The sequence below is a fragment of the Neoarius graeffei genome, chromosome 16 (genome assembly GCF_027579695.1).
Source record: "Neoarius graeffei isolate fNeoGra1 chromosome 16, fNeoGra1.pri, whole genome shotgun sequence".
NCBI lineage: Eukaryota > Metazoa > Chordata > Actinopteri > Siluriformes > Ariidae > Neoarius > Neoarius graeffei.
Window position 1 is genome coordinate 29,073,792 of NC_083584.1, and position 144,179 is coordinate 29,217,970.

The 144,179-nt window shown below is 42.1% G+C and overlaps 3 protein-coding genes and 2 non-coding genes across 5 annotated transcripts in view; 3 read left to right on the forward strand and 2 right to left on the reverse strand.

Annotated features, from left to right (window-relative positions):
* Positions 1-451: 451 nt before the first annotated feature.
* On the forward strand, positions 452-67,995 carry sgce (sarcoglycan, epsilon). Its single transcript, XM_060942749.1, has 11 exons — positions 452-633; positions 24,376-24,498; positions 24,587-24,744; positions 24,965-25,037; positions 27,656-27,854; positions 30,975-31,137; positions 47,586-47,800; positions 48,857-48,883; positions 49,436-49,624; positions 60,540-60,583; positions 67,643-67,995. The coding sequence occupies exons 1-11, from the start codon at positions 597-599 to the stop codon at positions 67,657-67,659; spliced, it is 1,245 nt and encodes a 414-aa protein (XP_060798732.1). The 5' UTR covers positions 452-596; the 3' UTR covers positions 67,660-67,995.
* Positions 67,996-68,096: 101 nt separating this feature from the next.
* Positions 68,097-100,267, reverse strand: casd1 (CAS1 domain containing 1). The gene is made up of 18 exons (XM_060942750.1): positions 100,123-100,267; positions 89,664-89,760; positions 89,463-89,583; positions 87,787-87,831; positions 87,627-87,689; positions 87,486-87,530; positions 87,236-87,359; positions 86,942-87,153; positions 81,796-82,218; positions 80,850-80,939; positions 80,652-80,771; positions 79,685-79,841; positions 79,484-79,563; positions 79,271-79,372; positions 76,443-76,583; positions 76,289-76,366; positions 76,059-76,151; positions 68,097-72,715 (listed from the first exon to the last, which is right to left on the reverse strand). The coding sequence occupies exons 1-18, from the start codon at positions 100,253-100,255 to the stop codon at positions 72,458-72,460; spliced, it is 2,382 nt and encodes a 793-aa protein (XP_060798733.1). The 5' UTR covers positions 100,256-100,267; the 3' UTR covers positions 68,097-72,457.
* A 6,315-nt stretch (positions 100,268-106,582) lies between these two features.
* Positions 106,583-106,685, forward strand: LOC132901050 (U6 spliceosomal RNA). The gene has a single exon (XR_009656828.1). It is a non-coding gene; the product is annotated as a U6 spliceosomal RNA (small nuclear RNA).
* An 11,992-nt stretch (positions 106,686-118,677) lies between these two features.
* Positions 118,678-118,780, forward strand: LOC132901051 (U6 spliceosomal RNA). The gene has a single exon (XR_009656829.1). It is a non-coding gene; the product is annotated as a U6 spliceosomal RNA (small nuclear RNA).
* Positions 118,781-132,384: 13,604 nt separating this feature from the next.
* Positions 132,385-144,179, reverse strand: part of col1a2 (collagen, type I, alpha 2) — a 20,129-nt gene continuing 8,334 nt past the window's right edge. The window contains exons 17-50 of the mRNA XM_060942751.1: positions 144,169-144,179; positions 144,013-144,066; positions 143,800-143,907; positions 143,614-143,667; positions 143,249-143,347; positions 142,370-142,423; positions 142,147-142,245; positions 141,993-142,046; positions 141,835-141,888; positions 141,691-141,744; positions 141,270-141,323; positions 140,961-141,005; positions 140,747-140,845; positions 140,417-140,524; positions 140,164-140,217; positions 139,983-140,036; positions 138,316-138,369; positions 138,059-138,112; positions 137,866-137,973; positions 137,340-137,393; positions 137,192-137,245; positions 136,867-137,028; positions 136,645-136,752; positions 136,378-136,485; positions 135,133-135,186; positions 134,904-135,011; positions 134,677-134,730; positions 134,470-134,577; positions 134,267-134,320; positions 134,070-134,177; positions 133,716-133,962; positions 133,418-133,602; positions 133,054-133,296; positions 132,385-132,812 (exon numbers count right to left, since the gene is read on the reverse strand). The exon at positions 144,169-144,179 is cut by the window's right edge and continues 88 nt beyond it. Of these exons, the coding sequence (XP_060798734.1) occupies positions 132,666-132,812; positions 133,054-133,296; positions 133,418-133,602; positions 133,716-133,962; positions 134,070-134,177; positions 134,267-134,320; positions 134,470-134,577; positions 134,677-134,730; positions 134,904-135,011; positions 135,133-135,186; positions 136,378-136,485; positions 136,645-136,752; positions 136,867-137,028; positions 137,192-137,245; positions 137,340-137,393; positions 137,866-137,973; positions 138,059-138,112; positions 138,316-138,369; positions 139,983-140,036; positions 140,164-140,217; positions 140,417-140,524; positions 140,747-140,845; positions 140,961-141,005; positions 141,270-141,323; positions 141,691-141,744; positions 141,835-141,888; positions 141,993-142,046; positions 142,147-142,245; positions 142,370-142,423; positions 143,249-143,347; positions 143,614-143,667; positions 143,800-143,907; positions 144,013-144,066; positions 144,169-144,179 (3,065 nt within the window). The 3' untranslated portion in view covers positions 132,385-132,665. The remainder of the gene's footprint in view (positions 132,813-133,053; positions 133,297-133,417; positions 133,603-133,715; positions 133,963-134,069; positions 134,178-134,266; positions 134,321-134,469; positions 134,578-134,676; positions 134,731-134,903; positions 135,012-135,132; positions 135,187-136,377; positions 136,486-136,644; positions 136,753-136,866; positions 137,029-137,191; positions 137,246-137,339; positions 137,394-137,865; positions 137,974-138,058; positions 138,113-138,315; positions 138,370-139,982; positions 140,037-140,163; positions 140,218-140,416; positions 140,525-140,746; positions 140,846-140,960; positions 141,006-141,269; positions 141,324-141,690; positions 141,745-141,834; positions 141,889-141,992; positions 142,047-142,146; positions 142,246-142,369; positions 142,424-143,248; positions 143,348-143,613; positions 143,668-143,799; positions 143,908-144,012; positions 144,067-144,168) is intronic.

Below are 144,179 nucleotides of genomic sequence, written 5' to 3' on the forward strand. Positions count from 1 at the left end.
AATGTTAAACGCTATATATACTAGTATGTATGGGACGGCCTTGGGCTGAGGGGCCCTTGAGTGAGGCACCTAATTCCTAGCTGCTCCCCGGGCGCTGTTAGTATGGCTGCCCACTGCTCTGGGTGTGTGTGTGTGTGTGTGTGTGTGTGTGTTCACTGCTTCAGATGGGTTAAATGCAGAGAGGAATTTCACAAGTGTGTGATGAATAAAGTTGTGCTTTATATATATATATATATATATATATATATATATATATATATATATATATATATATATATATATATGTGTGTGTGTGTGTGTGTGTGTTCTGTATAAGTGTTGTATGTGTTGTTAAGTGCTATATGTGTGATGTATAAGTTGTATATCAGTATGCCTCGGCTCTGGGCGTTGTCCTTTCAGTCTGAACGCGGTGTGTTTTCCAGCAGCTGCGCCAGATGTGTGTGTGTGTGCTCCCACAATGCGCCGGGCTCAGTGCAGTGGGAGGGAGGAAGGAATTTGAGCTGACGGTCGTCGGGATGCTGATGGCGGCTCAGTCCCTGCTGTTCTCACCGAAAAACTCACACCTGTAACCGAACCCGCACCGGGGCCACCGCGCCATGGACTCGCTCAGCCTCTTCCTCTGGATTTTAGTAGGTATGTAGTGCTTTAAAGGCCCCCGTTAGCAGAGCTCGCATCCTTTTCTCCCTCCCCGGTGAAAGCTAGCGAGCTAACGGGAGCTAACCGCCGCCTAACGGACTCGCGCGAGAGCACAGGGCTGGCTGTTCACGGCGCGAGCCCACCAGTTAGGATATTTTCATTCATGTAGCCAGATGTGAATAAAACATCTGCTTCTGTTGTATTTGAATTTGTTCACTTTCGAGTGTGTGTTTGTTTTCCTTCGTTTTAATTGTGCATTCTGCTTTTGTCAATAAACGCTGTAGTCTGTGAAGGCCATAGTCACATCCAGGCTTTATTCGGCTCTGCACAGAGGGCGGGGTCCCGGACAGGCGGTGAGTGAGCGCGAGCTCTCTGTTGTGCCCTAACTCCAGCTGTGTGATGTGCACCGCTGTTTTGGCCTTATAACCAGGGTTGCCAGGTCTGCATCCCTTCCCAAAAAGTGCATTTTTAATTCCAAACCCTATCCACTGCTTTAACGCACAACATATTGTAATAATGTTACAATTATACTGTAGTTCTTCAATCAGAGTCCTAAAATCTCATCTCATCTCATTATCTCTAGTCGCTTTATCCTGTTCTACAGGGTCGCAGGCAAGCTGGAGCCTATCCCAGCTGACTACGGGCAAAAGGCGGGGTACACCCTGGACAAGTCGCCAGGTCATCACAGGGCTGACACATATGCTGCTTTTCCACTACAAACGCGGCTGAGTCGGGCTGAGCCGTGCCGTGCTGAGTTGGGCTGAGTCGAGCTGAGTGGGGCTATTGGAGTTGCATTTTGACTACCACCGTGCTGGCTGGAAGTGGGTGGACACATTGGGTGGAGTTAGCGAAAGTGGGTGGACGTCACGTGATGTCGTTAGGCGGCGCAAACAGTGACATCAGTGATCTTTTAAGCGGTAGTCTCACGACCCGGATAGTAAACAATAAACATGGAGGACATGGAGTCGTTAGTGTTGCTGGTCTTGGTGCTGTGGCTTGTTGTCACCGACAACGCCAACAGATACTGGCAAGAGCGTATAGATGAGGCGAGGCGCATAAGGCTTCTGAAATTCTCGTAATTCGTAATTATTCTTCTTCCGGGTTTGCGGTGTTTACAGATCCCAGCGTGCTCGCGGGGCGTGTGTGGGCATGTGAGGACACTCCTCCTCACCAATCAGTGCACAGGGGAGTGTCTGCTCATGCCCCCAGCCTCACTCAGCTCGGTTTGGCTCGCTTCAGCCCCACTCCAAAACCGTGCGAGTTTTGGGTGCTGAGCAGGGCTGAAGCGAGCTGAGTCGTGCTGTTTTGAGATAGTCGAAACGTGAGCCGTGTCAGGCTGAAGTGAGCTGAAAAAGGGTAGTGGAAAAGGGCCAATAGACACAGACAACCATTCACACTCACATTCACACCTACAGTCAATTTAGAGTCACCAGTTAACCTAACCTGCATGTCTTTGGACTGTGGGGGAAACCGGAGCACCCGGAGGAAACCCACGGGGAGAACATGCAAGCTCTGCACAGAAAGGCCCTCGCCGGCCGCTGGGCTCGAACCCGGACCTTCTTGCTGTGAGGCGACAGCGCTAACCACTACACCGCCGTGCCACCCAAGTCCTAAAATGCTTTACACAAATCCTTATGACCAGATTTACTTTATAAAACCGAACGTACTTCATATCAACAAGACACTTTCCGCTTGATTATTTTTCTTTATCTAAATGTCAAAGATTCGATCAGACGACAAGATGTTTTTGTCTTTCGTGATGGTCACCATGTCAGATTAGGCAATCACAGGGAGGGAAAGTGAAACACAGCGATCCTAGTGGTAGCGTTCCTAAGCCGAGAGCCATGCTATTGAAAATCCCATAGACCCGATTTTAAAAAAAAATCCCACGAAGTTATGACGTGGAACTTGTACACCCCCCCCCCCCCCAAAAAAAATATGTTGTATATGTTGGGATTATCTACTAACTGTGAAAGTATCAGGTGAAATTTCGCTGTCTTTTAAAAGATCGAAATTGCGCCTAACCTGTCAGAAACAGACTACAACCAAACTGTCTAGTCAGAGTCGCTCATATTATGTCAGCAATAGGCTTAGCTATCCCACGCTTAGTTATCCCCACGAGGGATGCATTTCTTATTGGTACAGAAATACTCCACCAACCACGCTATACAAATCGGCATGTTGATGTAGGCTACTCGCCGGTTGCTACCTGCTACAGATTTGGAAAGGCGCTAGACTTGCGGTGACGTCACATACGCGACGTCGGGTCCGTGTAGTCTTTGATCAGCTTATTAAAAAACATTCAAAACAATTCAAATCGGTGGAAAAGATAAAGTATGATCACCAGGATCGATAGAGCTGCCCGACATGCACAACATATGGAAGCCGTTGTCTTAACTTTGAAGTGTAACCCGAAATGTAATTTTTTGAAAAGATATTCCCATTCATTTTTCCATAGAGGTTGGAATGCATCCAGTAGGGGGTGATGTCTTGGATGGGAGACTGGCAACACAATACATTTGACCGTGACCCATCATCATTCATGTCCTTGTGTGTACAGGCAGGGAAGAGTGTCAAGAAATTGTCAATCATGGCTACAGAAGGAACGTCAAGGTACACATCATGGGAGTTGTCCAACTAATACAGAAAATTCTGCCGTGCTAGACTTTTTATCAGGGTGTCACATGGCATCCCAGATGTTCATATTCTGGCCAGATGCTGGAAATTTGTTGGATATGACAAAATCATGTCAAACTCGGACTGAATTTGAGTGTAAGACTCTGCAAACAAAATCAGAAGATTTCCTCCCGTTTCTGAATGTTAGTGAAATATTCTCTATTAACTTTATAACTTGGGGCGGCACGGTGGTGTAGTGGTTAGCACTGTCGCCTCACAGCAAGAAGGTTCTGGGTTCGAGCTCAGCAGCCGGCAAACATCTTTCTGTGTGGAGTTTGCATGTTCTCCCCGTGTCCGTGTGGGTTTCCTCCGGGTGCTCCGGTTTCCCCCACAGTCCAAAGACATGCAGGTTAGGTTAACTGGTGACTCTAAATTGAGCGTAGGTGTGAATGTGAGTGTGAATGGTTGTCTGTGTCTATGTGTCAGCCCTGTGATGACCTGGCGACTTGTCCAGGGTGTACCCCGCCTTTCGCCCATAGTCAGCTGGGATAGGCTCCAGCTTGCCTGCGACCCTGTAGAACAGGATAAAGCGGCTACAGATAATGGATGGATGGAACTTTATAACTGCCTTCAAGCTGCATCATTCATATAATACATTACTTGTATTCTTCTTATCATAGTTTTTAAGTCATGTTCACTCTCAATTCATTTGACATGTTGCTTTATTTTAGTGCAGTGTACTCAGATTTGACTTTGAATTTTGTAGATAAACTGCAATATAGGGAGGATATTACATTCTCTCTTTTTTCCATCCGAAAACCACAAGACATGGAAACGTTTGCACTCCACTGTAATTATGAGGAAAAGTAGGCCAGGTTTCTGAGTTGAAATATAATACAGTTACTCCGTAACGTACAGAGCTGAAGAACCAATCAGCATCAGGAGGCGTGTATAGGAGAGGAGACTGTTAAGAGCTTCTGCTGATATGTTTACAGCTGTTTTGGTGTTTCTATGGCATTTAAGTAACTGCAAATTATTTTACTTCAACAGGAATATGTTTGATACTACAGTGCTGCCGAATTTTGAACTGCAGTTGCTTAGAAGTAGTTGATAAATTTGAGTAAATTTGAACTCTGATCGCTGCACTTTAAATTATAGGTTTATATTAATGTCCTCTTTCAAATATGCCATTATTTCTATAGGAATAAATTGCACAGGGACTTGTATGGCAGATGCAGCCATCCATCCCGTATCTGTACCGTTTATCTGTCAGGGTTAATCTAAACTTAATAATAGTCTGTGTTATTTAACAGATAAAAACGTGATATGTGTTATGGTAAAGCCTTCTGTAATGAGCTGTATTTATTTTACATTTACGGAAGGAGTCTCCAGTGTCAGTGTTTCTAACTGTCTGAGATAAAGCTGTAACTTTTACGTTTTCCACTGTGGGAAAGTCTTCAGGACAGCGAGCGGTTTGTTTTGCAGTTTCTGTCACATGACATGCTACGTACGGTATTTCGTCTTAACTTTTAGAGATAGAAAAATGAAAAGGCTGTCAGGGAACAACTGTTTACAGCTGCTATAGCATATGTGGTAACAGGAAACAAGACCGTCAATGACGGCGTAGCTCACTCCGGCCCCGTCTACTCCAGAAGGAATGAACTAAAGTGGGCCACTTTGCGCAATAAATGTTGTAGGCTATATACACTATATATAAGCTATATATCGAAGCTATATACACCCTAGGAATACCGACCTATTTGCCAGAAAGAATCCAAAACAGCGAGGAATTGACCAAGAAGAAGCGATTTTTGTTGAACTGCTCATTAAGGCTTATTAGTCCATAACTTCATTAATAATTGTAATTAAGCAAATCTGAGTAGAAGTTCTATGCACCCTAGGTTCCCCTACCTTCATGCCAAAAAGAATCAAAATCGGTGAAGAATTGAGGGAGAAGAAGCGATTTGTGTGGAAACTGCTTGTTAGGGCTTAATTACTCCATATCTTCATTATTAATTGCAATTATGCAAATGTGGGTAGAAGCTATATGGGCCGTTTTCAAAAAATTGTACCAATTACGGTAAAGAAATGAAAAAAATTTTTTTGTCACTCTTTCTATAAATGTACAAAAAGATTGCCTATTGATTAAAATCAAGTCCTACTAATCAGCAAAGCTAGATTCCTATTATTTTTATAAAAAATTTAATTTTTCTGAAATTGTGGCTTTCTTTAACGTTACCATACCAAAAAAGCTTTTATTATATTTCATCTGGTACACAATGACTTAAAATATTTTAAATTCAATTCTATTTGCCTATTTGGCCCGGAAATCTAGAGAAAAACACACTTTTAAGCATGATTTTCTCTTTACTGTTACCAAAGTTTCTTTACCGTTACTAGGAATGGTAACGGTAAAGAAAGTATATGGTAACAGTAAAGAGGTGTCTCATTCTCTTACAACACAGCATGACAGTTATGCTTTCAAATAATTGCTCATATTTCATCACTCAAAACTTAATCAACAACTACAAATAGTTTCTATTTGATCACTGATGTCTATAAGATGATATGTGCATCACGGTAAAGAAAGTATATTTGTGTGACATGAGTAATCAATGAAATGTTCTGCTCACCTTTCAGCCTCCACTGCCTCAAAAAAATTCAAAACGGAGTCCCAACATCCTGGCACTTCAGGATGTCGAACAGCTCCCTCTTTAGCAAGCACTAGGAGCTAATTATTTTCAAAATGTTTTTGGGTAACGGTAAAGAAACTAAAGTAACACAACAATATTTTTCGAATTTATAAAAAAAAAATCAGATAATGTACTCAATACTTTTGTTTAAACACCTAATTAGTTATTTTTGTGAAAAATAAAATGTACTCCTGAGTAAGTTCAAGAATGTAAGATATATTTATGAATAATTAGTTTTTGCATTGGTAACGGTAAAGAAAAATTATAACATAAATCACTCTTATTTTTCTTATTAAATAAGATAAAAACTTCAGTATGAAAATTTAGAGAGGTTTTTATTGTCTATGCAGTTATGTGAATCATTTTTCAATTAAACCCCTCTGTTCTGATGAGAAACTGAAAAATAAGTGAAGACTTCTTCTTTACCGTAATAGGTACATTTTTTTTTTGAAAATGGCCCATATGCAGCCCAGGCAGCTCTACCTTCCTGCCAAAAAGAATAAAAATCGGTGAAGAATTGAGAGAGAAGAAGCAATTTTCATGAAATGTGGACGACACCGGACGGACGATGGATGACACATAATGGCATAAACTCATCGCCTGTCGGCCGGATGAGCTAATAAAATTTTTTTGAAAATGTTCCACAACATTAAACATAGCTGTAAACAGATACATTTATGTGTAATTTTTTTAGTAAATAAAATATATAGTAGTAGGCACAGTGCTGTGATATAAGAGCAATCAGTAACTTTTGCAAAATAATCAACTTCAGAGTGGCAACAGTAACTCCGTCAGGCTGCATCACACCACCTCTTATTTATTATTTTCATAACAGGATATCCTGTTGTCTTTTGTTCTCAGATAGATAGATAGATAGATAGATAGATAGATAGATAGATAGATAGATAGATAGATAGATAGATAGATAAGGTGTGCAAAACTCTCAACCCCCAACACACAGACAAACTAGAAGGGCACTCAGTAGAGTGCACACCTCCGCCAAGCCACATATTCGGATTTGCATCAAAAACCTATTCAATCGTTCCTTGGCCCATGGCTCACCTTTCCTCAAAATTTCAAAATCAGTTCACTACTTTTTGAGTTACGTTGGGAACGAACACAAAAAAAAAAGAAATGGAGGTGAAAACATAACCTCCTCCAACAAAGTTGGTGGAGGTAACGATAATGAACCAGTCCAAAAGTAGCCCAGACCTGGCAACACCACTGATAACACAGCATGGGTTGTAACACTGCTTTCAGTTTTCCTTTTTCACAAATAAACCTGTAACTCACTGAACAGTATCTTCCAAGTCTTTGTTTTTAAACATACGCTCCATAAGAGGCTTTTAAAGCATTTTGATTCACATATTTTGAATATTTCCAACTGCAGTTGCATAATTAACTAATAGCAATCCGCAACATGTTAACGCTTATATGTATACTATCAATTTCTGCAGATTTCTAGATTTTGGATTTTAATGTTTGAGCATTCTCTCGCAAATGTTGCTATTGCCATTGAAATTCTGTTCTACCTGAGTATCTCCAGGCGCAGGTTCACCTTGTGGATGGCAGACCCATTCATGACTCCTAGTAACAGTATAATAATGGCGGGCAGACGCAGCTCTGTCATTTACTTTCACTTCCAGATAAAAGTACTTTGAACAAATAAAGTAATGTGTACATGCTCAGCATATTTCCATAAAAAAAAAAAAGTGAAGTGCACGAGTTCCTCCTGACCAGAAAAGAGAAGCGGGTATGAAGCTGACTACGCAGTTCACTAGGACGTACTTGACTCTGGCCATACTACACTGTATATCTCCTCCTCAGGCACGTAATGGATTTGAGGCCTGGTCAAGGTCGAGCCGTGAAATTATAAACTGGAGTTAGCTATTTCTACTGCAGGACTGTTTTTTACAGTGGTGTGTGTGTGTGTCCCACGTTAGCCTGTGGCAAAGGGTTTGGCATTAACCAGCAATGGCTGATCCATTAGAATAGGGAGGTGTTCATCACCTTCACATGGCCTTGTGTGCTTGCACAATCATCTGATCATCTGATTGTTACTTACCCAGTTGAAGTGCATAGTGATAACTCTCTGTATTTGGGATGGACACGTTGAGTGACATGGTTAAAAAAAAAAAAAAAGGGCTGTCTGATTAATAGACTGCAGCAGTAGGTCCCAACTGAAATGAAAAACCCAACTAATAATATTGACCAGTATAATTTTATTTATTCTATCCACGTTCACTGGATATGAGCAATCATGCGCTCTGATTGGCTACTCTACTACTAGGCTATCAGCTCATATACCATGAGTAGAGAAAAACAAAATGGTGGCACATGTTGCTGAACCAGGGCGGCACGGTGGTGTAGTGGTTAGCGCTGTCACCTCACAGCAAGAAGGTCCTGGGTTCGAGCCCCGTGGCCGGCAAGGGCCTTTCTGTGCGGAGTTTGCATGTTCTCCCCGTGTCCGCGTGGGTTTCCTCCGGGTGCTCCGGTTTCCCCCACAGTCCAAAGACATGCAGGTTAGGTTAACTGGTGACTCTAAATTGAGCGTAGGTGTGAATGTGAGTGTGAATGGTTGTCTGTGTCTATGTGTCAGCCCTGTGATGACCTGGCGACTTGTCCAGGGTGTACCCCGCCTTTCGCCCGTAGTCAGGTGGGATAGGCTCCAGCTTGCCTGCAACCCTGTAGAACAGGATAAAGCAGCTAGAGATAATGAGATGAGGAATGCATGTTTGATAGCTATTTTGTCACTGCTATAGCAAGTTATGAGTGTTTGAATTATGCTCTGTAATATATCAGTCCATATGTCAAAGCAATGGCCGTAAACGAGATTTGCTGAGACCTGTGCGAGACATCGTAGGACGAAAGTAAAACGTACAGCGGAAATCAAAATGACCAACATCTGCCAATGTTCTCTGTGTCCAAAATCGCTCACTCGTTCACTACTACCTATATAAGGAATTACTATATAGAGGACTATATAGTGAGCTCATTGGTAAAATGGAAAAAAAAATGCTTTCGGACACTAGTCCATCGCGCTGGTATTTACATCATTACTGTCGCACAATTAAAATGTGCCAGATCAGTTGGCTGGTGGGTTTTCAAAATAATAAATACATGCACGTATTTTTGTGAAAAATACATATTATACCGAGCGCATTTCCCACATTAATCAATACAGAGTACCTGTATCTTTCAGTTTTTTTTAAATCAAGGCTGAATACTTTGTTCTTTGCCGCTGCTTTTTATTAAATCAAATTTGAGACTTTTAATTTGATTTCTTTCAGCGCGACCGTAAAAAAAGACGCGCGCGCCCTCTTTCGAATGCTGATGTAATCAAGCCGGAAGTTTTGTTTGTTTTGATAGCAATCAGGAAAGTTTGAAAAAGTAGGCAGTAATTGTGATTTAAACTCGTTTTTGTGCAATATTTCGTCTGGAAAACAGTTTTCAAAATGGCGGCACTGACACCTGGCTGACACGTCACGTTTTGAAGTCTCGCACAAGTCTCGTGAAGATCGCGCGGATAAGCGACGCCTGCCGTGGACCAAACGAACTACATTCAACATGGCTAAAAACCGAATAGGCCGATAAGTATAATATTTAATTGCAATGAGTTGCCAATACGAGTCATGATATAAGGTTACTAAAACCGAAAACGTAATTGAATAACACGTTAATTAAGAAATAAAGCAAGTTTAAAAATGACTTCAGTTCGCCTTTAAAGGTTACCCGCAGCGAAAAATAAACATAGGCAAGAAATAGTACACATTTTGCACAAATGCATTTTGACTCCCCTGTATTGTCACACTGTGTTGCATAAAGCAGTGCTTTAACATTTTTTTGCATTCCCGTTCACTCAAGGGCGCAGCCATATTGGCATTTTGTGGGCGGTGTCTGGCGTAGTATTGTTGATAGGTTTCCTGTATCTTGATTGGCTCGCTGCTCGTGACACCACGATGTAGCTGGATGTACAAAACATTGTGGAAAAATAACAGAGTGCAAAGCCTGTGGTTGCAAAAATAATCACATCACATACATCACATTATCTCTAGCCGCTTTATCCTTCTACAGGGTCGCAGGCAAGCTGGAGCCTATCCCAGCTGACTACGGGCGAAAGGCGGGGTACACCCTGGACAAGTCGCCAGGTCATCACAGGGCTGACACATAGACACAGACAACCATTCACACTCACGGTCAATTTAGAGTCACCAGTTAACCTAACCTGCATGTCTTTGGACTGTGGGGGAAACCGGAGCACCCGGAGGAAACCCACGCGGACACGGGGAGAACATGCAAACTCCACACAGAAAGGCCCTCGCCGGCCCCGGGGCTCGAACCCAGGACCTTCTTGCTGTGAGGCGACAGCGCTAACCACTACACCACCGTGCCGCCCTGCAAAAATAATAAACGTGATAATAAAGAAAAGCATTTTTTCTGTGTTGCTTTGCTGACAACCGAGCACCGTAAACGACTTGCTAAACAGTGGCTGCACAACTTGGGAACAGGTCACACTTCTGAAAATCTCTCCTTTGGTAGAAATTCTGTAGTTTGCAAGGACCGTTCTGAGCCTGATTGCTTTGAAAGGAATCTACAGGCCGAGCTCTTGGGCTACACAGGTCGCGTTAGACTCAAACCCGATGCTGTGCCAACAAGATTCCAACACCGTTCATGGAAAAGGGATTCAGGCCATGCAAGCCGATTAGCTAGAATAGTGTAGACATTCAAAGCTTATATATATATATTTAGGCACTGCCTGAAAGCAAAGCTCCCAAGGAGTGTAAAAAGTGTTAGTAAATAATCCCAGGTTATTTTTTGAAAAGCAAATTTAAAATAAGCACTTAACTTCACTTCCGGTACCTGGCTATCAACGAATTTATGTCACATCTTGAACACCATATCGGTTGCCCGTGTACAATAAAACTTGACATGCTTTTGGACTTCTAAGCTCATCAGGTGGCTGCACTTGTGTGTATTATTATAATTAGGGTTTGATATCGAGCATGTTTAAATGCTGCACTGGTACCCTTTAAAGCAGGGGTTCTCAACCTTTTCTACTTTGAGGCCCACCTATTCATACTTGTAATGAGTCGGGGCCCATTAAAAAAGATCCCCAATTATTTTGGCTCATTAATTCTATTTGAATCTAATAATTGACTATAAAGTGTATTAATGGGATGCAACATCACTCTCTGTTACAGATGGGAGCCCAGGAATTAATGAAATGCAATAAAAACAAACTGTTTTTAATTGCTGGTATTGAATTTAAAACTGTATGATTGTGCCAGAAGCCAATATAAAACCATGCATACGGGTCATTCGCAGTCAAAAGGGATTAATGATCCAAAAGTGGAGTCTGGTCCATTAACATAAGAACTTATTGCCATGTTTGTGTACAGCAAACAAGCAAGTTATTAAAACCAAGAAGTACACTCAAAAGACGCAGCCTGGACTCAGAAACAATGGCGCTGCCCATAGACCGGCATTATGAGCTGTCAGATTATGCAAAACAATTGTCGTTACAAGATCGAGAATGCTACATAAATAAGTTAACTCTAACAAGTGGACATTGCCTACCGGATCCGTATTTAATTAAAGAGTGGATGGACGATGTTAGTAAGTTCCCTGGTATACAATGGCCAGATATATACTCGTACCTTATTGACAAGACTTCAGTGTACACCCACGAAAAACTTCGTGCCTACAAGTCTTTAGACGCATATGATTATGTTATGTGCGGGCATGTACAACTTGATTAACAATGGGACATTCATATTCATTTTGTTTTAATCAAATTATGCCAGTGATGTGATGGCAATGTGGCTTTAGCTACAACAGCAAATACCAACACTAAACAGCAATTTGCAGGAGGTAATGGCATGAAAGGAATGATAGTGTAAAGAGTGCAGCTAAGAGAAATCAGAGCTGCGTAAAAAGCGAGAGGCAGAGAGCAGAAATGAAACTGAACGGGGCGGGAGCTAGGTTAGAGCAGTCAACGTAAGTTGGCATTTAGAGTGAGGGCACACAATTTTACCTTTCCATCCTTGCTTTAAAATTGTGATTTTCGGCATACACAAATAATGATGGCACAAAATCTGGACTGCTTGAGTCAAGCGAGAGCTCTCCTACAAACAAAATTGCATGCAAAGCTAAGTTAACATGCTAACAATATTCATTACATTGTGTAACCATGACCCAGCTAATCAGACAAACGTTACCAAAGTATTTTGCTACATCAATAAACGAAGACTAGAAAGAATAAAAAAGAAAAAGATTTAATAAATAGCCTGATCTTACCTGTGATGAAGTGGGCGCTGCAAACCCGCGCGTTTTTGATAGTGCTTTCATCCCAGTCTACACGTTTGATGGCTTGTAGTCATAGACGTCGGCGATTTTTTTGGAATGGGTGAGATCCTGCTGGAATTCTGAACATTTTAACCCCATCACTGCTACGATTCTGACACCCGAAAACGCAACAACTAGGCATTTCTGAGTCTTTTTTGGGTCCAGGCTGCGCACGCAATTTCCGCTTTCGTATGAATGACGTTTACTGCGAAGGGGTCTATAGAAACCACTCAGTGGGATTCGATCCTTACACATGAACAAAGAAGGATTTTTCCTACGAGTTGGAAAATTATCCATCCGTTGAGTTCCCGGACATCTCAGACTACCTGGTGCTGCAGACATCGTTCTGCACGGACACACAGATGAAAACCTGGAAGAGCATGGAGGCGTACAACTTTTTATATGTGGCTAGGTTAAAGATCTGGGGATCAAGACACTACAAGATGGCGGTAGATGGATCTAAGTGCAGGAAAAGTGTTTATTAGCAGGCGTGATATTTACAAAAATGAAAGCAAAGCAGAATCATAAAGCAGAGTATTTAAACAGTGTTATAAACATGGCTAGAAGCAAACGTGACAGTAATAATGATAATACTTTGCAGCGCCTCTGTGAAAACAGCGTCTATATCTGCACATGCTGATTGCACTCAAATCAGTATCAGGTGTTTCCCAAAATGAATGGGTCCCAAGAGTGCTCACAACGCACTCCGTGAGTGCTCGGCCACTCGAGCTGCACCAGACTCAAGTGTGCAAAGGTGTGACAGTCAAGTGTTCGCCTTCTGCATGACCACAACTTTTAGCTCATGTGTATATCGCCATGCATTGCCACCAAAATGCCTCATTTTCATCCATAACCCATCGCAAAGCATTGCGAACTGTCGTGTGACCGTAGCTTAAAGTGCATATCCTGGACCAATTTCGTGTTTTTTTTTTTTTTATATGAAAGTATGTCCCTTTACACACTCATCCAGAAGGGTAATTTTGCACAAGGCTATCTGTCTACAGCAGAAAAAAAAAAAATAACAAAATACGTCTGGAAAAATCCCAACAGAGTCTGGAGCCAGATTCGTGACGTCACCTGCGGAAGCGCCAGCAGGCTGCGAGAGCTTTGCACGGTTTCAGTGCACAGCCTGTGTAGACCAAGCGCTCCCATTTCTCTCTCATTGTCCGGTCTTTTGGAAAACGATGAGTACTAATCCCATCAAGATTGGTGTTGCTACACCCTCCTACGATACATCTGTTAACCATTTTAATAATTACGTGATAACGTTGAAGAAATTTGCAGAAAACCACCAGGTCGTTTTCTCATAAACAAACCAGTGCTGATGTAGGATTCAGAAGTGGGCGTCCCGCACGTGATGTCACGAAAATCAATGTTTCCCGGGAAATCCGAATGCCAAGTTTTTTCAGAGGCGGACCAATTCACCTCAAATGGCTTGATTTCAACTGAATTTTTCTGGTATTGCGCAAGGTAAAAAAATTGCACAAAATGCAAAATGTGACAGATATTTGACCAAAGTTTAATATAAAATAGGAGAATTACATTGATCTTGCTCCTGAATTTACCCGTGATATGCACTTTAAAGAGGCGGATGTGACGTTGGATGCAACCCTGCAGTTGTACCCTACTACAAGTAAAAATTAGCTTCAACTTGGGGAAAAAAATTGTGGCCCACTAGATGGCATGTCGCCCAGTGGTTGAGAAACACTGCTTTCAAGTAAACATGTGTTTACCACCCTCTAGTGGCCAACTGTCCATCCTACAGTTTGTCCATTGACCTTGGTGTCACCCAGAAGAGGCTGGGTTCCTTTTTGAGTCTGGTTCCTCCCAAGGTTGCTTCCTTGTGTGGTCTTTCCTTGCCACTGTCACCTCTGGCTTGCTCATAAATCTATAGCTATTTAACAGTTATTCCACGAAATCGAGTCATACATGAGCTGATAGCTATAAGCCGTGTACGACGAGATTGAGTGGAATAACTGTTTTATTCTATTCACATTCACTGGATTTTGAGAAACGGAGCATTTTTATTTTTTGCAAATTCGAAAAATAAAAACTTTATACAAAACATCCGACAAAATCATTTCTACTTAGGATGCAAACAAACCGGCGAAATGGCAGTAGCAATTTGTGAAAAATGCTATAATAATCTCATCTCATTATCTCTAGCCGCTTTATCCTGTTCTACAGGGTCGCAGGCAAGCTGGAGCCTATCCCAGCTGACTACGGGCGAAAGGCGGGGTACACCCTGGACAAGTCGCCAGGTCATCACAGGGCTGACACATAGACACAGACAACCATTCACACTCACATTCACACCTATGCTCAATTTAGGCTACGTTCACACTGCAGGCTGAAGTGACTCAAATCCGATCTTTTCGCCCATATGTGACCTGTATCCGATCTTTTATTGACAATATGAACGACACAGATCCGATTTTTTCAAATCCGACCCAGGCCGTTTGGATATGTGGTCCTAATTCCGATTCCTATCCGCTCTTTTCATATGCGACTTCAGTCTGAACCGCCAGGTCGCATTCATCCGACTTACACGTCATCAACAAGCCACAAACGTCACTATTCTGCGCTGAAGTAGGCGGCAGGTCTCTCAAAAAAAGTTACAACAACATGGCGCATAATCACGGGCGCAGATAGAGGGTGGGACTCGTCCCACCCAGATTTAAATTCACCTCGTTCGGTCCCCCCCCCCACACACACACTTATAGGGAGGAAAAAACGTCTATGCTGTCTTTCTTTGCATAAGGCAAACCTCACGGAAAAATCAAAAGACTAATTACCATTCGGTTTATTGAGGTGCACAGCAGTGTATACATAGTTGCAACAACTCACATAAAACAAAGACTGATATTTGGTTGGTTGAGCTGCGCAGACTGCACAGGTTGCGAACTCGAGCTTGGTTGCTATGGTAACCCACAACAAGTTTGACAGGCATATCGGGGTTGGGGTTGGTTTGCTGGCAGCTTTGTCCCCCCCAGTTTTTTGTCCCCCCCAGTTCAAAAAACATATCTGCGCCCCTGCGCATGACATCAATGCGAGGGACGCTTCGGGCTGTGAAGGTTCTGAATCTTCTCAATGGAAGGACGCAGAGGTTAGGGAGCTGATTTCCATTTGGGGGGATGCAGCTATTCAAGCTAGATTGGATGGGTCATACCGCAACCGGGCGGTTTTACTTCCGTAAACACTGGCCATGCTCACTGCGTGTGACGTCGTCGTATCCTGCAATGCGCATGCGGAACACTTTTAGGTCGCTTTTCATTCATACTGAGGATCACATACAAGTCGCATATATTTGTTAATGTGAACGACCTCACAAAAAAATCGGATTTCACAAAAAAATCGGAATTGAGCATTAAGCCTTGCAGTGTGAGTCACCAGTTAACCTAACCTGCATGTCTTTGGACTGTGGGGGAAACCGGAGCACCCGGAGGAAACCCACGCGGACAACATGCAAACTCCGCACAGAAAGGCCCTCGCCGGCCACGGGGCTCGAACCGGACCTTCTTGCTGTGAGGCGACAGCGCTAACCACTACACCACCGTGCCGCCCTGCTATAATAATAATTCTTGAATAATGATAAAAGATACGTTCTTACCATCAAATACTTTCATTCCATATTTTGTTGTTTTTTTGTATTTTGGGGGGCTTTCTTGTGCTTTTTCTTCTTCTTTAGTTTTTTTTTGGTGGTTGGCAAACCAACTTAAAGATGCATTACTGCCACCAACTGGGCTGGAGTGTGGAACAGGCGCTATTTAGGGGGAAACAACTATATTCTTTTAGCTGTTTCTGTTTCTTTTAAATACTTGATAACAATTTTGGGGTTTTGTTTTCGAGTAGAGTTTTTATTTCGTCCTCGGTTGGTTCAGCAACACGCGCCGCCATTTTGTTTTTTTCTACTCACAGTATATGAGCTGATAGCCTAGTAATAGAGTAGCCAATCAGAGCGCGCGATTGCTCATATCCAGTGAATGTGGATAGAATAAATCCAGATATCTGTAAAACTGCTGTTAAAAGTGCTATATGCATAAATTTTAATTATTGGCACTTTATTGATTGATATTAATATAATCTGATTGTATCAGCAACACAAAACTGTAATCCATCCTCACACAAACATGTACATGTACACAGAGGCAGTATAACACCTGACTTTGCCTACAGCCATTAGTTAAACCATTTAAGAATAAGCTGTTAACAGTGGAGTGTGTGTTCAGGGTACACATTTTATGCTGTATACGTTAATGATGTTTAGTAAAAAGGCGCTATAGTACAATGGTTTATATGTAACAGTGACTTCACTTCCTGTGCTTTAGACCTTCGTTACTTTCTAGTAGATTGCAGGAGTAGGTACTATGTGTCATGAAAACATCTGCAGGATCATATTTTGTTTGCTGCTGCAGAGATTGCCTCATTCTTACCAAAGAATTCTGCACATACTGTACGTGAAGCAAAACTGTTTTGTGCATATGGCCGTTTACAACAGCACAGACTGCCATCCTGAGATGTGGGTGTATGTGATTTCTAGGCCCCAAAATGTTGACAGGCTGCAGCGTGAGTATCAGTTTCTGTGTTCTCGGTTTATTAATAATAACCTTGGGCTGATTTAACTGAGTGTTGACACCTTTGGCTTCTCTTGCACCTAACTATTCCTTGATTATATGGACTGAAATGTTTACACTGCAATTTTTTGAGCTTCATGTAAGAATTTAAAATGACAAGTTTACCGCATTTCATTACTTTAATACTTATGAGATGGTGAGGGTGGCATGGTGGTGCAGTGGTTAGCTCTGTCACTTCACAGCAAGAAGGTTCTGGGTTTGAACCTCGCAAACTTTCTGTGCAGAGTTTGCATGTTCTCCTCGTGCCTGTGTGGGTTTGCAGATTAGGCCAACTGGCTACTCTAAATTGCCCATAGGTGTGAGTGTGAATGGTTGTTCGTCTCTGTGTTAGCCCTGTGATAGATTGGCGGCCTGTCCAGGGTGAACCCTGTTTGTGGCCTGAAGTTAGCTGGGATTGACTCCAGCTTCTCCCATGATCCTGATGGATAAGCGGTAAAGATAATTCTTCATGTGCAACCACATGACAAAAACAGTGTGACGTAAGCACCCGCCGCCATGCTGGATGACATACAAATCCAGAATGCAAGGACATGTACAAAAGTAGTATATTTTATTAACATATTTTGATATTCTAATTATTCTTGCTCTGCGATGACCTGGCGACTTGTCCAGGGTGTACCCCGCCTCTCGCCCATAGTCAGCTGGGATAGGCTCCAGCTTGCCTGCGACCCTGTAGAAGGATAAAGCGGCTAGAGATAATGAGATGAGATGAGATGAGATTTTGATATTCTAATTATTCTTGCTCTGTGATGACCTGGCGACTTGTCCAGGGTGTACCCCGCCTCTCGCCCATAGTCAGCTGGGATAGGCTCCAGCTTGCCTGCGACCCTGTAGAGCAGGATAATCGGCTACAGATAATGGATGGATGGATTTTTCTTGCTTTAACCCAACAAACATTTACATTTCAAACAGTAAAGACCTTTGACAAAAAAAGAACCAGCCAAGCACGCTATTGCCTTTGCCAAGGCCGGAGAGAAGCCCCAGCAGCACAATAATCCAGCAGGGGGGCTCTTGGCAACAGCCCGTGACTGGCAACTCAAGGTTGACCTGGGGAGACAGCTCAAGTTTCCCGACACCATTGCTGTGACCACACTCACGCCGGACATTGTTCTTATGTCTGAAGCACCAAAGCAGGTGGTCCTGCTGGAACTGACTGTGCCCTGGGAAGACTGGATGGTAGAAGCCTTTGAGAGGAAGAGGGCCAAATACCAGGAGCTTGCAGCCGAATGCCGTAGGAGGTGATGGAAAACCTACTGCTACCACCATTGAGGTTGGCTGCCGTGGATTCACCGGCCAGCCACTCTCCAGAGCCCTGAAGTTGTTGGGGATTAGAGGACTGCACAGCAAGAAAGTCATCAAGAACATCACATATGCTGCGGAGAAAGCATCCAGATGGCTGTGGATCAAACGGGGCGATCCGTGGACCACACAAGCTAGGCAGGCACAAGTTGGGGACTGATCATCCCTGGCTGGGTTGCCTGGACGAGGGTGTATGATGTTGAAAGACCTGAAACACTTGATGGCCCCAGGTTATGGTGGATATAAAAAGTGTACGCACCCCGTTAAAATGATAGGGTTTTTCTGATGTGAAAAAAAAATGAGACCACGATAAATAATTTCAAAACTTTTCCCACCTTTAATGTGACCTATAACCTCATCCCCTCATTCTCATTATCTCTAGCCGCTTTATCCTTCTACAGGGTCGCAGGCAAGCTGGAGCCTATCCCAGCTGACTACGGGCGAAAGGCGGGGTACACCCTGGACAAGTCGCCAGGTCATCACAGGGCTGACACATAGACACAGACAACCATTCACACTCACATTCACACCTACGGTCAATTTATAGTCACCAGTTAACCTAACCTGCATGTCTTTGGACTGTGGGGGAAACCGGAGCACCCGGAGGAAACCCACGCGGAGAACATGCAAACTCCGCACAGAAAGGCCCTCGCCGACCCCGGGGCTCGAACCCAGGACCTTCTTGCTGTGAGGCGACAGCGCTAACCACTACACCACCGTGCCGCCCGACCTATAACCTGTACAATTCAATTGAAAAACAAACAAATCTGTTAAGGGGAAAAACATAAAAAATAAAAAATGTACAATAAACTGGTTGCTTAAGTGTGCACACCCTTAAACTAATACTTTGTTGAAGCACCTTTTGATTTAATTACAGCATTCAGTCTTTTTGGGTCGATCAGCCTGCCACATTTAGACTTGGCAATATTTGCCCACTCTTCCTTGCAAAAGCGCTCCAAATCTGTCAGATTGCGAGGGCTTGTGCACAGCCCTCTTCAGGTCACCCCACAGACTTTCAGTTGGATTTAGGTCTGGGCTCTGGCTGGGCCATTCCAAAACTTTTTTGGGGTCATTTTCATGCTGAAAGATGAAATTTCCCTTCATCTTCAGCTTTCTAGCAGACACCTGAAGGTTTTGGGCCAAAATTGACTGGTAGTTAGAACTGTTCATAATTCCCTCCACCTTGACTAAAGCCCCTGTTCCAGCTGAAGAGAAACAACCCCAAAACATGATGCTGCCACCACCATGCTTCACCATGGGTGTGGTGTTCTTTTGGTGATGTGCAGTGTTGTTTTTGCGCCAAACGTACCTTTTGGAATTGTGGCCAGAAAGTTCAACCTTGGCGGCACGGTGGTGTAGTGGGTAGCGCTGTCGCCTCACAGCAAGAAGGTCTGGGTTCGAGCCCCGTGGCCGGCGAGGGCCTTTCTGTGCGGAGTTTGCATGTTCTCGCCGTGTCCACGTGGGTTTCCTCCGGGTGCTCCAGTTTCGCTCACAGTCCAAAGACATGCAGGTTAGGTTAACTGGTGACTCTAAATTGACCGTAGGTGTGAATGTGAGTGTGAATGGTTGTCTGTGTCTATGTGTCAGCCCTGTGATGACCTGGTGACTTGTCCAGGGTGTACCCTGCCTTTTGCCCGTAGCCAGCTGGGATAGGCTCCAGCTTGCCTGCGACCCTGTAGAAGGATAATGCAGCTAGAGATAATGAGATGAGATGAGATGAAGTTCAACCTTGGTTTCATCAGACCATAACACATTTTCCTACATGCTTTTGGGAGAGTTGATGTATTTTTATTTTTTATTTTTGCAAAATTTAGCAGGGCCTGGATGTTTTTCTTTGACCCTATCTCACAGTCTAGACATATGGAGAATATGAGAGATTGTTGTCACATGTAGTACACAACCAGTACTTGCCAGAAATTCCTGCAGCTCCTTCAGTGTTACTGTAGGCCTCCTGGCAGCCTCCCTGACCAGTTTTCGTCTCGTCTTTTCATCGAGGGATGTCCAGTTCTCGGTAATGTCACTGTTGTCCCATATTTTCTCCACTTCTTGATGACGGTCTTCACTGTGCTCCATGGTATATCTAATGCTGTGGAAATGTTTGTGTACCCTTCTCCTGACTGATACCTTTCAACAATGAGATCCCTTTGATGCTTTATAAGCTCTCTGTGAGCCCTGGCTTTTGGTGGAGGATGCAACTGAGTAAATGTCTGAACTTCATTTGGGGTTAATCAGAGTCATTTTAATTGATGGCAGGAGTGAACCCAAAAAGACTGAATGCTGTAATTAAATCAAAAGGTGCTTCAACAAAGTATTAGTTTAAGGATGTGCACACTCGTGCAACCAGCTTATTGTACGTTTTTTATTGTTTATATTTTTCCCCCTAATTGAATTGTACAGGTTATAGATCATATTAAAGGTGGGAAAAGTTTTGAAATGATTTATTGTGGTCTCATATTTTTTTTTTTACATCAGAAAAACCTGTCATTTTAATTGGGTGCGTACACTTTTTATATCCACCGTACATCACTGATGATATATTACAATATATATATATTATATGTTATACAATATATATATATATATATATATATATATATATATATATATATATATATATATATATATATATAATACTATATATATATATATATATATATATATATATATATATATATATATATTACAATAGAGTACAAACGCAGTCTAAAAGCATGTAATAAAAACATCACTAAGCAAGTAGAGTAGTACTATTTTATGCTCATTCTATTTCCTTTTCACAGACAAAGTAAAATCACTCTAATCAAAAGGAACAATCGATGGAGATAAATTACACAAGGCACAGCATACATTGGCAATCTTATCAAGTTAAATCAGCTTCCAGTATTTTTTCATTAGTTCCACCAATTCACAAATCATATCTGTGTTGCACTGCTCCATTTGAGATATTTGTAACCCAGTGAGTTCTGTCTGGCAACCACTTCCAGTGTGCGTCTCTGCTGGGAGGCTTTCAGGCACAATTTTATTTGACTCTGGTACGTCTGTTAAAAAAGTGCATAAATAAAACAAAGTTACTGGGTTACTGGAACGGCATCGCTAATATCTCACCTGGCAAAGCTGACCCATATTGTTCTCCTTGTGTATCCAAACTCGCTAAGGTTTGCGCTGCTTCTAATCTGGCTTTCTTGGCAGATCTTTCATTTATCCTGTTGCTTCTTGATATTGCGAGATGAGTTTTTGTCTTCAACTTATCGTGTCCTAATTTGAGTCTTGGTGCCCGATCTGGATTTGTTTTATCGTGTAGGTTTGCCGGTTCTCAAACTTTCAATTTAATCAGTGGAAAACAGAGCTTTAATTAGCAATAAACTCTTACCAGATACAGTTAGGTCCATAAATATTTGGACAGAGATAACATTTTTCTAATTCTGGTTCTGTACATTACCACAATTAATTTTGAACAAAACAATTCAGATGCAGTTGAAGTTCAGACTTTCAGCTTTAATTCAGTGGGTTGAACAAAATGATTGCATAAAAATGTGAGGAACTAAAGCATTTTTTAAACACAATCCCTTCATTTCAGGGGCTCAAAAGTCTCATCTCATTATCTCTAGCCGCTTTATTCTGTCCTACAGGGTCGCAGGCAAGCTGGAGCCTATCCCAGCTGACTATGGGCGAAAGGCGGGGTACACCCTGGACAAGTCGCCAGGTCATCACAGGGCTGACACATACACAGACAACCATTCACACTCACGGTCAATTTAGAGTCACCAGTTAACCTAACCTGCATGTCTTTGGGGGAAACCAGAGCACCCGGAGGAAACCCACGCGGACACTGGGAGAACATGCAAACTCCACACAGAAAGGCCCTTGCCGGCCACGGGGCTTGAACCCGGACCTTCTTGCTGTGAGGCGACAGCGCTAACCACTACACCACCGTGCCGCCCAGGCTCAAAAGTGATTGGACAAATTAAATAATTGTAAATAAAATGTTCATTTCTAATACTTGGTTGAAAACCCTTTGTTGGCAATGACTGCCTGAAGTCTTGAACTCATGGACATCACCAGACGCTGCGTTTCCTCCTTTTTAATGCTCTGCCAGGCCTTTACTGCAGCGGTTTTCAGTTGCTGTTTGTTTGTGGGCCTTTCTGTCTGAAGTTTAGTCTTTAACAAATGAAATGCATGATCAATTGGGTTGAGATCAGGTGACTGACTTGGCCATTCAAGAATATTCCGCTTCTTTGCTTTAATAAACTCCTGGGTTGCTTTGGCTTTATGTTTTGGGTCACTGCCCATCTGTATTATAAAACGCCGACCAATCAGTTTGGCTGGATTTGAGTACACAGTATGTCTCTGAATACCTCAGAATTCATCCGGCTGCTTCTGTCCTGTGTCACATCATCAATAAACACTAGTGACCCAGTGCCACTGGCAGCCATGCATGCCCAAGCCATCACACTGCCTCCGCCGTGTTTTACAGATGATGTGGTATGCTTTGGATCATGAGCTGTACCACGCCTTTGCCATACTTTTTTCTTTCCATCATTCTGGTAGAGGTTGATCTTGGTTTCATCTGTCCAAAGAATGTTCTTGCAGAACTGTGCTGGCTTTTTTAGATGTTTTTTAGCAAAGTCCAATCTAGCCTTTTTATTCTTGAGGCTTATGAGTGGCTTGCACCGTGCCGCGAACCCTCTGTATTTATTTTCATACAGTCTTCTCTTTATGGTAGATTTGGATATTGATACGCCTACCTCCTGGAGAGTGTTGTTCACTTGGTTGGCTGTTGTGAAGGGGTTTCTCTTCACCATGGAAATTATTCTGCGGTCATCCACCACTGTTGTCTTCTGTGAGTGTCCAGGTCTTTTTGCATTGATGAGTTCACCAGTGCTTTCTTTCTTTCTCAGGATGTACCAAACTGTAGATTTTGCCACTCCTAATATTGTAGCGATTTCTCGGATGTTTTTTTTCTGTTTTCGCAGCTTAAGGATGGCTTGTTTCACCTGCATGGAGAGCTCCTTTGACCGCATGTTTTCTTCACAGCAAAATCTTCCAAATGCAAGCACCACACCTCAAATCAACTCCAGGCCTTTTATCTGCTTAATTGAGAATGACATAACGAAAGAATTTCCCACACCTGCCCATGAAATAGCCTTTGAGTCAATTGTCCAATTACTTTTGGTCCCTTTAAAAACAGGGTGGCACATGTTAAGGAGCTGAAACTCCTAAACCCTTCATCCAATTTTAATGTGGATACCCTCAAATGAAAGCTGAAAGTCTGGACTTTATGTCCATGTCCATTATATAACTACAACTTGAATATGTTTCAGTAAACAGGTAAAAAAACAAAATTTGTGTCAGTGTACAAATATATATGGACCTAACTGTATAAAGTGGTCACCACACATATGTGGGTGTAATTAGGTTTTTCCTCAGTAAAGTCCTTCGCTTTAGGTTTTTGAACCACCGCGTACGCATGGCATTCTCTGGACTGGTCATCTGTTTTGTTGCCATTTTAAATTATTTTGGAAATTCTGAAGAACTGTTTCTTTTTCATGAGAAGCATTATTACCGCAATTATATCCCACACACAAAGCAGGCATCGTCTTTCTTCAAAGGCAATGAAATCAAAAGAAAATCACGACGCGTTGTAGCAGCTCACACGCGAAGCACTGGTTCCTGGTTGTTGTTTATCATCCAACATGGCGGACTTCCAGTTTGGAAAATAAGCATGACGTCACATGCACACGAAGACTAGCTGGATGGATGATTGGATGGATGAGGTGGCAATACATGAAAATAGAAAATACACATAATACAGTTTGATGCTTGTAGGGAATACACACAATAGCCTTAATAGCATTATATGATCATTATTAACATATTTTGTACAGATATTTGTCATGCTAACATTTTTTCATAACATGTCACAAAATTAACGTAGCATGTCTGAAATTGGGTGAATGAGTGAGTCATTGCAATGCAGGCATGTTGTGAGTTGTGAAGTGAGGTCAAGTATAATAGCCTACCATGTAAAATGCCTTTGAAATTGTCTGAGGCAAGGCTCACAATAGCTGCAACCAAACCAATTTCCGAAACATAATGTCCGTTTTTGATCCAATTATTCTGTCTTCCTTGTTTTCTTTTGCTCTGTGCTTCAGTGGTCACCATCGTCTCTCGCTCGCATGCAGACCGGAACGTTTACCCTTCAGCTGGAGTGCTGTTTGTCCATGTCCTGGAGAGGGAATACTTTAAAGGGGAATTTCCTCCTTATCCAAAGCTAGGTATTGTATATTATATGCTTTCTGGGTTTTTTTCACTTGCATGTTATTCACTTGCATATCGACATGTTTTCCCTAAACTGGTTCACAGGGGATACCAGCAATGACCCAATCACCTTTAATACCAACCTGAAGGGTTATCCAGACAGGCCTGGGTGGCTGCGCTACATCCAGCGAACGCCACACAGTGATGGAGTCCTTTACGGCTCCCCCACTGCAGCGCACGCGGGCAAACCGACCATTATTGAGGTGACAGAAAGGACACAGGGACACAATAGATATTATATAACTGGATTCGAAGAAATAAAAGCTGACTTAATTATAAATATTCATCGCATTGTGTTCATTTTACTCATGATATAATAGGCTCGTTATAAAAATGAACATGTTTCATTCCTCCTCTGCATCCCCTGCATTTGCCTTGTGCAGAAGCCGTCCTTAGCTGGACTTTCCTCCTTGTGTGTTACAGATCACTGCCTATAACAGACGCACTTTCGAAACAGCAAGGCACAATTTGGTCATTAACATCATGGGTACAGAAGGTGGGATACTATTAAAATAAATTATATTATATATCCTATATAAATATTTAAATAGTATTGGCTGGCTTTTTTTCGTGGTCTATCAGGTATATTCCATTCAGCTAGCATGATTTTGAACGAGTCAAAGACAACCATGAAAAAAGCCAGCCAATATTATTTAAATACTATAGTAATATTATTGATACTATGACCTACTTGCATAATATTCAATTTTGTTTTTTTCGCAGTCCGGTTTCCATCAAATCGTGCGCTCTGATTGGCTCGCGAGCGGTCCGGAATCCTACGATCCGGACCCCGGTTACGGACCTTTGGCGACTCGCTCGTTCACAACAGCAACAAACATAGTAGCAATTTTTTTGTCAACATTTATTTTCGCATTTCTCGGGGGAATATCATTAATTTTACAGCATGGATAGTGATAATGACAGTGTTCACAGTGAAAGCGAGTTTTACTACCCTTAGGAAGACGAAATAAAGGAAAACATTTCAGGAGAAAGCCGAAAACGAGCTTGTTGCAGGTTTGTTCTAAATATGGTTTCCCTTTCGGGCGCTCTCATTTTCTGTTAGAATTTGGTAAAGAAAAAAATAAATATATTATTTACCAGCTTAATTTTACATTACTTACCCTCGTATCTATAAAAAGTGTAAATGTAATATTTTGAAAAAAATATATAAATAAATAAATAAATAAATAAAGGGCAGCACGGTGGTGTAGTGGTTAGCACTGTCGCCTCACAGCAAGAAGGTCCGGGTTCGAGCCCCGTGGCCGGCGAGGGCCTTTCTGTGTGGAGTTTGCATGTTCTCCCCGTGTCCGCGTGGGTTTCCTCCGGGTGCTCCGGTTTCCCCCACAGTCCAAAGACATGCAGGTTAGGTTAACTGGTGACTCTAAATTGACCGTAGGTGTGAATGTGAGTGTGAATGGTTGTCTGTGTCTATGTGTCAGCCCTGTGATGACCTGGCGACTTGTCCAGGGTGTACCCCGCCTTTCGCCCGTAGTCAGCTGGGATAGGCTCCAGCTTGCCTGCGACCCTGTAGAAGGATAAAGCGGTTAGATGTAATGAGATGAGATTTTATATATATATATATATATATATATATATATTTTTTTTTCAAAATGTTACATTTACACATTTTATAGATACGAGGGTAAGTCAAAAAGTTCTAAGACAGATGCTATAATTTCAAAAGGTGTGAAAGACATCCCCTAGAATTCTACAAAGAAGGAATTCTCCGACGGAAACACCGCTTGCAGAAGTGTTTAGACTTAAATGGAGGATATGTAGAGAAAGAGTCTTTTCAATTTGTCTTAGAACTTTTTGACTTCCCCTCGTATTTTCTTTGTAAACCACAGTGTATGGTTATATAAACCCATTCTTTTACACTCGATTAAATTAATAGATGTCCTCACAATATTTTAGTGTCTTTCTTTAAGACAATCTCTTTCCTCCCATATTAATTTCAGTATACTTTCAATTGCCTAAATCTAAAGCTTCTCTGGGAGGAATAGAAAATCCTGTGACATCTTGCAGTTGATTTCCCTCAGGTTCAGCATGATTTAAAGCGTCTTCTTTATAGCGGCTTTAGACCGAGCAGCTATTTTATGTCCAGCTGTGGCCTGACTTTGATGTCATCAGCCATCTGCTCACTTTCTGCCCGAACCCAGTCGTATATCATCAGCACTGCTCCTCTAGCTGACACGAAAACCATTACGACCCTCCACCATGCAGTGAACCGGTGCCCTTTTTACACAGATATTCCGTAATATTGGCATAAATAAGGCACCTTAATATTCTGGCTTTAGTGATTTACACTGAACCAAATAAAGCCGGCATGAAGCTACATTAGTGTGTGTTTTTACATTGAGAGCTGGGTTCCGCAACCAGAGGCATGACATGTCGCAACGGAGCGTCGGCGTCTAGGGTGATGTATCTGCGCCTTGGAAATACGAATATCCCGAGCATACCAGCGCTGGTTTAAAAATAATGGCGGATTAACTGAGTGTTGAGGTGCTTTTGTTAGCTCATTTATACCACTCTTCAAACACAAGCAAAGTTACTGAGCATCAAAGGCAACATTTAATCACTTCCGTTAAATAATTCACATTTAAGGGAAGTACAGTAACAGCCTCAATAGATATAGCGTTTGCGTCCTTTAGCCAAGCTTTTCGGGGAACAAACGTCACAGAAAACTGCGCTCGCAAACAGAGAGAGAGAGAGAGATGTAACGAGGAAGAGAGGAGTGGAGAGACGTGTGCAAACATGTTTGTGTGATCATAAACATGTTGAGAAAGTGAAGAGAAGCAGGAAATAATTTGAAGCAGAAAGGCATGCGGACCTTAGACACCATAGACGACGTTGACGCTTGAATTCAGGCTGGTTTTGTTAAGAATGTCAATATCAAAAATGTCACACCCCTGTCCCGCTGTGCCGGCTGTCCCTTTGGCACAGAGGTTGATTCCGGCTCTATTACTACTAATTGTTCTGGCTCAGAGGCGGAACCACTCAGACCCCCCGTTCCCCATTCGGACATTTTATACAAAACATAAAGGCGTAAGATTTCCACTTTGAACCGTTTGTGTAAAAGGGGCTAGAATCTCTCTGTTTCTCTCTTTCTGCCAGAATTCCCCTTGCCATATCAGGCAGAGTTTTACATTAAAAACATGAATGTAGAGGAGATGTTAGCCAGTGAGGTGCTGGGAGACTTCCTGGGTGCTGTGAAGAACGTCTGGCAGCCTGAAAGACTCAACGCCATTAATATCACTTCAGCGTTGGACCGGGGTGGACGTGTGCCCCTGCCTATCAACAACCTGAAAGAGGGGTGAGTTTCCTTTACCTAGCAGCAGGACATAAAGTTCTATTAAAACCTCACCAGTGGATCAGAAATTATAGAAGGGAAGAAAGAAATAGTGCAACAGTAATATTGTGAAAATCACTGACAGTATACAGTAATCTAATATCTCATGCACTCAGAGGCTCTGGTTGAAATTATGGATTCTCTGAGGTGACTGGCATAGTACTATTTTGTGAGGAATGCAGCCCTGAAGAAAATAGTATGATGCCAGTCACCGAAGGGAATCCATAATTTCAACCGGTGCCTTTCAGTGCATGGGATATTTGATTTATATTCCTCATCAAAAAATTCCAAACTAAAAGTATTAAAGGAACAGTCCACCGTACTTCCATCATGAAATATGCTCTTATCTGAATTGAGACGAGCTGCTCCGTACCTCTCCGAGCTTTGCGTGACCTCCCAGTCAGTCAGACGCGCTGTCACTCCTGTTAGCAATGTAGCTAGGCTCAGCATGGCCAATGGTATTTTTTGGGGCTGTAGTTAGATGCGACCAAACTCTTCCATGTTTTTCCTGTTTACATAGGTTTATATGACCAGTGATATGAAACAAGTTCAGTTACACAAATTGAAACGTAGCGATTTTCTATGCTATGGAAAGTCCGCACTATAATGACAGGCGTACTAACACCTTCTGCGCGCTTCGGCAGCGCATTGATATCTGAGCTCCGTATCAATGCGCTGCCGAAGCGCGCAGAAGGTGTTAGTACGCCTGTCATTATAGTGCGGACTTTCCATAGCATAGAAAATCGCTACGTTTCAATTTGTGTAACTGAACTTGTTTCATGTCACTGGTCATATAAACCTATGTAAACAGGAAAAACGCGGAAGAGTTTGGTCGCATCTAACTACAGCCCCAAAAAATACCATTGGCCATAGTGAGCCTAGCTACATTGCTAACAGGAGTGACAGCGCGCCTGACTGACTGGGAGGTCGCGCAAAGCTCGGAGAGGTACGGAGCAGCTCGTCTCAATTCAGATAAGAGCATATTTCATTATGGAAGTACGGTGGACTGTTCTTTTAAGATTGAATCTCGGCATAAACTCACTGGAGGCAGCCATGTTTGTTGTTTACGTCGGTGCAACCTTCGACCTGCACATGTGCAATGTACCATGCTATCGCCTGCCTCATGAAGCATGATACGTTGATCTACACACACAGAGATGCTCACGGACCCACAGCTGTGACTCAAGTCGGCCGTATTGCTTGAAATTCTGACGTCAGTTCATGGTATATCCAGGAAATCCCATCACTGACTCACACCAAATCCATTTTTTAAAAAAATATTTGACATTATTAGATACATTGTTCATCAATGGTGGAACTATTTTATGTCATTTGAGCCATCTGTAGCCAATCCCTGCACGGGAATTTTTTGATGAGGGATATAATAGCAATTATTCTATCCACATTCACTGGATATGAGCAATCGCACGCTCTGATTGGCTACTCTACTACTAGGATATCAGCTCATATACTGTGAGTAGAGAAAAACAAAATGGCAGAGCACATCAAGTCACATATATCACTTTGTTATGTAGTATTTAAAAGAAACAGAATGAGCTAAAAGAATATAGCTGTCATCCCCCCCCCTGCAAAAAAAAAATCCTGTTCCATGCTCCAGCCCAGTTGGTGGCGGTAATACACCTTTAAATTGGTTTGCTAACCGTGAAAAAAACCTAAAGAAGAAGAAGAAAAAGGCGGCGCGTGTTGCTGAATCAGCCGAGGATGAAATAAAAACTCTACTCAAAAACAAAACCCCCCAAAATACAAAAAAAAAACAACAAAATATGAAATAAAAGTATTTCATGGTAGGAATGGATCTTTTTTTTATTTTTCAAGAATTATTATTATAGGATTTTTCACAAATTGCTACCGTCATTTCGCCGGTTTGTTTACAGTCTAAGCGGAAATTATTTTGTTGGACATTTTGTATAAAGTTTTTATTTATCGAATTTGCTAAAAATAAAAATACTCTGTTTCTCAAAATCCAGTGAATGTGGATAGAATAAAACAGTTATTCCATTCAATCTTTGCCCCTTTTCCACCAAAGCAGTTCCAGGGCTGGTTCGGGGCCAGTGCTTAGTTTGGAACCGGGTTTTCTGTTTCCACTGACAAAGAACTGGCTCTGGGGCCAGAAAAAGCAGTTCCAGGCTAGCACCAACTCTCTGCTGGGCCAGAGGAAAGAACCGCTTACGTCGGCGGGGGGGCGGAATTGTTAAGACCAACAACAATAAGACCGCGAAAGATCGCCATTTTTAAGCGACGAGAAGCAGCAGCTGTACAAACGTGAAGTCATCCATTATTATTATTGCTGTTGTTGTTGTTGCTGCTGCTTCTTCCGTGTTGTTTTTGCTTCGATATTCGCGCCAAGGTTTATGCAAACGTAGCGACGTAACTGACATATACAGCGACGTAATGACGTGGCTTCCCTTAGCACCGCGAGCTGTGGAAAAGCAAACTGGTTCTCAGCTGGCTCGCAAGTTGAACGAGTTGTGAACCAGCACCAGCACTGGCCCCGAACCAGCCCTGGAACTGATTTGGTGGAAAAGGGGTACTTGTCATACATGGCTTATAGTCAACTCGGTGCTACGCGCCTTATCGGCTATCAGCTCATGTACGACTCGATTTCATGGAATAACTGTTAAATATGTACATTATGCATTGTAATCACAGTAATAACATTATATCTATAGCACATTTAAGGCATGACACTTTCATTCAGCAAAAGAATTAAACACTGAAAATTTACATACTGAAAAACATCAAAGACATAACAGGCAATTTAATGTAAGTTTTTTTTTATTAAACAATTAAACATTAAATTATCATATTGACTGCATTAATGCCTAATCACAGAAAACAAACAATCATAATATCAGTTTGGGGAAACGTTTTAATTTTTCATTTAAATAGTTACTCATAAAGCCTGCAGGTTTACATCTAAAATTATCAGTACTAGTATACCAAATGGCAAATGTCAAATTTAAAAAGAATTTTAACTCAGAAATTGCATACTATATAAAATGATCATTTTAACTCCCCCCTCATACGATATTCCCATTGGAATGTTTCTTTCCATATGCGCAGTGTGTATGTGATGGTGGGAGCAGATGTGCCGTTCTCATCATGCCTGCGTGAGGTGGAGAGTCCTCAGAACCAGCTGCGCTGCAGTCAGGAGATGGAACCAGTCATCAGCTGTGATAAGAAGTTCAGAGCTCAATTCCACATTGACTGGTGCAAAATCTCTTTGGTGAGGACTTTGTTTTTAAACACCTTCTTTTATCTTCTCGTGTAAAATGTAGACATATACAGGATATTAAACCCCATTGACACAAACTGTTTGGAGGTTCTTGGGTTTTAACTGAAGTTTAAAAAAACGCTTTCAAGATTTGACATGCTTAATTCTAATATACAGTGGTACTTGAAATTTTGTGAACCCTTTAGAATTTTCTATATTTCTGCATACGTAAATATGACCTAAAACATCATCAGATTTTCACAAAAGTCCTAAAAGTAGATAAAGAGAACCCAGTTAAACACATGAGACAAAAATATTATACTTGGTCATTTATTTATTGAGGAAGATGACCCAATATTACATATCTGTGAGTGGCAAAAGTATGTGAACCTTTGCTTTCAGTATCTGGTGTGACCCCCTTGTGCAGCAATAACTGCAACTAAACATTTCCGGTAACTGTTGATCAGTCCTGCACACCGGCTTGGAGGAATTTTAGCCCATTCCTCCGAACAGAACAGCTTCAACTCTGGGATGTTGGTGGGTTTCCTCACATGAACTGCTCGCGTCAGGTCCTTCCACAACATTTCGATTGGATTAAGGTCAGGACTTTGACTTGGCCATTCCAAAACATTAACTTTGTTCTTCTTTAACCATTCTTTGGTAGAACGACTTGTGTGCTTAGGGTCGTTGTCTTGCTGCATGGCCCACCCTCTCTTGAGATTCAGTTCATGGACAGATGTCCTGACATTTTCCTTTAGAATTTACTGGTATAATTCAGAATTCATTGTTCCATCAGTGATGGCAAGCCGTCCTGGCCCAGATGCAGCAAAACAGGCCCAAACCATGATGCTACCACCAGCATGTTTCACAGTTGGATAAGGTTCTTATGCTGGAATGCAGTGTTTTCCTTTCTCCAAACATAACGCTTCTCATTTAAACCAAAAAGTTCTATTTTGGTCTCATCTGTCCACAAAACATTTTTCCAACAGCCTTCTGGCTTGTCCACGTGATCTTTAGCAAACTGCAGACGAGCAGCAATGTTCTTTTTGGAGAGCAGTGGCTTTCTCCTTGCAACCCTGCCATGCACACCATTGTTGTTCAGTGTTCTCCTGATGGTGGACTCATGAACATTAACATTAGCCAATGTGAGAGAGGCCTTCAGTTGCTTAGAAGTTACCCTGGGGTCCTTTGTGACTTCACCGACTATTACACGCCTTGCTCTTGGAGTGATCTTTGTTGGTTGACCACTCCTGGGGAGGGTAACAATGGTCTTGAATTTCCTCCGTTTGTACACAATCTGTCTGACTGTGGATTGGTGGAGTCCAAACTCTTTAGAGATGGTTTTGTAACCTTTTCCAGCCTGATGAGCATCAACAACGCTTTTTCTGAGGTCCTCAGAAATCTCCTTTGTTCGTGCCATGATACACTTCCACAAACGTGTTGTAAAGATCAGACTTTGATAGATCCCTGTTCTTTAAATAAAACAGGGTGCCCACTCACACCTGATTGTCATCCCATTGATTGAAAACACCTGACTCTAATTTCACCTTCCAATTAACTGCTAATCCTAGAGGTTCACATATTTTTGCCACTCACAGATATGTAATATTGGATCATTTTCCTCAATAAATAAATGACCAAGTATAATATTTTTGTCTCATGTGTTTAACTGGGTTCTCTTTATCTACTTTTAGGACTTGTGTGAAAATCTGATGATGTTTTAGGTCATATTTATGCAGAAATATAGAAAATTCTAAAGGGTTCACAAACTTTCAAGCACCACTGTATGAATGAAAATGCTTGGTTTGTGCATGATAGACTTAACAATTCATAGCTTCATAATTTATTAACTAGTTATGGTTCCTTGTTTTTATAGTCTGCTTACTGAACTTGCAGTTCACTCAGTGCATTTTAGCAGTTAACACACGCATGTAGGCAGCAGAGGTGGACAAAGTACACAACTTCATTACTTAAGTCAAAGTACAGATCCCACTAGTCAAATGTTACTCTGATACAAGTGAAAGTTGTACAGTCAAATTTTTACTTAAGTTAAAGTACTGAAGTACTTGCTTTTAAAAAATACTTAAAGCATATACGCAGAACCATGGCCTCAGTTTTTGTTTATAAATGCCTTGATACCTCAAGAATGGCATAAGAATAGTTTTAAGCTTTAACAATAAATCTAATATAGTAATTTTTATGATTAAAGTGATTCATATAGGTAGTGGTCTGAGTGAATGACCTTGACATCCGTGACGTCACAGCAGGAAGTCTATTGGTCTCATCACCATTTCCGCTATACTAACACACAGAGCTGACTGCAACTCCGATCCTCCATTTTGAGCTAATTTATCGCCATGCCACGCAGATGTGTTGCTGGTGGGTGCAGCAACACGACAGAAGGTGGATTTACGTTGCATTCATGGCCCAAGAATGTTCAAACTGCAAAGATTTGGATGCGTTTTGTGAGAATTTCACGGCCACATTGGGCGCCTATGAAGTGGTCTCTCCTCTGCTCCGCACATTTTACTGAAGACTCGTACGAGACCTCTGATCTGTTGAGGAGTGTTGGCTATAAGCCCATATTGAAAGAGGGTGCAGTGCCAACAATTAGAGAGAAAGAAAACTACAAGAAAAGGAAAGTAAGTTCAGTTGCACCAGTTCTCCCAGAGTGTGAGGTGAGGGTTGTTGCTAAAATCCGGGACGGAACGGGACATCTCATCGCTTGGGCAGTGACCTCCCCGCAGATGTTGCTGAAACCGGTAACGTCTTGTCCCAGGCTTTAGTAATTGCCTGAGCCAAGCAGTAATGGCGGAGTACTCAGTATGGAGAAAATGGAGAATGAGTGGACCAGGCGTCTGATTTCTCTGCTGGATATGCTTGCCTCAGCAGCAATATCTCGCCCTTATGTGGAAGAAGCGAATGAACGGAGAACTGAACGAACAACTGAAAGTCAGATTGTTTCAAAACAATTATCCACAAGGTTGGCCTTCAAGAAGCGAGAACACAGACGGGTAAACTCCGACTCTCATTTGGATAAAAAACAACACCACTCATCGTTTACCTGCATTTAAATTAATGCATGTCAGTCGGGTTCAATGCCTGAACTAATAATCTGCATCATCGTTTTTTCTTTGGCTAATCAGACACAAGGTATGCCACCACTCTTGCCAGGGGGTTGGGTGCCTTGCTCAAGGGCACTTAAGCCAGTCCTGCTGGTCCAGGGAATCAAACCAGCAACCTTTTGGTCCCAAAGCTGTTTCTCTAACCATTACACTATGGCTTCCCCTAAATGCTATTAAGCTATGGCTTAATACATGTAGCCTAATTTGTATTGTGTGTTTAAGTTACCAGTATAAGATTGTTTAATTTGCTTCAGAATGTGATTGTCTCAGGATTGTCTCTGATTATTTAATTAGCCTTTTACGTTTTATCAGTGAAAATGCATGCATGTACATGTTTGTTGCATAAGTTACACCTATCCTGTTTTAATGAGAGTCAATCCACAATCAGTGAAGTCAAATTAATAATAAACAACAATAATACTATTAGTTGAGCAAGTCGGTAACGGTATTTCTTACTTTCACCATAAAGGTTTATTTATATGACTTTGGTCTATAGCTGTCAAAGGCCTCGGCCTTAAAACCGGTTACCGCTGTGACGTTACACACTCGGGGCTGGCTGGCTAAGCGGGGCAGCTCGAATGCCAACTTTGTGGTCGATTTTAACTCTCAAAAATATATATTTTTAATTCTCATTTATGCAGCATACAAGTGTCAAGGATGGAGATACTATCCACTCAGAAATTTATTTAAAAATAAAGGTTCTGCGTATCTCCTTTAAGTATTCAAAGTACATTTTCTGTCAATGCATCATTGTATTATTGCCACAATGCTTACAAAACCTAATGCCGTTACCAAAGACAGAAATGTGAATTCACAAAATGAACGCATGCTGTGCCATCATGGTGGTTTAACGTTAAGCTAGCTAGTCAGTGAAGCTCCACCTGACATGCTCGCAAACGCTTTTCAAACTCGAAATCATACTGGATAGCTAACGCTACTAGAAAAGAAAGATTTCTACATTCTGTTTATTTGGCAAGATTATGCTGAAACATATTTCTGAAAGGACTTCAGATAAGTTAATGTTATTCATGTTAGCATAACTCTGTTTTTCCATGCTAACTAACAGTGTCCAAATTAACTAGCTATGTGTTAGCGTTAGCCGTGGACAAGGCAATGGCAGCTTGGCAAGCAAATCCATAGAAAGTCATTTGACTAGCCAGACTGCATAGCTATTGCAACGTTATCGCTAGCTCTAAAAGCACAGACAACTTTACTGCAAGCTTTCTCTTGGAATAAAGCATTTATATACCTCAATATGCTTCTGCAAGTTGGACGGCGAGTTTTTGTTGGCCGTGATGTGGCTTGTTTTCAGCAAACATTTAAAACAAAATGAATCTTTAATCCTTTCAGAAAACTGCAACATGGGTTCTACGGTAGGTATGGCCATGAGTACGTACATTCCCCAGAAGAACCGCCTCCTTCCATTCTGCCGTCAATGGATTGTGTTAAATAATGCTGCTGAGAAATCACTGAACTTGATTTTATTCAGTCTATGGACGTGACGTGAACCTAGTGATTACTGATAGGCTGTCTCAGTGTCACCTGCGAAAAACCAATCACGTTTTAGAAAAGAAAAAAACTCCACTTTCAAAGTCGCTTCATAGTAACGAGTAACGAGGACCTTGACAGAAATGTAGAGGAGTGAAAAGTACGATATTTGTCTTTCAAATGTAGTGAAGTTAAAGTCATAAGTTTCCAAAAAAAAAAAATACTCAAGTAAAAGTATAGATACTCAAAAAGTGTACTTAAGTATAGCACTCAAGTAAATGTACTTCGTTACTGTCCACCTCTGGTAAGCAGGTGGTAGGGAATTTTTCTAGAAATATTAAATGTAATGAGGGAGAAATGAGTCAGCTGAGAAAATATCCTTAATTATTATACACACAGGGCACTTTTTCGATGGAATAAAAACGTATTCTATTCTCTTTTAGCAGATTTCATTCATTTGGTTTGATAGCATGCAATATTGTTAGCATATCGCTTATCCTACGTGTATTACATCACTCTACCCAATGGAGAATGAGCATTAAATATGGTTTACAATATTGCATGGTTGTCAAGACAACATGACGTCACACGTCGGAGATGTAAAACGTCCGTGCTAGCGAGCGACTGTGACAATTTGTCAACAAACATGGCTGCCAGGTTTGCGTTGTTAAATACGAAAGATTTTGAGAGAATCTTGAAAGAGAAAGACGCGTTGAACACCTGAAAGGAATGTGTATGTATAATACTAATAATATTGGCTGGGTTTTTTCACGGTATTTCAGAAATATTCCATTCAGCCAGCATGATATTGAACTCGTCTCTGACTGGTTCAATATCATGCTAGCTGAATGGAATATATCTGATATACTACTGAACGCCAGCCAATATTGTTTAAATGTTCCTGAGCTGCTGCAAGTCCTCCTGGTAGTCCTGTAGTAATTCACAGTCGGCTCTTTATCAGTGGTGTCATGACAGAAATTGGTGGGAAATGATGTGTATATACCAGCTCAGATACTTAAAAGATCACACTTTAACTTTAGGCATTAAAGAAGCTAGACGATAGAATGACATATGAGAGCCTGTAACGGGACGGTCTCCCCATGCAGGGTGCAGAGCAAGTCAAAGGCCTAAGGATAAACGAAGGGAAATAGAAATTAATTATATACATATACACACACGCTAAGGGAATTCGAGAGATGGCTGGAGAAGCCAGACAAAATACCAAATTGTACCCAAGAAGATTACCAGCCAGCAATTGAGCACCAGCATGCAACAAGGTGACTCAAGACTGAGGAGAGCTCTCCTAAAATAGACTCCAGCACACGTGAAGCTGATTGGTAGCAGGAGCGAGTCTCTAGGCTGTCAAAGTCTCTGGTTATTCTCTGCCTCCCTCTAGTGTTGGCACAAGGCTGAGCCAGCTGTCACTGGACAAGAGCAGCCAGTCAGGGAGAGAACAAGAGGGAGACTCGTATATAATACTTTAAAGGACATGGGACATGGATTTTTTTCTGGGTATAATTATGTATAAAGGACATAAGAAATGCCATCTAAATCACTGCAGGGCGTCAAAAATGTGAAAATCATCACATTATTCAACTTTTTTATACATCAGCGTAAAACAAGGATTCGTTAATTAGCTAGGTGGTCACGTGACCCGTGACATCACAAAAACTTTCCAAGGAGCCAGCGCTTGGGAATCTAATGTAAACAGGTTACCGAAATGGACACCATCGACAGTGACATTCCCGATGTTTCACAGAGATGTGAAGTTAGACCCTATCAATTCGAACCGATAGCTGGAAATTCACATGAACATGGATCTTGTCTTTACTCTGATGGGTCAGATGATTCTGAGAGTGAGAGTTCATTCAATCCCCATTAGGGATGTCCCGATCCGATCACGTGATCGGAAATCGGGCCCGATCACGTGGTTTCAGACTCGATCGGAATCGGGCATTACCTCCCGATCAGGGATCGGATATAGATCTATATAATATATTCTCATTTTTAACACATCAATAGCTATGCGTTGGCACAGAGTGAGACCAGACCTCTTGTCTCAACACAGCAACATCAACACGTGCGGCATGACATCACTTTGTAGCAGAGACGCTATTGGTTATTGGCTGCCCGTTGCCGGCAAAGTTGAACACGGAAGCAGTTCGAAGCGGAAAGCAAAGCATGTCTGCGGTGTGGCAGTATTTCAAAGTTGATGACAACATTGCCATAGCAAACTGTGAAATATGTAAAGCTGGAATTTCAAGGGGTGGACAGGAAAGGGCCGCATTTAATACAACAAACCTGATACGGCACCTGAAAAACAAACACCCGACACAATACAGCGAGTTTTTAGTGCTGTTGCAAACGTGTTGGATGACAAAAACAGGCTCAAACCTGAAAGGGTAGAAATGCTTGTTTTCATCAAGAAAAACGTTCATTTCCTTAATTGAAATTACTGTATACCACTGTGAGATGCGTTCTTAAAAGCAAATTACTGGCACTGTGGCAGTTTTTTTTTTAAATTTGTTTACATTCCTGCCAGGTATTTTAAGGTTATGTTTTTAATTTATGTTATTTATTGTTCAAACTACCTCACGTAAGTGCTCTGTTTGCTAACGGAGTTGTTGGATGTTAAAATAAGGTGTTAAATAAAAAAAATGAGGAACATCCTGGATCCGTTTCTTTCCTCGTCTTTATTATTTTTTATGGATTATAAGAAGTATCGGATCGGGACTCGGTATCGGCAGATACTCAAAATCAAATGATCGGTATCGGATCGGAGGGCAAAAAAACCTGATCGGGACATCCCTAATCCCCATGAAACTGAAAGCGGTCGGCTCGATAACACTTCCTGGTAAGTTAAAAACAATTCTGCTCAAAGGCTAATGATCTGTTGAAAGAAGTATTATTTTTGTATCATACATTGAAAGTTCATCATAGATCTAGCTAAAGTCCGTTGCAAGCTAGTTTTTTTTTTTGCTGATATTTTTTGAGATTGATTGAGATACAATGCTTCCAGAGTTCGAGATGAAAACATTCAAAATGGCGAAACGAGTCAGAATTATGATAATCAATAATTGATACACCCAAAATTATAATACTAATCCTTACCTCGGCTTTCAGTCGCTTAGCGAATGCACCTCGGCATTTTTCCGCATGAGGCCCATGGTAAAACCACACTTCCAGGAGGGGCTGCCGTCTGCCTCCCAAGCCGGCCGAGAGCACTCCTCGTCGGGCACGGCCAGGCGGGCGAATGCCCTGGTCCGTCCACCCTGTCTAAAAAATAATGGTACAACTCCGAGTGAAGGTATCAATGCGCTGTCGAAGCGCGCAGAAGGTGTTAGTACGCCTGTCATTATAGTGCGGACTTTCCATAGCATAGAAAATCACTACTTTTCAATTTGTGTAACTGAACTTGTTTCATATCACTGGTCATATAAACCTATGTAAACAGGAAAAACGCGGAAGAGTTTGGTCGCATCTAACTACAGCCCCAAAAAATACCATTGGCCATGCTGAGCCTAGCTACATTGCTAACAGGAGTGACAGCGTGTCTGACTGCGTCTGACTGACTAGGAGGTCGTGCAAAGCTCGGAGAGGTACGGAGCAGCTCGTCTCAATTCAGATAAGAGCATATTTCATTATGGAAGTACGGTGGACTGTTCCTTTAAAGACTATAAAAACAATTTTCTTGTCATTCACTTCTCCATTCATCTACCCGCTTGTGCTGTGCCCGAAAGTTTTTGTGACGTATGATCACGTGACAGCGGCTCTTCCGGTTGTAAAATATGCATATCGAAGCTCGAGCAGAAATGCCATATAATCATCACGAATATAACGATTTTGCTGAATTTAATAGATGATTTTGTATTTGTTGATGCAATTAATTCATATTTTTAATGGAAAGAAACTGATATAGCGTGCATTTATGTTTCATGTCCTTTAATAAGGGGAAAATTATTTGAGTTTAACTTTTCTCTTGCTGAACAGGAAAGTCGTGCATTTTGTTTTCTGTAATTTGCTGGGAAACTAGTGAATAATTAAGTTATTCCACGAAATTGAGTCGTATATGAGCTGATATCACCGAGTCGGCAATAAGCCATGTGCAGTGGTGCTTGAAAGTTTGTGAACGATTTAGAATTTTCTATATTTCTGCATGAATATGACCTAAAACATCATCAGATTTTCACGCAAGTCCTAAAAGTAGATAAAGAGAACCCAGTTAAACAAATGAGACAAAAATATTATACTTGGTCATTTATTTATTGAGGAAAATGATCCAATATTACATATCTGTGAGTGGCAAAAATATGTGAACCTTTGCTTTCAGTATCTGGTGTGACCCCCTTGTGCAGCAATAACTACAACTAAATGTTTCCGGTAACTGTTGATCAGTCCTGCACACCAGCTTGGAGGAATTTTAGCCCATTCCTCCGTACAGAACAGCTTCAACTCTGGGATGTTGGTGGGTTTCCTCACATGAACTGCTCGCTTCAGGTCCTTCCACAACATTTCGATTTGATTAAGGTTAGGACTTTGACTTGGCCATTCCAAAACATTAACTTTATTCTTCTTTAACCATTCTTTGGTAGAACAACTTGTGTGCTTAGGGTCGTTGTCTTGCTGCATGACCCACCTTCTCTTGAGATTCAATTCATGGACAGATGTCCTGACATTTTCCTTTAGAATTCGCTGGTATAATTCAGAATTCATTGTTCCATCAATGATGGCAAGCCGTCCTGGCCCAGATGCAGCAAAACAGGCCCAAACCATGATGCTACCACCAGCATGTTTCACAGTTGGATAAGGTCCTTATGCTGGAATGCAGGGTTTTCCTTTCTCCAAACATAACGCTTCTCATTTAAACCAAAAAGTTCTATTTTGGTCTCATCCGTCCACAAAACATTTTTCCAATAGCCTTCTACAGTAGCTTGTCCATGTGATCTTTAGCAAACTGCAGATGAGCAGCAATGTTCTTTTTGGAGAGCTGTGGCTTTCTCCTTGCAACCCTGCCATGTACACCATTGTTGTCCAGTGTTCTCCTGATGGTGGACTCATGAACATTAGCCAATGTGAGAGAGGCCTTCAGTTGCTTAGAAGTTACCCTGGGGTCCTTTGTGACCTTGCCGACTATTACACGCCTTGCTCTTGGAGTGATCTTTGTTGGTCGACCACTCCTGGGGAGGGTAACAATGGTCTTGAATTTCCTCCGTTTGTACACAATCTGTCTGACTGTGGATTGGTGGAGTCCAAACTCTTTAGAGATGGTTCTGTAACCTTTTCCAGCCTGATGAGCATCAACAACGCTTTTTCTGAGGTCCTCAGAAATCTCCTTTTTTCTTTCCATGATACACTTCCACAAACATGTGTTGTGAAGATCAGACTTTGATAGATCCCTGTTCTTTAAATAAAACAGGGTGCCCACTCACACCTGATTGTCATCCCATTGATTGAAAACACCTGACTCTAATTTCACCTTCAAATTAACTGCTAATCCTAGAGGTTCACATACTTTTGCCACTCACAGATATGTAATATTGGATCATTTTCCTCAATAAATAAATGACCAAGTATAATATTTTTGTCTCATGTGTTTAACTGGGTTCTCTTTATCTACTTTTAGGACTTGTGTGAAAATCTGATGATGTTTTAGGTCATATTTATGCAGAAATATAGAAAATTCTAAAGGGTTCACAAACTTTCAAGCACCACTGTATGACGAAATTGAGTGGAATAACTGTGTTATTCTATCCACAGTCACTGGATTTTGCAAAACAGACCATTTTTATTTTTATTTTTTGCAAATTCGATAAATAAAAACTTTATACAAAACATTCAACTAAATCATTTCCGCTTAGAATGTGAACAAACTGGCGAAATGACAGGAGCAATTTGTAAAAAAATGCGATAATAATAATTCTAGAAAAATTAAAAAAAGATGTGTTCTTACCATCAAGTACTTTCATTTCATATTTTGTTGCTTTTTTTTTGTATTTTATGGGGTTTTGTTTTCAAGTAGAGCTTTTATTTTGTCCTCGGTTGGTTCAGCAACATGTGCCGCCATTTTGTTTTTCTCTCTTCACGGTATATGAGCTGATATCCTAGTAGTAGAGTAGCCAATCAGAGTGTGTGATTGCTCATATCCAGTGAATGTGGAATCAATAATAAATATTCAGTATTCTAGATAGCTATAATAGCAGACTATCTTTCTACCACTGGCTTCAGGAAAAATCCCCTACATTCAGTACATGGTTTGGCCCTGAGCAGTGTGCTGTTAGACTACAGCTGAGCAACCTTTTGTCCCTTCAACCAGACCAGCAACAGTAGCAGTTGCAACATCAGTGACTTGTTATTTGGTCGTGCACAGTTGTTTTACCTCTCCCATTAAGTACAAGTGGATAGTAACAGACACTCACAGTAACAGACAAAGTCAAAGGAACATCAGTAAGCATTTATTAATTATTAATATTTAATAGGTGCATAATAGTATAATAGTGAACCAAGGCATTTAAAAATGATGCTAAATTGTTAATTATTTTATTTTGTGTGAAAAGAAAGCAGTGATTTCTAAATTTATTTTGACTTGTATTTCATTGCAGACAGTATGAACCCAAGATATTTCATGTTTTGTCTGGTCAACTTCATTTCATTTGTTAATATACAGCCATTCCTGCGTTTCAGGCCTGCAACACATTCCAAAAAAAAGTTGGGACGGGGGCAATTTAGAACTACTGATTGGGTAAACTATTAAATAATGATGTGATTTGAAAAAAGTGATGTCAGCAGGTGACTGTAATCATTATTTGGTACAAAGGCTAGTCTTTGAGGAGCAAAGATGGGCTGAGGATCTCCAGTTTGTTAAGAAATGCATGAGAAGAAAATTATTGAAATGTTTTAAAACAACATTCAGGGCGGCACGGTGGTGTAGTGGTTAGCGCTGTCGCCTCACAGCAAGAAGGTCCGGGTTCGAGCCCCGGGGCCGGCGAGGGCCTTTCTGTGTGGAGTTTGCATGTTCTCCCCTTGTCCGCGTGGGTTTCCTCCGGGTGCTCTGGTTTCCTCCACAGTCCAAAGACATGCAGGTTAGGTTAACTGGTGACTCTAAATTGAGCGTAGGTGTGAATGTGAGTGTGAATGGTTGTCTGTGTCTATGTGTCAGCCCTGTGATGACCTGGCGACTTGTCCAGGGTGTACCCCGCCTTTCGCCCGTAGTCAGCTGGGATAGGCTCCAGCTTGCCTGCGACCCTGTAGAAGGATAAAGCGGCTAGAGATAATGAGATGAGATGAGACAACATTCTTCAAGGAAAGATATGAAGCGATTTGGATATTTCACCCTCTATGGTGCATAATATCATTAGATGGTTCAAAGAATTTTGGTGCGTAAAATTCAAGGGCACAAGCCTAAGCTGAACAACTGTGATCTCCGATCCTTCAGACGGCACTGCATCAAAAACCGTCATTCATCTATAGCTGATATAACCACATGGGCTCAGGATTACTTAAGAAACCTTTGTCAAACACTACAGTATGGAGTTACATCCACAAATGCCAGTTAAAACTTCACTGTGCAAAAAGGAAGCCTTATGTTAACTGTGTCCAGAAGCACTGTGGACTTCTTTGGGCTCCGAGGCACCTGGGTTGGACCATCACACAGTGGAAACATGTATTGTGGTCAGATGAATCAGTATTCTTGGTCTTTTTTTGGCAGAAATGGACGCCGTGTGCTCTGGACCAAAGACAAAACAGACAATCCAGATTGTTACCAGCAACAAGTCCAAAAGTCATGGTATGGGGTTGTTTCAATGCCCATGGCAAAGATAACTTTCACTTCTGTGATGGCAGCATTAATGCAGAAAAGTACATTGAGATTTTGGAGCAACATATGCTGCCTTCAAGGTGACATCTTTTCCAGAGACGCCCATGCATATTTCAATAAGGCCATACAAATCCACATTACAAAGGCATAACTGCTGAAGAAGAGGGTGCAGGTGCTGGACTGACCTGTCCCAATAAAGAATGTGTGGTGAATTTTGAAACAAAAAATATGAAAACAATGACCCCGTACTTCATCACTTGGTGTCTTCAGTCCCTAAACATCTTTTAAAGGAGAACTGAAGTCATTTTTAAACTTGCTTTATTTCTTAATTAACGTGTGATTCACTTATGTTTTCAGTTTTAGTAACCTTATATTGTGACTCGTATTGGCAACTAATTGCAATTAAATATTATACTTATCGGCCTGGTTTTTAGCCGTGTTGAATTTAGTTCGTTTGGTCCACGGCAGGTGTCACTTATCCACGCAATCTTCGCAAGACTTGTGCGAGACTTCGAAATGTGAAGTGTCAGCCAGGTGTCAGTGCCACCATTTTGAAAACTTTTCCAGATGAAATATTGCACAAAAATGAGTTTAAAGGTCATAGACAATGGTCGGAGGTGAAACGTAGAATATCAACTTTATTGTCTAGAAGAACAACCCAGAAAGTGAATTCAATCTTCCTAGTGTCTAATTTGCACCCTAAAATTAAATATCACGGTTAAAATATACAGTTTTGCCCAATTTCCGAAGGTTTGCTTACATCTCACTTATGCGCACTTTCACCGCCAGGGGACCGTCGTCGTGACGTCATTTAAGCCAAACAGACTGGGAGCAGTTCTGTGTTTACTTGCGAACCGAGCACACGTGTACGGACTTTGGTCGTGAGAGGTTGTGTAAAATGTCTGAAAGCGATTGCGATTTTGAAGTAGGAACTCTCCAAATTGAATATCGAGAGGTGAAACCATATATGTATGAACCTATGGCCGTTGTGAAGCAATCGGTGAATGTGGCTCACTGGTTTGACCGTGCGGCCTCGGAATCGGACAGCGACTCGGCCGACTCTGATCGCGGTGACCCCGGACCTCAACAAGACTCGCGCCCAAACTGTTTATCCTGGTAGTTATGATAAATTTCTACTTTCGTTGTAATACTAAATAAGAGCCCTTTTGAAGAATAATTAAACCGCCCTCCCTAGTGGATATTGGGAACGATTACTTGACAGTGCGCCGGTAGGCCACATTAGCCTGCCATCCATGGCATTATACTATTTATAGCCTACTCTGAGCGAGGAAATATCCCTTTGTCTCATTTCCACAATGATTGTACAGGATCCCTCAGGATTCTTGACTTGTCAATTGCAAGCAAAAGTAAAAATGTTTACCTCCAATCTTCTCCTTTTTGCTTGAGCATTGCTGGTCCTTTTCTTCTTTGACTGCTTGATTTTGCTTCACGTGCACAATCCACTCTCTCCGCCTCTTCTACTCTTTCGGAAAAAGCCAACCCTCTGGCTTCACACGTACAATCCACTCGCTCTGCCTCGTCTCCTCTTTCAGAAAAAGCCAACCCACCCGTTCTGCCTCTTCTCCTTTTTTCGGAAAAAGCCAACCCACTCGCTCCGCCTCTTCTCATTTTTTGGAAAAAGCCAACCCTCTCGCTCTGCCTCTTCTCCTCTTTTGGAAAAAGCCAACCCGCTGGCTTCACACACACAATCCACTCGCTCCGCCTCGTCTCCTCTTTCGAAAAAAAGCCAATCTACTCTCTCCGCCTCATGTCCTCTTCTGGAAAAAGCTAATCCACTCTCTCTGCTTCGTCTCCTCTTTTGGAAAAAGGCAACCCTCTCACTCCGCCTCTTCTCCTTTTTTGGAAAAAGCCAACCCGCTCGCTCCACCTCATCTTCTCTTTCGGAAAAAGCCAATCCACTCTCTCCGCCTTGTCTCCTCTTCTGGAAAAAGCCAATCCACTCTCTCCGCTTCGTCTCCTCTTTCGAAAAAAGCCAACCCACTCGCTCCGCCTCTTCTCCTTTTTCGGAAAAAGCCAATCCTCTCGCTCCGCCTCTTCTCCTCTTCCGGAAAAAGCCAATCCACTCTCTCTGCCTCTTCTCCTCTCTTGGAAAAAGGTAAAAACTTCTTCCTGAACCGGTCCCGTTGTTACAGTTCACTGCACAACAATAAGGCCTGGTTTTTCTTTGGAAATTCCTGAACGCACGTCTGCACTCAAGCCGAATGGCAATGTAAGTAAACGGAAGTGGACCCAACTCAAGCGGTTTGTTTGCCTTGAATGACATCACACGCCGAGTGGTCACGAAAATCGCCAAACAGAAATTCGCCACGATCCGCACTAACTTATTTTAATTATTACTCATTAACAATACTTCTTGGGACCAGAAGAAAATGACAGAGGGTTTTTTAAAGTATAAAGTTTCAAATGTGCATAAATTGAAAACCGTTGCCTATGACCTTTAAATGATGATTACTGCCTACTTTTTTCAAACTTTCCTGATTGCTATCAAAACAAATAAAACTTCAAGTTTGGTTACATCAGCATTCGAAGGAGGGCGCGCGCATCTTTTGACAGCGTTGGCAGATGTTGGTCACTTTGATATCCGCTGTACGTTTTACTTCCGTCCTACGAAGTCTCGCGCAGGTCTCAGCGAATCTCATTAATGGCCATTGCTTTGACATATGAACTGATACATTACAGAGCATATTTCAAACACTCATCACTTGCTATAGCAGTGACGAAATAGCTATCAAAAATGCATTCCGATATTTAATAAAATGAGATAAATAGAATTTTGACAGTAAACAATTTACCTTCAATTCTCCTTTAAGTGTTGTGAGAAGGAATGGCAACATTACAAAGTGGTAAATTCTTTACCGTCCCAACTTTTTTTTTTTTAAATGTGTTGCAAGAATCAAAACTACGGTAAAATGTGTTTATTCTGAAAACACAATAAAATTTGTGAGGCAAAACATCAAATAATGTGCTGTTGTGTTGTTCTGAATGCAGTACAGGTCAAAGATCATTTACGAATCATTGTTTTGAGTTTTTATTTCAACGTTTTATTTAACATACCATCCCACCTTTTTTTGATTTGGGGTTGTATAATCAAGTCCACTTAAAGGAACAGTCCATCGTACTTCCATAATGAAATATGCTCTTCTCTGAATTGAGACGAGCTGCTCTGTACCTGTCCGAGCTTTGCGCGACCTCCCAGTCAGTCAGACGCAGTCAGACGCGCTGTCACTCCTGTTAGCAATGTAGCTAGGCTCAGTATGGCCAATGGTATTTTTTGGGGCTGTAGTTAGATGCGACCAAACTCTTCCGCGTTTTTCCTGTTTACTTACATAGGTTTATATGACCAATGACATGAAACAAGTTCAGTTACACAAATTGAAACGTAGCGATTTTCTATGCTATGGAAAGTCCGCACTATAATGACAGGCGTACTAACACCTTCTGCGCGCTTCGGCAGCGCATTGATATCTGAGCTCCGTATCAATGTGCTGCCGAAGCGCGCAGAAGGTGTTAGTACGCCTGTCATTATAGTGCGGACTTTCCATAGCATAGAAAATCGCTACGTTTCAATTTGTGTAACTGAACTTGTTTCATGTCATTGGTCATATAAACCTATGTAAACAGGAAAAACGCGGAAGAGTTTGGTCGCATCTACAGTAACTACAGCCCCAAAAAATACCATTGGCCATACTGAGCCTAGCTACATTGCTAACAGGAGTGACAGCGCGTCTGACTGCGTCTGACTGACTGGGAGGTCGTGCAAAGCTCGGAGAGGTACGGAGCAGCTCGTCTCAATTCAGATAAGAGCATATTTCATTATGGAAGTACGGTGGACTGTTCCTTTAACATCGTATTTGTTGGCGAGTATTAATTTTGATCGGAAAAGCTTACCGAAAAGTTTGATTTCGTTCTTAAGTCTCAACACTGCAGTATGCAGTAATAGTACAACTTAAGATTTTCCCACCTGTTTGCCAACTTTCTATAACGCTGTCTTCTGCTCTTCCTGTGTGCCTCAGGTGGATATTACGAAAATCATCCCTGTGCACAACAGCCGTCCGGAACTGGGCACTGGAGTGCTGCCAGACATCGGTGAATACAACCCGCCTGATGAGTCACTGAAAAGTAAAGACTATTTCTCTGACTTCCTGATCACACTGGCTGTGCCTTCTGCTGTTGCTCTGGTCCTCTTCGTCATCCTGGGCTATTCAATGTGCTGTCGCCGAGAAGGAGTGTAAGTGCACTGTGCTAACCTCTCAGTATGGACACACACTCACACACACATTCAGGTTAATATTATCATGGACAGTGACATGGTTTACAACAGTCCCTCTACAGTGGTTTACATAATCATAATTATTATACAGCGGACACTTTTTCGATGGAATAAAAACATGTGTTCTATTCCCTTCGAGCAGGTTTCATTCATTTGGTTTGAGAACATGCAATATTGTTAGTATATCGCTTATCCTACGTGTATTATGTCACTCTACCCAATGGAGAATGAGCGTTGAATATGGTTTACGATATTGCATGGTTGTCAAGACAACATGACGTGGCACGCCGGAGACGTAAAACTTCCGCGCTAGCTAGCAAGCGTGACAGTTTGTAAACAAACATGGCCGCCAGGTTTGCTTTGTTAAATACCGAAGATTTTAAGAGAATTTTGAAAGAGAAAGACGCGTTGAACACCTGAAAGGAATGTGTATGTATAATAATAATAATGGCTTTTTTTCATGGTATATCAGATATATTCCATTCAGCTAGCATGATATTGAACGAGTCTTCGACTCGTTCAATATCATGCTAGCTGAATGGAATATATCTGATATACCACGAAAAAAAAAAGCCAGCCAGTATAATTTAATTACACTAGGTGTGCTGCATTTACAGGGCAGTTATAAAAGTTAACTAGGGAAAGAAGGTATTTCAATTCAGTCTACAACTTAATTTGGCCTATTAGGACAATATAGCAGCTTTCTCATCATTCTCCACCATTCTCAGCAGTCATTCTCATCCAACATCCAGTTTTATGGTCTGTTCGTTTTGGTTATTTATACAAGCACAAAAGTTCCATCTACCATATCATTATCTCGATGGACACGCCATCTGTCAGTCCATGTCACGTTGGCCAGTCAGTGTTCCGAGTGCCTTCCAACATCTACTAATCACCAGAGGTACTGCGGCCTGAAGAGACCCTCACCCGACCCGACTTCCCATTCGCTTTTGTGTGGTTGTCTTTAAACTATTAATATTAGTATTTAATTCAGACATTTTGTTTTGTTTCTAGGCGAAAAAGAAACATGCAAACGCCAGAGTAAGTGTTTCTTCTCCTGTGTCTTTCTTTTATCTTATTTTGTTCTCTCTCTCTCTCTCTCTCTCTCTCTCGCTACCTCTGTTGTCCTCCTTCAGCCAGGTGATCCCTTTGTTTTATTTTTGTTTATCTTCCCATGTTTTATGCTCATGTGTCCTCCCTCATGACATTACCATTCATCATTCATGAAGAACCCATGGTTTCATCTGGCTGCTTAGAGTCAGGGTCAAATCTAGTGGCCCGCTAATAAATACAAATCACAATATGAGCTGGGATTGAAAGAGATGAAGTGAGAAATAAAGTCTGTGACTTGGGACAAAGTGGGAGGTGATGAATATAAAGCTTTGGCCGGATTACGTGACCAGGGATGACACAACATACTCATTCTTCAGAATGTACAGAGTGTGCTTTGTAGGTCGTATGGTGTAACATAACACAGTTCAGCATTTCCTTTTTCCTTCTGTTTATAATGAAGAGTATACAGTAGATGTTGTATATATTGTATATATGCATGTCCAAATTGCTTAGATGCGTTTTGCTCCTTAATCATCCCAGCATCCAGTTGGTGCACCACAGCTCCATTCAGAAGTCGACAAAGGAACTACGTAGCATGTCGAAGAACAGGGAGATCTCCTGGCCTCTCTCCACGCTGCCTGTGTTCAACCCTGTGAGTGGAGAAGTGGTGCCACCGATCCACCCCGAAAACTACGAGACAACCAGCATGCCACTCATGCAGACCCAGACGTGAGTGTCACACAATGATTTCTCTCTCCCCTTATCAAAAAGAAGTATACTTCAAGTTCATTTTATTAAGTATACTTAAGTAAAGTATACTGATATCAATGTACTTACAGTGTTGCTTGAAAGTTGGTGAATGCTTTAGAATTTTCTATATTTCTGCATAAAACATCATCAGATTTTCACACAAGTCCTAAAAGTCGATAAAGAGAACCCAGTTAACAAATGAGACAAAAATATTATACTTGGTTGGTCATTTATTTATTGAGGAAAATGATCCAATATTACATATCTGTGAGTGGCAAAAGTATGTGAACCTCTAGGATTAGCAGTTAATTTGAAGGTGACATTAGAGTCAGGTGTTTTCAATCAATGGGATGACAATCAGGTGTGAGTGGGCACCCTGTTTTATTTAAAGAACAGGGATCTATCAAAGTCTGATCTTCACAACACATGTTTGTGGAAGTGTATCATGGCAAGGACAAAGGAGATTTCTGAGGACCTCAGAAAAAGCGTTGTTGATGCTCATCAGGCTGGAAAAGGTTACAAAACCATCTCTAAAGAGTTTGGACTCCACCAATCCACAGTCAGACAGACTGTGTACAAATGGAGGAAATTCAAGACCATTGTTACCCTCCCCAGGAGTGGTCGACCAACAAAGATCACTGCAAGAGCAAGGCGTGTAATAGTCGGCGAGGTCACAAAGGACCCCAGGGTAACTTCTAAGCAACTGAAGGCCTCTCTCACATTGGCTAATGTTAATGTTCATGAGTCCACCATCAGGAGAACACTGAACAACAATGGTGTACATGGCAGGGTTGCAAGGAGAAAGCCACTGCTCTCCAAAAAGAACATTGCTGCTCATCTGCAGTTTGCTAAAGATCACGTGGGCAAGCCAGAAGGCTATTGGAAAAATGTTTTGTGGACGGATGAGACCAAAATAGAACTTTTTGGTTTAAATGAGAAGCGTTATGTTTGGAGAAAGGAAAACCCTGCATTCCAGCATAAGAACCTTATCCCATCTCTGAAGCATGGTGGTGGTAGTATCATGGTTTGGGCCTGTTTTGCTGCATCTGGGCCAGGACGGCTTGCCATCGCTGATGGAACAATGAATTCTGAATTATACCAGCGAATTCTAAAGGAAAATGTCAGGACATCTGTCCATGAACTGAATCTCAAGAGAAGGTGGGTCATGCAGCAAGACAACGACCCTAAGCACACAAGTCATTCTACCAAAGAATGGTTAAAGAAGAATAAAGTTAATGTTTTGGAATGGCCAAGTCAAAGTCCTGACCTTAATCCAATCGAAATGTTGTGGAAGGACCTGAAGCGAGCAGTTCATGTGAGGAAACCCACCAACATCCCAGAGTTGAAGCTGTTCTGTACGGAGGAATGGGCTAAAATTCCTCCAAGCCGGTGTGCAGGACTGATCAACAGTTACCGGAAACGTTTAGTTGCAGTTATTGCTGCACAAGGGGGTCACACCAGATACTGAAAGCAAAGGTTCACATACTTTTGCCACTCACAGATATGTAATATTGGATCATTTTCCTCAATAAATAAATGACCAAGTATAATATTTTTGTCTCATTTGTTTAACTGAGTTCTCTTTATCTACTTTTAGGACTTGTGTGAAAATCTGATGATGTTTTAGGTCATATTTATGCAGAAATATAGAAAATTCTAAAGGGTTCACAAACTTTCAAGCACCACTGTACTAATAGTTTACTAGTTCTATACTTGTAATCCACTTTTTAGTTTACAAAAGCATACTTCATAATATACTGGAAATATACTATTGGTTTACTCGTTACACGCTGCTGGTCCACTTTTTAGTTTATAAAAGTATACTTTATAGCATATTGGAAATATACTATTCGTTATTGGTTATATACATCTAGTCCACTTTTTAGTATTGACGTATACTGCAATTACCCTTTTAGGTATACTATTAGTTTTCTAGCCCTAACCCTTACCTCATGCACACTACCAATAGACAAATTGTTTTATATCTTAAGGTACACTGAAGTTATAAAGGTAAGAATTCACAAAATAACAACAGATATTCAGGATTAAGAACATATTCATTTTCTTTAAAAATTAAAATTTAAAGCAACATTGTATTAAATGCCAAAGTATAAAAACATGGCAATGACAGCTGAAATTGACATCCAAGCTCTAAAGAAAAATAAATAAATAAAAAAATTTAATTATCCCACTCAGGAGAAATAAAAAAAAAAAAAACTGATATGGAACCACAGACATACCTAAGAGTCAACAGTGCTGTCTAACCCAGCAAAGAGCAGTGACAGAACTAGTGCAAAGGCGGAAGAAATATTGCAAATGTCTGAGCTATGAAATGTGTGAACTCCAAGTTCTTTGCCATTGCACGTGCAGGTTTAATAGATGGGATTTAAAACATGCTGCCGTATATCACAAAGAAGCCAGTATGTGTGAAAAAGAAGTATTTTGTAGGCTGCTATCAAAAGGATAAGCACAACTACAGGGCAAGTACACTTAAACATAAGGCACTAATATTTTAATACTTTATTCCACTTTCATTAAGTATATCTTGATCAAAAGTTTAAGTATACGCTTAATATACTTAGACTTTTCTATATACGTTTCAGTATAAGCTAAGTAGACTTATATATAACTTGATTAAGTATATCTCTGATAAGTAAATAAAAAGTAAACTGAAAGCATACGCTCTTATTTTTAGTTTAAAAGAAGTATACTAGAAGCACGCTTGAATAAACTTCTTTTTTGTAAGGGTCTGCTCTCAGACTGTTTTGTTTCTCCTGCCTACAGCAGGCTGTAAAGGGATCCTCCAGCGGATTTATTCTCAAACTTGTTTTACGTAAAAATTGTCACAGATTTCAAAAATCAAATGTTCATTTTCAGAGACCAAACCGTGTTTGAAAATAAAAGAATTTTGTTTAAAATGTCAGCTGGGCTTGATGTATGCGATGACGTCAGGTAGCGGTCGCTTGGAGCAACTCAACTGTTTATATTCTCTGTTTACATCGTAGTTTTGCTAGTTTTACAAGTATTTTACCGAATTTATCAGTTTTTAAATAAGTATGCCTCACTGTGTAGCGTATAAATGCCACAATGATGCTAAAAAGAAAGTACAAGCTGGAACTAGACCGCATTTCCACAGAGAAAATGCAAAGTGTGCTTGCTCAGCTGTGGCAGAGGGTCACCGACAGAAACTGGATCAGATATGAGACCTTGTGCTGCAACATCTTTTTTTCACACGCTCTACAGAAAGTGTGTGTGGCAAAGTGTGTGTAGTGTGTGTGCAGGGCTCTCAAGTTTTGAAGACAGGCAAGAGTGACATCCCGCCCCCGGCTCGGCCCGGCCCCCATAAGGGGGTCAGAGGGGGCGCGGGTTGGACGGGCCGTGGGAATGGGGGTGTTTCATTAATAATATTATTATTAGTTTTGTTGTTGTTATTATTCTCATCTCATCTCATTATCTCTAGCCGCTTTATCCTTCTACAGGGTCGCAGGCAAGCTGGAGCCTATCCCAGCTGACTACGGGCGAAAGGCGGGGTACACCCTGGACAAGTCGCCAGGTCATCACAGGGCTGACACATAGACACAGATAGACAAAACAATAGACAGATAGACACATAGACAAAACAATTCCTCATGAGTGACATATAGAGATTTATATCACGGTTTTGGTTCTCAATGTCCCGGATGTAGCTCGTATGAAAAATACAAGTGGCATATTTCCCAGTCAAACACTCGTCTCCGTATAATCTGAATGTACAGTATATCTACCAATATGCATTTTTGGGAAATTTGCCCTCTTTGATAAGAAAAATGCTATTGTTCCATCACTTAATCTGACCGTAACACATCTGTAGAGCAGTGATAATTCTGTCAACAAAAATTTTGACGATAAGTATTCCTTGTTTATCTCATCTCATTATCTCTAGCCGCTTTATCCTGTTCTACAGGGTCGCAGGCAAGCTGGAGCCTATCCCAGCTGACTACAGGCGAAAGGCGGGGTACACCCTGGACAAGTCGCCAGGTCATCACAGGGCTGACACATAGACACAGACAACCATTCACACTCACATTCACACCTACGGTCAATTTAGAGTCACCAGTTAACCTAACCTGCATGTCTTTGGACTGTGGGGGAAACCGGAGCACCCGGAGGAAACCCACGCGGACACGGGGAGAACATGCAAATTCCACACAGAAAGGCCCTCGCCGGCCACGGGGCTCGAACCCGGACCTTCTTGCTGTGAGGCGACAGCGCTAACCACTACACCACTGTGCCGCCCCTGTTGTTATTATTAATTGATCAAACTTGTGGAACAAAAGACTTGACACATGGCACAGTTTAACCAAATACAAAGTATTTATTCAAATTTTCTGTGCGTCTTCACAACAAAAATAACAGTTAACTCTATTTTCCCCTCACTTTTGATGTAGGTATACTGTATAACACTGGTGTGTGTGTGTGTGTGTGTGTGTGTGTGTGTGTGTGTGTGTGTGTGAAAGAGAGAATAGATAGAGAGAGATTATGACTGGTGTTTTTTATTGTACGTGTTGGTTGCCTTTTTGGACTCTTTTATCATTTTTGGTGTAGGCTCCCATTTAAAACAGTTTGGCTCTAGCCCAGCCATTTTGAGGGTCATAATGGAGGACAATGTCCTGTCTAAAGCCAAGCTTTTGCGTGTCGCTGTTTTGTTTAACCCGACCATTGAAAACACCCTCTCAGTATCGGCATTTGAATGCGGCAGAACTAAAACCAAGGTCGCAATCTTTGACAGCCTTCCAAATTGGTTCAAGCCAGTCACCTTTGAAAAAAGGAACCAAGGGCCTCTATTACTCAAATGTTTTCCTATTATTGTAATTAATAATGAGCAAGTCATGCTGTGTGCAAAATATTTCTTACCTTGTTCTTTGTTGAGGACATTTTCCCCCAAAACTCCTCAACATCAAATAATGTTGGGTCCTCAGGCATGGCAATGTCCATAAGCTGGTAGTCCATGAACTCCTCACTTATTTGGTCCTGCTCTTTGGGGTTGTGATAAGGAAGGAGTCCCTGAAATCTGTGTGTACAAGACTGATTAGAATACAGTGAGACAGATTTGTTTTGTGATCATGACCATTAAACTTAAAAATAGTATGCGAAAACCCTTGCCTGTCCACAAAGTACAAGGCATCTTCAACCCCACACTCTGCTCTCAGCTGCACATCAACAAATCTTGCGTGTTTCAGGAGAGGATCTGTCAGTGGTAGTTTAGCCATGGCATACTCCACAGTTCTGACTAGGAATGCTCGTGCTGCCTGCTGGAATTCTTTGGCCTCCTGGGATGTGACGTCTCCAGCCTCAAGAAGTCTGTTGAGCGTGGCTCTGGTGGCGAATCCCACATTGAGTTTTTCTCCTATCAGAGAGAGACAGAAGACATACAGAAAGCAAGTCAAATACACAGGCATCTTACTGTATAAGATATCCCTGGGTTTAATTAATACAGTACTTTTAAATAAATCCATAGAAAAGGTGTATTTGTTGTCAATAAGCATAGATTACAAGTTTATCTCCATATGTGACTTCAGAACATTACCTGGCAGTTGGTGCTGTGGGTCCTTGTAGGGGATATCATGGACTTCTCCCTCTCGTAGCGCTGCTGGTGTCATGAACCTCGAACAGAGTCTCATCTCATCTCATTATCTCTAGCCGCTTTATCCTGTTCTACAGGGTCGCAGGCAAGCTGGAGCCTATCCCAGCTGACTATAGGCGAAAGGTGAGGTACACCCTGGATAAGTCGCCAGGTCATCACAGGGCTGACACATAGACACAGACAACCATTCACACTCACATTCACACCTACGGTCAATTTAGAGTCACCAGTTAACCTAACCTGCATGTCTTTGGACTGTGGGGGAAACCGGAGCACCCGGAGGAAACCCACGCGGACACGGGGAGAACATGCAAACTCCGCACAGAAAGGCCCTCGCCGGCCACGGGGCTCGAACCTGGACCTTCTTGCTGTGAGGCGACAGCGCTAACCACTACACCACCGTGCCGCCCAAATGAAAGGATGCTTAATTGTTTTTTTTCCTGACATCTTAGAAAGACAGCAATAATTAATACATCTATGAGCAGGACATATAAAATATAACATGATTTTAAAAGTGACCTATTAAATTGACTATGCAATAGGCCTACACTTTAATTTATTTTGTGTCAATAAAATTATTTCCCCTATTTGGAGAGAGAGATGATTATAATGTGAGAATATGTCAGTCATCCTGTGATAACGAAATATGACTAGGCCTAGACTACTTGTTCTGAACAGGTCTTGTCAGTGAACAGGCTGTAAAACTGTTGGCTAAGTTAAGGCTACAGACACTCAGCATTGGAAAAAATGTTGCCAATTATCTGGGCAACATTCCTAAACAGCAGTGAAGTTGTCATTGTTTGTGTCAAACAAGTTGTGAATTTGTTGTAACATGAACACAGGAGATAACTTACTCTGTGCTTGAAGTGATGCTCGGAGCTCCTGGTTTCTGGCTGGGTCCAGGTCGAAACTGTAAGCTGGTTGTAGCAGAATCACGCGAACGAGCTTTTATCATTGGTTGTTGCGTTACATCTTACCCAGATACTACAATGCTATTTTCTGATTGGCTACTGTGTAGCCCCTTTCTTTTTTGATTGGCTGGTAAGTTACAGGCTTGATTTAGAACGACAGCGGAGACGTGCTTGTTCCATGGTGAGAGCCCGCGAGAGTTAGAGAAATGTTGGGTGCAGCGGCATATTATAAGTTATTTTTCAGCGTGAGAAACACCATGTGTGGCGGGAGAGCATGACAAAAGACCGAAAAGAGTGACTGTCACGCTCAATGCGTGACACTTGAGAGCTCTGTGTGTGTGTGAGAATATAAATAGCTGAGTTGCTCCAAGCGAGCACTACCTGACGTCATCGCATACATCAGGCCCATCTGGCATCTCATCTCATCTCATTATCTCTAGCCGCTTTATCCTGTTCTACAGGGTCGCAGGCAAGCTGGAGCCTATCCCAGCTGACTACGGGCGAAAGGCGGGGTACACCCTGGACAAGTCGCCAGGTCATCACAGGGCTGACACATAGACACAGACAACCATTCACACTCACATTCACACCTACGGTCAATTTAGAGTCACCAGTTAACCTAACCTGCATGTCTTTGGACTGTGGGGGAAACCAGAGCACCCGGAGGAAACCCACGCGGACACGGGGAGAACATGCAAACTCTGCACAGAAAGGCCCTCACCAGCCACGGGGCTCGAACCCGAACCTTCTTGCTGTGAGGCAACAGCGCTAACCACTACACCACCGTGCCGCCCCCCATCTGGCATTTAAAAGAAAATTATTTTTTCTCGAACACTATTTGGTCTCTGAAAAAGAAAGTTTGATTTTTCAAATCTGTGACTACTTTTACTGAAAATAAGTTTGAGAATAAATCTGCTGGAGGATCCCTTTAAGACAGCATTACATTCTTTCTTTTTAAAGTCACATTGCACATTTCAGTGTTTAAAATTAAATGTGTACACTTCTAAGATATGCCGAGTACGATGTGGCACAAGGCATAAAACTGCTCTTTCAGATTCAAAATGGTCAGTTGAACCAATCAGACATCCTTGTGTTACTGCATGAATCATAAATAATTATAACACCGTGCTGCTGAATTCTCAGTTCTGATTGGTGAGAAAGTGTTGATTAATTTTCTAAAACAGCAGCTCTGACAGTAGTTCTGGTTGCAAGGTTTATATTATGTGTATGAGCATACATTCTCATTTTTATAACAACTTACACAGACTCTCCACATAAACAGGAAAAAAAACCGTGTAATTGTTGATATGGTGAAGTTTTATTTAGGGAGATGTTAATGTCATATTTTTGGAAGGAGCCTCCAGTATCTGAGCTTTGTTACAGTCAGAGGTAAAGCTGTAACTTTTAAGTTTTTCAAAACAGAAAAGTCGTCAGTTCAATTCAATTTTATTCATATCACACTTTCAACAATAGACATGGTCACAAAGCAGCTTTACAGATATCCGGATATACCTGTACATTCACGAAACACTTTATTAGGACTACCTGTATACCTACACAGTCATGCCATTATCTAATCAGCCAATCATGTGGCAGCAGTCAGTGCAATGCATAAAATCATTCAGATACGGACCATCAGCTTTGAGTAATGGTCACATCAACCATCAGAATGGGGGGAAAATGTGATCTCAGTGAATTTGACTGTTTCATGGTTGATTGTGCCAGATGGGCTGGTTTGAATACTTCTATAACTGCTGATCTCCTGGGATTTTCACACAAAACAGTCTGTAGAGTTTACTTAGAGTGATGCAATAAAGAAAAAACATACAGTGAGCAGCAGTTCTGCAGACAGAAATGCCTTGTTGATGAGAGAGAACAACGGAAAATGACCAGACTGCTTCGAGCTGACAGAAAGGCTGCAGTAAATTAGATAACCACTCTGTACTATTGTGGTGAGCAGAAAAGTATCTCATAATGCAGAACATGTCAGACCTTTAGGCAAATGGGCTACAACAGCACGTTGAGTTCCATTTCTATTAGCCAAGAAGAGAAAGCTGATGCTGCAGTGGGCATAGGCGCACCAAAACTGGACAATTGTTGACTGGAAAAACAGAAATCTGATGAATCTGGATTTCTGCTGAAGCACATAGATCGTGAGGTCAGAATTTGGCATCAACAGCATGAATTCATGGACCCAGCCTGCTTTGTCAACAGTCCAGGCTGGTGGAGGTTGTGTAATGGTGTGAGAAACGTTTTCTTGGCACACTTTGGGCCCATTAATATCAATCAATCAATCAATCAATCAATCAATCGTTGCATGAGTTCCATTTCTATTAGCCAAGAAGAGAAAGCTGATGCTGCAGTGGGCATAGGCGCACCAAAACTGGACAATTGTTGACTGGAAAAACAGAAATCTGATGAATCTGGATTTCTGCTGAAGCACATAGATTGTGAGGTCAGAATTTGGTATCAACAGCATGAATTCATGGACCCAGCCTGCTTTGTCAACAGTCCAGGCTGGTGGAGGTTGTGTAATGGTGTGGGGAACATTTTCTTGGCACACTTTGGGCCCATTAATACCAATCAGTCAATCGTTGCTTGAATGCCATAGCAGATTTGAGTATTGTTACTAACCATGTGCATCCCTTCATGACCACAGTTCACCATTTTCTAATGGCTACGTCCAATGCACCATGTCACGAAGCAAAAGTCGTCTCAAACTGCTTTCATGAACATGACCGTGAGTTCAGTGTTCTTCACTGGCCTTCCCAGTCACTGGATCTGAATCCAGTAGACCACTTTTGCGATGTGGTAGAACGGGAGATTTGCAGCCTGAAAGTTCACCTGAAAAATCTGCAGGAACTGCATGATACAATCATGTCAGCATGGACATGATCTCTAAGGAATGTTTCCAACATCTTGTGGAATCCAGGACATGAAGAATTGAGGCTGATTTTAGAGCAATGGGAGGCTAAATGCAGTATTAGTATAGTGTTCCTAATAGAGTGCTCCGTGAGTGTAGATATAGAGTCTTCAGGACTCCATTGTGCAGTTTCTTGGCAACAAGCTATCCATCCATTATCTGTAGCCGCTTATCCTGTTCTACAGGGTCGCAGGCAAGCTGGAGCCTATCCCAGCTTACTACCGTACAGTATGGGCGAAAGGCGGGGTACACCCTGGACAAGTCACCAGGTTATCGCAGGGCTGACACATGCCCCTTTTCCACCAAAGCAGTTCCAGGGCTGGTTCGGGGCCAGTGCTTAGTTTGGAACCGGGTTTTCTGTTTCCACTGACAAAGAACTGGCTCTGGGGCCAGAAAAACCGGTTCCAAGCTAGCACCAACTCTCTGCTGGGCCAGAGGAAAGAACCGCTTACGTCAGCGGGGGGGCAGAGTTGTTAAGACCAACAACAATAACAAGACCGCAAAAGATCGCCATTTTTAAGCGACGAGAAGCAGCAGCTGTACAAACGCGAAGTCATCCATTATTATTATTATTGTTGTTGCTGCTTCTTCCATGTTGTTTTTGCTTTGATATTCGCGCCAAGGTTTATGTAAATGTAGCGACGTAACTGACATATACAGCGACGTAATGACGTGGCTCCGCTTAGCACGGCGAGCTATGGAAAAGCAAACTGGTTCTCAGCTGGCTCACAAGTTGAACGAGTTGTGAACCAGCACTGGAACTGATTTGGTGGAAAAGGGGTAACAGAGACAAACAACCATTCACACCTATGGTCAATTTAGAGTCACCAGTTATCCTAACCTGCATGTCTTTGGACTGTGGAGGAAACCGGAGCAAACCCACGCGGACAGCATGCAAACTCCGCACAGAAAGACCCTCGCCGGCCACGGGGCTCGAACCCGGACCTTCTTACTGTGAGGCGACAGCGCTAACCACTACACCACCATGCCACCTGGCAACAAGCTACATTTTGTGTATTATTAACTTCAAGAGAGAGGAAAAAAAGGAGTCTGGTGAGGAAAGGGGTGCAGTTTATAGCTGTTATAACCAGAACTAACTTGTTTTGTGGATGTTCCACATCAATGTGGACAAAAAAGTATGATTCTTTCATAAATACAAATTGTTAGCATTGGCAAATTGCTGTGGTGTAAGAGGAATAAAACACGTTTGCATGTGCAGTTCTAGAAATATAATAAATCAACCATTTCCTTAAAATAACATCAGCGCAAATTCAAATCACAATAAAATGAGCAGGTTTGGTTAAGAAAACACCGGAGGACAAGAAAGTACATTAAGCATCCACCTCAAGAGCAGTCTGTGTAGCTAATGTTCATTATAAGGAAAGACTCATCATTAAATTAGCACTGCAACCTTAGTAAAGCTGTTTCTGTTCACAGAAATCTTCAAAATCAAATGCAGATACCACAGCAGCAGCCTTCGGGTAAGTATACAGCACGTCAACGTCAGCGTACTGCAGCTAAACACACAAGCAAAACTGATACAGACAGCTCCAGAATTATTGGCACATGTAAAGAAAATTATTATAGAATAAATATTATACACAAGGATTAAAAATGTTTTGGCTCCCATAAAGAATATTTTGCTGGTTTTTTTTTCCCCACTCCTGATGATTTTTCATCAAATATTAAGTGTGGTGGTGGTAATAAATCTAAAACGTGTTTAGCAAAAAAAAAAAATAAAATTGTATTGCTTAGGAAAAATTTATGCTTGAAAAAATATTGATCTAAACAACGCCAAATATTCTAGACCTGACTGTAGGTGTAATACCACGAGATACATTATTTTATTGATACGTTTAACTGGATTCCTTATTAATTCTTTATGAATGTCATAAGGAGTGAAGCGTTTTTAAATTTAACTGATAGAAAATCCTAAATCATGTAGCTTTTTTTTTTTTTTAATTGGCTTTCCTCTTGTTGTGATGTCGTGTGGGCATATTGCTGGCATAGTTTGTATCCTAGCAGAAAGAGCCACTGCAAATCAATACTGTGACTGTTCTTCTGACTGGTCTGTTATCGTATGATAAAGCATTTCTATCCTGGTGGGAGTGATGACTCGGCCCCCATCCACAGTAAATGGTTTGAGTGTAAAAATGATATAAACCATATTGTTATGGCTTTCACAGCCATCAGATCTCAACCTAATTGAACACTTATGGGAGACTTTGTAGGGGCATGTTAGACAGCACTGTGCACCACCATTACCAAAACAACAATTGAGGGATATATATAAAAAGTGTGTGTGTTGCGCCATGGGATTTTTGTACCAAACGCTCTATTTACAAAATGCGTAGAAACGGCGTTGAAAAGCGCACAATATTTTGCACCATTTTACTGGCTGAACCAGTAACCATCAACGAAGAATCACCTCAAGAGCGCCCCTACGGGATATATTTACCACTTTTAGCATCATCCACGACTGAGACGAGTATAGATCTTCTGTGGTTGGTTGAAGAGAGCAACTGGACTTGCTTGAAGATTCTTGAAAACGTTTCGCCTCTCATCCTAAAGGCATCCTCAGTTCTGTCTGACTTCAGACAGAACTGAGGATGCCTTTAGGATGAGAGGCGAAACGTTTTCAAGAATCTTCAAGCAAGTCCAGTTGCTCTCTTCAACCAACCACAGATTACTATGTACCTGGATGACTGAGATTCGTCACAGATAAGTATAGATCTTCCTTCTGCCGTAAAAGTCTGCGAATGACATTCTGATTCGTTGTGAGAATGTGTCGATCATGCGAGCGCAGTTTTCGCACAACACTCGCTTAGCGGCGCTAATAGTTCACCAGGTGTTTTCTTGACCTTCTGAGCAGCATTTTGCAGTCTGTTGCTCAGCACATCTGGGAAATTCGCCAATTATCTACAGTCGAGATTGTCTCCTGATGGATTCACAAGGTTCTGTATCATCTGTAGTCAGTGCCCGGAAAATGGACCATTTTGAGTTGCGTGCACATGATTATACCCCCGCTCTGAAGGAGGGAAGGGTATACTGGTTTACCTTTGTCCGTCCGTCCGAAACACCCTTTTTCTCAGCAACCACAAATCATAGCCACTTGGTACCAAACTTCAGCCTGGGGTTCTATACTGTGTATACCGTTTTCAGATCTGTCACACAAACTTCCTGTTTACCGACTGAATGTATTTGCGAGACATATCGGGTGGATTTACAAAATTTTCAGAACACTTTTCTCAGCAATTACAAATCACAACTGCTTGATATTTGGTACCGAGCTTCAGCTTGGGGTTCTGTACCGTGTATAACGTTTTCAGGTCTGTCACACATCGATTTCCCTGTTTACCGACTGAATTTATTTACGAAACATATCGGGTGGATTTTGACGCTATTTCAAGAAGCAAAATGCTATTTCAAAATGGCAGTTTACCAGGATGCTATTTGAAATCCCTGGGGAGAGACACGGCTCTTTACTTACCGTATTTTCCGGACTATACGTCGCTCCGGAGTTTAAGTCGCATCAGCCAAAAAATGCATTATGAAGACGAAAAAAACATATATACGTCGCACCGGACTATAAGTCGCACTTTTTTGAAGGGTTATTCTATCCATAGAATCTGTGATTGTATCTGATAAGCAGCGCGTGGTTACTGCGCGACTGCATTGTTTATTTAATAAACGAACAGCTGAGCAGTGATAACGCGCCCTTTGCCCTGTAAGTAGCCTAGTCTGATTATTTTAAATATCTACTACTATCTTTAATACTATCACTATCGTTATTACTAATAGCCTATATTATTATTATAACTAATATTAGTAGCCTATTACTGATGCATTAATCAGTTTGCGTTTAGAATATTTTTACCGGTAGGACTTATTATCGCCCCATGGCTCTTTCATCTGTGTTATTAAAGCTGTAGTCATCATCGAGGAGTGTCATTCTTCATTTTTGTCAAATTTTATTTCATCAAATCAGAGGTCAAGTAGGCTATAGGTATATCATCTCCAAAGACAGGTACGGTAGTAAAAACAACCGTCTAGTGAAAAAAAAAACAACAACCGCTTTTAAATCCCCTACTTAAATCCTTAAAATGAGTCATTTAACTCATGTCTTGTGTGATCTGATCTCCAATGGTGAAATAAACCGGTTGTGATGAGTACAGTCTGTTATTTTAGAAGATAAATGTAATATATAATTTAATATATAGACTAATAAAAATTAATATTTTATAATATATCACGACATATTACTGTCTGTAACTGTTTGTCACTAAAGCGTTTTCTAAGATCATAATGTCTGATATTATTATTATTATTATTATTATTTTATACACACAATAAGCGCATGTGCGTAAAGTTATAGTAAACCATCCCCCGCCTTTTTTTTTTTTTTTTTTTTGAGTCGCCGGACCCACCCACCTCCTGCGTTCTGGGACCTCCCACTTCACAAATTAAGCACTGCCTAAAATCACTACATAACTTATTTAAATAACTATAGGCCTATCATTAATAATAAAACACAGGTCAATCAAGTTTATCAAGCTGATGATTTCACTCCAAATCAGTAAATCCATTGAATTCCTCATCCTCGGTGTCGCTTCTGAACAACTCTGCCAACTCCAGCGGCAGATGAAGCGCCGTTTCCTCTTCTTCTGCGTGGCTGTCGTCAGACTCAGCATCAGCTCCAGTTATTCCGCGGTGAAAAAAAAAAAACATATATACGTCGCACCGGAGTATAAGTCGCATGGCCAGCCGAACCATGAAAAAAAGTGCGACTTATAGTCCGAAAAATACGGTACTTGTTTAACGGTTAATTATTTGTTGAAGTCAACATTCATAGTAAGTGTCCTATTCCTTCGATTGCTCGCATTCTGATATAAGCAAGAGCGGGGGGGATACGTAAGTGAGCAAAAGCTCACAGTTGATCTTGTTTCATGTCAGAACTTCGCTTGGTCCAATTTCACTTTGGTTTGTATTTCCTGCATACTGAGGCTTGGTAATTTAATGCAGCAGGTATAACTCAAAATTCATAATCTGAGCATCTAGTATAAAAATCTGATATGCATATACAGTTGTGTTCAAAATAATAGCAGTCCACCATGACTAACCAGATCAGTCACTGTTTTTGGTGGAAATTATATTACTACATGGCAAACAATTTACCAGTAGGTGTAGTAGAGTCATAGAAAACCAACAGACCCAACATTCATGATATGCATGCTCCTGAGTCTGTGTAATCGAATAATTAAGTGAAAGGGGCGCGTTCAAAATAATAGCAGTGTGGAGTTCAATTAGTGAGGTCATTCATTCTGTGAAAAAACAGGTGTCAATCAGGTGGCCCTAACTTAAGGATGAAGCAAGCACGTATTGTGCATGCATTTCTCTCTGAAAACCTGAGAAAGATGGGTCGTTCCAGAGATTGTTCAGAAGAACAGCGTGCTTTGATTAAAACGTTGATTGGAGAGGGGAAAACGTATAAAGAAGTGCAGAAAATTATGGGCTGCTCGGCTTAAATGATCTCCAGTGCTTTAAAATGGACAGCAAAACCAGAGAGACGTGGAAGAAAACAGAAGACTACCATTCGAATGGATCAAAGAATAGCCAGAATGGCAAAGACTCAGCCAATGATCAGCTCCAGGGTGATCAAAGACGGTCTGAAGTTACCTGTGAGTACTGTGACAATTAGAAGATGCCTGTGTGAAGCTAATCTATCGGCAAGAAGCTCCCGCAAAGTTCCACTGTTCAAAAAAAAAAAAAATTGATGTGCTGAAGAGGATACAAAGAACACATCGACTGGCCTAAAGAGAAATGGAGAAATATTTTGTGGACTGATGAAAGCAAGATCGTTCTTCTTTGGGTCCAAGGGCCGCAGACAGTTTGACAGACGACCCCCAAACACTGAATTCAAGCCACAGTACACTCTGAAGACAGTGAAGCATGGTGGTGCAAGCATCATGATATGGGGATGTTTCTCTTACTGTGGTGTTGGGCCCATTTATCGCATACCAGGGATCATGGAAGTGTTTCCATAGATCACAATACTTGAAGAGGTCATGTTGCCTTATGCTGAAGAGGAAATGCCCATGAAATGGGTGTTTCAACAAGACGACGACCCCAAACACACCAGTAAGCGAGCAGCATCTTGGTTCCAGACCAACAAAATGAAAGTTATGGAGTGGCCAGCCCAATCCCCGGACCTTAATCCGATAGAAAACTTGTGGGGTGACATCAAAAATGCTGTTTCTGAGGCAAAACCAAGAAATGCACAGGAATCATGGAACGTTGTAAAATCATCCTGGGCTGGAATACCTGTTCACAGGTGCCAGAAGTCGGTCGACTCCATGCAACACAGATGTGAAGCAGTTCTCAGAAACCGTGGTTATACAACTAAATATTAGTTTAGTGAGTCACAGGAATACTAAATCCTAAAGATTTTTTCAGTTTATACAGTAAATATGAGGTTTGTAATGAAAAATGCAGACACTGCTATTTTTTTTGAACAGTCCAATATTAATTTTTCTTCATTTTCTGCAAAGTACGGAAGCCGCGAGAGGCCCTTCATATAATCTTTTTTTATTCACCTTGTTATCCCAAGATAACGACATAATTAATTCAGGATCTCGAGAAAACAACACAACTAATTCGAGATCTCGAGAAAACAAAACAATTATTCCGTGATCTCAAAAAAACAAAATTATTTCATGATCTCGAGAAAACAGCTGAGATTTCTAGCAGAGCTGCGCCCCCTGTGGGTCAGACAACAAAGACTTAGAAATTGGCGGACATGTAACAGAGCAGAAATGGCTTTTTACGATGCCTTGAGAGAGAGAGAGGGGCCAGTCTTCTGCGGAGGTGCCGCAGACTAATTTTGAAATTATCCCTTATTAAAAGACTTAATGCAATCTCTCCCTGTGTCAACCCCTGATCAAAATATTGCCTTATTAGGTGATCGATTATTCCAGACATTCTAATGACCAAAGTTGCATCTATACAGAATGAGAAATAGCCCCAAAGTCAGCATATCACAAGTCTCTTGGCGCACCTGAATGAACCATTTCTCAGCTGTTCACTCGAGATCACGGAATAATTGTTTTGTTTTCTCGAGATCTCAAAATAACGGTTTTGTTTTCTCGAGATCTCATCTCATCTCATTATCTCTAGCCACTTTATCCTTCTACAGGGTCGCAGGCAAGCTGGAGCCTATCCCAGCTGACTACGGGCGAAAGGCGGGGTACACCCTGGACAAGTCGCCAGGTCATCACAGGGCTGATACATAGACACAGACAACCATTCACACTCACATTCACACCTACGCTCAATTTAGAGTCACCAGTTAACCTAACCTGCATGTCTTTGGACTGTGGGGGAAACCGGAGCACCCGGAGGAAACCCACGCGGACACGGGGAGAACATGCAAACTCCGCACAGAAAGGCCCTCGCCAGCCACAGGGCTCGAACCCGGACCTTCTTGCTGTGAGGCGACAGCGCTAACCACTACACCACCGTGCCGCCCTTTCTCGAGATCCTGAATTAATTATGTCGTTATCTCGGGATAACAAGGTGAATAAAAAAAAAAAAAAAAAAAAGGATTATATGAAGGGCCTCTCTCAGCTTCCGTAGTAAAGTAACTAAAATACTGATACATTTTTCTTCATGTTTTGATGTAGTATATAATGTGCAGTGTTCCCAATGCATGGAAATAACCATTATAAGGATTTTGAGCTTTACTCACGATTTTAAAACACACTGCTATTATTTTGAACACGACTGGATAAGAAAATGGCGAGCTGTCGTCCCCGGTAGCTATGCCCAGCTCATTCAAGGCGTAACAAAGAAGGGAGACCCATGCAGTAACAATTTAATTAAATCAACAATTTATTAACAGTCACTCAAAATAAGCCAAACTGAAGTTGAATGTGGCTAAACAAAGAATAAACAACACAATCCAACCAAACCAAACCAAGTTGGAGAGAGAGAACCATCTGGGGAGGAAACCAGCTTATGAAGACTCCCAAGCAGATAATGAGGTAGGAGGAGCCAAGGATTAGGACCAGAAAAGGGGGAAAAGAAGGCAGGCCACAACAACTAACACTGCAGCACGGCCCAGGGCCATCACACTATCTATATAGTTCCTCAGCTGTTGTTTTGATGATGGTGTTTATCATCAAATGTCCATGACATCAGTACAGTTCCAGAACTTTGCAGAATTGTTGCTAAGATGCACTGAAGCTGTTCTGGTGTCTCCTAGTGGCCCAACACCTTACTAACACATTGTTGGTCCTTCCTTTCATTTGGCATCAGTCTGTAGTTGAGTGGTGCTCTGGCTCCCCCATCTGTATACACTAATAAACTGCAGTTGGTCTCAGTGTCTCCTTGTCTAACATTCTGTTCATTCATTTACTGCTACCAAAGGAGATAATTACAGTTTGTCAACATTTCGAAGGCTGGAGGCAAGTACTAATAATTCATGTTGTAGTGGTGCTAGTGTCCTGCCTTATCAACTTTCTAATGGTGCGTTTTCTTTGCAGGTAAATGGTATTCCTGAAGAGAGGAAAGTGGCTGAAGCGCTGAATTTGTGAGATCTCTCGTATCTTTCTGTACCTGTAATTTGTGTTTCCACATCGTGCCAAATCTGCATGTGCTATAGCTCTGTGATCGTGTGCAGCACCAGCGAGAGGTACTCCAAGCAGCAGCTGAAGCTCATGATGGCTACACTCACATGACTATTTAAATATCAGAAGGTATTTTGAGGTAATTGTCTTCTTAAAGGGACCATTTAAAGTGACAAAACGGAAGCTTGAACAAGACCATTGAAAACGTAACTTTTTTCTTCTCTTACTGTACTAAACGTTTTGATAAATTAATAAACTTGTCAAAAGAATCTGTGGTTTCATGAGCATACGTCACAATTTAGGATTTGCATGCCAGTGGATATGCTTGGGGGGGGCAAAAAAAAAAAAAAAAAAAACAGTACAAATCATGTTCAGCATGGTGTTTAATCACTGACCATCATTAAAACAACAAAACAGAATTTCTAAAAGAAAATACACCCTTTTCACATTTCAGGACAAAACAGTTATTTACATCAGCATGGTATGAATCTTGTTTTTACAGGAAGTCCAAACTAAGCGATACAAAACATTTGAACAAAGTCTTAAAAAATAAAATCACACATTTACAATTGGATAAATAGCTGTAAATTGGAGTGAATCCATCAGATTATAGCTGCAGTTTGGCTTAAACGCCATTTCAGGAAATAAAACACTTAATTTTACACAAGATCTTGTTTGCTTTTTATCTCGTCTTCCTATAATGGAAGAAAAGGCTAAAATAGCGCAGATTGTGTAGATCTGCAGAACACGATGACCACAAAATGAAACTATGGTATAAAATTAAATGACAAAATGTTGTCGCTAGCATCCATGTAGTGGCCCTTAGACAAGGATGAAGAAAATTGTATTGGCACAATTTACTAAATCTTTTGACACAACTAAGAACATTACACACCCTTGTTCTACACTTGCTTCTTTCTGGCCACCCCAAAAAAAAAAAAATCCCAAATAGCATAAATAAATCCAAATGGAGAATTTTGAGAAGTAGATCAGATAAAAACAGCCATAATTTAACAGAATAAGCCGATTTACGTTTTCACCAACAGGATTGTTTAAAACCACTACTGCTCTAAAGAAACAATTAAACTTGTCAAGAGAACTTCTTTCCATCTTGTAGCATATAGATTAGCATACCCTATATCCACAGATTACCAGCTGCCATAGTTACAAACAGAAAATGTGTACAAGTGATGTGTCTAAATTTACTCCAATACTTTCACACGTTCAGCTGAAGGATTAATGCTCTGCATTTCTAAACTCCCTGTTAGTAGCTTTAAAAGGTAAAATACAAATGTCCTTACAGCATCAATATACAGTAACAGAGTAAAGATCTACATTCACAACACAGGGGATAGTATGTTTAGGTTTTTGTACCTACTGAACTGTAAAAGCTGGAAAGCAGATACATACAGCATAAAAATTACCTATTTTTCTTATTTAAATTTTTTTTTTTAACTTCACTAAAGCTTAGCTTGGTCTAACGGAGCTCCTGTACTGTTTAAAGCCTTCCCCTACTCATAAATCCTTCATCAAGTGGGACTTCCCCTCTCACCCCCCCTTTTTGGTTTACAATATTCAAATCACAGGATTATACCAATAAAGCAGCTTTACTCCATTTGGTTAAAAACATGTATAAAAGATTGTAATCGTAAATAACAGGGTAATAAACTTTCACACGACTACAGATGTACTGTACATTAGTGTACAGCGTCTTGGGATAAACAGTCTTTCAGTAGTTCATGCATTGACCATTTTGCTTATAAATGAGTCACGTGTCTGTTCACCTTCAGACCTTTTTAATATCGCTATGAGGCATTGTTAATGCATTTTCAAATATTTATGACACCGTGAAGTTTACATAAAAAGTAAATATCAAAAGAGTTATTTGAAAAATCGAGCATCCTTGATGTATTAAATGTCAGTATTACTAGTGTGGAGGGTCACTGTACCAAGAGAAGGAAAAAAAAAAAAAAAAGGACAAACATTATTGGCCAGAAGTGTTGTACCAGTGGAAGGTCCAAATTTCTGAAAATATTGTTTCATCTGAACGTATTTAAGATAATTGGCCAATTTATTTACAGTTTATGGAGTACACAAAAGCCTCCAAGAATCCAGGAAGTAACCACGGCATACTTCAGTAATAACAGTGGATGTGGTAAAAATTAATAGTACACAAAGTATCCAGATAGTTCTGTTCTTCTAAAGGCCGGTGATGGCTTTTATACAGTGCCTGGCCAAAAAATAAGTCGCGCACACTAATGTTTCATCGGATCGCCTTTATCCTTGATTACAATGTTGTTTCAGCAACCTTATGTAAAGTCCCAACATTTATTTCCATCCAGAGCTACATTAATTTTTCACAGAGAGCTTAACGACAGAGGAGTCGACCCAATCCGTAAAACCTTCTCCAGCACATCCCAAAGACTTTCAGTGGGGTTAAGGTCAGGACTCTCTGCTAGCCAAATCATGTGTGAAAATGATTCATGTTCACAATTTGAGCCCTAATTTTATGCCTGTGCCATCAGGGAAGGAAAAAAAAAAAAAATCCTTCGATATGATCACCTGGTCATTCAGGTCATCAGTTGACTTCATTTTATTGCCACATGATGTGCCGAGCCTTGCCCTGACCAACTGAAGCAACCCCAGGTCAGAACACTGCCTCCAGAGGCTTGTACAGTGGCCGCTTTGCATGATCGATGCATTGCTTCATGCATTTCTCTTCTTACCCTGACACGCCCATCATTCAGGAATAGGGTAAATCGGGACTCAAAGCATCTGACCTTTTTCCATTGCTCCGCAGTACAATTTTTATGCTCCATAGCAAATCATCTGATTAGCGTCACTAAGAAGTAGATTTCTTCTGGCCATACAACTCGTTAGTCCAAATCCTGTCAGTTCTTGTTGCATTGTGCATGTGGAAATGCTCTCATTTTCACTATTAAACATAGCTCGAAGTTCTACTGTTGATTTTTTTTAAATGATTCAACTTCACACAGTGTTTAAGGGTGTTTTCACACTTGGTCCCTTTCAGTCATCTAACCGAACTCAGATCGATGACTCAGCATTTTTTGCGCACATGTGAACACTCCAACCGTACCCAGACCCCTTTAAAGCGAACCGAACTGAGACCACCTCAGGAGGTGGTCTCAGTACGGTTCGCTAAAAATCAACGGTGCGGTTCGCCTAATCTGCGCATTGTGAACAAAAAGCGCACCGGGTTCACTTCGCCTTTTTCACTGTAGTTTAACCTTCTTCGTTTGCCGTAGTTGGTCACGTGACTGTAGCAGGGAAACTCAACTTCCTTTTGGAACTTACCACAGCCGCTGGAATAAATTTATTTTCCTTAATCCGCGCTATTTTGATCAAAGAATACAGCAGGGCAAGCATGGCAGCAGACATTTTGATTCAAGAGAAAATTACCCAGAATTCCGTGCACTGGGGGTCTGAGGGCTCTAGAGGACCTGGTGTGAACAGAAAGAGGACTGAGGCCCCATCAAAGCTTAACTGGACCAGAAAGAGAACCCAGTCCTCTTTGTAATAAATTCACAGTGTGAACACAAAAAGAACCGAGTTCGTTTTCTGTTGGTCCACTTTTTGGTCCACTTAAAGAGGACCGAGTCTGGTTCCTTTAAAGGGGACCAGGTGTGAAAACACCCTAAGTGATCTCTGATCATGCTCAATCAAGATTCCCCCCCCCCCAACCACATTTCTTCCACGAAGTTAATGGTTCACCACTATCCTTCCAGGTGGTGTTAATGCGCTGCAGAGTTCTTAACTCAATCCCAGTAATATCAGCAATCTCCTTTTTTATTTGCTTGGTGCAGGGCAATAAGTTGACCCTTCCGATACACAGTAACATCTTTTCCACGACTACTGGATACACCTTCCGACATGATTGTTAAAGAAAGGAGAAGCTACTCACTGCATCAGTAAGGGTTAAAAGAATTGCTGGCAGCTGAAACATGAATCGCAGCAATTATCCAATCAAAAGCTCTTGAGTATTTTCTTATTTAAATCCAAATGGCAACTTTTTTTTTGGCCAGGCAGTCAGTGTATATTCAAATTAATTAAATTTGCAAATATAAATAAATTAATTCCTCTAAAGCCTTAATTTTCCATTAAAAAAAAAAAAAAAAAAGGACTTATAGTAATGACTTATGGATGCCCTGGTTGAGATTTAGGAGAATTAAGATCTGTTGAAAGCATTAATTAAAAAACAAAAACCCCATACAAACCTTAGAGTGGTTGTTTACACAGTAATTAATTTACTGGTGACAAAAGAATCTGTTGGCATATGGTGTGCTGTATACTGCATGAAGCATGAAAACACAAAACCCCATTCATATTTCATCCAAATGAGCTCAACATTAAAAAAGAAATTAGAAACGACAAACAGGACATTAAGGCGCCACAAATACACCGCTGTACAAAGTAAACTTAATTTAAATCATTAAATACTGTACAAAACATGGACAGAAAAGAGGTTGTTTCCGTTCCCCCAGGTGTTATCAGATTTAGTCTTATCTGAAAAGTCAGTCAGTGAGCACATGTACTGCATACATTCTGTATAAAATGTGTGCTCACTGTCTTTATAAAGTAAGTACTGCATCACGGGCTTTGCGCCGAGACCTGCGTCTCAGGTTGTGTTCGGTGAGCAGTACTATGCCAGTAATGAGTCTGTTCCTAAAACTTAAGTTTAAATCAGGATTTGTTCCAACGAAATCAACTCACTCAGGCCCAGCTGCTGTTAGACAAGACGAGGATAAGCCCCATGAAGAGTCCAGTTGCCAGCAGTCTCTTGAGCAAAGTGCCGCTGTCCTTAGGAATGGCCACCTGGGCCAGATCGTTGGTGATCTGCGAGATCTCGTGAGCGACACACACAAAGATGAAGGTGCTCATGGTGATATTAAGGGAGGGGATTCCGGGAATAAGGACCAGGATGCCCTTTGTGTCAGCTGCCAGCCAGATGTGATACTGACAGATGAAGAGCTGCAGGAGTGAGTAACAGACAGACAAATACATGAATCTTAATCCACTTGTCCTAACATATATGAGTTTATAAAAAGATACTTATCCCACACCTCTACAGTGGATATAGTGGATTACACTTTTCAGTCAACCTACAGTGTGGTCAGAAGTTTACATACAGTGACAGGAACGTCATGGCAATATTTGGGCTTTCAGTACTTTCTTTGAACTGATCTTTTTCTGTGGCAGAATGTACAGCATACACTACCGTTCAAAAGTTTGGGGTCACCCAGACAATTTTGTGTTTTCCATGAAAAGTCACACTTTTATTTACCACCATAAGTTGTAAAATGAATAGAAAATATAGTCAAGACATTTTTCTGGCCATTTTGAGCATTTAATCGACCCCACAAATGTGATGCTCCAGAAACTCAATCTGCTCAAAGGAAGGTCAGTTTTATAGCTTCTCTAAAGAGCTCAACTGTTTTCAGCTGTGCTAACATGATTGTACAAGGGTTTTCTAATCATCCATTAGCCTTCTGAGGCAATGAGCAAACACATTGTACCATTAGAACACTGGAGTGAGAGTTGCTGGAAATGGGCCTCTATACACCTATGGAGATATTGCACCAAAAACCAGACATTTGCAGCTAGAATAGTCATTTACCACATTAGCAATGTATAGAGTGGTTTTCTGATTAGTTTAAAGTGATCTTCATTGAAAAGAACAGTGCTTTTCTTTCAAAAATAAGGACATTTCAAAGTGACCCCAAACTTTTGAACGGTAGTGTACATCTTTAAAAAAAAAAACACGAATTTGATGCACAAGTTTTAATTTTCTTTGGGTTTTCTGAAATCAACACAGGGTCAAAATTATACATACAGCACACCTAATATTTGGGTAAAATGTGTCTTCACAAGATTCACCTTGACCAAATATTTTTGTTTACCATGAACAAGCTTCTGGCAGAATTCCGGTTGGATATTTCACGACTCTTCATGGTAGAATTGGTAGAGTTCAATTAATTTTTTTTTCTTTTCTTGACATGGACTCGACTTAAGCATGGTCCATATATTTTCAATAGGATTGTAGTCAGCACTTGTTTTAAGCTTAATGTTAGCCTGGTTTATCCTCCACAACCAGCTCTGATGTGTGTTTGGGTTCATTGTCCTGTTGTAACTCCCAAGTCTCAAGCTGTGTTCAAGTTTCTGATGGTTTATGCTGAAGAATTCTGAGGTAGTCCTCCTTCATTCTTCCATCCACTTTATGCAATGAACCAGTTCCACTGGCAGCAAAACAGCCCCAGAGCATGATGATCCTACCACCACCACCAGCTGGTACAGTGTCCCTCTGTACATGGTGGTCATTGTGGCCAAACAACTCAATCTTTGTCTCATCTGACATTACAGCTATCCCCCAGACGGCTTTTTCTTTGTCCGTGTGGTCAGCTTTAAACTTTAGTTAAGCTTGAAGGTGTCAATTTTGGAGCAGGGGGTTATTTCTTGGATAGCAGCCTCTTAGTCCATGGTGATGTAAAACTCACTGAACTGTAGACAGTGATCCATCAGCTTCCAGTTCATGGCAGGGCTGTGCCATGGTGGTTCCTGACCATCCAAACCAATTCCCTTTCAGTTGAGGGTGACAGTTTGGGTTTTCTTGAAGCAAAGTGACTACACTTCACAATAACTTGGATACAATTGGTTGAACTGATCTTGGAATTTGCAGTTGTTTAGAAATGGCTCCATGAGACATTCTGGAGTTGTGTAGATCTGTAATCCTCTTTCTCAGATCTGCACTGAGCTCCTTGGACCTTCCCATTTTACTGTGTGTTGGTCAAGCCAATGAGTGCTGTAAACAGACCCTTTTTATGAAGGGACAGAGAAGCTACCAGCTGTAGTCAGTCAATCATAACTACTAATAGGAAGTTAAAAGACCTTGGCAAGATAAAAGACATTCTGGAAGTTTCAGCACCTCTGAATTAATATTCTAAATGAGCGGATGTAAATTTTTGACCCTGCATGTATAATTTTGACCCTGTGTTGATTTCAGAAAACCCAAAGAAAATTTAAACTTGTGCACCAAATTCTAGTGTTTTTTTTATTTAAGATGCATGCTGTACCATCATTCTACCACAGAAAAAGAACAGTTCAAAGAAATGACTGAAAGCCCAAATATTGCCATGACATTCATATCCAAGATGACATTCATGTCACTGTAAGTAAACTTCTGACCACATCTGTATAAGCATGACAGAATGTGACCATGACAACAGACATGGTTACATATTTTATGGCTTTGCCATCACCTATAGACCCTTTGCACTGACGTCACCCGAAACCGGAAGTAAACAAACCCTGCGCCATATTGGAAGACCAACAAACTCGTGATTAGGGGGAAATAACGGCAGCGCGCGGTATGTGAACCCACGAGGCACTTGATTCATCAGAAACCTACAATGGTAAACTTTTGTGCTGTGTTAGGGTGTTCTAACAAAGCTGATGGGAAAGGTGAAAAGAAGTCTTTCTACAGAATACCAGCTGTGATTGAGACACAAGCAAACCAAGGAGCTTTCTGCCAGGAGACAGAGAGTATTTAGCTGCTTTATGCAGAGCAGATGTGAATACTTCAAGTCTACAGCAGTATAGAATATGTTCAGACCATTTTGTTACTGGTAAGTCACTAGGCTAGAGTGTTGTAGAACATTTTTTAAAATGTTTACTGAATAAAAACATCCTTAATTTTATCACATTTATGTTATATGTTTCATTTCTTTCTTTTGTTTTAATTTTCCTCCCTCCATCCCTCTTTGGATTTTAAATATAGTTTTTCCCCATGTCCAAATAATTCAAAGATCCTTATGTTTCCATTCTCCCTTGCCCCGAGTCTTATCATATGGGTCAAACCCATCTATCACAGCCAGTTTCTCCACATACCGTGCCCTTTCTGCAGCTGGTAATGTACTCACATAACCAGAATTATCAGCCATCGTGTCACTTCACTCATCGTGTCACTTCACAACAGCTGTAATATCACTTCACTCTCGCTCGTAGTTTGTTTTGTATTGCGAGTATGCATGTATGCATGTATGTATGTATGTATGTATGTAGGTACGTACTTGGTCTTCCAATATGGCGCCCTAACAAAATCACGTGGTACGGTGACGTCATGCAGCAGCCCTCTATACCACTGTGCCGGTACGCAATGTGAAAGTATTCAGTATCTGGAGCCTCAGATGGTTAATCAGGTTTTCGTATACATGTGCACACTCCTAGACCTGATTTGTTTATCCACATTTGATTTGAAAACCTTTTTGAACTGCTGAATTTGGTTTGGAAATGACTGCTCATGGCACAGGAACCTTACCTCTAATGAGATTTTTCCAAACCATGCAAAAAAGGAGCTGTACAAAGAACGAGCATAGCCAGGAATGTTCCTGATTAGAACAAACGCCAGAATCTGTGGGTTGAGAAAAAGCACAGTGAACAGCTGACAGTGAACAGCAGGGTGTACACCTTTATAAAAAAATAAAAAATAAATTTAAAAAAACCCAAACAAACAAAAAAAACCCACAAGCACCATTTACAGGAAAGTACCTGCAGCACAGATATGTAGGGATGCATCTCATTGCATTTAGTCTTATCTTTACAGCTACTCGCCCATATGGAATATGTCTAAAAAGAGGAGAACTACGTTAGATAAGGTCATATCCATTGAGGCAGTAAAAGCTGAGTCTTGTAGCATACTTACGATGAAGGAAACCACTGATACAAAGAGTAAGCAGTTGGAAATCTTGGTGGAGAAGAGCGGCTCGCCTTTCCCCTCCGAGAGAACCTGATATTTCTGTAATACCAGGTAAATAAAGGCGAACAGCATGCCATTGATGACAGCCTGCAACAAGCGTGGAGAAACACAACTCAGAAGGACGGAATGCTAACAGCATAAATGAGAAAACTGGCATTTAAAATCAGTCTGAAACACATCTGTCTCTAAACATGTTTATAACACAAGACATTAGCTGCTTGCATTGATCACCTTTTGTATTAGGTCTCGGATTTGAATTTTATTATTATATTTACACATCCAGGTTTAAAACTGTCCTTTGTTACCAATTGTGTTTGCACTTGTTGCACTTAAAGCATTTTTTTCTAACCACTTGGATCAATCTAGCACTTGATTCTTTCAGATTATTAATTGCTCCAGATGTGCAAGGCCCTTTGTATCGCTGCACCATCATCTGCATGCACATTTTTTTTTAACTTTATTGCCCAAATGAAACTTTGCAGGCAATTTTAGCAGTACAATACAGTGCAAACACACACACACACACACACACACACACACACACACACACACACACACACAAAATACTCTCAAGGAGAGGTTAAAAAAAAAAAAAAGGGTCACCTTGTGATTGAACTTCATTCAACACATACTGGTTACATAGAATCAAAGTAGATTCTATGTAGATTCTGCCAAAATAAAGGACAAAGGCAGCGTATCCCACCTACTTGCATCTTGGTTGATCGCTTTGACGAGTTTGTTATAATTGGAGTTGTAAAGCTGTGCTGGTTTTGGTGTCAGAATGACCCCTAGATATCTAAATCCCTGTTTGGATTTCCTAAAGGATACCAATTCATCTAATTGCTGGGGCCATTCGCCACTTATCATCATTGCCTCAGATTTGTTGGTATTTATCTTATATCCTGACACTACACTGTAATTATTTAAACTAGTTAGAAGTGCTGGGATAGAATCCATAGGACGTTCTAGGAATAACAATATGTCATCGGCAAACAGAGCCAGTTTGTGTTGAATCATTCCTTCATCAGGAATGCCCAGTATGAGTGGGTTTGTCCTTATTAATTCCGCCAGTGGCTCTATGCTTCAGGCAAATAAAGAAGGAGATAAAGAATCTCCCTGGCGGGTGCCACGTCTCAATGAGAAGAAGTTAGAGCAATGCCCATTCACTCTAACCCTAGATTTAGGGTTTTTATAAAATAGGCATATCCATTTAATAAATGTGTCATTAAAGCCCATATATCCGAGAGTCTGCTGAAGGAAAGACCAATCAACCCTATCAAATGCTTTCTCAGCATCTAAGCTGAAGGGGTAGTCCTTTTGGCCGCAATAGATTGCAGGTTTAGAGCCCTCCTGACGTTGTCCATACCTTGACAATTATTAGTAAAACCGGTTTGATCCGGCTTTACCAGTTTATGTATCACTGTTTGTATTCTTTTTGCTATTATTGAAGTAAGAATTTTAAGATCAGCACAAAGGAGGCACACTGGGTTGGGTCCTTGTTTTCTTTACGAATAACACTTATAATTGCTTCTGACCATGATCCAGGTGCCTCTCCCTCCTCCAGTGCATAGTTATAAACCTTACACAATATTGGGGTCAAATCATCCACAAATGCTTTATAATATTCTCCTGGGTAACCATCAGTTCCTGGTGATTTGTTATTTTTAAGTTTTAGGATATTGTCTCTGATTTCTTTTTCTGTAATTGGCAGAGACAGCATATCGGCTTCCTCTGATGTTAATTTTGCCAGGTTTATGGATCTAAAAAAAGACTCCATCTTGTCATGTTTACGTGGATCTACCTGCTCCTCATATAATTTTCTATAGTATGTGGCAAAAGCCTCTGTGATGTCAGTAGGTTGTGTTAGGATTTCACTACTATCTAGGTTTTTGATTTTGTGAACCATGCTGCTACTTTGTGCCTTCCGCACTTGGAAAGCCAATAGACGGCTTGCTTTATTCCCCATTTCGTAGTATTTTGCATGCACATTTTGTAAGTTACTCTGGATAAGAACCTTTGCTAAATGACCAAACGTAAATGTAAAAGCAGGGCAGTGTTGCAGCTTATTAGAAAACGGCTAAATCCGGTGCCAATCCGCTTGAGGAACTGGAATTGAGGTGTTTATTTTGACTTTTATAAAGAAAGGAAGACATGCTGAACTAATTAACAAGGCAAGAGAACGGAGAGTGTAACTCTCTCGTAATGCCAGCGCATCGCATAGATGTCCATCTGATTGTCTCATTCATGAGTGTGTATTTTTTGGATTTCTGTCTCTAGGTTCTCATCTCATCTCATTATCTCTAGCCGCTTTATCCTGTTCTACAGGGTCGCAGGCAAGCTGGAGCCTATCCCAGCTGACTACGGGTGAAAGGAGGGGTACACCCTGGACAAGTCGCCAGGTCATCACAGGGCTGACACATAGACACAGACAACCATTCACACCTACGGTCAATTTAGAGTCACCAGTTAACCTAACCTGCATATCTTTGGACTGTGGGGGAAACCGGAGCACCCGGAGGAAACCCACGCGGACACGGCGAGAACATGCAAACTCCGCACAGAAAGGCCCTCGCCGGCCACGGGGCTTGAACCCGGACCTTCTTGCTGTGAGGCGACAGCGCTAACCACTACACCACCGTGCCGCCCTGTCTCTAGGTTCTTTTCATAAATTTCCCACGAATGCTGTGCGCTCTGGCATAGTTACAAAATGCATTTTTGGTCTTGATTTTGTCAATCATACACAAACATTACATTGCACAAGGCCTATTACTTACAAATCTATCCAGCTTCCACCTGAACCACCACTCATGGACACTTCCTTGGAGTTCAAAGAGCTTTGAAACAGGCCACACGGAGAAAATATTCTCAAAGAATTCCTGAGAAAAAGAAAAAGGCATAAAGTTCACCATGTGCTGTAAAGAAGTGAGGCTCCTTGAATGACTCCTTGAATGTTGAAATATTTAGTTTTAACATTTGTAAGAGCCCACCTGTGAGTATGCAAAAAAGCAAATGAAAAGAAGTAACCCCAACAGTTTCAATAGAAGTACCAGGTGCCAGAAACTGCTGCCTGAAATACACACACACACACACACACACACACACACACAATAAATAATACCATGCCACGTGTTCATAAACACTGAGAGAACGACCACAGCATTATATATTTTTTCAATAGACATTATTACCATTGGCTTTGAGCTGCAGAACCTGTGGCCACATGCCCATTATGGCATAGATGATCACAAACCAAAAGGTAACCAGAGGCACAAAATAGTAGAACTGGTATGATCTGTCCATCACAAGGCAGAGCACCATCACCAGGAAATTGAGTCTAAAGAGAACCTAGAACAAACAAAGCTCTTAGTGTGTACTTATCATTGATGAGACATGCTGTGTATGACCAGATATGTAAACAGACAGAGTCAGTCAGACAGAGAGAGAGAGAGAGAGAGAGACAGAGAGAGAGAGAGAGAGAGAGAGAGAGAGAGAGAGAGAGAGAGAGAGAGAGTCAGTCAGTCAGTCAGACAGAGAGACAGATACCCCTTTTCCACCAAATCAGTTCCAGGGCTGGTTCGGGGCCAGTGCTGGTTCACAACTCGTTCAACTTGCGAGCCAGCTGAGAACCAGTTTGCTTTTCCATAGCTCACGGTGCTAAGGGAAGCCACGTCATTACATAGCTGTATACGTCAGTTACATCGCTACGCTTGCATAAACCTTGGCGCGAGTATTGAAGCAAAAACACGGAAGAAGCAGCAGCAGCAACAATAATAATGGATGACTTCGCATTTGTACAGCTGCTGCTTCTCGTCACTTAAAAATGGCGATCTTTCGCGGTCTTGTTATTGGTCTTAACAACTCCCCCCCCCGCTGACATAAGCGGTTCTTTCCTCTGGCCCAGCAGAGAGCTGGTGCTAGCCTGGAACCGGTTTTTCTGGCCCCAGAGCCAGTTCTTTGTCAGTGGAAACAGAAAACCTGGTTCCAAACTAAGCACTGGCCCCGAACCAGCCCTGGAACTGCTTTGGTGGAAAAGGGGCACGAGTCAGTCAGTCAGACACAGAGAGAGAGAGAAAGTCAGACAGACAGACAGAGCTGGAGAGTCAGTCAGTCAGACAGACAGAGAGAGAGAGAGACAGACAGAGACAAAATAAATACCTGGCATACTCTGTAGAGTCCAAAGTCACCCTTTAACCAGAAGAAGGAGAAGTGGCCATATCCTGTCTGGAAGAGATAAGCTGCCACCAGCACCCGGACATGCATGTACACAGGTATGAACTGTACAAAACAAATACGATAAATGACACAATAATCATACTGTAAAGCAAGTGTAAGCAAGTTTAAATCAGAACTCACAGCGCTGGCTCCGGATATGTGATAGACGAGTATAACTAGCTGCATCCAGCCCTTCCATTCATCAGTCTGTTCTCTGTTCAGCAGTTTGGCCTGGAAAATGAAAGCGTATACAAGAAGTAACTACTGAGTAAAATTGTTCAGGTACTAGAACTTTAACTCCACTCTCCACTGGGGAAAAAACTTAGCTGGCTCTGTTTCACCAAAGATAAGCAAATTATGACCGGGATAAAGTAATTACTAAAGAATGAACGCACACTGTAAATACTTTACACAGCGCCACACGAGCACCCAGTGCGTTCCCATGTTAATGGGCAGGTCCTTTTTTCATCCCAGAAGCTTTGTATCTGACTGTTTGCATGAAAGTAAAAAGTTTCTGCCCCCATGGGTTTTATGTTGGGTCCCGCAGGATCCCAGTCCTGATTCACACCTATAGTCCAATCCACAACACTCATGACACTGAACACTACCAGTAGGAAAAGGGCAACAGAGGGCATCATTTTTAGGCTTGGGAATTGTTTGGGTTCCCCCCCAATAAAGAAATTAAGAACTTTACGAAAATGAAAGTCATATACACACACATTTTATGAGATATATATGAGAGAGAGAGAGAGAGAGAGAGAGAGAGAGAACTTGAAGTTGGATCAGCTGGAAATACAACACCAAGCAAACTTAAAACTGCAACATGACACAGGAGGACAGTAACCAAACACGTTTATTCGGTTTCCCCATGTTGGTATAACGTCTATCGTTACCATCATTACTACACTCTAAAATTACTAGCTGCACAATTAAAGTCATGACATAGCCTATGATTGTAAATAAAGCTGACAATGCACAGAAACTGTTTGTGTATAATGTATTATGAAGATTGCCTCTCACATAGTGCACGAGAAAAAAAAAAAAACAACTATAGAAATGTTTACTGTAAACTGGCTACTTCCTGTACCTCTTTAGTGTTCTCATTGTAGAAAAACCCCAGCATAAATATATAGATGAGCGGGACGAAGAAGGTGGCGTGCGTGTAGAACTTTTGCTCCTTCATAAAGATGTCTGCTCGGTCACATAGGTAGAAGTAAAGCATGATGAGACCCATCTTGCAGATGGACTGTAATACATTCTTCATGATGAGTGGAATTGCAGCAGAGGGAGGTTTCTTCTCCTCTCCACTCTCAACATCAGACACAGGCTTGCTCTTCCAGTGCCCAGTGTAGCCGAGTGCATGCAACACCAGGAAGCAGGCAGCAGCTACCAGGAAAAGTCCAGCAGCCAGTTTCTGTAGCACACTCAGTGGAGGAACACTCTGACAACATGAACCATCAATAGGCTTCAGGATCTCGTTGCATATGGAGTTCATCAGAACCATGGCACCCTAAAGAATGAGCAGAATAAGTTAGCCAACAACTAATATATCTATGGGGTGGACAAATCATAAATGCAATGATTAGCCAATCAGGCTAATTAAATCAATTTTCCAATGTCCCATGTTATGCTAACTAGGCTAAAAAGTGGTAACTAATGTAGTTTAACTCAAAATTATAATGAGCTTAATACACCACCAGTCCAAAAAAAAAAAAAAGTGACTGTTTGAATTATCTCATCTCATTATCTGTAGCCGCTTTATCCTGTTCTACAGGGTCGCAGGCAAGCTGGAGCCTATCCCAGCTGACTACGGGCGAAAGGCGGGGTACACCCTGGACAAGTCGCCAGGTCATCACAGGGCTGACACATAGACACAGACAACCATTCACACTCACATTCACACCTACGCTCAATTTAGAGTCACCAGTTAACCTAACCTGCATGTCTTTGGACTGTGGGGGAAACCGGAGCACCCGGAGGAAACCCACGCGGACACGGGGAGAACATGCAAACTCCACACAGAAAGGCCCTCGCCGGCCACAGGGCTCGAACCCGGACCTTCTTGCTATGAGGCGACAGCGCTAACCACTACACCACCGTGCCGCCCCGTTTGAATTATATAAGCAAATATTTAAGAGCCTTTGATTGGATCAATGATGTTTCAGCCGCCAACAATTCTTTTAACCCTAACTGATGCAGTGAGTAGCTTCTCATTTCTTTAACAACCATGTCAGAAGATGTATCCTGTGGTCATGGAAAAGATGCTACTGTGTTTCAGAAGAGTCAAATTATTGGCTGCATCGAGCAAAGGAAACAACTATGGAGATTGCTGAAATTATTGGAATTGGGTTAAGAACTGTCCAATGCAGGTTTTAACCTGGAAGAATAGTGGTGAACCAGGAACTTTGTAGAAGAAACGTGGCTGAGAGGAGAGAAAAATAAATAAATAAAATAAATAAATAAATAAATAAATACTGTTGACTGTGACTGAGGTAACTTAAACACTATGGTGAAGTCAAATCGTATTTAAAAAGACAGTGAGCGTTTCTACACGCACAGTATGATGAGAACTCACAGGATTGGGACTAAACATCTGTGTGGCCATAAGAAATCCACTTGTTCTTGAGGATAATCAGAAGAAAAGGTTTCAATTTGCTAGGGAGCATAAAGACTGTACTCAGGAACAATGGAAAAAGATCATGTGGTATGATGAGTCCAGATTTACCCTATTTCAGAGCAATGGGTGTGTCAGGGTAAGAAAGGAAACAAATGAAGTGATGCACCCATCATGCATACCTACCTTACCTTGTCCAGGTCTTCAGTCGTCGTCAGGTGATGGCTCTGCCTACTCACATTTTTTGCGTTCGTTCAGTGCGGTTAACAAGAGGCGACGCCATCTGTTGCGATCTAATGCTAGTCTCGCACCATCCGAGATGTTGCAATCATCACCCAAGAGGAGCTGGAGGTCTCGTTCTAAGATCTTCAACAGGGATAGCCTGGGACGGCCCATGCGTCGAGACCCATGAGTGGGCAACCAGTAGAGGAGACGTAACGGGAGCCTTTCACTTGGCATTCTAGCTACATGGCCGAAGTAGAGGAGACGTCGATGACTGATGATGGTTGCTAGTGTGGAGCACCCAGTTCTTCTCCTTATCGCGCGGTTTGAAACATGGACGTAAAATCGGACATTCAAAATCTTTCGTAAGCAGTTGTGACGGAATGCATCCAGCATGCATAGCAGCCACTGTACAAGCTTCAGGAGGCAGTGTTATGATCTGGGGTTGCTTCAGTTAGTCACACTGAGGCTCAGCAATGTTATTTGGCAACAAAATGAAGTCAGCTGACAAGCTGAATGTACTGAATGACCAGGCTATCCCATCAATGGATTTTTTCTTTCCTGATAGCACGATTATATTCCAGGACGAAACTGCCAAAATTCATCGGGCTCAAACAGTGAAAGAGTTGTTCAGTGAGCATGAGGAATCAAATCACACATGAATTGGCCACCACAGAGTCCCGACCTTGACCCCACTGAAAGTCTTTGGGATGTGCTGGAGAAGATTTTACGGAATGGTTCGAGTCTCAGGGCGTCAAGAAAAGCTCCCAGTGAAAAATTAATGCAACTCCGGATGGAAATAAACGTAGTGATGTTTCATAAGGTTGTCGAAACGATGCCACAGCGAACACACACTGTAATCAAATCTAAAGGCAGGCCAACAAAATCTCAGTGTATGCAGTATTTTGTTTTGAGCAGGCAGTGTACTTAAATACAGAGTAAGGATAATAAGTGAGTACTTGAATCCTTAGGAGGGGCGATATTGTCTTCAAGAATGATGATGAAGCGCCGAGTTTGGTTCCTTAACAATAACCATAAATAAATAAATAAATAAATAAAGCTGAAAGTCTTTCGCCAACATTTCAACTATATGCTATAGTTTTCTCTCAGTGCATGTAAAGATGTTATTTGTGTTGCACTGTATTGTCTCATCTCATCTCATTATCTCTAGCCGCTTTATCCTGTTCTACAGGGTTGCAGGCAAGCTGGAGCCTATCCCAGCTGACTACGGGCGAAAGGCGGGGTACACCCTGGACAAGTCGCCAGGTCATCACAGGGCTGACACATAGACACAGACAACCATTTACACTTACGGTCAATTTAGAGTCACCAGTTAACCTAACCTGCATGTCTTTGGACTGTGGGGGAAACCGGAGCACCCGGAGGAAACCCACGCGGACACGGGGAGAACATGCAAACTCCGCACAGAAAGGCCCTTGCTGGCCCCGGGGCTCGAACCCAGGACCTTCTTGCTGTGAGGCGACAGCGCTAACCACTACACCACCGTGCCGCCCTGCACTGTATTGTATTTTACTCAATTTAATCAATGTTTCCACATCCTTTGATATCCCCGATTCTGGAAATTATATGCCTAGTAACAATAGCTCCTATCAACAGCCAGACCACATTTGTGATTTGCTTGCACAGTGCAACAAGTGGAAGGATTCGGAAGAGTAGTGCACATCACAACGTTGAGGTGCTTTGTCCAACCAAGAAATATACAAGATCAACTGTGAGCTACTGCTCACTTACGCATCCCCCCCCACCACTCTCACTTATATCAGAATGTAAGCAATCAAAGAAATAGGACACTTATTATGAATGTTGACCTCAACAAATAATTAACCCTGAAACAAGTAAGTAAAGAGCAGTGTCTCTCCCCAGGGATTTCAAATTGCATCCTGGTAAACTGCCATTTTGAAATAGCATTTTGCGTCTTGAAATAGCGTCAAAATCCACCCTATACGGTATGTTTTGTAAATGCATTCAGTCCGTAAACAGGAAGTCGATGTAGGACAGAACTCATCTCATCTCATTATCTCTAGCCGCTTTATCCTGTTCTACAGGGTCGCAGGCAAGCTGGAGCCTATCCCAGCTGACTACGGGCGAAAGGCGGGGTACACCCTGGACAAGTCGCCAGGTCATCACAGGGCTGACACATAGACACAGACAACCATTCACACTCACACCTACGGTCAATTTAGAGTCACCAGTTAACCTAACCTGCATGTCTTTGGACTGTGGAGGAAACCGGAGCACCCGGAGGAAACCCACGCGGACACGGGGAGAACATGCAAACTCCACACAGAAAGGCCCTCGCCGGCCACGGGGCTCGAACCCGGACCTTCTTGCTGTGAGGCGACAGCGCTAACCACTACACCACCGTGCCGCCCTAGGACAGAACTGAAAACGGTATACACGGTACAGAACCCCGTAGAACTAAATTCAGCCAAATGGTGGTGTCCATTAGAGGAACGCAGTCCTGGAATACACTGCCAGCTTATATCAGACTGTGTGACAACATCAACACCTTCAAAATGACCCTTAAACAGTGGCTGAAAATAAGCCAGACTTGCTCCCATTAATGATCTTAATTTCCAGGTGTATATTGTGAACTTGGTTTTACTTTCTGTACTTTTGTATTTGTGATGTATGAGTATAATGTCTGCATGTTTTGTGATGTTGTATTGTTTGTTTTTTTGTTGCTTGGTTTATGATACCTGCCTTAGGACAACGGATGAAAATTTAGCAATTATGCTAACTCCGGCATATTTATATTGATGTTTTTTACTGATGTATTGATTAATGTGCAATGTCCTAATCAAATAAATGGAATGAATGAATGAACGAACCCCAAGCTGAAGCTCGGTACCAAATATCAAGCAGTTGTGATTTGTAGTTGCTGAGAAAAGTGTTACGAAAATTTTGTAAATCCACACTATATGTTTCGTAAATACATTCAGTCGGTAAACAGGAAGTCGATGTGCGACAGACCTGAAAATGGTATACACGGTACAGAACCCCAAGCTGAAGTTTGGTAAAGTGGCTATGATTTGTGGTTGTTGAGAAAAAAAGGGTGTTTCGGATGGATGGAGATATGGACGGACCAGTACACACACACACACACACACACACCCTCCCTCAGAGCAGGGGTAGTATTATTATTATAAACTAAGTGGAGCATGTTATGTTTAAAGAAGCATAGAGAGTGAAGTTTAAATAATTAATTCAAACAATCAGCAAAAAAAAAAAAAAAACACTCGCTGGTGCCTGTTATACAGCAGCCTACAAAACCTGATGAATGAAAAAGTGACGGCCAACATACATTATGTGCTTGTCTCAGGTGACCTTCAATTTCTGATCTATATGAAAGAGTTTTAAACAATTAATAACCTACCACATTCCTTGCGCTCACAGGAAGATGCAGACCATCTTCTGACTGGGTGATGGTTTCCATGGCAGCTTCCCGTGAAGCCTGCAGGAACTTCACCCTAGCCTTGGTATTGCTCTTGCTGTTCAAAGTGCTGAGTGCTGCTGCATTATACAAGTTAATCTGCTCGTTGGTGATCATCTTACGATTCTCGCTCAATACCTTTTCGTAGACAGGACCTAAAAGCAAGGCACACAAGAAAAACAAATGATTAAATAGCCCTTTTGCTCTTTGAGATGTTCTTCTGCCACTGATACACACCCTGCACGACCCAAAAGACTTCACTGTGCTCAGTTAGCTTTTCCAGTGGTGCTGCTATAGATGTGAGGTTTGCTTTGTATTGAAGGAGTGACTCGCTACTGCCGCTGTGCAGTTTAATGGACCACTGTGAAAATATGACAAGCATGACACAACTCTGAATAACATGCTCTAGGAGCAAGGCAAAGAAAAAACAACGCGCATTTGCACACTTATTTCATCTGAACATTTATTTCATGTGGCTTTGACTTACAGTAGCAGCACCAATGATGATGACATCCGGCTTGAAAGAGGGCTTCTATATTAAAAAGAGTGATGATTTTTTTTTTTTTTTACAAGATTCAACATCAATGATCAGATACTAATAATCTGAAAATCATTTTTTTTTTTTTACCTCTGTCCATGATGTCAACTGGTCCTTCATGGAATTATTTACTTCTGCATGCCATAAAAAGTCCTATAAATATACAAATATACAATTTTCTTTTATTACTTAACTACCTTTTTCTATTTTTAATAGGATCAGAAATAAAGCTTCTTCAGGAAACACTCACCACATTCAAAGAGGATTCTCTATCTGTAAAGGGAATGTTTTCATGCTGACCAGGTTATTTTAAACAGAAAAGGAAGAAAAGGGATTAAATTCAAATCAGGAGTAAATTATGGTCTGAATCAGTCATAAGCAATAAGGCATATTAGTAAAGAGGATAATTACAAAATGACTTTTATTAAAAGGACCCCCCCCCATGTTGAAATCTTGCAATAATTTATTTAGTTTAGCACAAGCAATAAAATTACTTCATTGAACAGCAACAACAACAACAAAAAAAGACAAGATACAAGACAAAAAAAAGTGTAAAAGCCTCTCATTTTAGTTACTCCAAGGTCTCGGTTCATGATAATCACGTGTTCTGGGTCAAAATAAACGCTTCAATTGCAAGTTTATGGTTTTACAGGGAGTTCCAAATAAATAAATAAATAAATAAATAAAATATTGCCTGGTCAAAAAGGAGCTTTTGAAAGCTGCCTGGTATCAACTGTGGGCTAACCCTCATTTCATCAATCCCTTCTTTTTTGCATCCATGCTGAAAATACACTATGTTGCCAAAAGTATGTGGACACCTCACCAATCACACCCATGTGTGCTTTTTGAACATCCCATGACAGGTTTAGTCCCCCTTTATTCTTTAATAATTATTCGCCGAAGGGTGGAGTGAATATCGGTGAATAATAACCTCGACTTCGTCTCAGTTATTATTCACTGAGCCAGATAACTGCTTTAGTATAAATACAAAGGTGATTATTTTACTTTTTTTTTATTATTAATTTACTTCAGGGCGGCACGGTGGTGTAGTGGTTAGCGCCGTCGCCTCACAGCAAGAAGGTCTGGGTTCGAGCCCCGTGGCCGGCGAGGGCCTTTCTGTGTGGAGTTTGCATGTTCTCCCCGTGTCCGCGTGGGTTTCCTCCGGGTGCTCCGGTTTCCCCCACAGTCCAAAGACATGCAGGTTAGGTTAACTGGTGACTCTAAATTGAGCGTAGGTGTGAATGTGAGTGTGAATGGTTGTCTGTGTCTATGTGTCAGCCCTGTGATGACCTGGCGACTTGTCCAGGGTGTACCCCGCCTTTCGCCCGTAGTCAGCTGGGATAGGCTCCAGCTTGCCTGCGACCCTGTAGAACAGGATAAAGCGGCTACAGATAATGAGATGAGATTTACTTCAAAAGTGGCATGTAAATGTAATAAAGGCGTGGCGCAGACGTGTGTCCTCACTTACGGTGACAAAGTGATTGGCTGCCATTTTGCCAAATCGCTCGAGGCGATTATCGAGAAATAGTCAGAATTTCTCGACTAATCAGCTCACGCGATTTCACAGAATCACCTGCGTGTTTATCCCAATATATAATAACCTTAACTCTGCTGGGCAGGCTTTCCACTGGATTTTAGAGCGTGGCTGTAAGGATTTGCCCATTCAGCCACAAGAGCAGTAGTGAGGTCAGGCACTGATGTCAGGTGAGGAGACCTAGTGTGCAGTTAGTTTGTACTGAGTCCTAAACCAGGGATTGATCAGCTCAAAAACTACAAAATATAGCGAGACTCAGCACACCGCCTCGTATGGCCTGCCTGACTACTGCTGTAGTTTTTATTTTTGAGGAGACAAAACAACATTCAGAATAACCTGAGTAAAATGTGATTTCTGAATTTGGACTTTCAGTAAACACAGTGGACACTAACCTTATTCCCCTCTTCTCTGGCCTTAGGGTTGATAATCTGGATGAAAGAATAGAAGAGCTGACGAATTCGAGAGTCCCCGATGAATGCTATCCTCTTATTGTTGAGGCAAGCTTTTGCTTCACTGAAAAGAACAGAATAAAGTTAAACTGCTGTTCTGATCATGACCCTGTGTGTTATTACAGAGTAACTGGTGTGACTCACATGCTTTTGTACTTGTGCATCATGCAGCCATATGGCTGCCACACATTGTCTCCTAGGAACCGGCCACTGGATAGGAGCCAGTCACATGTGTCCCGGCCTGAAAAACACAGTGCGCGCGCACACACACACAAACACACATTTACATACACATGGAGATACAAAAACACATGTGAAGACAATAAATTCACTAATGATGCCACATACCAATAGTTTAAAATTAGGGGCCATATGATAAACTATATGCCCAAAAGTTTGTGGGCACCTGATCATCACACCCATAATATGGGCCTTCTCCAAACCACAGTTCTGGAAGCACAACAGTCTAGAATGCCTACGCGTGCTGTAGCATTCCAATTTCCCGTCACTGGAACTAAAAGGCCCAACGCTGTTCCAGCACAACAGTGCTCCTGTTCACAAAGCGAGCTCCATGAAGACATGGTTTACCAAGGTTGGAGTGGAAGAACTTGAGTGACCTACACTGAACACCTTCAGGATGAAATGGAATGCCAACTCGATCCCAGGCCTTCTCACCAGACATCAATACCTAACCTCAATAATGCTCGAGGCTGAATGAACGCAAATCCCCACAGCCACGCTTCAAAATCTAGTGGAAAGCCTTCGCAGAAAAGTGGAGGTTATTATAACAGTAAACGAGGGACTAAATCTGGAACAGGATGTTTAGCAAGCGCATACGAGCGTGATGGTCCGGTGTCCACATACTTTTGGCCATATAGTATAGACTGTAAAATGGTGAAATTATAACATTCCTTTTGTGTCCAGTTACAACTCACTAAAATGAAGGTTGGATTTTACAACCTGCACCCGCCGAACTTTACCTAAATTCTCTATGCAGGGACGTGAACTGTACTTGGGCTGTGTACTCATGTCCTGTTCCAAATACATTATATTGTTATCTCTGCTGCAGCTCCTAGCATGTTCAAAACCATCATACACAATGGCTATCAAATGCACAAAAGAACACAGCATTGCTAACCAGAACTAAACCAAACAGCTCGCTTTTTTTTTTTTTCTGGCTCAGTGTGCTGCCTTTCCTTGCTCTTTCTACTAATAACATGATGAACATTGAGAGCGTAAGATATTGAAAGTTCATCTAAAACTATCTAGAAAATAACTCTGCTTAGGGGATTTTTTTGTTTTGTTTTGTTTCCTTTTAGTTCTTGCTTGCAAACAGACAAAGCTTGCACAAGATTTCAGCAAAAATGTTTATTTTAATTTTCGTAACTGGCTTGTGGGTTGTTGTTTTCTTTCTTGGTAACAGTTTATGAGGCCAATACTGCGTAAACCAGGTAATCATTCTGTGAAAACTACAAACTGTAACCCGTACTTACTTATAAAAATAAATTACAGCAGTTCCAATAAAATATACACACCTCAAAAGGTATACAACGTGACAAGACTGCATAATTAAAGTGCATATCCTGGACCAATTTCAGGGTTTTTTTTTTTAGAAGAAAGTATGTCCCTTTACACACTCATCCAGAAGGGTAATTTTGCACAAGGCCATCTGTCTACAGCAGAAAAAAATAAAATAAAACACGTCTGGAAAAATCCCAAGGGAGTCTGGAGCCAGATTCGTGACGTCACCTGCGGAAGCGCCAGCAGGCTGCGCGAGCTTTGCACGGTTTCAGTGCACAGCCTGTGTAGACCAAGCGCTCCCATTTCTCTCTCATTGTCCGGTCTTTTGGAAAACGATGAGTACTAATCCCATTGTGACTGGTGTTGCTACACCCTCCTACGATACATCTGTTAACCATTTTAAAAATTACGCGATAACGTTGAAGGAATATGCAGAAAACCACCAGGCTGTTTTCTCATAAACAAACCAGCGCTGACGTAGGATTCAGAGGGAGGTGTCCCGCACGCAACGTCACGAAAATCAGTGTTTCCCGGGAAATCCAAACGCCAAGTTTTTTCAGCGGCGGACCAATTCGCCTCAAATGGCTTGATTTCAACTGAATTTTTCTGGTATTGCACAAGGTACAAAAAATTGCACAAAATGTAAAATGTGACATATTTGACCAAAGTTTAATATAAAATAGGAGAATTACATTGATCTTGCTCCTGAATTTACCCGTGATATGCACTTTAAGGCATATGCTTAGAAATCTTTTCAAACAGGTTTTCCTTCTTTACATGTCAGACATCTCTTTTTACACACCCAATGTTTAATACGTTAAACTGTACACACGACATTCTTGGATGTCAGACAGTTGCAAAGGATGACGTCGTCAGTAACAAGTTTTTCCGGTGTCGATACGGCACACCAGCTAGGCATTACTCAAAATTTATTACAAATTTTAAGGTCAATATTTGATTGAGTTTAAAAAAAAAAAAAAAAACTTAGTTATGTACCATCATATTAAGTATATTGGTAATAAGTCATAAGGCTAATCAGACAAACCATTTGTGAAACAACCAACCACACCTTAACATTATTTAAATTAATAATGATTATAAATATAACATTATCCATTTCTAAATATTTAATTATTTTAGATTCAATTTCTTCCTGTTTCTTGGTTACTATCATTAACTCAACTACAATATACATATTTTAGAAAACAAAAGCACAGACAGTTTTGTGGTAGTTTTATGGTAGTAAGAAAAAACTTGGATTAGTGATTAATTTTAAAGAACATGAGGTTTTTTTTAAACTGGTGAATCTTTGGTGATCTTCACTGGCATCCAAAGATGATTTTGTAATGAAATTATGGCAGACGTCTTTAGTTTAAATGCTGATAGTGGTGCCAGGGGGACAGAGGCTTAATCAGAATTGGGAAGGTTGGGAGTGTGTTTTTCTGAAAGTGTAACTTGGGCATGTATCCCCTCTGCATGGGGGGTCTGAGGGGGTCTCCCCCAGGAAAATTTCATCTTTTTTTGGTGCAATCAGGTGACTTTGGGGGCTGCAATTGAGCCTTAAAAAAAATGAAAGAAAGCGTTAATTTTAAGTGTGAATTATATTTTATTAGGCATTTAACACAGTTTTTTTCTTTGCAGGAGGCTGAGGGTCTTCATCATCAGTCTGCCTTGGTCTCTTGGCAGAACTTTGCTTTCCCAATGGTTTCTTCTATTAAAACCTATATAAAAACATTTCTTAGTAACGCAGGGTTGGACTTAAAGCAGTCTCCATTGAGAAAATACTCTACAGAATCATAAAGGACTCCATTTTTGAAAGACCATGGAGTCCAGGGACTCGAAAATTTGAAAGTCTTCATCAACCCCTGTACCTTCTGCATGGACAAAATCTTGCTGTATTTGAATATTAATCAAAAGCAACAGAGTACATCTTTCACAGACAGAATACTCAGTTACTTTGAAATTTAGTTACCATACAAGTTCCTTTTTGATAAAAGGATTCGTGTTTTTCACTACCCAATATTTCATCTAGATTATAACGTAACAAATACAGATGCCACAAAAACCTATACATCGTAGTTCATCGGTACTTAGTGGTCACATTTAAAAAAGTTACACCTCCAAATAGCCTGAACTTTGTCTGACAGATTTTATCCCGTTTACGGTGTGCGTTTCCACCGCGAAAGAGAAACCAATCGAAACCGAACAAGTGAAAGTGATCATGTCGTTACCATGTGAACAATCTTTTATGAATGCGCAAGTGTGCGCTCAGCACTCCGACTCCGGTGTGACTGAGGAAGGTGACAAGTTTTATGTTTCATCTAATTAAAAATAATAGAATATTATTATTTGGCAGTAGGCACACAGGAAAGTGTAAAGTTTGTCAACATGTTTATCATGCTTGTATGATGGAAAAACTCAAAGATATTTATCTAAATACATGACCTACTCATTCTAAACCTGTTGAGCTTGGTCGGTGAAGCTCTCAAAACTCGTAGTATTTTGCTTCCATTCAAGCCTCATTTCGAAGTATGGCCAATAAAAATTTTGGCTACATTTTGGTGGTAAATTTGATTTTCGCGATTTAACTTCAATATATGGAAAGCACGCACACCGGGCACGCCCCGGGAAACCGCTGACCGTCGACAAAAATGTCCACAGAAATGCACAAAATTACTTCACAAAATTTGGGTTAACACGGGTTAGTATAAAATTTATAGGCCATGTTTGGGGTTTTATTGCCGTGGAAAACTCGGCTGTACGGCTCGCTAGCTAAGCCTACGCAGGGGGATTTAGCTCTTACTTCATCTTTACCTAAAATGAGCAATGCAGCAGAGCTTTAAGGCCTCTGCATGCTCTTGCGACAAGGCTTTCGCAGACAGCTTTTCGCAGACAGTTGTAATTTATCGTTGAGCGGGGAGTAATAGGCGTGCGCGATGTTATTCACCGCCACAACGCAAGGGGGCGCGAAGTCGCTAGGAGTAGTTGGTGGGTGTGGTTAGTGGAGTGTTTATCCTCCGGTTACTTATAATGACTAGAACTGGAGTCGTATAGATGTACGTACTTCCTCAATCAACCGCTCTTCGTGCTGCTCCATCTTCGCTCGTGTTTTTAAAAATGCCAGTCGTGAAAACAAACCAAACCGGGAAAGTAGGGAAGCGGAAGTGCGTGTACAGCGGATGTAGAGTGGACCAATCAGAGCCCTCGTCTGCGGCGCTGTCTGCGAGGCTTCTGCGGTGGTCACAATTTTTGGGAGGTGCGCGCAGAGCGTCTGCGAAGGTGGGGGGGCTACGCAGACACTGTCTGTGATGCTATCTGCGAGGACTGGGTTGTCAGCATAAATTGGCCTTTAGTCCTTTAGTCTTTCCAGCTCTCTTGCCTCCACATACAATCTGCTCAAACAGATCAGGTTCCACAGTTTCACCTTTGATGCGATTTCCGCCAACAACACGGTCATGTTTATCATCTCCTATATCGCCGACTGGCTGAGCCGAGTCTCTACCATAACTCAGGGTTGACTATGTTGTACAGCTGCACTGCATTCTGGGACTGAGTTTTCTCAACATTTCCTGTCTGAACTACTTCGACACTGAAGTTCTCATTAACAGGACACTAAACATCACCAAAAAATAGTGAGAAAAGAAGCTCTTGCTGCTTTGTTAGCAGGAGCAAAGCAAAACATCCATTAGGTTTGAAATTGCTATTAAAATGAATTGTAAGTTTGCCAGCAATTTCCTCTGTGATATCAGCATGGCACACAACCACCAACTTCTCTCTCACAGGAACAACAAAAATATACAACAAAAGCACCACAATCACTAACCACATTACAAATATTTTGGGGGCATCGTGGCTCAGGTGGATAAGGCGCCATACCATAAATCCGGGGACCCGGGTTCGATTCCGACCTGAGGTCATTTCCCGATCCCTCCCTGTCTCTCTCTCTCTCTCCCCCACTCATTTCCTGTCTCTACACTGTCCTATCCAATAAAAAAGGTGAAAAAAGCCCAAAAAATATCTAAAAAAAAAAAAAAACAAATATTTCAACATATAGTTCATGTATAACAGGGTGAAGGTTTCCTTTAATTGGTTGCTAGTCAAGTTGATTCTCTCTGATCTATGCTTGTGCAACGATAAATACATTTGTATCCCTGCTGGAAAATCCAGTTTATTCTAACCACCTCCCAAAACAGGCTGAACCATCACTGACAGCTGGTATGTGCTCGTAGAAACAGCTGGAAATACTGCTATCTTGCATACCCAAGTTATTTTTAGGAACAAAAAAAACAAAACAGTGAATCAATCAGAAAATGCACAACGTGTACTGAGCAATTTAGTCAAGTAATAAGAAGAAGGATTCAGCATGGCTATAACCTGCAGCTCCTGGAGCATGACATATCTGGTCACCTTGCATAATTCATCAAGGATGCCACCATGCAGTGACATTATTTAAGGCGTTGAAATGTGTATTTTTACACTGTACTTCTCCGCCCGCGGCACGGTGGTGTAGTGGTTAGCGCTGTCGCCTCACAGCAAGAAGGTCCGGGTTCGAGCCCTGTGGCCGGCGAGGGCCTTTCTGTGCGGAGTTTGCATGTTCTCCCCGTGTCCGCGTGGGTTTCTTCCGGGTGCTCCGGTTTCCCCCACAGTCCAAAGACATGCAGGTTAGGTTAACTGGCGACTCTAAATTGACCGTAGGTGTGAATGGGAGTGTGAATGGTTGTCTGTGTCTATGTGTCGGCCCTGTGATGACCTGGCGACTTGTCCAGGGTGTACCCCGCCTTTCGCCTGTAGTCAGCTGGGATAGGCTCCAGCTTGCCTGTGACCCTGTAGAACAGGATAAAGCGGCTAGAGATAATGAGATGAGACTTCTCCACCCAGATCTTGCTGTCAAGCAAGGCGTGTCACATTTTATCATACCTACACTCACCATCCACTTTATTAGGAACACCTATACACCGCAGACTCGCCCAAACTGGACAGATGCATTCTGGAAGATGACCAGATGTAGTCTGGCTAACGCGACTTCAAAGCTCTGTGAGCATTTGGTCTGGTAAAGATATTCAGCCCAACCGTTTCCCAAAGTGCGTGGTTGACCCGCCTCCCTGAAATGCCTCAGTTTGCTACTGGTCGAAGCCAGAAAAGGCTGTGACGAAGCTTAAACCAATCACATCACTCTTTCCTCTGACGTATGTGACGCGACGGGGCTAACTATTAGATTAAACTCTTACCGAAGCCGGTCGGGAGCAAGGCGAAAACGTCCTTCCTTTCAATAAATACCTCCAGGGCTGCTCTTTGCTCCGTTTTCAATGAGAACTTGCTCCATGTTCGGAATGTTTCTAGTGAATGAAGCGCTTCCGGCATAGATTCTGTAAACAATCTATGGCTTCCGGTCGCAGTTCTACTACGTCACTGCCTTGAACACGCCTCTACCCAGGGCCGTTGGAGATGCTCAAAGTTGATTGGCTCCCAATTTTTCGGGAGCTTGGAAGAGCTGGAGATAGCTTGCCTGGCCAGACTAAGCTCACAACAGGCCCTCGTGTTGCGTCACGCTTAGGATGGGCGGGCCCAGGCTAGACCAGATGAGGGGTTGCCCTCCCCTAATAGTCAACTTGTCCAGTTTTGGTGAGTCTGTGCCCATGATAACCTCAGATTCCTGTTCCTGGCTGACAGGAGTGGAACGTAATGTGGTGCAACATGTCCATCTAAAGGTTTGATGTTTCGTGCAGACTGAGATGCTTTTTTGATCACCACAGTTGTAATGAGTGATTATTTCAGTTACTATATCCTTCCTGTCAGCTCGAACCAACATTTCCATTTTCCTCTTATCAACAAGTTGTTTCCACCCACAGAACTATCACTCACCCGGTGTTTTTTGCACCATTTCGTGTACACTCAACAGGTTTTTTTTTTTTTGTGTGTGTGTGTGTGTGTGTGTGTGTGTGTGTGTGAGAGAGAGAATCCCAGGACATCAGCAGCTTATGAAATGCTGAAACCAGCCCATCTGGTACGAACAACCATACCACAGAGATCAAGTCAAGTTTATTTCTATAGCGCTTTTAACAGTAGACATTGTCACAAAACAACTTTACAGAATTTGAACGACTTAAAACATGAGCTAATTTTATTCCTAGTCTATCCCCAATGAGTAAGCCTGTGGCGATGGTGGCAAGAAAAAACTCCCTCAGACGACATGAGGAAGAAACCTCGAGAGGAACCAGACTTAAAAGGGAACCCATCCTCATTTGGGCAACAACAGACAACATGACTATAACATTAACAGTTTTAACATGATGTCAGTTTCGTTGATCTCTCTTCATTGATGGAAACTTGAATGCAAAACTGTCAGGGCTCTACATTAACTTTTGAAACCACTTGTCCTGTCAGGCACACAGTCCTTCACTGTAAACATAACACACTTTCAGTAGCAGAATTTAAGCCTATATAAACACTGACTCGCACATGCTACTTCTCTTGAACGTATACATGGAAGTAAGGTGGAAGGTAGTTTGTCGACGTCACCTCAAGACGACGCCAACGACTGGTCAAATTTGCGGGAAAGTTGTGGCGATTGGATATAATTGCAACCCCCGCTTTCATGCAGAATGCCGGGGTACTGCTTTTCGCGATCTTTTGCAGTTATTTTGGTCGGTAAGTGTGAAGCGTTTGACTCACATGCTGCTTTACACGGAAGTAAGGCGGAAGGTAGTTTGTCAGCGTCGCCAACGATTGGTCAAATTTGCAGGAAAGTTGCGGTGATTAGATATAATTGCAACACCGCCCTGTATTCGTGGGGATTGGTTGAATTTGCGTTGATGTTGCAAATCACAACATCGCGAAATCCTGGAGGGTCTGAATATTGCGCATGCGCACATCGCTCTTTCCGAATAGAAACATCCGGCGAACTTTGTTACTGGCAGCAGGCCTGCCATTGTACATAATATGCTGTTTGTTTTTTTGCCCACCCACTTTTGTGATTTTATTCTCTTGCTCTTATTTTAATGTACCGCTCTTCGCCCTTCTAATTGCCCTTCGGGGATAAATAAAGTTTTGTCTGATTCTATTTTGCACTATACTGGGTGGTTTTTGATTAGATTAGATTCACTTTATTCATCCCACATCGGGGAAATTCACGTGTTACAGTAGCAAGAAAATGTCAAACAGATGACAAATAAAACTGAAATAAAAATTAGACAAACGAAGGATTAAATACAGAGGGCTATTTGCATTATCTACTGTGAAAAAGTATAGAAAAATTGCCTTATTGAGAGGCTCGGAAAAATTGCACATTACAGGTAGACTCTGTATATACACACACATATACATAAATATATACACACACACACACACACACACACAAATATATATAAGTATGCATAAAAATAGTTTAGGGCCTATATTATTGCACATAATTGCATCGATGAGAGATGGCAGAGGTAGTAGTGGTGAAGTAGTGCAAATTAAATGACAAACGGGTGATTGGTGCTATGTTACAAGTTGTGGGTGTTCTACAGTCTGACAGCAGTAGGTATGAATGACCTGCGGTATCTCTCCTTCTTAAGGCCAATTTATGCTGACAACCCAGTCCTCGCAGACGGTGTCGCAGATAGTGTCTGCGTAGCCCCCCCCACCTTCGCAGACGCTCTGCGCGCACCTCCCAAAAATTGTGACCACCGCAGAAGCCTCGCAGACAGCGTCGCAGACAAGAGGGCTCTGATTGGTCCACTCGACATCCGCTGTACACGCACTTCCGCTTCCCTACTTTCCCGGTTTGGTTTGTTTTCACGACCGGCATTTTTAAAAACACGAGCGAAGATGGAGCAGCACGAAGAGCGGTTGATTGAGGAAGTACGGACATCTATACGACTCCAGTTCTAGTCATTATAAGTAACCGGAGGATAAACACTCCACTAACCACACCCACCAACTACTCCTAGTGACTTCGCGCCCCCTTGCGTTGTGCCGGTGAATAACATCGCGCACGCCTATTACTCCCCGCTCAACGATAAATTACAACTGTCTGCGAAAAGCTATCTGCGAAAGCCTTGTCGCAAGAGCATGCAGAGGCCTTTACACCGTGGCTGTAGCAGTCTACTACTAAAAGAGCTGCTTAAAGCCCCCACAGCCTCATGTAGGGGGTGAGAGGGGTTATCCATGATTGAGGTCAGCTTGGCTAACATCCTCCTCTCACCCACCACCTCAATGCCGTCCAGAGGACAGTCCAAGACTGAGCCAGCCCTTCTGACCAGTTTATTAAGTTTTTGCTTTTATTTTGCACTATATTGCCTTTACTTTGTATTATTTCTTCCACCTAATTATTTATTTATAATTGCCATTCATGGTGGACAGCAAACTAAGAATTTCATTGTGCAAGAGGACATGTCCTTACTGTGGATAAGACAATAAACACTGAACTTCAACTTAACAGTTTTAACATGAAGTCTGTTTCGTTGATGTTATACAAAACGTCACACTTTTTCTTCATTAACTGAAGCTCTTGACCTGTATATCTGTTGATTCTATGCACTGCTGCCACATAACTAGCTGCTGAGGTAAACGCATGGGTGTACTGTGGGGTTCCTGTGAAAGCAGTCAGTGACATTCCTGGACAAAATGTGGAGGAATGCTGCTTGACTCGCCAGCCTCGAGAGTCGACTTAGCCCAGCTAATTCTCACTAACCTGCAGAATAAACCACTGCTCTGACATTTACTCTGACAACTCATGAGCTCAGACTCTCTGTCATTTCTGTCCAGCCACTCTTACACATCACTTCGGTAACCTTCCTTACCCTGGAGAAATAACTCCAAGTCTTACAGAGCTACCTACACCTTCCCAAGAGTTCAAATTCAACACAGACAGAGGAAAAATAAGCTGCTTTAGCGTCTCCTTAGAGTACAGTATGGCAGACAGGTTAACGAGCTCGTTAAAGTGCTATTCCCCTGACTTTGCAGCAGTCATTAGCGGCTAAGCTAACACAACACACAGGCTAATGTTTCACACTCAGCCACTGTCAGGTTGAAAACATTGCACGGCGGCGCAGAGAGCTCGCAAGCACCGCGGTGTTTAGCGCGATTAAATACTCACCTCCATAATGCCGAGAGACCGCGTGGAACACGGTGAGGAGAATAACAGCAACGAGAGACAGCAATTTTGCATTTTTGATGCTAAAATAATGATTTATTTCCCGTTTGCCCAGGCTGTAGGCCAGTATCGCCATCTTTGCTCCTCCATGACAACCAGCAGATAGACGTGCAGTATGTTGCGCCCCGCCCCTCTTAGTGACTGACAGGCGGGTACCACGATAGCCACGCCCCTTGGCGCACATCCGGAAAAACATGGGTGCTGGACTCCCAGCTGTTTCGCCTAAAAGCACATGGGTAAAGTCATTAGGTTTTGAGGTGGACATATTAAAAGAATCGTTTCAGAGTTGTTGTTGTTGTTTTCCCGAGGACCTGAGTATAATTGAAAATTAAGTAATTTCATTTGAGTTCCTTTAGGTTCAGGAACAATTCTATTTTATAAATAGATTGTCACAAAGCAGCTTTACAGAAAGCTCTGTGTACACTACCGTTCAAAAGTTTGGGGTCACTTTGAAATGTCCTTATTTTTGAAAGAAAAGCACTGTTCTTTTCAATGAAGATCATTTTAAACGAATCAGAAATCCACTCTATACATTGCTAATGTGGTAAATGACTATTCTAGCTGCAAATGTCTGGTTTTTGGTGCAATATCTCCATAGGTGTATATAGTGGAGCAGATAACTAAAAAAAAATCCTTCAAATGGTGACACAAGCATGAAATTTTGCACAGATACCCTCCTGGATATACTCTTTCAGATTAGGATCCTGGCCACGTGAAAATTCAAGATGGCGACCTTTTTTCAAGATGGCCGCCATCAGTATCTGGCAATTTCACACCGAGACCATATATCTGTTGAAATAAACATGCTTTTTCCATTTAAATGAACTTTAAATCATGGGATTGTGATCATGAACTGTTTCCCACAATCTACCATGTCATTCAAGATTTAAACAAAGAAGACCTCCAAGTCCAACCTAAACTATCGGAGCTAGGAGAGCCCAGCTCCGTATCCAGCCACAGACCAGCAGTGGCACTGGGCACAGCCCAGTTATCATGGGGCCACCAAACCAGGCGAACCTGGCTCCAGCCCCAGAGAAAATAAAGAAGAGAAGATAATGTTGTTCTATTATGCGCAATCAGCGAAGATATCCAACAAAAAAAAAATTTATTGCATTGAACTGCATTGAAAAGAAAGCAACAGGATTCGATTTGTTTTACTTACAGTGACATCTATAACTTCTATGTTATCTTATCTCGTATCTGTTACTGCCCTCTAGTGTTATCTTAATATCTACATTAGTAATACTGTTACACAATCTTATACATATCTTATAACTATAAAACACTTATGACTAACTTAACTCTAACACTTAACTCTAACACTTAACTCTAAAACACACTTAACTCTAACACTTAACAACACTTAACTCTAACACTTAACACTTAACTCTAACTCTAAACACTTATGACTAACTTAACTCTAACTTATTTGCAACTATATAAAAAACCTTTAGGCTGTAGGAAGTCATAATAATCCCAAAAGTGATGGTCTGACAACGCATGCCATCCACCAAAAGACAAACAAAATCAATGCGCAAAATTTATCTACAGTTCACATTTGCAGGAGCAGAGTGCTGTGCACACAAGGCCCAGCCTGAAGCACTTGCATCTACCACGGCAGCTGGTTTTGCAACCACATTTGGTCAGTTGCTCACAGCTCTTGGCTATGGGAGCATTGGCCGTCCAGAAAACATGCCACTGTTCACCAGACTTCTGCCATCCCCAGTCAGCAGGACTCTCAGGTTCAGGCTGACACAGGGTTGCCTGGCCCCACACACAACCGGCCTGGTAGGCAGCACGCTTGGTATGTTGGAGAAGAGCGGCTTTGGTTGGCGGGATGGCCTCATAAGGTCGTTGTTTCCTGGCAAATAATTCGAGCCTTGCCTCATCTACAGCAATCACAGTCACAACTGTAGTTTATAAAAAATGGTTGAATGGGATCTGCACCACACCAACCAAGATCCACATCCAGAAACGATTGCATGTGTGTGTTAAATATGCTCAATTTACAATGGATAAATCATAATTTTCAAGGAGTAGCAGCCATTATGGGCACCACATTGAAGGCTAACCTTCTTAAATTTATATCAGAGACAACAAAATCTGTAAAATTAGCATATAAGAGCATAAACATGGTTCACTTGGAAAATTAAATTAAGAAAAGAGGGAAAATAACAAAAAATTGTCACATTCGGGCAGCCATCTTGGAAAATGGTGGCCATCTTGAATTTTTGGCGTGGCCAGGACCCTTTTCTAAAAGAGAGGACATTAAAGCATATTTGTGGAGAATTTCATGCTTGTGTCACCATTTGAAGGATTCTTATGAAATATGCAATTAACCGCTGCACTAATAGAGGCCCATTTCCAGCAACTCTCACTCCAGTGTTCTAATGGTACAATGTGTTTGCTCATTGCCTCAGAAGGCTAATGGATGATTAGAAAACCCTTGTACAATCATGTTAGCACAGCTGAAAACAGTTGAGCTCTTTAGAGAAGCTATAAAACTGACCTTCCTTTGAGCAGATTGAGTTTCTGGAGCATCACATTTGTGGGGTCGATTAAATGCTCAAAATGGCCAGAAAACTATATTTTCTATTCATTTTACAACTTATGGTGGTAAATAAAAGTGTGACTTTTCATGGAAAACACAAAATTGTCTGGGTGACCCCAAACTTTTGAACGGTAGTGTAGATGGTACAGTATGGTGGGGTGGCACGGTAGTGTAGTGGTTAGCACTGTCGCCTCACACCAAGAAGGTTCTGGATTCAAGCCCGCGGGCTTTTCTGTGCGGAGTTTGCATGTTCTCCCCGTGTCTGCGTGGGTGTCCTCCGGGTGCTCTGGTTTCCCCCACAGTCCAAAGACATGCAGGTTAGGTTAACTGGTGACTGTAAATTGACCGTGAGTGTGAATGGTTGTCTGTGTCTATGTGTCAGCCCTGTGATGACCTGGCGACTTGTCCAGGGTGTACCCAGCCTTTCACCCATAGTCAGCTGGGATAGGCTCCAGCTTGCCTGTGACCCTGTAGAACAGGATAAAGCGGCTAGAGATAATGAGATGAGATGAGACTGTCACAAAGCAGCTTTACAGAAAGCTCTGTGTAGATGGTACAGTATGGTCGGGTGGCACGGTAGTGCAGTGGTTAGCACTGTCACCTCACACCAAGAAGGTTCTGGGTTCGAGCCCACGGGCTTTTCTGTGTGGAGTTTGCATGCTGTCCTTATGTCCGCGTGGGTTTCCCCCACAGCCCAAAGACATGCAGGTTAGGCTAATTGGTGGCTCTAAATTGACCGTAGGTGTGAATGTGAGTGTGAATGGTTGTCTGTGCCCTGCGATGACCTGGCAACTTGTCCAGGGTGTACCCCACCTCTCACCCATAGTCAGCTAGGATAGGCTCCAGCTTGCTTGCAACCCTGTAGAACAGGATAAGCGGCTACAGATAATGGCTGGATGGATGGATGGATGGATGGATGGATGGATGGATGGATGGATGGATGGATGGACATTGTCACAAAGCAGCTTTACAGAAAGCTCTATGTAGATGGTATGGTGGGGTGGCACGGTAGTGTAGTGGTTAGCACTGTTGCCTCACACCAAGAAGGTTCTGGGTTTGAGCCCGGGGGCTTTTCTGTGTGGAGTTTGCATGCTCTCCTCATGTCCGTGTGAGTTTCCTCCGGGTGCTCCGGTTTTCCCCACAGCCCAAAGACATGCAGGTTAGGCTAATTGGTGGCTCTAAACTGACCATAGGTGTGAATGTGAGTGTGAATGGTTGTCTGTGCCCTGTGATGACCTGGCGACTTGTCCAGGGTGTACCCCGCCTCTCGCCCGTAGTCAGCTGGGATAGGCTCCAGCTTGCCTGCAGCCCTGTAGAACAGGATAAAGCGGCTAGAGATGATGAGATGAGATGAGCTTTTAATAAAATATATCAATTTGTCAATAATCTACAATAGAATATGCACTAAAGAAAAATACAAGGTCATTGTGTGTAAATATTAAACTATTTTAATGATTTTTAAAAAATAGTACAGTCAGAAACAGAAAATGACCTTTTTGACCTCTAAAAGTTGGTCAAAGGTCAAATTTGACACTTGATTCTGGTAGAATGGGTACATTGCCCAAATGAGGATGGGTTCCCTTTTGAGTCTGGTTCCTCTCGAGGTTTCTTCCTCATGTCGTCTGAGGGAGTTTTTCCTTGCCACCGTCGCCACAGGCTTGCTCATTGGGGATAGATTAGGGATAAAATTAGCTCATGTTTTAAGTCGTTCAAATTCTGTAAAGCTGCTTTGCGACAATGTTTATTGTTAAAAGCGCTGTACAAATAAACTTGATTTGATTTGATTTGATTTACATGTTTGGGAGAGTTTGCTATAGCATATTATAAGCCAAAATCAATAGTTCATGGTGAAATGACTGTATTACCCATTTTTGCGAATGTGCAAAATACATTAATTTCAATTATTTGAAAACTGATAAAGACTTCTTTACCAAAGAAAAACTTGCACTGATCCAGAGCAAATGACAACTTTTGGCACCACTGGTGTTTTTGAACATGTTGTGGTTTTGGTTATTTAGGAAACAAACTGTTTTCAACTGTGGTCCAGAATACATCACTTTCCGCTTGACTGGCATCGAAGTTTTTTGCGCAGGAAATGAGCACATCATTTGTTTATATAAAATCTAGGGGAAAATCCTTTCTCTTCAATAGATACTGTAATAAATGAAATGACATTTTTGACACAAATGACATAAAATATGCTCTGTGACCTTGAAAAACAGGTCAAGGTCACTCATCTTGGGTCAGTGAGCTTCCGTTGTCCATCTCTACCAGCAGTGAAAATTTAGTCTGAAACCAAACAACTTTTGGTTGAACCCCCCGCCCCCAAAACAATAGTCTTCAAATAGTCACCAAATAATCTTCATCCATGAAATAGATGAAGACTAATAAATAAAAGGGTGCAGTTTCAAATTAAAAAAAGGCCGATGTGGTTAGAGGTCATGAGAACAGGTACATACACGAACCTCATCTTTAACACCAACCTTAACATTCAAGGATTTTTGAACTGAATTGTGAGAATATTTCTTATGAGCTGCAAGTGTGAAAATTCAGAACACAGCAAACATGTTCTGACTCCTAATTTTAGCTAAAATTATTTACTCTTTACTTTTAAAAGTGGTTACTACTCAAGTGTAATTTTAGATAGCATACATGTCAACCTATACGGAATGTCCGTATTTTATACGGATTTGATTCAATAAACGTAGTATACGGGCATACAAATAAAGTTATACGGATTCTTTAAAAAAAAACTTCAATATTTATTTAGAGCTATAATCAATTCCCACAATGATAAAAGAGCGCATAACATTTACAAACGTACTGTACACCACAGAAAGCACAAACAGCCAGTAAAGAGTCTTATGAAATCGCGCGTTATCTTGTGGTAGCAAGACTTTGTTCCACTTTTGATCATGCTCACACAGCATTGCGAGAATCCCGCCAACCAGGAAGTAACATTTTGTTTGAAAAGCGTATTTCCACCTGAGCGACTTTCACTAGCGACTGAAAAGATTCTGAATGGGCACTCCGGCAAGATCAACACAGACACTTGCTGTGACATGCAGCCTAGTGAGGTATTGGTGCGGAGTGCTAAAAAAGCTGTCATGGAGTACAATTCAGAACATTAGAGTGACACTTTGTGTTTTTGTCAAACATTGGAGCTTTGTATTCATTCTGAAGGTTTATTGTTATTAATATTGAATAAAAAGTAACTGGGATATATCATTGTTAATTATCATTCAAATTTTAGGTAAATTATTTTAATTTGCATCTTATAAGGATTTTATAAGGGAAATACGGATTTTGGAGGTTGGTTATACAGGTTTGATTGACCAAAGGTTGACATGTATGAGATAGCTTTTCAATATTTAAAAAAAAGCCCATACTTTCATTAAGCATAAATTATGTGGACTTTTTCCACTCTGGGGGATACCTTCATAATTTACCTCCACCAAGAAGGTTTGCTAGCAGGCAGTAGATATAAAAATTCATTGTACACCATTCTGTTTTGTCCTCCTGTTTCATAATTTAACAATTATATTTTATAAATAGCAGCTACAATAACATCAAATATCTAAAACCAGAAATGTCAGACAGGATGAAATGAATTCCACACAGTTTGTGACATTTGTCATCAAGTGGTTTCGTTTGTCTTGCATTGTATCTTAAAACAGGTTTCAGATTGCATTCACTGTATGAGTTAGACTGTGGAAAAGGTTCTCACTGGTTTTAAATAATTTTCCATCTTGTATATTGTAAGCTATAACCCCACAGTCCAGAGACATGCAGGTTAGGCTAATTGGTGTCTCTAAATTGACCGTAGGTGAATTGAGAGAATATAGAATATACATACATATAGAGAATGTAGAAGATTATTGAGAAGATACAGAGAAGATTAGCATGGCTGCTGCGCAAGGATGACACGCAAAATCGTGAAGCGTTACCATATTTTTTGGGCGGCACGGTGGTGTAGTGGTTAGCACGGACGCCTCACAGCAAGAAGATTCTCGGTTCGAACCCAGCGGCCGGTGAGGGCCTTTCTGTGTGGAGTTTGCATGTTCTCCCTGTGTCTGCGTGGGTTTCCTCCGGGTGCTCCGGTTTCCCCCACAGTCCAAAGACATGCAGTTAGGTTAATATAGGACGGCCTTGGCCTGGGGTGCCTTTGAGCGAGGCACCTAACTCCCAACTGCTCCCTGGGTGCTGTTAGCATGGCTGCCCACTGCTCTGGGTGTGTGTGTGCTTATTGCTCACTGCTTGTGTGCTTGTGTGTGTTCACTGCTTCAGATGGGTTAAATGCAGAGAGGAATTTGCACAAGTGTGTGATGAATAAAGTTGTTCTTTCTTTCTTTCTTTCTTTCTTTCTTTCTTTCTTTCTTTCTTTCTTTCTTTCTTTCTTTCATCTAAAACCAGAAATGTCAGACAGGATTAAGTGAATTCCACACAGTTTGTGACATTTGTCATCAAGTGGCTGTGCTTGTCTTGCACTGTATCTTAAAACAGGTTTAGATTGTATTCACTGTATGAGTCAGACAGTGGAAAACGTTCTCATTGGTTTTAAATAATTTTCCATCTTGTGTGTTGTAAGATATAACCCCACAGTCCAGAGACATGCAGGTTAGGTTAACTGGTGGCTCTAAATTGACCGTAGGTATGAATGTGAGTGTGAATGATTGTTTGTCTCTATGTGTCAGCCTTGTGATAACCTGGTGACTTGTCCAGGGTGTACCCCACCCCTTGCCCATAGTCAGCCGGGATAAGCTCCAGTTTGCCTGTGACCCTGTAGGACAGGATAAGTGGCTACAGATATGGTGGTGTAAGTGGTTAGCATGGTCGCTTCACAGCAAGAAGGTTCTGGGTTCGAGCCCAGCGGCCGGCGGGGACCTTTCTGTGTGGAGTTTGCATGTTCTCCCCCGTCTGCGTGGGTTTCCTCTGGGTGCTCCGGTTTCCCCCACAGTTCAAAGACATGCGATTAAGTTAATATGGGACGGGCTTGGGCTGAGGTGCCCTTGAGCAAGGCACCTAACTCCCAACTGCTCCCGTGGCTGCCCACTGCTCTGGATATGTGTGTGTGCTCATTGCTCACGTGTGTATTCACTGCTTCAGATGGGTTAAATGCAGAGAGGAATTTCACAAGTGTGTGATGAATAAAGTTGTGCTTTCTTTCTTTCTTTCTTTCTTTCTTTCTTTTAATGGATGGGTGGGTGGATGTATCTTAAAACAGTTTTTAGATTGTATTCACTGTATGAGTCAGTGGAAAAGGTTCTCATTGGTTTTAAATAATTTTCCATCTTGTATCTTGTATATTGTAAGGGGGGTGGCATGGTGGTTAGCACTGTCACCTCACAGCAAGAAGGTCCTGGATTCGAGCCCAGCGGCCAGCGAGGGCCTTTCTGTGTGGAGTTTGCATGTTCTCCCTGTGTCTGCGTGGGTTTCCTCCGGGTGCTCCGGTTTCCTCCAAAGACATGCAGGTTAGGTTAACTGGTGACTCTAAATTGACCGTAGGTGTGAATGTGAGTGTGAATGGTTGTCTGTGCCCTGCGATGACCTGGCGACTTGTCCAGGGTGTACCCCGCCTCTCACCCCTAGTCAGCTAGGATAGGCTCCAGCTTGCCTGCAACCCTGTGGAACAGGATAAGCGGCTACAGATAATGGCTGGATGGATGGATGGATGGATGGATGGATGGATGGACATTGTCACAAAGCAGCTTTACAGAAAGCTCTATGTAGATGGTATGGTGGGGTGGCACGGTAGTGTAGTGGTTAGCACTGTCGCCTCACACCAAGAAGGTTCTGGGTTCGAGCCCGCGGGCTTTTCTGTGCGGAGTTTGCATGTTCTCCCCGTGTCCGCGTGGGTTTCCTCCGGGTGCTCCGGTTTCCCCCACAGTCCAAAGACATGCAGGTTAGGTTAACTGGTGACTCTAAATTGACCGTAGGTGTGAATGTGAGTGTGAATGGTTGTCTGTGTCTATGTGTCAGCCCTGTGATGACCTGGCGACTTGTCCAGGGTGTACCCCGCCTTTCGTCCGTAGTCAGCTGGGATAGGCTCCAGCTTGCCTGTGACCCTGTAGAACAGGATAAAGCGGCTAGAGATAATGAGATGAGATTAGACTGTCACAAAGCAGCTTTACAGAAAGCTCTGTGTAGATGGTACAGTATGGTCGGGTGGCACGGTAGTGTATGGTAGTGGTTAGCACTGTCGCCTCACACCAAGAAGGTTCTGGGTTCGAGCCCGCGGGCTTTTCTGTGTGGAGTTTGCATGCTGTCCTTATGTCCACGTGGGTTTCCCCCACAGCCCAAAGACATGCAGGTTAGGCTAATTGGTGGCTCTAAATTGACCATAGGTGTGAATGTGAGTGTGAATGGTTGTCTGTGCCCTGCGATGACCTGGCAACTTGTCCAGCGTGTACCCCGCCTCTCACCCATAGTCAGCTAGGATAGGCTCCAGCTTGCCTGCAACCCTGTGGAACAGGATAAGCAGCTACAGATAATGGATGGATGGATGGATGGATGGATGGATGGATGGATGGATGGACATTGTCACAAAGCAGCTTTACAGAAAGCTCTATGTAGATGGTATGGTGGGGTGGCACGGTAGTATAGTGGTTAGCACTGTCGCCTCACACGAAGAAGGTTCTGGGTTTGAGCCCGGGGGCTTTTCTGTGTGGAGTTTGCATGCTCTCCTCATGTCCGTGTGAGTTTCCTCTGGGTGCTCCGGTTTTCCCCACAGCCCAAAGACATGCAGGTTAGGCTAATTGGTGGCTCTAAATTGACCGTAGGTGTGAATGTGAGTGTGAATGGTTGTCTGTGCCCTGTGATGACCTGGCGACTTGTCCAGGGTGTACCCACGGGCACAGATAGAGGGTGGGATGGGTGGGATTCGTCCCACCCAGATTTAAATTCACCTCGTTCGGTCCCCCCCACTTATATGGAGGAAAAACGTCTATGCTGTCTTTCTTTGCATAAGGCAAACCTCACGGAAAAATCAAAAGATTAATTACCATTCGGTTTATTGAGGTGCACAGCAGTACATACATAGTTGCAACAACTCACATAAAACAAAACAAAGACTGATATTCGGTTGGTTGAGCTGCGCAGACTGCACAGGTTGCGAGCTCGAGCTTGGTTGCTATGATTACCCACAACAAGTTTGACAGGCATATCGGGGACAACTCCTAGTTCAGGACCCCAACACGGCATGATGAAGGGTGCCAAACCGAAAAGGCAGAAAACGATTGCATCGTTTTTTCAAAAAACAACGACTGTAAGTAAACTGTGCCTTACTTTATCATATCACCTTGCAATTTTTGATAGTCTGTTCAAAGTAATGTCGTAGTGAAAGTAAAATCATACGGAGTAGAGATGCCTTTCTGGTAGCCTCCTTCTTTTGGTGGTAGCCTGTAGATACAGTGCTCAGAAGGCAGTTTTAATGTTTAATCTGGCGTTCTCTGCCATAATTTCAGCGAGCATATTGTTTCATAAGGAAACTTTGCGAAGAGTTGTTGACTGACTGCCGCTCACGCAACACACAGGCATAGTTAGAAAGTCAGGATGCACTGGTTTACACTTTACATACACACACGTAGCCCAGCCTCTCGCTATGTTTAACAGTTGGAACTTAGTGGTTTTAAAACTAGTTTTCTTAAAGAATCAGTGTGCTGAAAGTCAGTTAATGTTTAAATAAAAGAGTTTTTGCATATGGCATGCTTGGGGAGTGATTGGAATCAGAATCAGAATCAATAAGCTTTATTTCTTTCAATGATGGGTAATTAAGTTTGACAGTCCAAGTCTCAATACATAGGATACACAGACCTAGATACTATAGATAAATACAAAGGGTAGACAAAACAGTCAGCAGTCATCCAGAACACACACACATATTCAACCCACATGACATCCTGTCGTGTCAGTGGTAAATAGCACATGAGAGCACCAGACATCACAGGTGTGCTCTATTCCTACTCTTTACTTATTAGTAGGCCTAAGCTAACAGTTGCAGGGATGAAGGAGTGATGGTTTTTTTGTCTTAGCTGAGTAATGTCGCCGCCCTGAGGGCATCAGAGTATATTCCTCGCACAACACATGTTGGGGGTGGGAGTGGGGTTGGTTTGCTGGCAGCTTTGTCCCCCCCAGTTCAAAAAACGTATCTGCGCCCCTGGGTGTACCCCGCCTCTCGCCCGTAGTCAGCTGGGATAGGCTCCAGCTTGCCTGTGACCCTGTAGAACAGGATAAAGCGGCTAGAGATATCAATTTGTCAATAATCTACAAAAGAATATGCACTAAAGAAAAATACAAGGTCATTGTGTGTAAATATTAAACTATTTTAATGATTTTTAAAAAATAGTACAGTCAGAAACAGAAAATGACCTTTTTGACCACTAAAAGTTGGTCAAAGGTCAAATTTGACCCTTGATTCTGGTAGAATGGGTACATGTTTGGGATAGTTTGCTATAGCATATTATAAGCCAAAATCAATAGTTCATGGTGAAATGACTGTATTACCCATTTTTGCGAATGTGCAAAATACATTAAATTAAATTATTTGAAAACTGATAAAGACTTCTTTACCAAAGAAAAACTTGCACTGATCCAGAGCAAATGACAACTTTTGGCACCACTGGTGTTTTTGAACATGTTGTGGTTTTGGTTATTTAGGAAACAAACTGTTTTCAACTGTGGTCCAGAATACATCACTTTCCGCTTGACTGGCATCGAAGTTTTTTGCGCAGGAAATGAGCACATCATTTGTTTATATAAAATCTAGGGGAAAATCCTTTCTCTTCAATAGATACTGTAATAAATGAAATGACATTTTTGACAAAAATGACATAAAATATGCTCTGTGACCTTGAAAAACAGGTCAAGGTCACTCATCTTGGGTCAGTGAGCTTCCATTGTCCATCTCTACCAGCAGTGAAAATTTAGTCTGAAACCAAACAACTTTTGGTTGAAAAAAAAACCCCCAAAACAATAGTCTTCAAATAGTCACCAAATAATCTTCATCCACGAAATAGATGAAGACTAATAAATAAAAGGGTGCAGTTTCAAATTAAAAAAAGGCCGATGTGGTTAGAGGTCATGAGAACAGGTACATACACGAACCTCATCTTTAACACCAACCTTAACATTCAAGGATTTTTGAACTGAATTGTGTGACTATTTCTTATGAGCTGCAAGTGTGAAAATTCAGAACACAACAAACATGTTCTGACTCCTAATTTTAGCTAAAATTATTTACTCTTTACTTTTAAAAGTGGTTACTACTCAAGTGTAATTTTAGATAGCATACATGTCAACCTATACGGAATGTCCGTATTTTATACGGATTTGATTCAATAAACGTAGTATACGGGCATACAAATAAAGTTATATCTCGTCTCGTCTCGTCTTCTTCCGCTTATCCGGGACCGGGTCACGGAGGCAGCAGTCTAAGCATGGAAGCCCAAACTTCCCTTTCCCCAGATACCTCGGCCAGCTCCTCGGGAAGAACACCGAGGCGTTCCCAGGCCAGCCGAGAGACATAGTCCCTCCAGCGTGTCCTGGGTCTTCCCCGGGGCCTCCTCCAGGGGGGACATGCCTGGAACACCTCCCCAGGGAGGCGTCCAGGAGGCATCCGAAAAAGATGCCCGAGCCACCTCAGCTGATTCCTCTCGATGTGGAGGAGCAGCGGCTATACTCCGAGCTCCTCCCGAGTGACTGTGCTTCTCACCCTATCTCTAAGGGAGCGCCCAGCCACCCTGCGAAGGAAACTCATTTCGGCCGCTTGTATCCGCGATCTTGTTCTTTCTGTCATTACCCAAAGCTCATGACCATAGGTGAGAGTCGGAACATAGATCGACCGGTAAATTGAGAGCTTTGCCTTTTGGCTCAGCTCCTTCTTCACCACGACGGACCGGTAAAGCGACCGCATCACTGTGGAGGCTGCACCGATCCGCCTGTCGATCTCACGCTCCATCCTTCCCTCACTCGTGAACAAGATCCCAAGATACTTAAACTCTTCCACTTGAGGCAGGACTTCTCCACCAACCTGGAGAGGGCAAGCCACCCTTTTCCGGTCGAGAACCATGGCCTCAGACTTGGAGGTGCTGATTCTCATCCCAGCCGCTTCACACTCGACTGCAAACCGCCCCAGTGCATGCTGAAGGTCCTGGTTTGAAGAAGCCAACAGGACAACATCATCTGCAAAAAGCAGAGATGAAATCCTGTGGTTCCCAAACAGGATTCCTTCCGGCCCCTGGCTGCGCCTAGAAATTCTGTCCATAAAAATTATGAACAGAACCGGTGACAAAGGGCAGCCCTGCCAGAGTCCAACATGCACTGGGAACAGGTCTGACTTACTGCCGGCAATGCGAACCAGACTCCTGCTCCGTTCGTACAGGGACCGGACAGCCCTTAGCAAAGAGCCCCGAACCCCATACTCCCGAAGCACCCCCCACAGAATACCACGGGGGACACGGTCGAATGCCTTCTCCAGATCCACAAAGCACATGTGGACTGGTTGGGCAAACTCCCATGAACCCTCGAGCACCCTATGAAGGGTATAGAGCTGGTCCAGTGTTCCGCGACCAGGACGAAAACCGCATTGTTCCTCCTGGATCCGAGGTTCGACTATTGGTCGAATTCTCCTCTCCAGTACCCTGGAGTAAACTTTCCCTGGGAGGCTGAGCAGTGTGATTCCCCTATACCCGATACCCGTCAGCTGCCTCAGGAGTCCCGGAGGTCAACATGGCCCGATAGGACTCCTTCTTCAGCTTGACGGCATCCCTTACTTCCGGTGTCCACCACCAGGTTTGGAGATTGCCGCCACGACAGGCACCGGAGACCTTGCGGCCACAGCTCCGAACAGCTGCGTCCACAGTGGAGGTAGAGAACATGGTCCACTCAGACTCAATGTCCCCCGCCTTCCTCGGAAGCTGGGAAAAGCTCTCCCGGAGGTGGGAGTTAAAGACCTCCCCAACAGAGTGCTCGGCCAGACGTTCCCAGCAGACCCTCACCATACGTTTGGGCCTGCCAGGTCTGTCCAGCTTCCTCCTCCGCCAGCGGATCCAACTCACCACCAGGTGGTGATCAGTTGACAGCTCAGCCCCTCTCTTCACCCGAGTGCCCAAGACATAGGGCCGGAGATCAGATGAAACGACTACAAAGTCGATCATCGACCTCCGACCTAAGGTGTCCTGGTGCCACGTGCACTTATGGACACCCCTATGCTCAAACATGGTGTTCGTTATGGACAAACCGTGACTAGCACAGAAGTCCAATAACAAAACACCAATCGGGTTCAGATCGGGGAGGCCGTTCCTCCCAACCACGCCCCTCCAGGTGTCACTGTCGTCACCCACATGAGCATTGAAGTCCCCCAGTAGCACAATGGAGTCCCCAGTCTGAGCACCCCTCAGTACCTCTCCCAGGGACTCCAAGAAGGCCGGATACTCTATACTGCTATTTGGCCCGTAGGCACAAACAACAGCAAGAGCCCTCTCCCCAATCCGAAGGCGCAGAGAGGCGACCCTCTTGTTCACTGGGGTAAACTCCAACACATGGCAGCTGAGCTGGGGAGCTATAAGCAAGCCCACACCAGCCCGCCGCCGCTCACCACGGGTGACTCCAGAGAAGTGGAAAGTCCAGCCCCTCTCGAGGAGCTGGGTTCCAGCGCCCAAGCTGTGCGTGGAGGTGAGCCCAACTATCTCTAGCCGGTACCTCTCAACCTCCCGCACAAGCTCAGGCTCTTTCCCCCCCAGCAAAGTGACATTCCATGTCCCAACAGCCAGCCGCTGTGTCCGGGGATCAGGTCGTCGAGGCCCCTGCCTTCTACTGCCACCCAATCCACACTGCACCAAACCCCTACTGCTACCTCTGTGGGTGGTGAACCCACAGGAGTAAATATTGAAGTTTTTTTTTTTAAGTTATATGGAGTCTTTAAAAAAAACTTCAATATTTATTTAGAGCTATAATCAATTCCGACAATGATAAAAGAGCGCATAACATTTACAAATGTACTGTACACCACAGAAAGCACAGACAGCCAGTAAAGAGTCTTATGAAATCGCGCGTTATCTTGTGGTAGCGAGACTTCGTTCCACTTTTGATCATGCGCACACCGCATTGCGAGAATCCCGCCAACCAGGAAGTAACATTTTGTTTGAAAAGCATATTTCCACCTGAGCGATTTTCACTAGCGACTGAAAAGATTCTGAATGGGCACTCCAGCAAGATCAACACAGACACTTGCTGTGACATGCAGCCTAGTGAGGTATTGGTGCGGAGTGCTAAAAAAGCTGTCATGGAGTACAATTCAGAACATTAGAGTGACACTTTGTGTTTTTGTCAAACATTGGAGCTTTGTATTCATTCTGAAGGTTTATTGTTATTAATATTGAATAAAAAGTAACTGGGATATATCATTGTTAATTATCATTCAAATTTTAGGTAAATTATTTTAATTTGCATCTTATAAGGATTTTATAAGGGAAATATGGATTTTGGAGGTTGGTTATACAGGTTTGATTGACCAAAGGTTGACATCATGGGCGTAAAAATGTGTATGGACGCATCCATACCAATACTCAGCTGAGTTTAAAATGTCCATACCATTTTTGAATGGAGAAGCTGCGATGCGGGAAACGCTGAATAAAAACACCAAACGCGGTATCGCTTCCAGCTGATTTTCAGTTGTGAACAGACCTCTCAAAGACGTACGTTTTTTTCGAAAATCATGCTCCCAATGCATTTTCTATTAGGTTTTATGTGCTCGCACAAGCAGCGTGCTTACGTCATACGCCTGTTGTGCGGGAAATGTGTGAACATTCTATGAAGATGGCGGCGAGTGTTGAGTGCAACAATACGATAGAGTCTCTGAAAGAAGTTCCCTTTAGTCGTCGTACCAATGAGGAGAAAACGGCAATCAAACAGCTGGGACCTCCTAGACCGAATTTAAACATCAAACAAGTGTCTACGAAGGGGGAGAAGACCTACTCAAGAGGTTTTAACAAGAACTGGTACCACCAGAAAACTTGGCTAGCTGGCTGTGATGTAGTCAATGCTCTTTTTTTGCTACCCTTGTGTTCTCTTCCACTCTGGAAGTAGCACAGCAGACGGTACAGTGATATCTGATATTTGAATTTACTAGGCAAAAGTTTTTGTGTGTGTGTGTATGTTACCAATGGCAGTTGTTTTACCAATGGCAGTTTAACATTGCCATGTTTTTGTTTTACCAATGGCAGTTTAACATTGCGGTGGCACGGTGGTGTAGTGGTTAGCGCTGTCACCTCACAGCAAGAAGGTCTGGGTTCGGGCCCCGTGGCCGGTGAGGGCCTTTCTGTGCGGAGTTTGCATGTTCTCCCCGTGTCTGCGTGGGTTTCCTCCGGGTGCTCCGGTTTCCCCCACAGTCCAAAGACATGCAGGTTAGGTTAACTGGTGACTCTAAATTGACCGTAGGTGTGAATGTGAGTGTGAATGGTTGTCTGTGTCTATGTGTCAGCCCTGTGATGACCTGGCGACTTGTTCACGGTGTACCCCGCCTTTCGCCCGTAGTCAGCTGGGATAGGCTCCAGCTTGCCTGCGACCCTGTAGAACAGGATAAAGCGGCTAGAGATAATGAGATGAAATGAGTTTAACATTGCCATGCTTGGAATATTTCAGTAGCCTCAAGTTCTCTCTGACTTGGTGTAAATTAAGCATATTTTCAGTTTTTATATATTGTACAGTATATGTGTTCATTGGAGCCAGCAGCACCTTACCTTTTTTCCAACTTGTTAAGCCAAGTTGCACTGACTACAAAACCTTGTGTAACCTTTTGTGTATATAACTAAATAACTAAAGCCTTTTGTGTTCATTGACATGCTTGTAATACTTTAAATTTCCTTTTAAGGCATGGCTTTCTGGAGGAATTCTTGGGGAAAAAACTGCAGAATTTATTTAGAATTATTATTTGTTGTTAAAATGGTGCAATTCCATATTAAAAAAACCCACATAATTAAGCTGCACATGTTTGTTTGATGGTTATGCTTTTCTTCATCTTTTTCAAAACTTAAATAAACACTTGTTTTGGATTTATATCCTGCCACTTTAATTACATTCTTTAGAATGAAGAAATTAGAATATGTTTATAATTAAGAATTTGTGTCTACTTATTATAGAATACTGGAAAAATATGAGAAAATAAATGAGTAATGTAATATTAATTGATTGTGATGCCAAATGTTTTGCTTTGAAGGCTTCACAATGAATCTTCCTTAGTTTAGCCTGGCAAGCCAGACTAAATGTGAATATTTGCCACTCGTAGGCAAAAATATTTTTGGCCGCTAGGCGGGTGGGTCTAGTTTACTAGGCTACCTTAGTTTGCCACCTTTAACTTGTTCAGTGTTGCCACCTAGTGGAGAGAAGAGATATTGTCTATATTGATATCTGAATTTACCAGGCAAAAACAAGTTTGGCCAATTGATTTGCTACCTAGGTCAATTTACTTCAGTCCTGTGGACATTTATGGTCCGTGTAGACATAACGGGGGAAAACTGCCCCCCTGAAAAAAAATTCAGGAGCCGCCACTGCTTAAAACACCTTAACATCTAGCAGTTGTATACACCCTCACACACACACACACACACACACACACACACACACACACACACACACACACACACACACACACTAATAAATGCTTGTAGGTAATGCTAAATGTTTACTTATATTTACTGTAACAGCAAGGAGTTTCTGTTTGCAATCTCTCTCTCTCTCTCTCACACACACACACACACACACACACACACACACACACACACACACACACACACACACACACACACACACACAAATATATGTTTGTAGGTAATGCTAAATGTTTACTTATATTTACTTTTTTCTTGCTCATTGTTTGCATGTATATGCATGTGTATATGCGTATGTATGTAACCTCTGCAATAAAATGTGAAAATACAAAAATGTGAAACAATTGTCACTTAACCCTTTCAACTTAATGAATAAACATTTTTGCAAAATGCACTACAACTACCAAAACTCTTCACACTTCTACCACCCATACCTACATTACTTCCAGATTCTGAAATTGCAGTAACTCAAAAGGAAGCACATGATGTTTCAAATGTGTGAAAATAGTAAAAGTTATGTGAAAATGAAGCAGCAGCACATAATTTTGATTGATTGTGTTGTTGTATTTTGGGTAGGTCATCCACTACAGCGAAATTCACAGCAACTTCAATGTCCACTTTCTCTGTGTGATAATGTATTGCCCGTATACATGCAGATGTTAGCCTAAGTCTAAGACTAAGTGTACCTGGTGCTAAAAATCAAAATAACACAAAGGAATGGACAACCAATCATTTGTACAGTGTAGACCACATTTCGTGCGACAACCATGGCGCACTGGGGCGCTTGGCCAAATTATGTCCCCACCAATATCAACACCATTTTTACGCCCTTGGTTGACATGTATGAGATAGCTTTTCAATATTTAAAAAAAAGCCCATACTTTCATTAAGCATAAATTATGTGGACTTTTTCCACTCTGGGGGATACCTTCATAATTTACCTCCACCAAGAAGGTTTGCTAGCAGGCAGTAGATATAAAAATTCATTGTACACCATTCTGTTTTGTCCTCCTGTTTCATAATCTAACAATTATATTTTATAAATAACAGCTACAATAACATCAAATATCTAAAACCAGAAATGTCAGACAGGATGAAATGAATTCCACACAGTTTGTGACATTTGTCATCAAGTGGTTTCGTTTGTCTTGCATTGTATCTTAAAACAGGTTTCAGCTTGCATTCACTGTATGAGTTAGACTGTGGAAAAGGTTCTCACTGGTTTTAAATAATTTTCCATCTTGTATATTGTAAGATATAACCCCACAGTCCAGAGACATGCAGGTTAGGCTAATTGGTGTCTCTAAATTGACCGTAGGTGAATTGAGAGAATATAGAATATACATACATATAGAGAATGTAGAAGATTATAGAGAAGATACAGAGAAGATTAGCATGGCTGCTGCGCAAGGATGACACGCAAAATCGTGAAGCGTTACCATATTTTTTGGGCGGCACGGTGGTGTAGTGGTTAGCACGGACGCCTCACAGCAAGAAGATTCTCGGTTCGAACCCAGCGGCCGGCGAGGGCCTTTCTGTGTGGAGTTTGCATGTTCTCCCTGTGTCTGCGTGGGTTTCCTCCGGGTGCTCTGGTTTCCCCCACAGTCCAAAGACATGCGGTTAGGTTAATATAGGACGGCCTTGGGCTGGGGTGCCTTTGAGCGAGGCACCTAACTCCCAACTGCTCCCTGGGCGCTGTTAGCATGGCTGCCCACTGCTCTGGGTGTGTGTGTGCTTATTGCTCACGTGTGTGCTTGTGTGTGTTCACTGCTTCAGATGGGTTAAATGCAGAGAGGAAATTGCACAAGTGTGTGATGAGCTTTCTTTCATCTAAAACCAGAAATGTCAGACAGGATTAAGTGAATTCCACACAGTTTGTGACATTTGTCATCAAGTGGCTGTGCTTGTCTTGCATTGTATCTTAAAACAGGTTTAGATTGTATTCACTGTATGAGTCAGACAGTGGAAAACATTCTCATTGGTTTTAAATAATTTTCCATCTTGTGTGTTGTAAGATATAACCCCACAGTCCAAAGACATGCAGGTTAGGTTAACTGGTGGCTCTAAATTGACCGTAGGTGTGAATGTGAGTGTGAATGGTTGTTTGTCTCTATGTGTCAGCCTTGTGATAACCTGGTGACTTGTCCAGGGTGTACCCCACCTCTTGCCCATAGTCAGCCGGGATAAGCTCTAGTTTGCTTGTGACCCTGTAGGACAGGATAAGTGGCTACAGATATGGTGGTGTAAGTGGTTAGCATGGTCGCTTCACAGCAAGAAGGTTCTGGGTTCGAGCCCAGCAGCCGGCGGGGGCCTTTCTGTGTGGAGTTTGCATGTTCTCCCCCTGTCTGCGTGGGTTTCCTCTGGGTGCTCCGGTTTCCCCCACAGTTCAAAGACATGCGATTAAGTTAATATGGGACGGCCTTGGGCTGAGGTGCCCTTGAGCGAGGCACCTAACTCCCAACTGCTCCCGGGGCTGCCCACTGCTCTGGATATGTGTGTGTGCTCATTGCTCACGTGTGTATTCACTGCTTCAGATGGGTTAAATGCAGAGAGGAATTTCACAAGTGTGTGATGAATAAAGTTGTGCTTTCTTTCTTTCTTTCTTTCTTTCTTTCTTTCTTTCTTTCTTTCTTTCTTTCTTTCTTTCTTTTCTTTTAATGGATGGGTGGGTGGATGTATCTTAAAACAGTTTTCAGATTGTATTCACTGTATGAGTCAGTGGAAAAGGTTCTCATTGGTTTTAAATAATTTTCCATCTTGTACAGGTATCTTGTATATTGTAAGGGGGGTGGCATGGTGGTTAGCACTGTCGCCTCACAGCAAGAAGGTCCTGGATTCGAGCCCAGCGGCCGGCGAGGGCCTTTCTGTGTGGAGTTTGCATGTTCTCCCTGTGTCTGCGTGGGTTTCCTCCAGGTGCTCCGGTTTCCTCCAAAGACATGCAGGTTAGGTTAACTGGTGACTCTAAATTGACCGTAGGTGTGAATGTGAGTGTGAATGGTTGTTTGTCTCTATGTGTCAGCCCTGTGATGACCTGGCGACTTGTCCACGGTGTACCCCGCCTCTCGCCCGTAGTCAGCTGGGATAGGCTCCAGCTTACCTGCAACCCTACACAGGATAAGCGGTTACGGATAATGGATGGACGGATATGTTGTAAGGACCAGATTGTCTATGGTTCTATGAATTTGTTTGGAGGTTTAAAGTAACAAGATCAAGAGCTCTTTTATTCCTCAATCAGTTTTGCAACTTAACCAATAAAGCAGGCTATTTAGACAAGTGCAACAATAGTCATAGTCCTAACATCCATTGTGTAGTACTAGTGAAGTTATGAGGTATTGTGAAGCATTGAGGCTATGTGTTTTCATTTCCTCTGCGTGTTTCTCTGTTTATAATGGGAAACTGTAGTTGGTAACATTGCTGATTCACAGCTCCTCTTTCCAGGGCTTTTTTGGCAAAAGACCCAAAGAGTGACCCTGGAGTATAGGTCAGATTTCACAGGGTTGATTTGCATACATCTGGCATCATGGGACAACCACACCATGCTTCACCACCGCCAAGCTTCCACATGTCCTGACCAAGGGGTCCCATTGGTAGGAGCAAAGCCTTGACAAGCTCCCCCAGAGAGGGATTAACACTTGCCTACTGAAAAAACAAAAACAACAAAAAACAACAACCAACAACAATTGCTCCAATACAAGCAATAAAGAAACAAACAAATTGTTTATGTGTGCTATGTGTAAGGCAATATTGTAAGAACTCACTAGAACTTCAGTGCATCAGTGTGTCTGCTCAGGCAGTGTTCATATGTTATTGGACCTTGTTAGCTGTGCTTAGCCGCATGTCTGCTAACTCTGCAAGCTCAGAGAAACTGAAAGGATGGTGCATAACTATAAGGTCAATTCATAGCTAACTCAGAGAGCTCAGTGAGTGCTCTTTGGCTGTGAAGCAAAGCTTTCATGCACAACTCAACACAAACTAGCAGCCAGTGAGTTCATTCTAAACAAGTATGAAAAGGACGCTACCTGTAGCTGAAGATGACTGGAGGTGATAGGAGGCAGCTTTGCCATGCATAGTTACAAGCTGTTACACAGATAAGGTGTACATTAGACCTCACAGAAGAAAGAAAAAGAAAGATGCATAACAACATTTACATTTGTGGCATTTGCCGTATGACCTATCCAGATTGACTTACAGAAGTGCTTTGAAATGCTCTATTAGTAAATACAATAAATTAATGATACTGGTTCACTAGGTCAGGGACTAAGAGTACTATCAGTCTAAAAACCTTGCTTGGGACGTGGTATAGTATGAGAGGCACACAAGACAGCACTTTTTTTTTTAAATAACAAAGTGCTAATTTAAATCCTTCATGAAGAGGTAGATCTTTAGCCATTGTTTGAAGACAGCAACTGATTCAACTTTTCAGACATTCACAATGCATTTATTGTGAATACTACATAATACGTCACTCTGTTGGAAGATCTCAATCTCTGACCAAGATGGTATCCAGGCAAGTCTCATCCCTCGCCCCTCCCGGTGGTTCGGAGGGGTGAAAAAGGACTTTATAAAGTTTCAGTAACCATTTTATGCTTGTCAGGGTCATAGTGGATCTGGAGCCTAATCCGGAGAACACTGGGTGCAAGACTGGAAATCACCCTGGATAGAATGGCAATCCATTACAGAACAGAAAACCCATTGAGAATTTAAGTTTAACATTAAAACCTACTGACCAGTCTTCATTATCATAAAGCCAAACAAAAATTGTGGGTGGCACGGTGTTGCAGTAGTTAGCATTGTCGCCTCAGAGCAAGAAGGTTCTGGCTTCAAGCCCAGTGGCCAATGGGGGCCTTTCTGTGTGGAGTTTGCATTGTTCACCCCATGTCTGTGTGGGTTTCCACCGGGTGCTCCGGTTTCCCCCACAGTCCAAAGGCATGCGGTTAGGTTAACTGGCTACTCTAAATTGTATATAGGTGTGAATGTGTGTGAATAGTTGAGAGGAGAAAACCTCTATAGTAATCCAGTAGAAGGCAATGGGAAACCACAACTGTAATGTTCCCTAGAAACTCTGATGGACATGGCTGGACCTGCCATCAAGCAGAACACTTAAGAAGAAACAAAATTTCCTTTATATCCCAATAGACAGATTCATTTAAACACTTCAAGCATACTTTATCTGACTCTTCCCAATCAATAAGTGCAATGGGTTTACTGCATTCTTTAGTGATAAATGTATTGCTTTAAGAGTAAAAACAGTACGTCTTTACTGAAAATTATTTTTTTCTTCCACAAGGTGGCGCAAACTGTAATATGGCATCTTTTTCGGCTATTAATCTTAAAATATTCACTAAAATTTACCACTATTTAAATTGTAGATATGCTATTGACTATTTAGAATCCAGAATTTCTACTGAAATCAAGAACACTCGATCTTTGTCTTGATATTTATAGACTTTGGCTCCTTTACAAAAAAATAACTGAGATGGTTCTGTAAGTACAAACATTTTCCATGGAATTGCATTGAGTTAACAGTTAGTCTGTCATGTATTCTCAGTGCTACTGTCCTGGTGCAGAATCTACTGAAATGCTCATCAGTGGGGCAATATGGAAGCTTTGACTGTTCTCTGGTAATACCTAAAGATCTATCAGCTCCCCATGTGACTGTACAGGTGACAATTTACAGATATTCTATCCAAATGTTGATGCTACTGGAAATAAATTATAGATCATAATATATACTGGGGTATTTAGCTCCCTTGTTTATCAAAGCTATATCACAAAAATGTATTTTGACTTTGGAGTTCAGCTTCAAGAACAATACTGTATAACCTTTCTAATATTTATAATGTCAATGACAGTCATTTGCAAGAAATTTACAGATGCTTTGTGTTAATTAGATGGGACTACTGTTAGGACTGGGACTGTTTTGGCCTCTAGAGGCCGCTGTTATTTCCTTTGTTTGGTCATGTTTGTTTTGGCCTCTAGAGGTCGCCACTGTGTTCTGTGTTTTGTGTTTGTCTTATTGCCTGTTTCCTGCCCCGCCCTGTCCTTAATTAGTTTGTGTATTTATACCCCTGAGTTCAGTCCTCTTGTGGAGTCTTTGTGCTGTTATGTTTAGCTCCAGTTACCTCTGTACCGTGTTCCTTGCCTTTGTCTTTTTGGTTTTGCACTTTGCTTTGCTTTTTGGACTTTTTGGACTTAGTATTTACTGTTTTTTGGATCTTCTGAGCGTTGGTATTTTTGCCTTTTCTGTTTTTTTGGCTTTTGTTTTGACCTTGAACTTTTGGATATTTTTTATTTTCCCTTCATCTTCTGAGCGTTTTGGATTATTTCTTTTTGGACTGTATATATTGTAAATAAACTTTTTGATATTTTTCTACTTCCGCCTCACGCCTCTGCATTTGAGTCATCCCCCTGGTGGCCTAGTGGGGGTTTGCTGGATTATCACACCAGCGAACCAGGTTCGAATCCCAGCAAAACCCTAACAGAAAGACTCCGTCATGACCGACTCAGCAGAGACTTCTTCAACTGTCTACCCGGCTAACCTTCAGGGAATTATGGCCGCTTTAACACACTTCGGAGCTACCATGGACACTCATGGACGTACTCTTGCAAGCCAACGTGAGACCCTTACTCGCCACGAGGTACTGCTTCAGCAGATTGGAAAAACCCTGGTACAGCTGACTTCTCTACCCCCATCTCCTCCGCCTGATTCTGCTCCTGCTCCAGTGCCTCCGGCCACGCTGCCTCCTTCACCTCGCGAACCCAGCCTTCCTGCACCACATAGGTATGATGGCAAGCACAGTGAGTGTTGGGAGTTCCTTACCCAGTGCCAACTCACCTTTGAGCTTCAGCCTACCACCTACACTACGGATCGCCGCAAGATTGCCTTTGTGATAACCTTGTTAGCTGGTAAGGCGCGGGCCTGGGCCACTGCTATCTGGCAGAGACAGGGACCCGAGTGCTCTGATTTCCAGCTGTTTACTGAGGAGATGCTTGGTGTCTTCGATCAAGCAGACATCAGTAAAGACGCAGCCAGAAAGCTCATGTCCATCCGGCAAGGGGGAAGCATCGCAGACTACGCCATCTCATTCCGGACGCTTGCAGCAGTAAGTGGATGGAACGAGACTGCCCTGGCGTCAGCCTTCCACCATGGTCTGTCTGACCCCATCAAAGACGGTCTGGCTTCTATCGGATGCCCAAGTGACCTCGAAACTCTGATCTCACATTCTACTCATCTTGACAACAGGATGAGAGAACGCCGCCAAGTCCTGAGCCTCCCTGGCCTCCCTGCCTCTACCTGGAGCCCATCTACCTCCTCCAGTGACTGTCCAGAGCCCATGCAAGTTGGCCGTACTCGTCTCTCCGCAGCCGAGAGGGAGCGCAGAAGGAGGGACAAGTGCTGCATCTACTGTGGCAAGCCTGGTCACTTCCGAGCATCATGTCCCGAGCTCTCAGGAAAAGGACCGCCCCGTCCAGCCGAGGGAGGGTTGTGACGGGGCCTACCCTCTCTCCCGGACTCCCTGGCCAAGGAATCTACATCCCGGTCTCCATCTCCTGGGGTGAGTCTGTCCACTCTTGTCAAGCCTTGTTAGACTCAGGGGCGGCTGGAAACTTTATGGATATCCACTTCGCCCAAAGCATCAATGAAGCCATCAAGGAAGCCTTCAAGGCCATCAAGGAAGCCTTGGCCTCTGGGTTCATTCGACCCTCCACCTCACCCGCTGGTGCCGGCTTCTTTGTCGGCAAGAAGGATGGAGGGCTCCGGCCATGTATTGATTATAGGGGCCTGAACAAGATCACTGTGCACAACCGCTATCCCCTTCCGCTGATGTCCACAGCATTCGACCTGCTCCAAGGCGCCACCATCTTCACCAAGTTGGACTTACGGAACGCATACCACCTCGTCCGTATCCGACAGGGAGATGAGTGGAAGACCGCCTTTAACACCCCGTCAGGGCACTACGAGTACCAGGTGATGCCCTTTGGACTCACCAATGCACCAGCTGTTTTTCAGGCCCTTATCAACGATGTCTTGAGGGATATGATTAATCTATACGTTTTCGTCTACCTCGACGACATCCTGATATTCTCCAAGACCTTACAGGAGCACCGCCACCATGTCTGCCAAGTCCTCCGGAGACTTTTACAGAATAATCTGTTTGCTAAAGCCCAGAAATGCGAGTTTCATGTCCCCGAGGTCTCCTTCCTGGGATTTGTCATACGAACAGGGCAACTCCAAATGGACCCAGCCAAGACCCTGGCCATCCGGGACTGGCCTACTCCCAAGTCCGTTAAGGAGGTTCAGCGGTTCTTAGGATTCGCTAACTTCTACCGCAAGTTCATCAGGAACTTCAGTTCCGTAGCAGCACCTATGTCGGACCTCACCAAAAGGACTGGTGGATCCTATGTCTGGTCCCCTCAGGCAGAAAAGGAGTTTAATGACCTCAAACACCGCTTTTGCACAGCACCCATTCTGGTTCTCCCGGACACCTCCCAACCATTCATCGTGGAGGTGGACGCCTTGGACAGTGGTGTCGGCGCGGTGCTCTCTCAACACTCAGAAGGGAAGCTGCACCCCTGCGCTTACTTCTCCCACCGCCTGAGCCCTGCGGAGTCCCGCTATGATGTGGGGGATCGGGAACTGCTAGCGGTCAAACGAGTCCTTGAGGAGTGGAAGCACTGGCTGGAGGGAGTGCAACATCCATTCCTGGTGTGGATGGACCATAAGAACCTGGAGTACCTCCAGCAAGCCAAGAGGCTGAACCCACGACAGGCTAGGTGGGCTTTGTTTTTCAGCCATTTCAACTTCACCCTATCATACCACCCGGGCTCTAAGAACACCAAACCGGACGCGCTCTCCAGGCTGTTCGCACCTAACAACAGGAAGAGTGAAGTTGGGCCTATTATCCCTGTATCCCGGATTGTGGCTCCTGTCCGCTGGGGTATTGAGGAGACCGTTTGACAAGCTCAACGTCGGGACCCTGATCCTGGGATGGGGCCACCGGGCCTCCTGTACGTCCCTCATCAAGCCCGGGCCAAGATTCTCCAGTGGGGTCACTCTTCCCCTCTCACCGCCCACCTGGGAGCTCGGAGGACCCTGGACTTCCTGAAAAGACGCTTCTGGTAGCCTAACATGGAGAAGGAAGTGAGGTCATTTGTCCTGTCCTGTGAGGTCTGCACCAGAACCAAGAACCCGTGACAGTGTCCCCAGGGTCTCCTGCATCCTCTGCCTATTCCCCGGCATCCCTGGTCCCACGTGGCGGTCGACTTCATCACGGGTCTCCCTGAGTCTCAAGGTAACACTGTCATTCTGGTCATAGTGGACAGATTCTCCAAGGCCTGCCACTTTATACCACTGTGCAAACTCCCTTCTGCCCTTGACACTGCTAAATTGTTATTTAATCATGTCTTCCGAGTCTTTGGTCTTCCACAGGACATCGTCTCTGACCGGGGGCCCCAGTTCTCCTCCCGAGTGTGGCACGGCTTCTGCAAGCTCATCGGGGCCACTGCCAGCCTCTCCTCTGGGTTCCACCCCCAGTCCAATGGCCAGACGGAGAGGCTCAACCAAGACCTGGAAACCACCCTGCGAGGCCTGGCTATGGATAACCCGACATCGTGGAGCACCTGGCTGCCGTGGGCAGAGTACGCCCACAACACCCTGCAGTCATCGGCCACCAAGCTGTCGCCATTCCAGTGCCAATTCGGGTTCCAGCCACCTCTGTTCCCGGACCAGGAGGAGGACGCTGGGGTGCCCTCGGTCAACCAATACGTGAGACGGTGTCGCAAGACCTGGAGCAAGGTCAGGAGGACACTCATCCAGACCTCCAGTACCAACCAGACTCAGGCCAACCGCCATAGGAGACCTGCCCACACTTTCCGCCCTGGGCAGCGGGTTTGGCTGTCCACCAAGGACCTTCCGCTGCAGGTGGAGAACCGCAAGCTTGCTCCTCTCTACATTGGCCCCTTCAAGGTTGTATGCAGAGTTAACCCTGTCTCCTACCGGCTCCAGTTACCACATATGTTAAGGATCAACACCACATTCCATGTTTCCCTGTTGCGGCCCATACTGACATCCATGTATGCCCCTGCCCCTAGGAACCCCCCACCCCCCGCATCTTCCAGGGTCAGACTGTTTTCACCGTGCGCCACCTGCTGGACTCCCGCCGGGTTCGCGGGGGTCTCCAATATCTTGTGGACTGGGAGGGCTATGGCCCTGAGGAGCGCTGCTGGGTCCCAGCTCGGGACATACTTGATAAAGAACTTTGTCGGGACTTCCATTTGGCCCATCCTGATCGCCCTGGGAACATCAGGAGACGCTCCTGGGGGGGGGGGGGGGGGGGGGGGGGGTCCTGTTAGGACTGGGACTGTTTTGGCCTCTAGAGGCTGCTGTTATTTCCTTTGTTTGGTCATGTTTGTTTTGGCCTCTAGAGGTTGCCACTGTGTTCTGTGTTTTGTGTTTGTCTTATTGCCTGTTTCCTGCCCCGCCCTGTCCTTAATTAGTTTGTGTATTTATACCCCTGAGTTCAGTCCTCTTGTCACGGAGTCTTTGTGCTGTTATGTTTAGCTCCAGTTACCTCTGTACCATGTTCCTTGCCTTTGTCTTTTTGGTTTTGCACTTTGCTTTTCTCTTTGGACTTTTTGGACTTAGTATTTAATGTTTTTTGGATCTTCTGAGTGTTGGTATTTTTGCCTTTTCTTTTCTGGGTTTTTTTTGGCTTTTGTTTTGACCTTGAACTTTTGGATATTTTTTATTTTCCCTTCATCTTCTGAGCATTTTGGATTATTTCTTTTTGGACTGTATATATTGTAAATAAACTTTTTGATACTTTTCTACTTCCACCTCACGCCTCTGCATTTGAGTCATCCCCCTGGTGGCCTAGTGGGGGTTTGCTGGATTATCACACCAGTGAACCAGGTTCGAATCCTAGCAAAACCCTAACAACTACTGCATTGTTTGGTAACATTACACTTATCAAAATTCAACCTAGAAGTCGATCATATATATATACAGCATCAAACAGCCCTTATCCAGAATGATTTACAGCTAGGTCAGAGACTAAGAATACCATCAGCCTAAAAAGCCTGTTGGGGAGGATGGAACAGTATAGGGGAAAAACACACACCAAACAAAGATTTTTAAAATACAGATTTTAAAAAAGTGCTTGATCAAGAGGTAAGTTTTAATCTTCATTTGAAACCAGTGGGGGGATTGCAGTGGGGAGTTCATTCCACCACCTGGATGCCAGGACAGAGAAAAATCTTAATGCATATCTTCCCTGGCGACATATACAATACTTGGAATATACAGTGTCTTGCAAAAGTATTCATCCCCCTTGGTGTTTGTCCTATTTTGTTGCATTACAAGCTGTAATTAAAATGGATTTTTGGAGGGTTAGCACCATTTGATTTACACAACCTGCCTACCACTTTAAAAGTGCAAGTTGTTTTTTTTTTATTATGACACAAACAATAATTAAGATGAAAAAACAGAACTCTGGAGTGTGCATAGGTATTCACCCCTCAAGTCAATACTTTGTAGAGCCACCTTTTGCTGCAATTACAGATGCAAGTCTCTTGGGGTATGTCTCTATTAGCTTAGTACATCTAGCCACTGGGATTTTTGCCCATTCCTCAAGGCAAAACTGCTCCAACTCCTTCAAGTTAGATGGGTTGCGTTGGTGTATAGAAATCTTCAAGTTATGCCACAGATCCTCAATTGGATTAAGGTCTGGGCTTTGATGAGGCCATTCCAAGACATTTAAATGTTTCCCTTTAAACCACTCCATTGTAGCTTTAGCAGTACTGTATGTTACGGGTCATTGTGCTGCTGGAACGTGAACCTTCATCCCAGTCTGAAACCTCTGGCTGACTCAAACAGGTTTTCCTCCAGAATTGCCCTGTATTTAATGTCATCCATCTTTCCTTCAGTCCTGATCAACTTTCCTGTCCCTCCAGATGAAAAATATCCCCACAACATGATGCTGCCACCACCATGCTTCACTGTAGGAATGGTGTTCTCAGGGTGTTGGGTTTGTGCCACACATGGCATTTCCCATGATGGCCAAAAATATCAGTTTTAGTCTCATTTGACCATAGAATCTTCTTCCATGTGTTTGGGGATCCTGTCACATGCTGTTGGGCAAACTCCAAAGGTGTTTTCTTAAGCAATAACTTTTTTCTGGCCACTCTTCCATAAAGCCCCACTCTGTGGCGTGTACGGCTTAAAGTGGTCCGATGGACAGATTCTCCCATCTCCACTGTGGATCTTTGGAGCTCCTTCAGTGTTATCTTTGGTGTCTTTGTTGCATCTCTGATTAATGCCACCTTGCCCAGTCTGTGAGTTTTGGTGGGCGGCTTTCTCTTGTCAGGTTTATAGTGGTGCCATATTCTTTCCATTTTGCTATAATGGATTTAATGGTGCTCCCTGGGATATTCAAAGTTTGGGATAGTTTTTTTTTTTATAACCCAACCCTGATCCATACTTCTTCACATCTTTGTCTCTGACCTGTTTGGAGGGCTCCTTGGTTTTCATGTTGCTCGCTTAGTAGTGTAGCAGAGTCGGGGTCCTTCCAGAACAGGTTGATTTATACAGACATCATGTAACATATCATGTGACACTTTGATTGCACACAGGTGGATCTTAATCAATTAATTATGTGACTTATGAAGTGAATTGGTTGGACCAGCTCTTATTTAGGGGTTTCATATGAAAGGGGGCGAATACCTATGGACACTCCGGATTTCTGTTTTTTTTTTCATCTTAATTATTGTTTGTCTCATTCTTATTATCTGTAGCCGCTTATCCTGTTCTACAGGGTCGCAGGCAAGCTGGAGCCTATCCCAGCTGACTATGGGCGAAAGGCGGGGTACACCCTGGACAAGTCGCCAGGTCATCACAGGGCTGACACATAGACAACCATTCACACTCACATTCACACCTACGGTCAATTTAGAGTCATCAGTTAACCTGACCTGCATGCCTTTGGACTGTGAGGGAAACCGGTGTCACAATTAAAAACAATTTGCACCTTTAAAGGTGTAGGCATGTTGTGTAAATCAAATGGTGCTAAACCCCCCCCCCCCCCCCCCCAAATCCATTTTAATTCCAGCTTGTAATGTGACAAAACAGGACAAACGGGGGGTACAGTTGGCCTGAGAAATATCACATTTTTCCTCCCGAAGAGCAATATGTATTCAGAAAGAAATTCAAAGCAGATTAAGGTTTAGGATACTTTAATAATTTGCTACAAGGAAAAATTAAACTAACTTAATTTGTGGCCCTCTCTGCAACCTGGCTGAATTTTATAGGTCTGGGGTTAATACCAGGAAAGTGGTCTATACATAGGCAAACTTTTGTTAGGCTACTTTGACAGTCATTGAACTGACAGACAGAATGGATTGTATGCTGTGTTGGCAAAGGGTGTGTTTCAGCCCTTTAGTTCATGTACACAAATGTTGCAAGTGCAACCACATGTCTATTCATTAAATTCTTCTGGTGTGGGTTCGTGTCAGTTTCCTCCCTTTCAACAATAGCACACCCAAAAGCATTTTGAGTAATACGGCCTCTCTGTGGTGAATCAGAGAATCTTCCGTTTACTGTCAATATGCTGTGGGTAACACATTGCACGGTTTGAGACAGATGAGTAATAATTTACACATGCAGATTGATTTTTTTTTTAAAGGTAGCTATAATATTTTCTTATGTTTGCTACATTAACATACTAGTAGCAGTACGAAACTATAAAAATGTCAGACTCCACATATTTTGACTATGGATGAGTGGAAAATTGTGTGAAAAGACAACACTGAATATACAGAGAGGAAAGTTTTACTCAAATATTTTGACTACAGTATCTGAAATAATAGTAAGTTGTTTCTTAAATGAAACTTGCTCCTGGGTTCAAGTTTTTTGTCAATCAAAACTTTAACGGAATATATTATCCAAAAATAAAATGTACACACTCCCCCACCCCCCCACCCCCACCAATGTTTGGTGTCTGAAGTTTGCTTTTTTGTTTTTCATTCAGCTACAAGGTAAATGTTAAGTGAAGCTTAGTTAGAAACAGTAATAGCAACCATCTTAAACCTGAAATCACGTTACAGTTTGGTATCACTGTACAAGCATCAGACCTAGGAAGGAGGTGTGGCCAAAGGTTTAAAGGCTAAATAATGTGTTAGAAATTATTCAAATGTGAATATAATACCAATTTTATATGTTTATTTTAATAGCCTCATAGCTCCAATATGAAATGAACTAGTTTAGAGATCAAAAATGTTTTGGGTGATTATCAATATTTGGGGTAATGGACAACTATGATTTAACTTTTAGATGATCTGGTTCCTTCAGTGAATCTGTTGTCCTTTTGTATGTTTGAAAGTTAAAAAAGTTCTGAAGTCATGATCGCACATTCATGAGATTGGACTTTTCAGCTGTTCTAAACACTTTAAATCATTTAACTCGTGGAATGTTGTGTTTTAGAACATTGGACATGCTTTATTTCAGAACTTTTCACAATTTATTTAAACATCTCACATATACAAAATAGGTACAATAAACTTTGTGGTTCATTTTTGCTAGAGAGAGGCCTCCAATACCCTTTCAAATGGATGAAACGTGATTGTCAGTATGAACACTGGGAGGGGGAGTGGTTGAACTAAATGCCTTAACAGAAAGGAATCCAAACAAAACTAAAAACAAAACAACGAAAACATGAAAAGTAAAATCTGGACAAACATCAGATTTAGGAATTCTCCACCTGCTTAAAAAATGGGGTCATCAGCGGGACCTGTGCAATACTCCTTAAAAGCAATACAAAGTAATACAGTAAAAGTGGTTTCCTCCACAGCTGTAAATGTAGCACCATATATCCGCACTTCAAGTGTTTGAGCACCTTTGACACAGGACAGAACTTGAAGCCTTAGTACCAATGGGTAGGATGTGGTTCAGGTCTGATAATATTTTCTTTTTACAGGCATGAGGTAGTTTAAACCTTTTGGAAATTGTGGTTTTAAACCTCCTCTTTGGAAGATATATAAAGACCACAAAGTGATGCATACTTTCATCATTTTTATTACACTTCTTTCATTTTTTACAAAACGATGGCATGTCCCACACCATGGTGTTTCCCAGTATCTCTTTTTTTGGGCAGCTGTATTAATTTGCATTGTGCAATTCTCCGTTCAGTCCATTGGTCCTCTCCGATAGAGCCCAGCTTAAGCAAGTGGATGTGCAGAGGAAATCAGCATTCAGTATAAAAAACAACACAGAGAAGAAGGGCAGAGATTTTTTCATTTTTCTTTCTTTCTCTCTTTTTGTTAATTTATCTTGAGTCTATTCATTTGAAACAGACTGGGCCAATGTCCAGACCAAATTCTTGATCAGCGCCACCAATGTCCAAAGGTGCAATGTCGAGGATGGGCAGGCGAGATGGTTTATTTGTTCTGTATTCAATGACTGTCTTGCTCCACTGGCCAATGTGTTTCTACAGGGCAAGACACAAAGGTGAAATAGACGTTAGTGAGAAGTAACACAAGTCACAATTAAAGTTTTATCTCGTATAATAATCTCATCTCAAGTTTGGAAGTATGCTTTTGCATTTAACTGAATATCTGAACTTTGTAAGAGCTCGTGGAAGTCTAAATCAGACAATTATCCTATTGACAGTAGCCTGTAGTTTTGAGACACATGTAGTCAGATACACAGATACTGAACACTAAACTTACAGTGCAGCCATCCTCCAGAACGCTGTAGGTGAAGCGGCTGTTGCCCTCTGCCCGGAGTTCCACATCATTGGAGCCCTGCAGCAGGACAGCCTTCTTCAGGTTGCTGTTCTCACCATCCATGTAGGCAATGCTGTTCTTGCAGTGGTAGGTGATGTTCTGGACAGCCTGGTTGGCCAGCAGACGCATGAAGGCCAGCTGTGTAGCCATGGACTGTGGGCTCAGGGTCTCATCATTATAGCCAAACTGAGGAGAGAAAAGAAAGACTAAATGTAACACCAAAGTGAACAGAAGTTGGTTAAAGTAATAGAAGAACCTATGAATTAGAGCAAACTTATGAATATATATAATTGTATATAAAACTCACCTCAGTGCCACCATTGATGGTCTCTCCGAACCAGACATGCTTCTTCTCCTGGGTACTTCTGTACCAGTTCTTGCGTGCAATGCTCTCAGGCTGAGCATAGATACAGGTCTGACCTGTGGTGAAGTCGCAGTAGGCCTTGATGGCATCCATGGTGCAGCCCTGGTTAGGATCAATCCAGTAGAAACCTGCAAAAGAAAACAGACACATACTTAGTTGGACAAGAGTTGCAGGTCAGTACCAGGTGCAGTGATCATTATAAGAATTCAAAGAGTTACATATCAGCAGTTTGAGAACTCACCGCTGGTCCAGTCAGGGTGGCTGAGCCTGATGTCACGGCAGGTGCGGGCAGGGTTCTTCTTGGAGCCCTCAGGTGAGAGCAGGTTGTCGATCTGAGTATTTAGGGACTTGATAGTGGCATCCACCTCGTAGTCCTTAGCCCTGAGAGCAGCCTGGTCAGCTCTGTACTCATCATAGCCACCAGAAATATCATATCCACCACCAGCAGCACCAGGGGGTCCAGGGAGACCAGGAGATCCGGGAGGTCCCTGCAGATCAAGTTAGTACTTTCTTCAAGCTACATGCTTGCAATGGTTCATTGCATTTCTTGTTGACCTTTTATCCTTATGTTCTTGGGACAAAAATGACTACTTACAACTGGTCCAACTGATCCAGGGGCACCACGATGTCCAACAGGTCCAACAGGACCAGCAGCGCCAGGTCTACCATCCTTACCAGCTGGGCCACTGGGACCAGCAGGGCCCTATGAAGGTAGATTACAAAAATTTTACCAACAGTACTCCAAGGTTCACAGCTAAACAATGACTTGATAACAGAAGGTAGGTTACTTACTCTGGGACCTGAAGGTCCAGAAGGACCAGCTGGGCCACTATCACCACTATGTCCCTGTAAGGTAAAATCATTATTACAGACCAGCAAGTTAAAAATGAATATCTGTCCTAATTTCAGAGCACATATAGAAATTCATGCAGAGCCTGGCATTCTGTTTCTAGTTGGAAAACTACAGCCCCTTATACTAAGATGGGGTCACTCACGCTGGGTCCAGGCATTCCCTGAAGACCAGGATGTCCACGCAGTCCCTTCATGCCTCTATCTCCCTTGTCTCCAGCCCCACCCTTCTCACCACGGGCTCCAGCAGGGCCCTATTGAACACATACAGAAAAGTTATATTTATCATTGTTTGCAGCATTATTAATAAATAGCAAACACATCTGTGGATCTTTCACAGTCAATTTACTTACAGGGGCACCTCTTGCACCAGCAGGACCAGCTGATCCAACAGCTCCAGAGGGTCCCTGAAGAAAAGGATGAACAAAATGGGAATTTAATTTTTATCTATCATAAAAGCGTACTGTCAATAACAGCTCCAAGATTGCTACCATACTACCAAGAGAACTCAATGTTTATTTTCAAATCTGAAATACATCCAGAAATTGTTAATGTATATGTTTCAGGCCTGGATACTTACGGCCTCACCACGGTTTCCAGGTCTGCCAGCAGGACCAGATGGTCCCACGGGTCCAGAAGCACCAGCAGGTCCAACATGGCCAGGAGATCCAGGCTCTCCACGGTCACCCTGTCAGTTTGAAACAGTCCAGTTAAATATAAGTCACTGTTATTATTCCAGGCCACAAAAATTAGAATAAACATATGTAGTTAATCACATCCTGCATTTCTTACTACTGTTTAACTTTTACCTTCACACCAGCAGCACCATGACGGCCAGGAGGTCCATCATTACCAGGGCTACCCTATAGAGGAGTATAAAATAAAGATCAAGATGTAATTGTGGAACAAAATATAATAAATTGGCTCTTGGGTATTTCAAACACTGTCCCATTAAAACTTCCTCAAATGATGGGATACAATTTTTGCTGTAATTTAAAAGGTATAGAGGGGATTCTGAGGGAGAGGGGTGTGCCATTTGTTGAAGGTTTGAATAGCATTTTTGCAGATAATTGGTTCAAGGGGTATGATTTCTATATGTTTGCATTAATAACAGGCCCACATACTACGGTACATCAACCATATAAACCCATAAATGACAAAATGCACAATACTATAATAAATGTACCATGCCTGTTACTGTGGTGGAGCATATACCAGCTTTTGTTTTACATGGCACATAAACAGTAGTACTCTATGTTTAGCCTTAAAACTCACAAAGCTAATTTAATAGATTCAGCAAAATGAATACTTTACATGCAAGCTTATGTTGGTTGATTATGGAATGAAATGATCTATAATCCCAAAGTGTATATCATTTTTAAAAAAAGTTTAAAAAATTATAGTTTGGCTTTCAATGTCCCAATGAACATTATCCTAATATCTACATTATCTTATAAATAGTGCAGTGTGACTTTCTAGGCACTGATGAGTCAAACTGAACTTCAGCTGTCAAATTAACTCAAGTATAATGCTTACTAAGAGCAGTGAAATGTGTAAAAAAAAATTCAAAATACTGCTTGAATAAATGAATAAAGAATATAAACACAGATGTGCATTATATTAAGAATGGTCAGGTTAAATGCTGTTACTATGCCCCTGGTAAAACAGGTAGAAAGTCATTATTTTGAGAGACCTTTTGAGTATTTTACTAAGGCACATTTTAGATTAACTTTCTGATCATTGAGGCTTGGTAAATGGTATAAATTTGTTCTAGATTAGCAGAAACATCCTTCTGCAAATTTATCACATGTCCTCCGGATATTTTAACTTAGGCATGCAATTATAGTTCCTAAAGTGATGTTCATCGCTTAGTAAATAACATTTCAGGCAGAAAAAATTCATTTGCATTGACTTCAGCCTGTATTTTGCATCTTTAGAAAAAAGTGTCTCAAAAAGTCAGACATGCAAGACATTTAAAATATGCAATCCTCCAGTTTGAACATGATCCAAACCTGTTTCTGGTACTGTACATAAAATGGCACAGTATCGCTTACCTCACGTCCAGCCTCTCCCTGAGGACCAGTCAGACCAGGCAGACCAATGTTACCAGATGGACCACGGGCGCCAGGGGAACCAGCAGGGCCAACTCTACCAGGCTCACCCTGAGTAACACATAAGATTACCAAGTTAGCCAAGGGAGGTAGTACAAGTGATATATTCAGGAAATCAGCGACTGTGCCTACTGATGTTATCCAAAAGCTATATCAAAGTTAGGATGACCAAGGCTCAGAATGTGCTTACAAGAGGATGAGGTCACTTACAACAGCACCAACACCACCGGGATTACCACGTTCACCTCTGCTACCAGGAAGACCAGGGATTCCCGCAGGTCCAATCAAACCAGCAGGTCCAGGAATACCTGCAGCTCCCTGTGGTCATAGCAGTGCATTCTGTTTTAATAGTCCATCTTAATTTGTGTATATACTGATTGTATAATGGAGCTGGAATAATTTAAGGTGCATTTGGAATGTTAGGTAAAATACCTTAGAACCAGCCTCTCCGGGGGATCCCTTGTCACCAGCTGGGCCAGGAGGTCCAAGATGGCCGGTCTCTCCCTGAGGTCCAGTGGGTCCAGAATCACCACGAATACCACGAGGACCATCCTTTCCAGCGGGACCAGTGACACCAGGAGGTCCAGCAATACCCTGTAGATTAAGAAGATGTAAGACATCTCTTTAGTCTAATCCATCTTGATCATGCCAGTGAACACTTCTATAATCCAGCTTGTTAGTACTACATCCAGTATAGGAAACTGCATGGAGTTTCAGTGGTTATTTTTTTAATGTGTTCAGGCATTAGAAAACTCACAGCAGGACCGGGAGGACCAACTCTTCCAGCAGCACCAGGGAAACCAGTCAAACCCTGTGACAGAGACAAGGTAAAACATTACACATGAACAATAATTTGAAAAACAAAAACCACAAGGAAACATTGTAATACTACAAAAGGCACTTACAGAGGGACCAGTCTCACCACGAGTACCAGGGGGGCCAGCAGGACCAGCAGGACCCTGATGAAACAACATAATACAATAGATTATTAGAGGAACTTTACCCATATTGCTGAACATTTAGCATGTTTGTTTGATAACCATAAAAAACAGCATGCCTTATTCTGCTGTCAGTTCAGAAGCTGTATATCCTATGCTCTTTCATGGTTTAGGGCTAAGCTACAGCCTAGTGTTTGATTCCTACAAAATAAACTGCATTTCAGAATTTATATATAAAAGGTTCTGTCAATAAGAACGCATAAGTGACCTCTGACAAAAACTGACCTTTTTAATACTTTATTCAAAACTGTATGAAGATACACACTGGGACCTTAGTTAGTAGATATTACATTCATTTCATTTAAATCTCATTTGAAATATCTACTTGTTTTTTGTCCAAAGTTTCACTTACAACTCTCTGGTCTCAAGACCCTGTTGTGCTATTTCAAGTTTTCATCTCAGTGTTTGTATTATTGTATTATTTTAAACTTACGGCAGGTCCGGGGCTACCGACAGGACCAACAGCGCCAGAAGGTCCAACATCACCCTTTCCACCAGCAGGACCTTTCTCACCTTTAGCTCCAGCCTGGCCATCAGCACCCTGCAAGAACCATGGAAAGCCTGTCAATCTTGATCTTGGTGAAAAATAGAAGTCATTAAAAACATTGACATGCATGTGCACTTACAGGAGGCCCAGCAAATCCAGGAGGTCCAGCAGGGCCAGCCTCACCACGCTCTCCCTATTAACAAATAATTACATAATTTTGATGCATAAAATAGATGTCAAGTCAAGTCAAAGTCCCTTGACTTGATGTACTGCCTACAAAGTGGATATAACATGACTATAACAAATCAATTAAGAGTGCTTCATAAAATTATGTCATATTATTTCCAATTCTTCATGGAAGAGATGAGCATTTTGCATTAAAGTAATAGTGCTTACAGGAACACCACGAGCACCAGAAGGGCCAGCAGGACCAGCGGCACCAGCCTCACCCTAGAAGAGAACAGTCAACATTATTTAGCAGGTAGGAATGAATCACATAACAGACTTTCTTGAACCAAATGATTTTCTGTAGAGACAAATATAGATGTAGTGTCCAAGGAACTTGTTTACTGTCAAACCAATTCAACTAATTAACTGAATCCCAATCTCTTGGATATGATGTCAGTGATAACTCAATTTGTTTTTCAAACTCAATGTTTTACAGTTTTTATACCTATTGTTGTGGGTAAATGACAAGTAACACTTCTATTTGAATTAAAACATTATAGAGTTGAATCATATAATGTCATTATACTACCAATCATGGTAAGTATTTAGTTCTTCTGTAGAACCTTACTGCAGGTCCTGTTGTTAAAGCGACACTTCCTGAAACTTCAGCAATACACATTATTACTCAACATGCATCATCACTAACACATCAACAGCGATGTAACATTTCAATTATGACTTTTTTGTTTTTGCTGTGCATGTGTAGCAATAAAAATTGACTGTCTGATTATTATCTCATCTCATTATCTCTAGCTGCTTTATCCTTCTACAGGGTCACAGGCAAGCTAGAGCCTATCCCAGCTGACTACGGGCGAAAGGCGGGGTACACCCTGGACAAGTCGCCAGGTCATCACAGGGCTGACACATAGACACAGACAACCATTCACACTCACATTCACACCTACGGTCAATTTAGAGTCACCAGTTAACCTAACCTGCATGTCTTTGGACTGTGGGGGAAACCGGAGCACCCGGAGGAAACCCACGCGGACACGGGGAGTATATGCAAACTCCGCACAGAAAGGCCCTCGATGGCCACGGGGCTCGAACCCAGGACCTTCTTGCTGTGAGGCGACAGCGCTAACCACTACACCACCGTGCCGCCCCTGATTATTATTAATATGACAAATTATTTTGGCTATTTTTTTTTTCAGAATGTCTTCACCGCAACTAGTCAACTTGTTTAATTTTCAACAACTCAACTATGGTGAATTAAGCCTCAAAATTCTAAGCAAGTAATATTGTCTTATGGTGACAAATGCAATAATAATAATAATAATAATAATAATAATAATAATAATAATAATAATAAACCTAGAGGGCATTAGGGATTCTTGATGTATATATACAGGCCATTTTCTATAGGTGTATTCATAATATATTAAGAATATATCATCAGTGTCTATGGCTGTTTACTAATATTTTATATATATATATATATATATATATATATATATATATATATATATATATATATATATATATATAAAATTTTGAGGAAGACTAAATAATAATAATCAAACTATTTCAGCATATAGTTAATAGTATATAAAATTATATTCAGTTCTCTCCACTTTGGTTCTACTGTAGTTCTCTTGTTCTCTCTCTAGTACTTTTGTGGACAACATGGCTGATCCACCGGGTGAGTGATGCCTCTCCAGCAGTGAGCAATCATGGTCAAGTATACACTATAGTAGTCATGCTGACAGTTTACTGACTTTTCAGTGGAAGTTCCATAATTTAGATAAAATAGATAAGATCCACAAAGGAATTGTCACCTAAAAAACTGCAAAAATATTTTTGTGTTCAACCACGCAGCAGAGCATATTCTTTACCTTATCACCATTGGTACCAGCAGGTCCAGGAGGTCCAGTGGGTCCAGGAGCACCCTGGTAAGTAAAAATAAATAAATAAATAAATAAATAAATTTAACTTAGACATGCAGATTAAGGAACAATCACATATATGGGATAAATATAGTGATATTTCTTTAAAGGAGCCTGAGCTGCAACTTACACGTGCACCATCTCTTCCAGCATTGCCTTCTAGGCCTCTGTGTCCAGACTCACCCTATGTATAAAAAAAAACAAAACAAAAACTAAGATCCTTTTTTATTGACAGTCAGATATAGCAGGACCAAACAACATTGCTGTCTTCACCATGAGAAGTTCCCAGTATACATGCTGACTGAGAATCTAGAACTAAAACAGTAGCTCTTGCTCTAAGGATGCACAATGTTGAAAAGAGTGAAGTTTTCTCCTGAACTGACCTTCTCACCCTTGACTCCAGGAGAACCAGCTGCACCACGCTCACCAGGCATGCCAACAGTACCCTGGGGACCTGCAGCACCAGGAAGACCAGCAGCACCAGGCTCACCCTGAAGGAAGAAGATCACAATGTCTGAAAACTCTTGTGCTGCTATAGGGAAACTGTACAATCTCTGTACAATCTCACTTTAACACTCATTCAGATACTGTAGACTCTGACAGTTAAATGTTCATGTACATATATCACACATCAAATCAAAATCAATTTGGTGCCCAAATCAGTATGAATAGTTATTACTAAATAATCAGTGACACAGATTACCACAGATTACCTTGTTTCCATCAAGGCCAGGAGTACCAGGAGCTCCACGAGGACCAATGGGTCCCTGGGCGCCAATGGCACCAGCAGGTCCAGGGTTACCACGCTCTCCCTACATGGAAACACAGATGAGGGAGAAGATGTGAGAAAATAATCAGAAACTAGTCTTTCATCCTGTTATTTATCTTGGCTTATGCATATGTTCAATGCAAGAATAAGTATAATACCTTGCCACCAGCAACTCCAGCGGGACCTTGGTCTCCAGGAATACCCTATCAAGAAATTAAACACACTTGTTACTGAATAAACAGTATTTACTGTTCTCTTCCAGTTCTAGAACAATATTTACTGTTCTATTCATTTATTAATAGATTTACTGTGGACTTGGATACTGTACTGCAAAATGACTATAGACATTGTATTTGCTATGAGGTGTATGACCATGCAAAATGTACCTTTAAATATAAATTTCTAATTTTTGATGGGAGACTTGTATGCTATTTTAGTTCATCATTGCTATTTTATGAATATCTTACTCTGTCTCCAGCTTTGCCAGGCTCACCAGCAGGTCCAGCAGGTCCAGGAAGACCCTATGAAATTAAAAGAAGGAAATCAGTGACTCTGACAGACTTAATTTCTAATAATAATTACTCTGACAGAATAATACTTGGACAGTATAATTAAGTATAAATACCAATTTCAACTCTATGCTACTATGTGTATATATAATATAATTTAATGTCAAGGATAGATTCACAAAGGCATTTAACTCACATCACTAATAATAAGGGACCAAAGACCACTTATGTTACTCCCCTAACAGTGTGCGGTATACTCTAGTATAGTAAATCACACAATATATTTTACTGAGGCATTATAAACTGTCTAAGAGCCCTGGGCAGGAAATTATGTCCTTTCAACCTGACCTAAGTGAATAAATAAGACTGAGATACAGACCTGGAAACCAGGAGCACCAGCAGGTCCTGCCTCTCCCTTCTCACCAGAACCACCCTGCAAAACAAAGAAAAATCAACATTACAATCAGAGCTCTCATACTCTTGTTAGGTTAGTAGATTTCCAGGTCTTATTAAGTCTACTTACAGCAGCTCCAACGGAACCAGCAGGTCCATTGTTACCATCAGGACCAGGGGGGCCCTAAAATTAGAAAATATGACTCAGTGACTAGACAACTGTATTACTGTATAACAAAGATCAATACTGATACTTATAGGGGCGACATGAAATTACAAGATACTTACTCTCAGACCAGAAGCACCAGCGGGTCCCTTCTCTCCATGTTTGCCAGGCTCACCCTAGAGATGGATGCAGATATATTATGATGAAATCTGTCAGTTGTCAGAGTTTGGCTGGTGCTACTTTGTAATACTGTAACATATATCAAATTCTACGTACAGAAGGTCCTTTAGGGCCGGGGAATCCAATGTTACCAGGCTGGCCTCTGGGTCCAGTTGGGCCAGGAGGTCCACTGCGGCCATCTTGACCGGGAGCACCCTGGAGATGGAGATCCACAGTAGCAGTGATTAAAAGAGCCCTTTTTAGACCACAGCAATTCTCTATAGAATTGACATATCAATATAGTATCAATATTTTTGATGTTTTGTTGGAAGAGACTTACAGCAGGTCCCTCCTTTCCTTGGGGTCCACCGCTTCCAGGGCTACCAGGGAGACCCTATAACCAGAGAGCAAATTAATATGTAGCAATTTCTCTTGTCTAATTCACCATCATAAAATCTGTAAAATGACTGTCAACATTTGCATTATACTATACTATGCCATATACATTATCTAACTATGGGTGTTGTTAATGGGTATATGCATTTAAGTTTATTATGCCTTTAAAACATTTGAAAATCTTTTTTTAATGGGCTACTCCCAATATATTTTAGGATCTATTTTGCAGTGCTGATATACCGAACTCACAATTAAGGAAAGTCAGAATCAGAATCTTGGTTTATTGCCTAAGTATGCGAGAGTATACAAGGAATCTGGCTCAGTTGTTGAGCTCTAATTGTTCTCATATTCATTACGCATGACAATAACATAAAAAGGCAAGTACATAGATAACACTAGTAATATAAAACGTTTGCTATGAACAGAAGTGGATCTTTTATATTACTTTTGCACTGTAATTAAAGCAGTCATCATGTTTGTGAGGCAGTTAAGCATTCAACTCTATATTTATGCCTATTTTGCAAAATGTTTAAAGATACTGTGAGCTTCAGAGTTAAAAGAAAAATCCTGTTTGGCAAAAGCTTTTGGATTATTTTCTCCACACTGAAAGCCAAATTAGTCCCATGTTATGTCAAATATTTTTTTAAAACAGATCCAGTCACATAAGAAAAAAAACTCTAAAGAAAACTGAAATTATGAATGGCCTAAAGGCCATGTAAATTCAAATTCAAAACAATATAATACTCAAGCTCTTCCTGCAGACACTCTGAAAATCAATATTTATATATTTCTCATAGTATATAGGTACAGGTAAAATACTTACTCTGGCTCCAACCAGACCGGGCTCACCAGGACGGCCAGCATCACCAGGAGGTCCACGTGCACCAGCAGGACCACTACTGCCTCTTGCTCCAGGCATGCCCTGGGAGTGAAAAGTTTAGAAGTCAGTATTGCCACATAACTTATCTGAAAGTATATTGTTATTTTTCTTTTTCAGATACTACAGCAGGTAAAAATCAAGGCCTTCATTACAAATATGTCTAACCATATATGTAGTGGTGCAAAACTATAGTAGGTATAGCAGGTTTTCTTAATTGCAAGAAATCTTATCATAATTTACAGAACATTTTTCTCAAACTACAAATGGACATTCATTAGTTATTTATAATGGTAGCATAATTTACTAACAATTGGTCCTCCTCTACCACCTTGACCAGGAAGACCACGAGTTCCAGCTGCTCCCTATAAAGAAAATGCATAGACATCATTGAAACATTGACAACTGTAAATCACAGAAACTAGCAAATACATGTGAAATTGTTGAACATATAGGATTCATATATATGGCTAAAAAAAACCCAAAATATTACTCACTCTGGGTCCACGCATACCAACAGGTCCAGCTGCTCCATGCTCACCAGTTGAGCCTCTCTTGCCCTCATCACCAGGAGCACCAGTGAGACCGTGAGGGCCAACGTTACCCTGCACACAACAAGCACAACAAGATTAGGAAAGGAAACAACCCAGGAAACTCCTGCTCATTAACACATACTTAGGAACAAAAATACATGGTATAATTATACTTACAGGCTCACCCTTGACACCAGCTTCTCCCTTCACTCCGACAGGTCCTGGGTCACCCTAATGGGCAGAAACAATGAAAAGTCCTTCAGAACTGTCTAGCAGAATACAGACAATATACATAGCATGGTTTTATGTTTGCTCTGGTTAGGTGGAACTCACAGTAAGGCCTC

Excerpts from the sequence above, each read along its gene's own strand:
- casd1 (XM_060942750.1), bottom strand. The coding sequence starts at position 100,255 with ATGGCGATACTGGCCTACAGCCTGGGCAAACGGGAAATAAATCATTAT. Across the intron at positions 87,360-87,485 it reads TCATCATTGGTGCTGCTACT|TGGTCCATTAAACTGCACAG; the intron begins GTAAGTCAAAGC and ends ATATTTTCACAG. Across the intron at positions 80,772-80,849 it reads ACATATCCGGAGCCAGCGCT|TTCATACCTGTGTACATGCA; the intron begins GTGAGTTCTGAT and ends TGTTTTGTACAG.
- sgce (XM_060942749.1), top strand. The coding sequence starts at position 597 with ATGGACTCGCTCAGCCTCTTCCTCTGGATTTTAGTAG. Across the intron at positions 27,855-30,974 it reads ATCAACAACCTGAAAGAGGG|TGTGTATGTGATGGTGGGAG; the intron begins GTGAGTTTCCTT and ends CCATATGCGCAG. Across the intron at positions 48,884-49,435 it reads AGAAACATGCAAACGCCAGA|CATCCAGTTGGTGCACCACA; the intron begins GTAAGTGTTTCT and ends TAATCATCCCAG.